Below are 111,726 nucleotides of genomic sequence, written 5' to 3'. Positions count from 1 at the left end.
AGACAAGTCTCTAGACAGTGGTATACAAAGCTATCAGCCACAATCATGCAACTTGGTTTTGTTCAGTCTCAGGTAGATTACTCATTGTTTGTTTATAGCAAATGACCCTTGTTTACTGTATTACTAGTCTATGTTGATGATATGATAATCACAGACAATGACCTTGCTTGTGTTACTTCTCTAAAGTCCGTTTTAGATCAGAAGTTTGGGATCAAAGACCTTGGATCACTCAAGTATTTCTTAGGTTTAGAAATTGCAAAGAATAAGACTGGAATTAGCTTGAACCAGAGAAAGTATGCTCTTGAAGTTCTTAAGGAGACAGGCATGACAGGTTACAAGCCAGTCAAAACACCAATAGAACAACGATTAAAGTTGTTTAAAAGTAGTGGAGAACTGCTTCCAAATCCTGGTAAGTATAGGAGACTTATTGGGAAGTTAATGTATCTGACTTTGAGCAGGCCAGATATCACTTTTGTAGTACATAGGCTTAGCCAATTTTCGAGACAACCTAGAGTACCACATATGAAGGCAGTAACCAGGATACTTCAATACATTAAGGGTACACCTAGACAAGGTGTTTTCTTTCCCGTGGAGTCTGATCTGCACTTAAAAACATATTGTGATGCAGATTGGGCAAGGTGCCCTGATACAAGGAAGTCTTTTACAGGTTACTGTGTGTTTTTAGGTGATGCTTTGATATCTTGGAGATCCAAAAAGCAAAGCATAGTGTCTAGGTCTAGTGCAGAAGCAAAATATAGGGCTATGGCTACAACAACTTGTGAATTAGCTTGGCTTTTATACTTGCTGCAAGATTTGCATGTTAAACATGACAAGCTTGTGCTAATGTACTGTGATAACCAGGCATCACTTCATATAACTGCTAACCCAGTGTTCCATGAAAGATCAAAAAACATAGAATCTGATTGTCACATTGTGAGGAATAGGATCTTGGATGGTGTTAAGGACAAATTTTTCACAAGACATGGAATTTATTTCATTGGCAGCTCGCACCACATCAACAAATTATGGATTTTGGAAAAAACTCTTTTAAAGCCTAAAAAAGCCATATTAACAAAATGACGCCGAAGCCCATGGTCCAAAACTCATGGTGATATTATCTCACCACAATCCATAGTTCAAGCTCATGGCACAACATCTCATTTTCGATTCATGATCCAAGCTTATGAGTCTCATCGGGGGAATTTTGGGAGTCGTGGCTTGAAGGGCCAAGAAGCATGTTCAATAAAGCTCTAATGTTTCAAAGTTGATAAAGGAAAACATGTTGCTTGACATGTCTTCCTTAATTCCCTAAACTCTAACAGGTCAGTGTGCAATAGGTAACATCTAGTAAGCCTCTCATATCACATAAGTTTAAAAATGCAATCATATTATTTCATATTAATTACATTATTATTTTTATTTAAATCAATTCCAAACACATGGTTAAATCAATATTAATATCTCATATCTAGCATTAAGTGCTCTCCTTGCTCTCCAATATTTGGTCAAAACACAAAGAGACTTTAATTATATCTCTAAAACTTTATTAAATATAAACCAACTAGTCTATTACTTACCAAAATTATGTATGGACTAAACATATAATTTTCCAAAAAAAAATGAAACTTAGCCAAAAATACCAACAATAGTTCCAGCAAAAACTGCCTTAACTCCAGCAGAAGCTGCAATAGCTCCAGTAGAAACAGCAACAGCTCCAACAGAAGTTGCAGTAGCTCTAGTAGCAACTGTAGTAGCTCCTACAACAGCTTAGGCAACTGACACATTCCAAAAGTAACATCATCAACCCATTAATGCCCAATCTCAGCAGCTTGTTGCCATACTCAAAGAAGCAAGGGTCCTATAAAAGAAATCATACCATTTTAAGCTAAGATCCTTAGTCTTCAACTGCGGTACCAAAAATAGGTAGATCCCATAAAGGTTATCTTACCATTTTTAGCCAAACCCATGAATTTAATGCAATATATTTTCTCCAGTAGAAAACCTCACACAACTAACATTATCTACAGTTGCAGCAACTACTACTGTACTGCTGCAGTAGCAGCCTTAAAGTCTCAAACCTTCTTCTTTTGACTAAAAACCAAAAACCCACTAATGAAACCACTTACTTTGTCAAAGACTTTTCCTTATTTGCTAAATTTCCCTTCAACTAATTCTAATCTAGTTACATACTTGGCTCTATATAAAGAGGACCAAGCTGCACACTAACACACACACACTACCCATCTCTCTCTCACCCATTTATTCTGAAACTTCATTCATTTTTCTGCCATATACACATTTTCATACTTCTCCATCTCTCTTACAAAATCTTTCTTCTTAGATAATAGCACAACACACATATTACAACACACCATTATCCATTACCCATCTTTCCTACACTCTATTATTTTGAAATATCATCATTTTGCTGCTCATAAACACATCTTCGTCTCTTTCTCTATTTCTCTTACAATACATCTCTTCTTAGAAAGCAACATAACCAATGTCATAACACAAAAAACAACTCCAACAGCAACTATAAGCTCATGTATTTACTATATTTAACCTTCATATTATCTATCTCATACTTCCATATATTTTACAAACACATTCCTCACAACCTATCCATACACTTCTCACATATATTTTTCACCTATCTTACAAACACCATATCTCATAAAACATATATATTTCTTACCATCTCCAAACATTTTAAAAGATACCAAACACTCTTCCAAGAACATATTATAAAAGCCCTTTCTCATGAAAGGCATATGAACATTAAAGACTAAAAGTCCTTCTCTTAGAAGGCACAATGATCTCATATTAAAGTCATTCTAATGAAAGACATAAATTTTTAACACTAAAAGTCCTTCTTTTGGAAGGCAATAACACCCATATTTGACTAAAAACTAAAAGAGTATTACATGAGGAAAATTATTTAAGTGCATGATAAAGGAGATAAACTTAACCAACCTATGCACACGGTTGGACATATTCTCTTTCCCTCCAGTTGCACCTATTTTTTCCCCTTCAATTGTGAAGTCACCATGAAGGGACTTATAATATCACATTGTACCGCTGGACTCACATTATCATGCTGCTGGAATGTTATTAGTCCGCTAATGTTATACGGTTGGGGCTACAAACTATGAAGATAAGTCATTATGTTTTTATCTTCAAATTTATATTATTAAGTATATTTTATTCATTATCATTATTCCACTCGATTAATGTTATTATATCGCTGGAATGTTATCAGCTCATTATGGCTATACGGCTGGAGCCACAAATCATATAAAAAACAAAGTGATGCTATGCGGCTGGAGTCAGAAATATACAAGATAAGTCAATATTTCTCTATCTTCAAGATTACATTATTAAGTATATGTTAACTCATTATTATTGTACCGCTGGATGCAAGTTACTTTAACATCATCTCACTATTTAATAAAACATGATCTCACTAATACTTCATTAATGAACATATATATTAATAAATTGATCTACCATTGCTAAACATATTATTTGGACATAAACCACCGACGGACATATATTATTCGGACATATACCACCGATGGACATATATTACTTGGACATGAACCACTGCTGGATATGTAATGTTTGAACATAAACCACACCTGGATGTGTATTATTTTGGACATAAATCATTTCTGGACATACATTATTTGGATATAGACCATTGCTAGACATACCTTATTATATTGAACATGAATCATGAACCATAGTTGGATATGGACTATTTTGGACTCATCCCATTACTAAACATATGACACTTAATTAATTACATTTTAATGGACATCACTTAACACACATAATAATAACATTCAATTCACCATTTAATCAAATCTATTATGCTAAACATATTATTTATTTATTTCAACCATGTTAGGACATATGTGTTTAACTTGTTTAGAACATATGTCATTCATTTATGTAATTGGCTAATCCTTCGACAAAATGCACTTTACTTGTAATTGGGTAGAATTAGGATGAGTTTTATACTTCAAGAAAATGTGTTTCCAGATCAAGTGTTGAAGATATCAAGTCTGTCCAAGAAACAAGCTGAAAAGTGTAAGTTCATTAAAGCTCGACAGCTAGCATGTGTCGAGGTTTAAAGAGCTATTCCAACCCGTGGCTCGACAGCTTCTCGACAGCATCTCGATACCTCTATCTGTCAAGATTTAAGAAAAACAGATTCTGAGTTTTGTTTTGATTCTAATCCATGGATGTGTCATTGGGCCTTCTTTTCTTCTAACCCTAGACATATACAAGGATTATTTTAAGGGCCTTCAAAGGGACACAAGTTGCATAAGTATTGAGAAATCCTTGTTCATGCAAATCGTGACTTGAGAAGAAGTTCTTGCCCTAGCTCATCTCTCTTGTGAAGAAGTTGTTGTGTCTTTGCACCGTAGGGTTTTGTAACCAAGCATCTTCTTGATCTTCATCGTGTGGATGAATTGAAGAACTTTGCAGCCAACAATCTTCTCTAGTTGGTGATTGAAGTCGCGTACTAAGATTCGTGCAATTGGTTAGTCACGTACTTGGGAGCCGTGCATTGAAAGGAGAAATTGTCACTACAGAACAAGTCCAATTGGGTATTAGAGTAAGGGTTCAACTGTAGGTTGGTAAGGTACTTGGGATTCCTTTACTTGTAACCGATTGTTGTGATAATAGTGGAATTTCAAGAGTGGTGACCTTAAAATCACCCGGTGGGGTTTTTGCCGTGCAGGTTTTTCTCATTTGTAAACAAATCACCATGTCATTTATTTTCCGCTGCATACTTAGTTTAATTGGTGATTTGTTTGTGCTACCACGTAATTTGTATGTTAATTTGATTAATTAATAACTTAACTAATTAATCAACTTAATTTATCACAAGGGGTCAATACGTTTTTGGCCTATCAAACCATCATCATGATTCTAAGACTTTGAGTTTTATCTATTTTGTAAGCTTAAAAATGCACCGGAAGCCATTGGTCTATGTAGCCCAATGTCGAGTTCCGAATTGAACTCCCCAAAACAAATTCGGGTATAGCAGAGTCATACCTCTAGTGGAAGACACGTGGCTACGTGCAAAAATCGCCCCGACAGATGGTACACTCAAAACCTTCTATGTCTCAACCAAAAATCAGCTAGCAAATGTATTCACCAAGGCCCTAGGGGTAGAAGACTATCTGAGGCTGATTAAGAAATTGGGTATTATCAACATCTTTGCTCATGTTGTGGAATATCCCCAAACAACTACCCAAAGTCAGAAAGCAAGAGCTCTGCTCTTGAGGGGGAGTGTTAAAGTTATAGATGGCAATATAGAGCTGAGGTGCATGAGACAGGTAGCAGGCAATGCAGCACTTAGTGATGAGAGGTGCACTAGCCAAGCTACGAGGGTAGCATCAGAGCCTACTTGGGTTAGCACAGATATTCTAGAAGTAATTGAGGAGATACCTTATCATGAGCTATCATCCAGAGCTTTGAGGAGTTAGTTCCATGAATTTAGGGAGTAACAAAGTTTGTTATACCTGGATGACACGTGTACTGGTCTAGAAGATTCTAGTGACAGTTTTGGCGCCATATTAGGAAGTTAGTTATTATACTTGGTTAGGACTATGTATAAATAGAATAGGCTATGTTTTTTTCAATTCAATTGATTGTAATTCTCTTTTCTCAATCAATAAAATTCTCTCAGTTTTATTTAGATTCTTCTAAGAATTTTACAATAACATTCAAGGGAAACATGCCTAGGGTTCTGATAATTTGTTAGTAACATGGTTAGGCTTCTTGAATTAGAAACATGCTAGAATGTTTGCATTTTTATAGATACAAGATTAGGGTTTGATTGAAGAACATACCTCCTTTATTTCCAAATCTTGTTTGATCTTTGCGTGTGTGTGATTAGGATAGACCCTTTAGAGGGATCTTTATTGGAATGTGGTTGTGGGATACTTAAGTAAAGGTTGAATCACTCGAAGGGCAAGCTTGGGTGTATAACACATTTCCAAGTTCATACATTTAACTCCATGTTTAGTTCATTAGACTGCTGCATAAGGGTTAAATCCGTTCATTGACCAAAATTAAGTGGTGACTCCCAATTCTCTGTCCAGCCTACTCGGTGGTGTACTTTCTAGCCCATGCATAGGGTGGGCACACTCCAAATTGTCCAAAAACCGTTGGCAACCGAAGGAGATGTTACTCACAAGAACAATTATATGAAACACCTTGTAAGGTAATTTTCAATCTGTTACTTTTTTTCCCCTAACCCTATATACTTCAAACGATAGACACCCTAGAAGACTGGACTTTAAATCATAAATGAGCATTGTCCAAGCTCAAGGGAACACGTTTGTCAAATTGACCCTATGATCAATTGGGTTTTATCAGTTGGGGGATATCTGACTTGGACCTGTAATCGAAAGTCAAATTGATCCATAGAAATTGAATAAACAAGATCAGCATGTCAAGGTACTTTTCCAAAAACTTGTCAACCATTTCCATTGTACCAAGGATTTGGAAAACAGAAAATAATATAATAACAACATGTGGTCTGGGAGTCTGGTCGACTGAAGAATAATGGGCTTTAGTCAGCTTTCATCTATGTAAGGCAAGACATTAAATGCTCATTTCCGTGTATACAATTATGTAACGTGTTTGATATTCTTTAAAATTGTTCAAGGGAAATAAACTTAAAAATTGTATCTTCTAACTATTATATATCGTGAAGAAATGTAACAAAAAGTCTAAACACAAATAATATACCACATGTTTAGACTTTAGTTTTTAAAAAATCAACTATCATATATTATATATTGAAAGTTTGATTTTATATGATATACTTGCATCATGTAGCTCAACACTTTTTATTTTACTTTATTTTGAACAGACTAAGAAATAGTAGATATATTGTCCCACAGTTTGAACCCTCTCCCTCTCAACCCCAAGCTAGATACCTGTCTCAAATGCAGTTGGTAACACACGTTATACAATTTATGTGTTTTTATCATGTTCTAATAGGAGTTTTTTTTTTTTTTTTTGAAACTCAAATAAAAAAGTTTTGGTGATAACAAACTATGTTAATAATTTTAATGTATTTATAGTGCATATATAATAAGGATACTCTAACATAAAGACACACTACAAACTTCATTTAAAAGTTCTAATATGGCCTTCACACACACACACAGCCTTTAGAGATGATATGACAAAGAAAATCTTCTCTATATGTAATTGTGAGGTTATAATGGTCGTTCAATCTAACATTTGTACGTATAAAAACAATGTTACATTCGTTTATTAAAAAAAAATATTAATGAGTGACTAAATAAACTAAAATTTTCGTGGAAATTCGTACAAATTGGTTCATGGAATTGGAAGGACTATGGAGACCTCAAGATGCAAGATGCATAGCATATTTGCATGTATTTATGTGGTTACTTCAACTTTTTGTGTTGTCTTTTGGCCGGCCAAAGCAGAGGCCAAGTTTTTTAAGTGGTTAGGAGTACATAAGTTCAACTTGCTTGAAGTTTTTTATGCTTAATGAAATCACAAATGATGTGGCTGTCAGTGGCCAATATTGAAACTGGATTTACCTACTTCATGAGCTTGGACTTTTTTTCTTTTCTTTTTTTTGACGGCCATGTGCTTACAAAATTGCAGTCTATTATTTAAAGGAATACAAAAAACGAAACAAAAGATTTGTATTTGCTATAATGAATTGATGATAAAATTTCCTAATTAGATTTGGATCATTACAGAATCCTATCTAAAAAAAAAATACGAGGTATATCCTGTATGGTTATAAAACAATACAAAAAAATATGGGCCTAACAAAAAAAAAAAAATCCAAAATTAAGCAGCATCTAATCTAGGTCAAATCCCTTTGCAGTTAGCAATGATCTAGGTTCATATAGAAGCTAGGATATTCAGCAAAGTTGGAAGTAGTAGGTATTCCAAAACCTGGATCAGCAGCACCATAACCTAGTACCCCAGTACTAAAATCAAATGTCTGTTGGGCTGCGCTTGAGATTCCCATGCCCATGCCCATGCCCATGTTTTGATCATGAGCATCCACCATTACACTAGAGGTAGAAGTGTAAGAATTATATTGAGAAGTTGAAGCCGAAGAAGCAGCAGCAGCAGCAGCAACTCTACTTGGTGCAGCTTGATTGTTATTCCCAGTAAGTTGTTGAACTGTTCCCATAAATTCCTCAGGTCTTACGTGAATAACCTTAGGAGATTCGAGATATATTATAACCGGAGGCCGTCTTTGATTCGACTTCTTGATCTTTGAGGAGTCTTTGCTCACTGTAAGAGGTGCAGGCCTTGGACCCTGCAACTCGGAGGAATGTTTTCTTGTTTGGAAGTTCATCTTAATTGTGAATGAATGAATGAATGAATTTGCGGAAACCCAATTGTATATCAGAGCTTTTTTTCCTTGCTAGTTCTTCAGTTTAGCTCAAAAACCACCTGTATTTATAATATTGGAGGAGGGAGTGACTTTCGAGTGACGTCTTTGAAAAATTGCAATATCTATCTATTCGATTTTGCTTTGTTTGAATTAGTCGTTGCTGCTTTTATTTTTTAAAAATGATTGCTGATCTCGTAGAGTTTGCCGGCGGTTTCTCTGGAATGATTTTATTATTATTATTATTTTTGATGGGTGCAGTTGAAAGAGTAATCAAAAGTAGCTAGTGAGACAAAGTCAGTCCAAGTCTTCATGGGTCGAAATTTTCTTGTGTGTTAGGTTATTTCTTTCTGTTTCAGAACTCAGAAGAATTATTCTAGAGGTTCTCTAACTTCATCTTGTGGCCAAAAAAGGAAAAACTGAACTTTAATTAACTTTATATATTGTATGTGTGTATTTTAGTTAAAGCCATTTGGAAACTGTCACTAAATCTCCCTATAATTTGGAGCAAAAAAAAAAAAAAAATGGTAATATTTCTGTCCCGGTCAGTTGACAAATTCTTCCATTCGGTAAACTTTAAAAATAAAATGGTAATATTTATATCCCAGTTGACAAATTCTTCCATTTGATTTTGTTACATTCGTGTTATATATGAAGTAAAAATTTTAACTATAATTAAATTTGCCTTCGAAGTGGATGGAAGTACATAGCTATCAAACCCAAGAACAAGAGTTGTTTTGATTTGAGAACAATATCTTCGATCCATATAAAAACTACTGAAAAGGCTAAATTTTGTATTCTAAGTGATATTCCTATCGTGGAAGAATTCAACAATTAAATAGGAAGATGTAATAATTGAACCATTGTACCAAATCAAACCCTATCAACTTGGAACTTTCATACTATAAAACCCACACAGAAGGTTCTGAAAGTAGCTCAGTTTAGAATGTTCTACTCGTCGAGACTATTCTTCTTCATAACCTGTTTATCAACACAAATACCATAGTGAAAAGGGTAAACGATAGCATAGTTTTCATTTGTTACTATTGAAATTAATTATGGAAAAAGTTTTTTTTAAAAAATTTATTGACAAATTGACAATCCATGAAATTGGAATGGACATATTTCTTGACTTGGGAGTATTTCACAAGGACTGGTGTCCATCCCTTACTGGAACCAAAATACACGAGGGTGGGGATTTGCTCTTCAAATTAAAGTTTGTCTTTTAGACTTTTAGTCTCTTTCATTTTCATAAATTATAAATCCGAGTCAAACGGCACTCTAAGAACTTGTCTTTTAATCCTTTGATCTATGTCTATGTTAATTGCGAGTCAAATGGTGGCCCAACTTAAAAATGTTTGGTAGCTAGCACAGTGGCCATTTATTCTTCAGGTCCATTTAAAGATTTGTCTGAATGTCGGTCTCCTTCTTGCTTGTCATTTTTTTTTTAATGAGTAATATTAGGGACACATTAAAATATATAATTTTGTGTCACAACTCGACATATAATGAGTTATGAGTGGTGAAAATGTGTTTCCACATGGTCCACTATCACACATCCACCAATTACAATTATCTACATGGTAAGTTATGACATAAAATTATGCATTTTTATGTGTTCATAGCATTACTCCTTTTGTATATATGTAAAGAGGTTGAAGAATTTTTCCACGACGTTTACAAAAGTATCATTGTCTTCCATTCCTTTCTGTGTACTCCCAAATCCAAGCATAGCTGCATTGACATGGCCACCACCGATTTTGGGAGCAATTGCAATGTATTATGTATCCTGTTATACGTAAGCACTAGATCACACGATGTAATATCTCCATGTGGTCAGGAAATCATGTCAAACAAATGTATGTATTAATATAAACAACTAAGAATAAAATTTAGTTACAAAATTAGTTGTAGTCTAAAACTACAATTTTTCTCAATAAAATAAACATTACTGCATATTTTATATATCTAACCGTTGAATTGCATGTTTTTTATGTTTTTAATACACGTCAAATTTTGTGTCAATCATATATTATTTATTATATGATCTATAAGTTTATATTTTATGCATAATTTTAAACTATAAAAACTTGCAATTTAAACAATTTATTAATGACATAGCTATTAATCTTTAATTTTTTAGAAATTTTGCAAGTATGTAGGATATAAGAAGAAGATGTCATCCAGTGGTAGGTGTATCAAAAATCACATCCAATAAAAAGATTTGAGTAAAATTGTAGTTTTAGATTACAACCAATTTGTAGCTAAACTTTGTCTTATAATAAATCATCATTGTTAGAGATTGGGCTGGGTTTGACCTAATTCATAACTCATGGCCCATGGATCATCCACGTAGGTTATCTGATAAGTGACTTTAAATTTAAACTAAGTAGTGGAGTAATTTAAATTTAGCAATTGAGTATTTTTAGGGACCACTTATCTGATAGTGGGTAAAACTTTACTAGTATTTAATTACTTATATAGTAGTCAGATAAAAACACATTGTTAATATTGTGAGAAACATACGTATAGTTTTCTAAAGGCTTTCTCTAAAATGTCATCTCTTTCTAGGGACACAATGCCTTGGAATTTGGAACGTGGAATAGTGAGCCTTTTCCAGTTACAAGAAGGTGCTCAAGAAGTACAGAGATCATGAGAAGAAATTTGTAAAGCAAGCAAAGAGCAAGATTTGGCAAGTAGGTGGTCCATTTTGCTAAGGTATGTGTCTATATGACCCCATAGGATTTATTCAACAATCATAAATTTCATCAATAATTTTCCCTTCCCCCTTCTTTTAATGCTAATATATAGATAAAGTATAAAGGCAACTTATGTTTAGGGGTGTCCATGGGTTGGTTTGGGTTGGGTTTGTGCCCAACCGGGACTCGACTTGAGCACTTTTGGTTGGAGAGATAAAAGCTCGCCGCCAACCATGAAGGAATGTCGGATAGGACAGATCAAGCCTTATCAAGTGTCAGGTGGGTATCACTCGGAGTCAGGTTTGTGGTAGGGGAGTAGATTTCGTCGGATCTGATTGAGATCTCCTTATATCGACGAAGATCGAGATTTAAATCTTTGTGACAGAGAGAACCAATCATCGAATGGGTTGGGTTCATCGGTTTCTAATTGATCTCTTGAGTTCTTGGCACTAGCAACCCGCCGTCAACCCAACTGTGGCTTGGATCAGACTCTTTTCCAATTGGATGGCATTAGATCAAGTATATTTGTCAAGTACAGGCAGGTGGTGGACAAACCTATTTATGTTATAAGGACAAAATGATAAATCCATACTTATTACATGTTTCACCCTCCTAATTTTCCTCTCAACCAAGAAAGGAAAATTGTATTTATTTTCTATTGTGGAAAACAATATATTCTCTACCCCCTACTATTCTATCCTTTCAACATTTTCATCTCCCAACCAAACAAAGTCTAAAGGTAAGCCATAATTCATGTTGATTAAATATAATTTATTATCTAGTCTGTAAACTTATAGTTTTTTTTTTTTTTTGTATAACTTACAAAAAATGAAGCTAAAAAAATTTATAGATGAGATATTTATCATCTTATGTACTAAGGACATAACTTTGATAAAAGTTATACTAGATATTGTTGGAAAAAACATGGTTTGTATCGCATACAAAATACATACAGCGGAAAATTAATGGATTTACTTCATTCACAATTGGTAACATGTACTATGTAAATTTCAAAATTTAAAAACAAGATAGCGTACCTTGGTGCGGTGAAATTCAAAATCAAATATTAGAAGTACTTGAGAACACTTTTAATCTTCACTCCAATTCTACTTTACACCCAAGAAGTGTGGTCTCTCAATCAATTTATACGTATGTGTTCAAGGGAGAATAAAAGAGTGGCTTACACTTACATACGCATCATTTCATCTGTATAAAATTATGTATGTTTTTCTCCTTATATATAACTGATTATTTAATTGGGATAACCTTTTGGGCCATTCCAATTGGGCTTTTGTATTCAGCTTGGAGTGGGACCAAAATGGACAAATAAAACACTACCTCCAATGGATTTTGGGTCTTTTTGTCAACTCTTGACAAATCCAAAATTACCATTAATTATATTTAATATCACTATATAAATATAATTGCACTCTAGACCTTATTAATAAATTATATCTCAAAACTTTATTATTTATTCAACTCCTTCATTAAAATATTCGTAGTAATATAAAGTCATGAATGTTAACTGCCACTTTGAAAATTACTACATCTTGATCCTTGAGTTATTAATCATATATTGTTGAAATCTAATTTCATAAATATATACTTTAGTAACTTTTTACTAAAGTGGTTAGGCCTAACACTTTGAATAACCAAATCATTAAACTTATCTCAAGGGAATATTTTATATCTCCGAGATTATGAATTTCATCTTGAGAATATATGTTCCTTCAACATTAAATGTGTCTGCTCAACATAATGAGGTTTTGATCGTGACTTTAGATCTCACTCCTGATATATCAAAGTAACCTACACTTCATAATCATGTTCATTATTCTTTTAGGATTGAGAGTTCAAGTAAATAGAAGTCGTGAGATTAATTATTCATTTGATAGTCGTTTGTAAAATAATAAATCTCATAACGGTTCAGTTCAATATGTCTTAACACTTAAAATATATCAAGTAAAAGTCTCCATTTCCATGATCAAGACAAATCATCTTAATTGATATGTTATAGTTTTCGCAGATGAAATACCCAATTTTATTACCAACTACGAACTAAAATTCTGAGTTTACAAAGAACTTGTAATTTATATTTTCAGTGACTAAATTACATACTATGCATCTCATGGACTATATGATAATGTCCAAATATTCATGTCACCATTATTTTAGATAATAATAAAATGATTTTATTAATCACAACATAATATCATATATGACATCATACAATAGGATTTAAAGGACACATATCTTAACAGATATAACTTGAACATTCATAAAAGATGGGTTTTTTTATTTATAAAAAATGAAACTTGTACATTTTATAGATATGAAATTTATTAACTTAAATAGTAAGTAGCATAACATTAATAAAAGTTACATTTTACATTTATTGTATTCTTGAGAGAGAGAGAGAGAGAGAGAGAGAGAGAGATCTTATTTTCTAATAGTTATGAAAAAATCACAAGTTTTTTTTTTTTTTTTTCCATACAGTTTCAATTAATCAAATGTAAAGTTGTGAACTTCTGAAATTAGAGATATAGTATTTATATTATATAGAAAAAGATATAGTAGAATTTTATTTGGAATTAATTTGTTAAGTAGTGTCGCTAAAAATTATGGATGACAATGGGGTAAGACGGGACTGGATCATGGGTACCTCATCTCTTCTTCAAGTAGGGTTGGAAATGTTTTACGAATGCTAATGAGATTGATAAGATCAAGATAAAATATAAAGGAAAGGTGTGACTATAAGAGTACTAAGGTAGAATGAGAGACAAGTTTTTTTTTTTTTTTAAATGATAAAGAAATGAAATATGTTATAAAGAAGAAAAGTAAAAGTCATTTAAGAGCAAATGACAAAGTAGTGTTTGACAGTAGAGCAAAGGCTATAAAAGATTGGTTTCTTCAAAAAACACAAAGCGAGAAATGCAAAAGAGGAATAAGAAGAAGAAGAAACAGTTGATTGTGAGTTTAGCGTCCGAGCATCTTGTTGACGGTGGCTGAAGGCTTCAACAGTGGTGGAGAGGTCTTGTAAGTACTAAAAATTTCAACAAAAAAATCTTTTTGAATTTTGGACATAGTAGTTTATAAGGTGAAAAGTTCAATTTTGGAAACGAGATTTAGGAAAATCGGCAATGGAACCAAAAAGGGTGTTCAACAAAAATTATGACAATAATATAATGTAAAAATCGCGACTTTGACTTACCACCACACACACTTATCACTACCTCATAGAAGACCCTTTTGAATACACCACTGTAAGTTTCTTAAGAAAACTTTCTCCCCTCTCTTCGTGTGTGTGTCTTAAAAATATTTAGTATTCTAAAAAAAACTCATAGCACTCACATCAATAAATGCAAAATAATATAAGATGTTATTTTTGCACATTTAATTCCAAAAATCACCCGTGGGTTCTAGTTAGCTCAGCTGGTAAAGTCTTTGATGGTTGTATAAGAGATCTGGGGTTCAATCCCTGTTTACACCAAAAACTAATTGGTGTCTTGGTCTGATAATAAAGAGCTATTATCAGGAGCGGAACCCATGGGTTGAAACTCTCTTAAAAAAAAAAAATCCAAAAATCACCCACATTAGTTTCGTCAAACTTGTGTAAAATAACATCAAAGCTACAATAACCGTGTTGTATTTACATGATTACTGATTGTGTAAACTAATAAAGAAATAATAAAAAATAAGAAAGGATTTTTTTATGAGAATAAGAGAGAGATATGATTTGAGAGAATAGTAAAAATATGATTAAAAAAATATTTTATTAAAACATAGTATAAAATAGGTAATTTAGAGTGATTTGAAAAGTAGTTATGTAAAATAAATAAATAAAAAGTAAATTTTTATATTACAGTTAAAAAAACGTTTTTATATTAAAATAGACCAAAAAAAAAAAAAATTTACTCTAGTTGGTGTGAATGCCCTCACTTTCTAAAATGACAACTACCATCTCCCCATTGACATTCTCTCCACCAAAACAATCAAAATCACTTCTGTTCACATTAGTCATTCAAAGGCTCCAAAAAATGCCATTCACCATGTTGAAGTCACGAGACTCACGACCCTACCACGTTCCAGGCTCGAGATCCATTACAACATAGTTGGCTAGGCCCAATTCACATAAAGCTATTGTTGCAACATTACTAAATTAGTAATTCCACCACAAAAACTTTGCAAATCCATCCCTGAACCAAAATCCATACCACATGGTTTAAGTTGTTCCGTTGAATCAAATCCCCACCCATCTTTATCTCAAAAAAAAAAAAAAAAAAAAAAAACTCACCCATTTATGACGTTTCAAAAAATGATCCTATATTTTTATAAAAGGTCATGCTAACAAATGCCCTTAGGACATTCGTTAACAATTCATTTTAAGAAAGTTTTGACATCACTTTTCTGGGAAATGAAAAAAGCTATTAAAAAATTAATTGTTTTTCTTTCTTTCCCCCATAAAAATTTTCTTTAAATAGATTATTAAATAATGCCCTAAGAGCATTTGTTAGCATTTCCCTTTTATAAATCCACAATAAGAGCCCAAGGCCAACTCAATAACTTTGGGGGCTTTAGGTAAAAATCTTAAGTGAGACATTTTTTTATATTTAAATATTAATTAAATAGTATTTATTGAATTTTTTTTATTTAAAATTTATGCAAAATTACTAATTATGTTTTTTATATTTAAGTTCCTCTAAAATTTCTTTTTTTAAAGTTTTTCATATCCAAATAAACTATTTCTAGTAGACATTTATAATGAGTAAATATTTATAAATAAATAAAACAAAATTTATAATTAAAAATTATAATTTAAGTAAAAATAAATTTGAAGTATAGAATAATAGAATTTGGTTCTTTCAACTTTTTTAATGTTGTGACCACTTAATACTTTAAAGTCTAAATCAACACAAATAAAAATTAATTTATTACATGGTTCAATAAATTAATATCACTAAAGATTTTTTGGGTTTTAAAATTTCAAGATTTTTTGGGTTGATATTTGTGTATTGTGTCAACAATGGGTGGGTTTAAGAATGTTTGTTAATAAAACTTAACAGCTCAAAAAATCTTGATACTTCAAAGTTTAAATGCTCAAACTCATTCGACCAGTGGGTGGGTATCATAGGTTAGAGTCTTTAGTGATAGTGCGCGGGGCGAGCCATGTGGTTGTGATGTGCTACAGTGATAATATGCTATGGGTAGCGTGTAATGCAATCAGTAGTGTGCTGTATTTTAGGATACAATTAGGTATTTTTAATACATTTTATTGACCAATAAAAGGACTTAATTTTTTTAATTATTATATATAGATAAATATTATATATATTTTATATACAAGTGGGGCTTTCTTTTATTTGGAGGCTTTAGGGGATTGCATTAGTTACTTTCATAGTTCAACCGTTCCTATAAGAGCATTTGTAAGGTTACTACAATTTAACCATGTAAATTTATACCGACACTCTTCATTTTGTATCTAATTTTCTATTTTTATATTCCAAAAAGGAATATAGTAGATGATGATTATTAACTTGTTGTATATAAATAAAGAGAAACAATTAAAAATATAAAAATTAATATTTTAACAAAATAAAGTTTAAGATGGATAATTTGATATGAGTATTTTTGAAAAATAATTATATAAAATAGAAAAAAATAAGTTCCTAAAATAAACATAGAAATTTTTGCACGCACAAATGCGAATGTTAAAACATTTCACATATAAAAAAAGTCAATTTAGAAAAAATTAGGCAATTTCAATACTTAAATTAAAAATTTTAAGCTATTTTACTATTTTATGACAATTCGATTGTTTTTTGAAGGTACGATTTTGAAAAATTAGGGGATAAAAAAAAAGAAAAAGAAAAAGAAAAAAGGGTTAAATCATAAATGTAATGGATAGTCCACAAACCAAGCATAGTCGAGTCTAATAAGTATTACTGTATTAAAAAAAAAAAGAAAAAAAAAAAAAAGGCGTAGCTTATAATCATTAGTTTAAATTTGAAATTAATGAATATTCCTTTAAAGCGCAAATCTCTCCCACTCTCACACCTAAACAACCTGGACATGTCGTCCCCTCCATTTTTTCATCATCATCATCGCCACCTTCTTCTTCTTCTTCTTCGCATCCACTTTGCTCCTTCCTCTATCGTTGCCACACAATAAGCATTATTTATTTCCGTCCATTTATCCTAAAACTTATCTGCTTTTTTGTCTTTTTTTTTTTTAAATTTTTTTTATTTATTTAAAGTTTTCATTCGTAGAATCTCTAATTACTTTTAGAAATTTGAGATCTACGGCATTTTTGATGGAAGCAAAATTAGGGTTTCTGAGTTTGATAAATTGAAATTAGTGGAAATTAGGGAGAGAGAGAATGTTAGATTAAGGGATAGAGAGATAGAGATATAGAGAGAGAGAGAGAGAGAGATTGATGGGGAACACATGTGTAGGTCCAAGTCTCGGTACTAATGGATTCTTACAATCTGTTACTGCAGCGGTTTGGCGAACCCGGCCACCAGAAGACCGCCTTCCTCCTCCTCCTCCTCCCAATTCCTCCGAACCCGTACCCGAACCCGAACCCGAACTCAAAACCACCACCGCCGCCGCCGTTGCCGATACTCCGAAAGCTGCCGAGCCTCCAATGCGGGTTCAGAGCACGCCGCCCGAGCCGGTCAAAATCGACAACGAACCCGAACCCGAACCCGAGAAGGAGAAGGAAAAAGAAAAAGAAAAAGAAAAACCGGTTGAAAAGCCAGCGGCTCCGGCGATGGTTCCGGTGGTGACCGCCCCCGCGTTGGCTCCGGTGGTGGCCCCTGCGGCTGAGGTGAGGGAGGAGGAGGTGCCGGCGAAGCCGAAGAAGCCGGCGCATATAAAGCGGGTGTCGAGTGTAGGACTGCAGATGGATTCTGTGTTGGGTAGGAAAACGGAGAATTTGAAGGAGAAATACACATTGGGGAGGAAGTTAGGACAGGGGCAGTTTGGCATTACTTTTTTGTGTTTAGAGAAAGGCAGTAACAATGAATTCGCTTGCAAATCCATTGCCAAGCGAAAATTGACTACAGAAGAAGATGTTGAGGATGTTAGGAGAGAGATTCAGATAATGCATCACTTAGCTGGTCACCCTAATGTGATTCAAATCCTGGGTGCATATGAAGATGCTGTTGCTGTTCATGTTGTTATGGAGCTTTGCGCGGGCGGGGAGCTTTTCGATAGGATTATACAGAAGGGACATTATACTGAGAGAAAGGCAGCTGAGCTTGCTAGGATAATTGTTGGGGTTGTTGAAGCTTGTCATTCTTTGGGTGTTATGCATAGAGACTTGAAGCCTGAGAATTTCCTGTTTGTCAATCAGGAAGAGGATTCGCCACTTAAAACAATAGACTTTGGCCTGTCAGTTTTCTTTCGACCAGGTATGTGTTTTTTATAGTATACAGTTGTGTTTTTTTAATCTTTCTTTCTTGTATTGTTTATTGATTGTTGCTTGGCCCTACTGTTATAAAATATAGGAAACATACCTGGTTTATGAATGTGGGAGTTAGGTAATGATGGACAAAATCAAAACGAATGCAACAACAAATGTGAATAGAAAAATAAGAAAAGGTAACCTCGGAATCAATACTTAAGGTTGGTTGGAGTCAGCATCAGACCATTAGGAAGATTCCAAGATAAATTTTATTAACCAATCAAGTTGTAACCTTCGGTTTTTAAACAGAGTTCTGAATTTATAATCTTAGTAGGAATAGAAAAATAACTCTACTAACCTTGTAAGAAAAAGGAATTTAATTCCTAAACCAAAGGAAAAGAAAATAACAAATAACAGAAATAGAAGTAAATCCTAAACATTAACTGATTAGGCTTTAGGCCCAATTAATAGCAGGCTACATCTAGAAGGCCACAAGTTGGGTCATCTTTTCTTTGCATCTATGTGCATAGGTCTGAGTAATTGGAGGTCTATATCTTGTGTTTGCACCAAGTAATTGACTTTGGTAAAATTCTCTATTTTAATTTTGTTTCTATCACGGTAATTGACTTTGATGATTGTATGCCGATTGCCATGACTGTTCAAATGATTTAAAAAAAAAAAAAAAAAAGTGTTTCTGTTCTTAACTGACTTTGAAATAACTTGTAAGATAAATATATCGGGGAATGCAGTAAGGAACCTAAGTCCTCATTTAGACATGCAAATAGTTAACAACAAAAGCAAGTACATGCTGCAAACTATCAAAATCTAGTTAATGAAAATCTTGCACACATGATTTTCCTCGTAAAGTGAAAGTTATTTTGTTGATGGCCAGACTGTGAAGAACTTAACAAGCTTAATTAGCTCCTCTTAGAAAGGGGTAGGAGAGAAAAAGGGGAGCATGAAAGATTTTTATTAATAGACAATATTTTGGGTAGTGATCATAAATTTATAACATGCAGACTTATCTTTTTGTTGAATTGCACTGTGTGCATACAAAGTGTAGTTTCTATATACTGTTTTTGCTTACGTTTTCGTCTTATCTCAGTTAGTAGGATGCGTGGATATTAATCTATATATCAAAAATTTATTCTATTTTTTATTAGTTGACTGTGCCAAATGAATTTTCATTTTCTATGTTAGTAATTCAATACCATGCCTATGGCTAGCATTTATTTTGTCTCACCATTGGCTGTTGCATGTCAATATGTCTTATATTGCTGATATTCCCTTATGAAGGCGATATATTTTCCTATAGCTAGCATATATATAGTCTCACTCTTGGCTCTGCTTGCTTGAACCCAGTCGACGTTCATTGCTTTTCACCACACTCTTTAGATTGAGTCCTTTCTATGTCTAATCTAGATAAAATAATTCATTGTCTCAGGTGAAACTTTCACTGATGTGGTTGGAAGCCCTTATTATGTGGCTCCAGAAGTGTTGCGGAAGCATTATGGTCCAGAATGTGATGTTTGGAGTGCTGGGGTGATCATTTACATCTTGCTAAGTGGTGTCCCTCCATTCTGGGATGGTGAGGATCTCATGGTTCATAGTTTTATTGTCTTTTATACGCATTTTATAGGCATGTATCAAATTACATCGAATTTATTGGTATGCCATGTCATGTTATGAATCAGAAACGGAGCAAGGAATATTTGAGCAAGTCCTAAAAGGAGAACTTGACTTTATATCAGAACCATGGCCTAGTATATCTGAAAGTGCAAAGGATCTAGTTCGAAGAATGCTTGTGAGAGATCCTAAGAAGCGGATGACAGCCCATGAAGTTCTATGTGAGTATGCTTGTTCCGGTGACTTGATCTTTTTGTTATTTTATAATTGGACATAATTTTCAAATTGTTTTTTATATTGTTAGAGATGCCTTGTTGGTAGTTCTTTATATATTTAACTGCAGCTATGCTGTATGGTTATGCTATTTGAAAGTACCTTGGATACATTATATTGTTTTTTTTTTCCATTGCAAAGTAGAAGCAAACACACACGTCTCCTAACTAAATTATGAAATTTATCTTCCGCTGAAAATGGAAAACTGTGAAGTAGTAGCGCATGGGTCATATAATCATCATGTCATCACCATGTAAAGTTCTGGGTCGCTGGCAGCATGGGAATGGAGCAAGTCTTTAACTTAAGTGATGCTTATTAAGGGAATGTTTATTTATATTATTTGGACCATATTATCACTGATAAGGAAAGAACCTATTTGTTTTGGTATTTGAAGTATTAGTTATGCTTAGTAGTTAGCATATATAACAGGTTGTGCTTTTTCTATTTGGAAGCTTAATTGAACTAACTTTTAATTGGTACCTGTATTGGGAGTTGTAGTAGTGGATTCAGTGATATACTAACATTGGAGAAGAATATGAAGAGGATTATTATTAGTATTGCAGGCTTTGGATTTACTCTTAAATATGATCTGTGGGAATGAGATTTACTGATAAGTTGCCTTGCACATTTCTTTATCTGTGCTCATGAGTGTGTCATTTAATTTTATCCCTTTTTACCCATGTTCTTTGATAGTTGAGCACCAGTGCTGGTACTTGTTTCTACTGTCTCTGTTCCATGGCAGTAACAAGGGGTTATGAGATCGGAGATGCAAAAATTGATAAAATTCAGGTGCTTCAAAAACAAGTTTCTCAACTTGCCTAAGGGCTTGGTTGTTGAGAACGTGATCTGAGTGGGGAGAAAATGACAGGTATTTTAGTACAAGATATTAAAATAATAAGAGTAATAAGGCATGGCGTTAAAGTGGTGGTGTGTGATGCATGAGTATTGGGGTGGACTGAAAAGGCATGGAGTGAAGTTAATCTAAATTCTCAACTGATACCTGTACAATTAGTTGCTTAAACAAGTGAAAATAAGAAGAGCACATATATTCTGTTTGGAGTTCAGAAATCATGCATCATTTTGATAACTGGTGGAGTGTGAGTGTCTTTTTTTTTTTTGATAAGCAATAAACTTCACCGAAATTGAAAAAGGCCGAAAAGAAAAAAAAAAGAAACAGGGCACACAGGCAGTGTGCTAAGAGGCAACAAGGAAAAAAACTAAACAGTAATGAAGGTACAACAATCAAGCATGTCAGGTAGAGACATGAAGGTAATGGAACCTGAAGCATTTGCTCATTCTAACAAAGTCTGAAGGAAGTAAAGCTTCAACTCATGAATCGACCTTTCATCCCCTTCAAAAGTATGTATATTCCTCTCCCTCTATATGACCTACATAAGATAATGAGGGATCATACTCCAAAGCAACTTTAATGAGGGATCATACTCCATGTGATTGTCTTTGATTCATCAATTGGTCAATACCATGGAGGATTGCACATTTGAGAAGTGGCTAATGGTATTTTGGCCTTCGGGGCACACGAACAACTCATCATTATTTTTTATTTTTTTATTTTGAGCCAAATTGTTAGGTGGAAATACCAGAATTGCCTTTTTTTTTTTTTTCCTGTAATGTTTGATAGTTGAATACTAATTCATGTGCCAATATGAGTTTAAACCTGTCACTTTATCCTCCACCCCTTGTTTAGGCGAGGAAAAAAGAATATTGTCAAATCTTTTAAATAAATTAATGCGTTTTGAAAGTTTAAAACTAGATTTGATTTTGCTTGTAAACTTGTGCTTATTGAGCCCTGTTTTTAATTGTTGGTATACTCTGTTTCTCAAGATGGAAGATTGATTTTAGTTCTCTCTTTTAATTTTACATTGCAAGACAGACATAACAGAAAAACAGCACACACATCAGCCATTTTTTTTTAAAGACCCTTCTCTGCCCAGTTCCTTCTACTATATATTTCACAAACTAGAAGTCTTTGTAGTGTTTTCATTATATGCTTATATTGATCTACTAAAACTCCTATGGCGCTTATATTCATGTCGTTGGGATTTTGGGTTTGTGAACTAAACATTAACACCTAGAGGAGTCTCGTTGTAAGGGCTTCATATAATATGTTAGGTAACCACTTAATCTAATGAGTTTGGACCCAACAATGTAATATTAACCCCTTGCTCTTGTCATTATTATCTAATGTTGTATTTGCCACTTAACTAACCACACCACTCATTGATGAGGAAGATACAAAGAGAAATTTATTTTAATTTAGCATTTTTTAATTTTGCAAGTCAATTGTATTTTTATTGGCTAATTGTTGTTTTTAAAAAGATATATATATATATATATATATATATATTTTAGGTCCTTGTAGTTTAATAGATTATTAGTATTTTAATTTATAGAAGTAAATGTTATTTTTGTAATGAGACAGTTAGGGGTTCCTATGTCAATTAGAATTAGAATAGAATGGAGGAATATGGTTGACTGTAATCAATTTGTTGAGGATCCATAGCTGATCCCAAAAATTTATGATTAAGGCTTGTTGTTGTGTAAATTTTATCGTTGCAAACTTCTGGGTTGTCCTGCATCACTCAATCGTGAATATACCAACATGTGCTTAAGAGGTAGTGGGACATGATGAAAGAAACTAAACGTTGGGCCAAACCTTTATTTTCCCTCCACTTAACTCTCCAATACATTCTATAATAAGGTTGAAGCAATGAATTGTGCTGGGTGTTAAAAAATTGTTTTCATCCTCTCTGATCAAGTGTATGCAAGAACTTAAATGAATAATTAGTCATCTCATATACTGTAATGGACTCATTTGTTCTCTTAAATCACATTTGTTTGTGGCTTGGATTGCTCATAACTGTTTTCTATTTCTGGAATTAGGAAAACCAAATAGGAAAAAGGCTGTTGCAACATATTCTAAAGATATCTCAGAAGTTTTAAACTAAAATTACTTAACAAGCAATAGATAATTTTACAAAAAATCTGTTATAAAGCTGCTGATCTCAACATCACTTAGTCATTTAAATTACTGCCACCCATTCTGCATTTCTTCTGTTTTGAGGCATAGCAATGCATTAAACTGTGCTCTTTTCCTCTGCAGGCCACCCCTGGGTTCAGGTTGATGGTGCTGCTCCTGATAAGCCTCTTGATTCTGCTGTTCTTACTCGCTTGAAGCAATTCTCTGCAATGAACAAGCTCAAGAAAATAGCCATCAGAGTGAGTGGCTTAATCCTTCAACTGTAAAATTTTATATTGGGTTTCAGACACATCAAGTTTAGAATGTTATTTCAATTAAAATGTCTGACAATGTGCTGTTTCATTCTGAATATGTTTCATCACAAAATATAAGCATATAATACTTTATTATTTAGTCATCAATTGGTTGTCGTGAAATTATTCATTAGGCAATAATGCAAAAGTATATCTTTACATCTACTCTATTTCTTATTACAATAAAAAAAATCTGGGTGTTATTGATCCTTGATAAACAAAAAAGACAAGTATGTTATTGGCTCTGGCTGTTCAAATATGTTTGCTTCTGAATATTTTTCTGGTCTTTCAACAATATCATCTATATTTTTGAGGTATGACTTACCAGTTCTGCTTATTTTTTTGGTAGGTCATTGCTGAAAGCCTGTCTGAAGAGGAAATCGCAGGCCTGAAAGAAATGTTCAAGATGATAGATGCAGATAGCAGTGGACAGATCACCCTCGAGGAACTGCAAAGCGGTTTGGAAAGAGTGGGGGCTAACATCAAGGATGTTGATATTTATGGATTGATGCAAGCGGTAAGTGCTAATTTTTTATAAGTGCATAGAGCATTTATGTAGAGGTTGGGCCTTGGTGTGATGGCAAGTGCCTTCCACAAAAAGTGAGAGGTCACGGGTTTGAGTCCAGGAATCAGCCTCTTTGGAAAAAAAAATAAAATTGGGGGGTAAGATTTCGTACTAATCATATCTCCAAGACCCTGAAAAAGTGGGGTTTTGTGTACTGGATCTGACATAGAGAGTTAATGTAGGCATGTATAATATGGTCCAGAAAGAAGGGTTCCCCTTCCCCCCTAAAAACTGAGTGTTTCAGTAGTTAAACCAGTTACCTGGTTGGAAAGCATTGCATTTCCCTACTCTGTTCAAGTTAAGTTCTTGTTGACAATAACCAAATTAGCTTAACATGTCCTAGGTGGCTTTGAATGGGTATATGGACTAAGAAGACCAAGTCTAATTATAAATAACTACATGTGTCCATGCAACTATATAAATATAGAGTGCTCTTTTGTTTTCACCTTGGATCACTGAAGTTCTTAGTAGTTTAGTTTCATCTATTCTATTTTGTTTTGACCAAGCTTCCCTCTTCTTATAAAACATTTCAGGCAGATTTTGACAACAGTGGTACCATAGACTATGGTGAGTTTGTAGCAGCTATGCTCCATCTAAACAAGGTCCAGAGGGAGGATCATTTGTTTGCAGCCTTCTCATACTTTGACAAAGATGGGAGTGGATACATCACTGCAGATGAACTCCAACAGGCCTGTGAGCAGTTTGGCTTAGAAGATGTTCAGCTAGAAGATATAATGCGTGAAGTTGACCAGGATAATGTAAGTGACTTCCCTACCAATTTCCTGTTCTATTTTCTTTACCCCTCCCAGCCTTTCTCTAAATTCTTGTGGGTACAAATCATATTTCTGAGTGACATGCATTCTTTACAGGATGGGCGTATTGATTATAGTGAGTTTGTCGCTATGATGCAAGACCCTGGTTTTGGCAAGAAGGGATTACAGAATAGTACGAGTATTGGATTCAGGGAAGCCTTTAAACATTAATACCAGATCCTGGAATGACAAATCAACAACACAATTGGTAGTTAATATTTACTTGTTAGCTAATATTTGCTCTTATATAGCTTTACAGAATTTGAAATGCATACTGTTGTAAAGAGTAGCCAAGCCTCAGAGTTGGAGAAAGTGAGTTTTCTGTTCAATTTTTTAGTATTTTCTTGTTGTATTTACCTCTTTACTTTTCTGTTGATTATATTATATTGGTATAGTTGAATTTTTTATTTATATATCTTGTTTAAATAGCAAAACCTTGTTTATCGATATCTATTTTTTGGTTGTAACTTTTCTTTTATGTTACAAGGGATCCAACATGTAAATTTGTTCTTTATTGTTTTATTCCACAAAGAAAGCTCCTACTATAGACTTAAAATCTCATGCTCTGTAGATGGAATTGGATTATCAAGTGTTTCTGGACTCTCTACACGTCCGTTCCTGATACTTCATGGTGCACATAGAATGGCATAAGCATTACATTGGCTACTTTGACCTTTTCTTTTTGATAAGCATTACTTGCTTTTGACCGTGGCTTTCAGATTGATTACAACTGTGAGGGATGATTTGATTGTGATGAAAGTTAAGGTTGTTAGACCTGCTCTGTGATTTAGTGTTCGCGGTAGCAACCACATGATTTATGTGGCCTATCTTGTTTCTGGAAATGTACATTGTCTTCATGATAATGTGTTTTTAGTGAAGTTTTCTTTCAAAACTGTGTTTGGCAAAGATATCATTTTGGTTCCTATATTTTGGTCTTATTCTAAATTTGGTCATCAAGTTTTTGACAGCTTTCATTTTGTTTCTTATACTTTTAAATTTGCTATAATTTTGGTCCCTAGTGTCATCTAACTTATGGAGAATGTCTAATATTAAAACTTTAACTATCATTAGCGACGTATGTGTTGTTTTCCATTATAGAGATGACAACAAGGATCAAAATGATAGCAAGTTAAAAATAGCAAGTTTAAAAATGTAAGAACCAAAATGAAAGCTAACCTAGGGTCCAACTTGAAAATAGAGCCAAAATATAGGGACCAATTTTTTTGCCATATGTGTTTGTATGAAAGTCTTTCCATCATGCATAGAAAGGCTTGCGTCTAACCATGCCACCTCTTAATAGTGAAACAATTATCTTATGAGACCAGTGGTGGCTCAAGGCCCAAGCCTAAGGTCCCCATTAAGAAAAGGTATCTTTAATAAAAAGTCACTCAAATAAAAAAGGGTGAGTATTATTTTTCTCATCTCTAAAATATTAAAACAATATAAACTCATTCTAATTGAAAATCCTAAACCATCATGGAAAAAAATGATGTAAATATGCTGAATTATCAATAATGATTAATTTTTTTTTTGTAAGCATTTTCATCAAGAATTTTTAAAAATTTAGCATTTAGCATATAAAAACATATTTTATCTATTTTAACAATTCACTTTATAATACACTCACTATCAAAGATTCCATATTTTTTACCACTTCATTAAAATAATATTTTTTAATTATTTTTTATTCTCAATCTCATCTCTTCCACTACCAACAAACCCACTGCCACTGCCAACACCTACTGCCACCATCGCCCATAGTCACAGCCACCACCACCAACACCCACCACCCACCACCCTAACCCCCAACCACCAAAATCACACAAAAAAAACCAAAACACAATCCCAAAGCCAAATCAAGATCCAAAATCAAATCATACTCAAACCCACACCCACTGCCACCAGCCGCCATTGCCACAACCACAACAATCACTGCCATTGTAATCACAAGCCCAAAACCATAGGTCCACAACAGCATCCACCACCAAGCCACTACCCACTATAAAATCGAAACCCAAGCCACCACACAAAACCCAATTTGAACCCACCAAAATTGCAGCCAAAACCCACCCTAACCTCTTCGATGACCAATGCCCCAGCGGCCCAACCTCTCCGATCTCAACCTTAGCCAAGAACACCAACCACACTAACTCAAGAATGATGCCTCAAGAATGCCAACTCAACCCGATTTGAATGTTGACTCAAGTTTGGGTTTTTGAGTTTGACCATAGGGAGAAGAGAAGAGCTTGGGTTAAAGAGAGAACCAACAGGAAAAAAAGAAAGAAAAAAAAAGGAAAAAGGAAAAGAAAGGAGGTAGCGTGATGACTGATGAGGCATGGGTTGAGGAAGGACCAGAAGAGAGAAAGATGGATAGAGGAATGCGTGTGAGAAAGAGAGAATGAGAGAGAGGGCATGTGTAGGGATTAAAAATATAATATTTAGTTTTGACACTCAGCTACAATGCCCTGCTAGAGATAGCAATGCACTATAGTTGGGTGTCAAAAAATTTAGCATTTGCCTTCTTTGATGGAACACGTTTTTTGTGCTTAGAGCTATAAAAATAGCATATCAGAGCATTTACAACCTTTGATGAGAATGCTCTAAGGGCTTAAGACTTTAATTTTATAAACCAACATCCTATATAATAGATTGTTAATATTAGCCACCTTATCTTCCATATGGCTTGATGATGGTCAGGTATCAAACAATTCTTATCTCCTTCTTAACACCAAAATCAAAATTGAAAATTAGATTATAATTTTACTTAATGATGCATCACATTATCTAAAGATAAATTAAACCTCCTTTAAAAAAAACTATATTTTCATTGATTTTGTTAAATTTTATGCTTGAATCATAATATTTGATTTTCTATATGAAATTTACTTAGTTTGGTTAGTATTAATTCATCGAATTAACATCAGTTTGATTTGTATCAAATAAATTTATTTAATTGATGTTTAACTATAAAAAGCCCTAAATAAATTTTGGCTTTAAGACTCAAATTAGTACGAGATAGTTATATATATAGAGTGCTCTTCTAACACGTGGTGGGCCCCATATGTCATGTTGGAGTGAGTACTACTCGCGAGTTGCGATACAAGTTGATCAACACCACAATCTCTCATGGGACTAGCATGGTGAAGGAAGGTAGTGTAATGGAGGAAGTGTGACGGTGTTTGTGGGCGAAGAAGATGTGAAAGTCAAGGGTGGAGAAAGATGAGTCGTCCTTAAAATATTTTTTAAATAGCATATTTGGTCCTAAATTTTAACCTTTGTTTTAAAATAGTCTCTATAATTTAAAATGTTTACTTTAGTCTTTATGCTTTCAAAATTCTTTCTAAAGGGACCTTATTGTCATTTAAAGGATATAAAATGGTGATGTAGCAAATGGATAGACTCCCCACATCTTAAAGTGACGTTGGTTTATGAGTTTTATTTACTACGAAAGTATTTTTCATCAATTGGCCAATAATAAGGACCTATTTGAAACATTATAGATTATATGATTGATTTGAAACAAAAGGTAAATGTTGATGATTAAATATGCAATTTAACCTCTTTCTTTATTAAGGATTAGGGGTGAGGTTCCAAGAGGTTGAGTATTTTTTTTTTTGGAAAGTAATTCGCAATTTTAGAGTGGGGATAAAAAAGAAAAAAGAAAGAAAGATCACATAGCAAATTGTTTATTTAATTGTTGATATAGTTATTACAAAGTGTCATTTTAGTTTGTAAATGACTTAGGTATAATATTCCTAGCACTTGCAGCAGTGGAGCTAAATAACTATATAACTATTTTAGCTCCACTCAAACAAAAAAAATCCTCCTGCAACAGTGGAGGTAAAGCAAAAAATTTTAGCTAAAGTGCTACAGTGCTCATGTATCAATACATGAGCACTGTAGCTGAGAGCTATAAAAAAAAAAAATTTATTCACCTTTTCGATTAAAATAATACACGCTGATTATTTCTCTTCATTCTTTTATTCACGCTCCTCTCTCTCTCTCTCTCTCTCTCTCTCTCTCACACAGTCACTCTAATTTCTTCTCAATCTGAAGCTTTCAACTCTCTCAAGCTCACCGCCGTCGGCCCTTGCCTCTCTCTCTCTCAGTCCCTCCCACCTCTCTGTCTCAAAGTCTCCGATCCACGCCTTCGTCGGCCTCAACGTCACCGGCCAAAGCCAACCCAAGCCTCAAGCCGCCGGCCAAAGCCGACCCAAGTCCCAAGTTGCCGGCCTCAACGTCACTGACCCAAGCCGACCCAAGCCCCAAGCTGCTGATCCATTGCTTTGGTTTTCCGCCGATCAGTCCCATGCCTCTGCCCAGTCCTCCATCTCAATGCTCACCCGACTCTGATCAGACTGTTGCTTCGATTTTCTGTCGATCAGACCCATCCGCCTCAGACCCACATCTCTTCCGCCGATCAGACCCACGCCAACACTGTTCTCACCGAAGCCCAGCTCTGTGATTGGTGATTTTTTATTTTGTTTGTGATTGGTGATTTTGTTTGGTCTGGGTTGAGGAAAAAGATGAGAGATTTCGGTTTTTTTTTTTTTCTGCTGTGTACTGGTGGTGGTGGTAGTGGTGGGTGTGGTTGTGGCTGTGGCTGTGGCTGATGGTAGAGGTGGTTGTGGTTGGTGCTGTGAATATTTTTTTTGGTAGTGGGATATATTATTTTATTGTGTTGAAAACTAAAATAGATCCACTGCTGCAGCATGTTTTATAAAATGAGTAGGTAAAATAGATAAAGTAACTTTTTGTAGAGCTAAATTGCTAAAATTTTAGCTCTACTGCTGTGGATGCTCTTATAACCTAAATAACTAATGAAGTTGAAGATACATACTTTGTATGGTTGATGCTCCTTAATTTGAGGTCAAATCATGTTTGAGGACTAGTGTTAGGGGTAGGGGCATAGGGCTTATAAATTATCGCGTGTATGAGTTATTTGTGAATGTGAGAAGAGTGACATGCACATGCACATGTATGGCAACTATTATATATATATATATATATATATATATATATATATATATATATAGAAAATGTGTTGGGTATTTTATAGATCCAATGGATCTTCAATTAATTTAACAAAAGAAAGGGGAAAAAAACAACCAGCAGGCATTTTCTTTTATTAGTTATTACTACTATTTTGTCTTTCGTTCCTATATCTTTTGGCCATAAATCCCATCTCTTCTAAGTAATATTATGGAATGACAACACAACAAATTGTGGAAAAAAAAAATCGTAGAAAAAAATTTCTCTCTATTATTGCTCGAGCCTTGCTAAAAGGCACTGAATAAAGCATATTGAAAAATTCAGTCCCTCTATCATTCACTTCACTTGCATTCCACCACAATACATTCAACAAAAGTGAGTCGGTACTTTTCTCAGCAAAATCTTGAACTTCTCAATATTTGCTCAATAGTGTAAAAAGTTGCTTAAACTTACTAGGACACCTTTTCCCCATCATAGTACCCGAGCACATGACGCTGAAAGTACCATATTTCACAATCTTTTTCACTAAATTTTAATTCGCTCAGACTCTTTTTTTCAGCTATTGGAGAACCCATCACACTAACTTTTACTTTCATGCCTCATTTTCAAGCCTCTTTTTTCGAGAGAAGTATGATCGGAGAAGAAAAACGTTGTTCATATTCCCCACCATTATAGCAACATCTCCGACTCGTCAATATCATCTCTGAATTATATGATCATTTTGTTTGTTCACTTTCGGAAATTGAAATGCAAACAAAGGTGAGCGCGTTGTTACACCTTTTCCTTGATTGCTCCCTCACATCTGGTGGCTGTGGACACCATGCAGATAGAGATAATGGCAATAAATGAATTTTGTTTTCATATTACAAGTCAAGTAAGTCATTCAACGGATTAAGATAATTTTATACATCTATTTGTTACGTATGTTTGCGTCACTAGCCGATGAAATTAATTTTTTTAATATAATAATAATAAAATAAATGAATTTTGTTTTCATATTACAAGCCAAGTAAGTCATTCAACGGATTAAGATAATTTTATATATCTATTTGTTACGTATGTTTGCGTCACTAGCCGATGAAATTAATTTTTTTTATATAATAATAAACTCTTAAGGGGCAAGATTTTTATTTTTTATTCGGCAAACTACTTTGGAAGAATTCCCTTCAATCCATTACAATTTATTTACTTTTTAGTTATATGATTCATTAATTAATATAAACTAGTTGTTAACATGTGCACCACTTTGGAAGAATTCCCTTCAATTCATTACAAATATTTATTTACTTTTTAGTTATATGATTCATTAATTAATGTAAACTAGTTGTTAATATGTGCGGTGCACGAAAAATGTATTGAGTATAATATAATTAATCTTAGTTTATCTTACTACAAAGCATAAGTCAAATTCATAAATAACACCATATAGCTAAAACACATATTAATAGCTATATATTGCAAACATTTATTAATATAAATAATAGTTCATGAAAATTTCATTAAAAATGACATTTGTTATTATTTACAATGCATGAAAAAACTTATGGAACATTAATTGAATTTATTCCCTAATATACTTGTGGGGACCCAAGGACTGAAGTTGGAAGCACCATTGTATCCTTCAGTTGTTCCTCACAAAGTAGCATCCATAGCCTGAGAAGTGAGGTAGCCTGAGGAGTGAGGTTGTCCAATGAGGAAATGGGAAGTGACAGGGTGTCCTTGGGGAGTATAAGAGATGAAGGTGGGAGCCTCAGGGGATAAACAAGATATTTGTGGGAGGTTTCTTGTAAAGTCTCACCTATTCCTCCGCATTAAATGGCTAGCAACAGTTTTATCAGCTACATTAATGAGGAAGTGATCTGAACAGGATCCACAGCTCAGCTGCTCATTCTACCACCTTCACTAGAATTATAATGGGACAAGTGTCCTAAGGAGATTGAGAAGGATTGAAGATGGAGGGTTAGGATGCAAGTGGCCATGGAGTATATAAAGGAAAGGGATTCTCAAATAAAGGGGAATCTAGAGAGAATCAAGAAAAAGAGATCATAGCTAGAACAGTAACTGAGAGAAAGATGATGAACAATACTTGTAAAACAATCAAGAGCATTGTCCTCGGGCAAGCTTGTAAAGACCATTTATACATTTAAATCTTAGACTTCCGATTCCTCCTACTTTATTTGTGTCCTTGGGTAAAACCCAAACTTGTTCATCCTACTCTCTTTACAAATATTTATTGGTTTGGCCTGGGTATGAGAATATCAATCTCGCTATTCTAAGTGAGCTTGGGTGACCAAGATTTCGTACTCTTACAATACTAATTGCAATTCTTGATCTAACTTCGAAATAAAATCTGCAAAATATGAAGTTGATACTTTAAAAAAAAATTATATTGCTAAACTTATTGTTTAACGGGATAAAACCACAAACTCCTTAATCCAAAACTATCATTTATTTGAGAAATTTTGTTAAAATCCATATTTCATAACCCATAGATTCCCATGTCCATTAGCAAGTACTACATAATATCTAACTGTCTCTATTGATTCCTAAGATTCATTTTTTTCCATTCAAACCAAATATTAGCAAAGCTAAAATCCCTAAAAACTCTAATATATGCATAAACATCATTTCCAAACATGCATATTTAGAATCAAAACATACAATGGTAAAACAATATTTCTATCAAATTATCACACACACACACACACACACACACACACATATATATATATATGCGTCCAACATATAAAGACAATTCTAAAACAAATTGTAATTTATTCTAATCTAGACCTACTATATCTGAAAATATAGAATACCAAAAATTGAAATTGTTATAAAAATAATAATCCATGACAATATATTGTTGTTGAAGTCTTCTAGACAGTTTAAGATAATGTAAAAAATTAACCTAAAAATTTATATGTTAAAACTTTCAAAAGGCCAATAAAATAAAATAAAATAAAGATTAGGACGATTCAAAATTAAATCAGGTTGTTCAAAATTGCAAATTCATATTTAAATTAAACAATTAAAAGATTATGAGCCTAGAATTTATTGAAACAAAACAAATAATATGTGACTACACAATAAATAAATAAATATAAGAAAAAAATCCATGGCTATAGGTGTTGAAACCTGTCTGACGGTTTCAAATTTTGGATATTGGACACTGACTGTGAAGGAGTTTGCATTGTATGATTTCACAAAAATTGCAGTGAAGAACAGAGTGAGACACTGGGTTAAGAAAAAAAAAAAAAGAAGAAGAAAAAAACACCCCAAATTACATTAGCTATTTATGAACTGTATAGGAATAAACTTTGAAACCAAAATTTCACTGTGCAATGTCCAACGCTGGAAACCAATTTCGAGAACAAAATCAACTAAACAGCTTGATGAATATATATATATATATATATATATATATATAAATCTATAATGTAAGCTAAGGAATAGTAAGGGAAATATAAGAGAAAGATGGGTTACCCTAAAAAAATAAATCCTTGGCTATATATTGTTGTTGAAATCTTCTAGATAGTTTTAGATGATGCAAAAAAGTAACCTAAAAACTTAAATGTTAAAACTTTCAAAAGGCCAAAAAAAAATTAAAGATCGGAAAGATTCAAAGTTGAAATTTATGCACTGTTGAGATCTGTCAGATTGTTCAAGTATTGCAAATTCATATGTAAATTAAACAATTAGAAGATTATAAACCTGAGTATGTGAATACACAAGAAATATATATATAATAATTTAAAATTTTTTTTTTTTATGTGTAGACATTAATCGTGGATTTGGATGTGCAGACCATTTTATTTTCATGAGGATCATCAAACTACATGTATGAAACCATTAGATACACCACTGTCACCATCAAACCAAAAAGTTATGTGAAACCCGATATTGCTCATAACAATATAAAAATAAGTATCCTTACACTTACCTCTTCAATATTTTTCTTTGTCTCCAAAGGTTAAACTTTGGTTCTTTCTAGTCGAGCACAAAAGTAAATTCTACTTATCCAGGTGGTGAGAATCAGATTTGTATGAGTTGAATTGTAGAGTTTGGCTTAGATGAATGGAGAAAAGGAAGAGAGAGGAGAAAAAAAAAAAGTTGGAGAGAGGCAAACCCGCTAATACCATCCCTCTCTCCAACTTTTTTTTTTTTTTTTACAATAGGGGCTTAACTTGTAACTTGTAACTTTGGGATGGGTTTGGAACTTATAACTTTGTTTACTTTATATTTGCGCATCAGTAGTTGTAAAACTCCTAATATGCTATATTTTAGCATCAAACCACAAAAGAGAAGCATTACCTAGGAGGCCAATTGTAAAAAAATTTATAACTAAGCTACAATAGTGTCCTAAATTTAGAACCTACTATAACAATGTTGCGAAAATAAAATGTTTTTTATTCCTTCTCTTCCTAAAATCTCTCTCTCTCTCTCTCTCTCTCTCTCTCCCTCTTCTTTTCTCCTTTCTCTGTCTTGGGCTCTTTCTCTCTCCCCTCCCTCTCTGTCTAATCCCTCTCTCTAACCTGTGTTGTGGGTGCAAGTTGGATGTGAGAATCGGTTGACTCAGTGATTGGTGGATGGGTTGTTGTTTTAGGTTTTGGCATGGTGGTTGTGATTTTTTCAAATGGGTTTGTGGTAAGTGGTGGATGTAAAATGGTAAAGGTACCGGTGAGAGTGAGAGTGAGTATTAATAAATAATAAATAATATTATTTAATTAGAATAGAGGTGTAAAATAAATAGTTTGATGTGAGTATTTTAGAAATGTGGTAGTGTAAAATAGAAAAAGTAGGTTTGTAATGTAAAATAGACGAAATTTTTAAACGGACTGATGTGGTTGCTCTAAATGAGATGGTATAATAGATTAAAAAAAATCTTTTTAAATGGTAAAATAATTTTTTTTTTTCATTCTCAGATGCTAATGCTCTTACGATGTTATTTGGCTTCTGCTCTATACTTGACTTTGGCTTCTCATTGTATACGAAAAGAAAGCTAACTTCACTTCTATTCTTTCTTTTAATGTGCTTAGATCAAGTCCATGGTGCTTTTAGTGTTGCTCAAAGCCTAATGACTCTTTTCTAATAGCCTATTTGGAAGAGGGAAATAAATGAAATAATGAAAAAAATAATTTTAGAATATTTTTTTAGTATTTTGTTTGAGAGTTTAATTGACAGAGAATTGAATGAGTAGAAGAGAATACTTATTCTTTATTATTCCTTCAAAATCTCAAATTTTCATTACTCCAAAAAATTAGGAGTTGGAGTAAATAAAATTGGATTTAATAAATGTTTTTAACTGAAACTCTCAAATTACCCCTATAATTAGCCATTTATTTTAAAATAAATGTCTAATAATAATATTAGTATAAAATAATTCCACTTATTTTCCTTTATGTTACTCCCAAATATGGATATATTCTATTCCTTTAATTTAAAACATTAAAACAAATTTAATTCTATTACATTTAATTCTTTTCCATTAATTTTCTTTACTTAAATACATTTTATTTATTTCTATTTGCCCACATGAGAACCTTATAATTTCCCCTCAAACAAAGCCTTAAAAAGAGAAAGAGAGAACTGATGCGTCCTTACTGGCCATAGAGACCCGGAAAAACACAAAATTTTTAGTAGTTTATAATTTATTTAAATTTAATTATTTGCTTACAATAACTGGGGATAGCAAATTTGAACTCAAGTTCTTTCATACGAAAAGATATGGACGAGGGATTTACCTATCTTATTTCATCCATCTTATTTTATTGTCTAAATAATTAAACACAACAATATCTGTCGACAACTATCGACTTTTATCAAAAAGAGTAAAAAAAAGAACTGTCAACAGATAATTTATCGGTAAGAGTTAGGTACTTAAGAGAACAAATTGCCGAATATACCAAAACGTGAAAAGTGTTAGGTTCGCAAAAAGATCTGAACGACAAGAAGCAGCTTCAACTACAAACTCTATAAAGCAATTGCTAACCTTAGGAGGACATTACACTTGAGAGTATGAGACCCAATTAACTTGCAAGAAATAATATTCTAAAGCTAAAATTTGCATGTGTCTTAACACTAAGAATTTATGATCTGCTTATCCAAAATGTTTTAACTTTTTTTTTTTTTTTTTTTTTGACTTCTGTATAAACTTTTGCTTGCACGCATGACAGGCTAAAAGTCTCAGAGGAGAGAAAAAGATATGGTTAGTGTCCTATCAGATACGTGATCAGAGCAAAAAAATAGTATTGAAGAAGAAGAGTGGCCATGCACGTGTTAGAGTACATGTGCTATGGTGGTGACTCTGACTCACAGCCACCAACTCTGTGCTGAGTTGTCTACGGAGTAATAGCTAAGTTTGGGTGGAGTGTAAACGTGGCAACGGAATGACGGCTTAGCTTCACACCGAGTCACTTTCGATGGCTATATGTGAAAATCTAATCCTAATCGGTTGGGACTGTGACTCTGAGTCTGACTCGGTCACTGGACGGACCTAACCACTGGCAGGTCCTTGTCACGTGGCTTTCCTTCACTAGGGCGGCACCGCCCTCTTTCTGAATTTCTAGCGAGTTTGAGAGAGAGAAGGATTTCTATTTTTTCCTATATTTATATAAGCTTTATTTGCATTTAATTATTAGGCTACAATTAACTTTTTCATTCTAATGTTTTTCTAAATTTTGTGGGCTCCTATTGTGTTTGTCCACAATTATAAATTAATTTGAAGTAAAAATCCATTAAATAAGTAAAATATGAAAGCTCCAGTATGGTTTAAATTCCACCACTATCAGTTTCTTTAAGATCTTCTTCCCTCTTTCATTGTGTGTTAAATACTTAATATTCTTAAAAGAAAAAATAGTGGGTTAATTCTATAGTTAAAAAGGTTTAAAGTATGTGCTGTATATTTAAGAGTTAAACCATTTTAAACATACGCCACTATCAGTTTCTTTAAGACATTTTCTCCTTTCTCCGTGTGTGTTAAATACTTAATATTCTAAAATAATAATAATAATAATACCAGGTACTATCAAAACTTTTAAAAATATTTTATTTGTTTTCTAAGCAAAAATAATATCTAACATGGTTTGAAAGTTCTTTACTTCTTTTGCTTCTATGTTTTATTCCAATTAGAAGTGCACATCGGTTGGTGCGATCGGTCTTGGACTCTTGGGAGGAGTTTTAGGGCTGCACTATTGGGGGCGGTTTCTATAAAAGTTGAACTGCCGCTGTACCACTCACCATCAATCCTGACTTCATGATCAGCGATAGTTTTATATGGTTTGGTAGTATACTTCCAATATGGGTTGAGACAAAATCTGCTTCAATCCACATGATCATTGCATGTGGTGGACCTTGACATCTAAAGTGAGAAGGAACACATCTGCTTACTTTGCGTGGAAATTAGAGATTTCAAAAAAATCTGATTGTAAGAGATCCATTTAATATTAGGACTCGATTGGTATAATGAATGAGGATTACGATTGGAATAGTAATCTTTATTACTAGGAATAAAATGTGTTGTAATAAAATAAATAAACATATTAATAAGTTTGTTTATGAGTTGTAACATTAGAATAAAACTTAAGATATAATTTTGGAAATATCTTACTCAAATAATTATATTTTAAAAAAAAAATTTAATTTGAGAGAGATGATTTATTTTTTGTTGATTTTTTATTTCCATAATTGTTACGTGCATATGGAAAGTTTGTTTAATTTTAGACATATTAATTTTAGAAGTTATTACACCTAGGGTCCGTTTGGATAAAACTTATTGCTGAAAACTGAAAACATTGTACCAAAATAATTTTTAAATGTGTAAATAGTATTGTGGGACCCATTTTTAAATTTTTTTTTTCTGAATAAAGTGTTTGTGGGTTCCATGAACAGTACTGAAAAGTAATCTATAGTGGACTTTGTCGGGTAAAAGCTGAAATTCCTTAAAAAAAAAAAAAAAAAAAAGGTGAAAAGGGGCTGAAAAGTCCAACATATACTGCTACTGTTCATACACAGTAGCATGAACAGTAGCATGACCAGTAAACCTGTCCCTAACGCCTGCAGCAGCAAAAAAGAAGAAAAAAAAAAAAGGTAGAAAACGTGGAAACGCTAAACGCAGAAAAATTAATCCGTATCCAAACGGATACCTACTAAGGAATATCTATTACAAGTTACAACAATTTTAGAGATGAATTATTATTTCTTATTTTTCTGAATAGTTAAACTATATGAAGAACTATTACATTATATATATTAAAAGAGATCGATTGGTGTGGTTCTTTGTCGGAATTGAAAAACTAAGACCACTATTTGAATAGGCCGCCTTTGGTCCTCCAAAATTGTTGTCAAAAATCATACCGGATGCCTACAACAACTTCCTATGGTGGTCGATCAGATCCGCTGGTCACGGATAGTTGATGAACAACCCTATTTCTAATAACTTGTGTTGACTGCACAAGTGATTGTATTTAGAAATTATATGTGCAAGGGAGTGACTCGATAGCCAATGGTAGATAGATAACAATCAGAGATAGAGAAAAAAAAAAAAAAAAACAAGAGAGTAAGAGAATTTCCAAACAATTAATATTAAGTGACATTTGTTCTTATGGACCAAATTGGATATTTTTGAAAAGTTTTGATAATACCTAACATTAGACCAAAACTCGAATTTAGTTTTTCTAATTTGCCCTAATTTTTTTAATTCATTAATTTTAAAATTTTAAATCCAAAGTACAATCTTTTTGAACTTGCAAAAAAGAAAGAAAAAAAAAACTTATGCCTTTTAATTTGAATGTACAATTATACCCTAATGATGCTCGGAAATCAGTAGGCCAAAGTGCTTCGGGCTTAGTGATGGCTTATGGACCTGAAAAGAAAAAAATGACTATCAAAGGTGATCAATGTGAACCGGCCAATAACCCTCTGATGATTAAGTCAATTTTTCTCTTTAAAACACAAAGGTGGTGAATTGTGAATAGTAGAACTTACCTTGTTGAATGAGGCTCAATCCTTTTATAGAGAGATAGAAGTAGGTCTACTTGTTTGGATTCACTATCATCATGGGAGATGTGTAGAGTTAACGGAGAAAATGGAGTGAATTTTGGGAAATCCTCCCTCATGTTTTGGAATGACTAATTGTAGTTTGATTCTGTAAAGCTTTTTAGAGAATTCCTCTGAAATTTACTAAGTGCTGTTTGGTCGTCCATACTCTTGTAAGCTATGGAGGATCATCTTTGGTTGTCCACCCTATGTGGGTCATGGACGACCATCCTAATTTGGATGATTGTAATATTTATGGAGGGATCTTATTCATTTTTAAGGTGTTTCTATTGGGCTTCTTTTATTATAAAACCTTCTAGACGTGATCTGGTCATGGACGACCATCATGGACGAACTCAGTTTGATTTGGACCTCATCATACCCTATTACTTCTAATGCAAAATTAACAAAACGATTATCATTCCATTTATTTATTTATCTGTATTTAGTGGGCTCTAATTACTCTTTCGTGTGTGTGTTTGTTGAGTGATATTAATATAAACGCAAACATGATGATATTTTCTAAAAGCAATGGTTATTACACACACTGTATGCACAAGTACATTTTTTACTGAAATTGTGACTTCAAATCACAGTTTCAGTCTAAATCATTTTAAACATCAAGCCACAATTTTAGTTTAAATATTTGGGCAAATTACAACTTACCCACCTGTAGTTTGGCTGAAATTTAAGTTGCTTACTTGTGGTTTAAAATTTGACACTTTACCTACTTGAGGTTTGACCAAAATTTAAGTTGCCTACCTGTGGTTTGAAATTCCATGATGAAAGTGTTCCGATGGATAGTTTTTGATCTTATTTAATCTTGTATTTTTATGTTTATTGTGTTTTTGGATAAGAGAGACATAAAAGTGGAGCAAAATTACATATTTAACTCTGTTTTTAACAGAGGTAGGTTATAGAAATCTAACTAAGCTAACCTCAGGTGGGTAAAGTATCAAATTTCAAACCACAGGTAGGCAACTTAAATTTCGACCAAACCACATGTGGATAAATTGTAATTTGCCCTAAATATTTTAAACACCAAATCACGATTTCAGTTAAAAACAAACTTGTATGTATTGTGTGTTAGTGTGAGGAATAGTTATTTCCCATTTTCTAAAGGTGATGCAGATTGTAGAGAACAAAACTGTGCCATGAACTCATGATTACCGGATGACAGCCTAGGAAAAGGACCATGCATGTATTGTATAGAAAGAAATCATGACTGCTTGATATATCACCATTAAAAGGATATATGGATGGATATATAATATATAGGATATATTCGATCTGGTATTTGAACAAATACTAGGAGTTAGATATATCACCATTAAAAAGGATGGGGGTGATTAAGATTAAACCAGCAGGGTATGGAAATTGAAATTGGAATAGGGTAATGGGAGATGCCACGTGGCCACTAGTTGCGTTGTGTGGCCCTAGGGTGACCAGCTGTGCCTTCAACAGAAAACAGCAGAGAGACAGATGGCTCCTTATCGTCAAGAACCACCAAAAGTGTCCTTTTGGGGCTACTTTGTCCAATTCTCTCATCTATTCACATCTATCAACTATGAACCACTCATCCAACAACAACGACCCCCCAAACCTAAATTGCATTTCTACCCTCTTCTCTATATACAAATTGCCATACATTCACATTGGTATACTTGTATTTTTCTTTTTATCTTAAAGCACCATGCAAGTCCAACATCCAGCTTTCGGCCAATAAAAAAAATATACGAACAGTCTAAAACCCAGTCGGTTCTCACTCCATTATTGGAGTTGGCAAGAGGATAACAGACCATGCCTTTACCCCAAATGGGCATAATAATTAAAATTGTCCTCGTCCTCCACCGAGTCTCTGTGAGAGAGAGAGAGAGAGAGATTTTGTTTCCTACCCTAATTCAATAAAGAAAATTCAATATCTTTGGAATAGTAAACAAATGGGGTTGATCGAAATTTTTTTGACCAATATGCTACCGCCTCTATTAGGTTTTGAAGTTATTAGTATAAAAATTATGTAAATCTTCTATACTACTATTTAAGGATTTCTTCTGTTCAGATTCCTCATTTTTTAGTTCAAAAATGTCTTTATAGTATTTAAAGACTTGCATGGTGCTTTAAGATAAAAAAGTATTTAATCTTCTATACTACTATTTAAGGATTTCTTCTGTTCGGATTCCTCATTTTTTAGTTCAAAAATTTATAATAATAAAGTTTTAATCTAAATACTTTTTTTTTCTACAGAATAAGACCACTAAAAAAAAAATGTAAATGTTATATATATTGTATGGTGTGCTTTCGTTATATGGCAAACTAAGTACGGTATAATTTTTAACATAATTTGTTTCAACTCAAATTAATTCTATTATGAAAGTTTCAAAATAAAAGTATTTAGATTAAAACTTTATTATTATAAATTTTTGGAAAAAATGTAATAGAAGTTTCATTATTTGTTTTAAATTCCTTTAATAATTTTTTGTTGTGATTAAAAACTTGTCTTAACATGATGTTCTTCCCCACGTAATAATATATATTGTTTTATATTACTACCTATTTTATTTTACAAATTCAATTATATCAAGTGTCGATTTTACAAAATAAATTTTAATTATATTATTGAAATTTTTTATAAATTTATAGTTTAGTGAAAAAAATCCATATTTTTCTTTAATTTTAGACAGAAAATTATCTAAACAGCTATAGATTTTTTATAGAGAAATAGATGTAGATATTTTCAAATTAAGAATAGTAAAAAATGTTCATATTTTATCAAAGGATCACCATAGTTAATACTGTAAATGCTTAGCTTCTAATTTTAAAAGAACATATGATTTTTTAGGTAAACTTCTTTATGGATTGATGTTCCGATCGATTACACAAATTTTACTACATGTATTTTTCAATATGGTACATGTAGCCATTAAAACAAAAAAAGTAATTCAAAATTTTATTTATTCAGTTGTTGATATGACACTAGTCAAATTTATTATCATGTCAATTTGAAAGATTTTTTTTTTTTTTTTTGGTGGTAAAATTGATTATAACTTATAAATTTAACATTTTATTCTCTATTTCAAAATACCATATATTACCTCTGAACTAAGAAAAGCAAGCAAATGATATTATTATTCAATTTTTTACAAAATGCTACAGTATCCTTCATTTTTAAATGACCACTATAGCTTTTGTATATCTTTTTCTTTTTTCTTTTTTTGTTCATTCCTCTCTCTCAAGTCTGAACAAATCTATTGGCATTGTTAGGCATTGCCGTGTTTCAGAATCCATTGTTGTCATGGGCCTTTTGGGATCATCGTCGGTATTGGGTGGTCGGCTTGGTCGTTAGGCCGCTGATCTGGCCGTGGGGAGACTGCTTAGCGTTGCAAATTAAATATATGAGTTGATTGAATGGCGTTGTACACTGATTGAAAGGGAAGTGGAAAAAAAAAAAAAAGTGCGTGAGAAAAAAGTTTAAAAAACATATTAAAATATTTTTTAATAGAATGTATAGGAAAATGAAGAATGGGGAGTAGATTATATTGCAAAGATGGATTTCTAAAGTAGAAAATAAAATGACTTTATAAAGAGGCAAATTTAGCATCAATCCTGTAAAGTGCCTTTTTTGTTGTTTCTTCTCCCCATTCCCTGGCCAGTTACAAAGACATCTCTTATGGCAAACATACATGCAATTTTAAAAAACATACATGCATTTGATTTGTCTCGGAAATTAAACTGCAAGTTTTAAGCAAGAAATATGACATTGGAGTAAAAGAAATATTATGAATTTCTTAGTTCACATTGTAGCTTAAGGGCTGTACGAAATCTAATTCTAATGTAAATATTACTGATCAGAAAGGTATATATATTTCAAAGACAAATGAAGGAATGACAATTAAGGAAAATATCACATGAGATTCAGAGGGAGAAGGAAAAGAAGACAAAGATCCTGCATTAAATTAAGTTTTTTACTCCCCATCTATCCCCTGCAAAATCATTAAAAACTTACAAATCCAATCTATCAGTTTCTTTTAGTAGCAACATTCTTAGAGACATTATAATTCCTAAACCTTCACTATAATCGAAAGGAAATACCTTCATATATATTGAGCTTAAGTATCGACCTTGCAATATATGATTTCTTCACGAACCATATATTAATGAAGGAAAATGGTAATAAATTAATAATTAATGACGACAACATACGGATCAGGAGGGTGACGATAAGAATGAAATTACATGCATCATTGAATTCATTTGTCATTCTCAAAAAACAAAATGGCAAAAATGGCTAATTGACCCTGGCTAGTATTTGAAACGTACAAAATTTCCAAAAGGAAAAGGAAAAACACGCTTACACATGATTTGAACAACACTCCAAAATTTCTTGGTTCCCTGTGGACTAGGTAATCTAAGATGAAACCAAGGCCTCATGTTACAGACATGCATGGCTTTCCAATCTAGAAAACAAATTCCTTGGCTTGTGTCGCATTGGTATAGTTGATAAGGAATCACATCAGCCACTCAAATAAGGTTAAACACTATTAATATTAAAAGCATTCTAGTTGACTCCAAAGACCTACCTTATCTAGTTGATGCCATTTGTACTCGAATCCAAAACTATGAAATTCCAAGCAAAAAATATATATATATAGAGGACCAAACGAAACAGCCAAACACGTGTACGGCAAGGATGCCTGGACTCATCGAATGCGATTGATGCAAGATTCATCATATCTCACATCTCTTTTTTTGTTGTTATTGATGTTGTTGTAACATTTATGGGATATTATTACCATATTACATGCAAACTGTTTGAAAACTTTTGAGAGGTATGAGGGTGTTCTTGTAACTTTGCACACCTCTTAATTTATTGCTCTTTATAAGAGAAGGAGAAGTGGATGTAGTGCACCATGAGAGTGTTGTGGTTGAAGCCATTTAAATTATAATCAGTCATACTTCCAAATAGAGCTCTCTTAATTTCTTCTACTCTCTGAGTCTCTGGCCCCTTCCCTTTTAGTCATACAAGGTATGGATAATGCAACTTTCTTCTTCTACTGTTTAGTTTATATCTTGATAGGTTTCAATGTTGCCCTCTTTAATCGAACTTCAGTACTATATATATAAGAAAGTTTTCGAAAGATTATTCTGGTTTCTCTCCCTCTTTTCCCATAGTTATTATGACTTATAATCTAGCAGGGACATGCATAGTTGTAGAAGAGATTTTATGTTTCGATCTGTACCAACCAAGAAGTCAAGAACCCTTCCACTCTCTCTTTAACTATCTCCATTTTTTCCTAACCTCATCTAATGTGATTTTATTGATATATATGACTCCATTTTTGGTATTGTTGCTTTTCACCTTCATGCTATTTAGGCTAGTTATTTATCAACTTATTAAAAAAGTTAATTTGGCTATAATATTAGTGAAGTATAACTAAGTACAGTTATTAAAAAAAAGTACAACTAAGTGCGCAAGCTAATTCCATGACATTCTAATATGATAAATACTTTTTTTTTCTCCCCCGCATAATCAAAAGGGGAGACCACACTGAAAAACTTTAGACCACTTATATATATATATAGGTTTTGCTAATTGGTATGGCAGCATTGTGTCTCTTGTACAATTATGAGAAGCACTTCCTTTTTCTTTTTCTTTTTTTGCTAAATAATGAGGAGCACTTAAATTCTTTTGGTTACTATATATAGTAATATATACATAATTTATATTTCACTGAATAATGGGTGCATGTGGTGTACGTTTTTTATGATAGTGTGGTGAAGATGGAGAAGAGCCATTCATCATCAAGTTTGGTTAGGACAAAATCGGATCAATTTCTGGAGACGGTGGCGGCGGCGGCGGCATTTAAGTCGCCATCGAGCGAGGCGGCCGGGGCAGCTGCGGAGAGTGGCGGGACACTGTCGAGAAAGCCTAGTAGGCGGATGATGGCGGCATCACCAGGGCGTACAAGTAGTAGCAGCAGAAACACACACATTAGGAAGTCAAGGAGTGCCCAAATGAAGATAGAACTGGATGATGTCAGCAGCGGCGCCGCCCTAAGCCGAGCCTCTAGTGCCAGCTTTGGCTTATCATTCTCCTTCACCGGCTTCACCATGCCTCCTGAGGACATAGATGACTCAAAGCCGTTTAGCGACGATGATATACGTAAGATTTATGTGCGTTAATTTCTTAATTAATTACTACACTATATAGTTATAGTCCAAATATATATGGTGGTCTTTGTGGAGGTCACTCAACATTTGTCTTATTATAAGATGATTAAGATAAGGCTAAATTGTTTTTCCACTAGCTAGGTAGAGCAGCCTTTATGGTGCTTGCAAGGACACCTGGATTCCACAAATTATTTATTGGGGCATGCTATTCATACCATTACCTTTGTGCTTGAATGCCTGTATTTATTCTTGCATAGTACATATATAATCTAAAGTATTTCTTGCTCACTAATAAATAAATAAATAATCTAAAGTACTTCTTGTGCAATAAATAACTTCAAAAGAAAATTTTTCACTTGCTTATTTATGTGATTCACATGGTTTGTAAAGATTTTAATGGGGTCGATCATGCCTTTGCTAAATGTGGTTTTGATGCTCATTATTCTTTAGTTTGTAATAATTCTTCCCTTCCCCATTGTACTCTGGATGCATGGAAAATAGGCTGTTTCTATTTCTTCTATATTAATTAAACTTTGGTTTTAGGAAAATAAAAACCTTGTTTCAATTACAACTATATATTATTCAAAGAAAAGGATAAAAAGAGTAGGAAATGAAGATGTGTATTTTATATGTCTAATTTAGAATACTTCTTCTAAAGTTGGAGGGCAAAAATTTTAAATTTTGAATTTTTTTATATTAAAAATATTAGAAGGTACAAATTGAACTACAAAATTTTAGATAAATAATATACTGTTTAAATAATAACTTTTATTCACTAATTCTTTTAGTGATTTAAAAAATATATATATATATTATTATTGAAATAAAAATTAATTTATATATCGAATAATCCACCCTCCTCTATATATCTAATGCTTTATATCTAGTGTATGATGAGGTACCTTGGTGGGAGACAAACTTGTTAATGCATGAGAGAGACTGGGGCAACTTAGTCAGTCTCTGAAAACCAAATTTGGGAAAGGGATAGAAAGGTAAAGCAAAGGTCGATAATCACCAGTGTTGAGCAAATGATTGATGTTGGATGAGAAAAAGTGAGAGCAAAGGTACTTTGCCTTTGCCCCTACTTTTATTTCACTCCACCCAATGAACAGAAACTGCCAGTTTATTACTTTTAAAAAGTAAACAGTGCCCTTTTGTAACTACTTGGGAAAATGTGATTCCCGTGAGACAGCCCCACCTCTCTTAAAAAGGCAATAGCTTGGAGCTTTGGATGACACCTAAGTCTCCAATTTTAACCAGAGTTATTATAGGACTACCATTTATTTCGTACTTATTTTTTTATAGTTATTTTACGTAAAAGAATATGAGTAATTGTTTGCTATTTTATTACGTGTATTCTTAGTGTAATTGTCACGTACAAAGTTTTTGTAAGCTGAGGGAGACCAGGGTTAGAGTTGAAGTTTTAAAATTTTTTTTTTACATATATATATATATATATATACTTAAATTAAATTAGAGTAAAATTTTTATCTTATGTAAAAAAATGTTTGTTATTTTTACATGAATTTACTTTTTTTTATTAGTATATTATTTATTGTCAATCATAGTAAATAGTTGTGAAAATAGATGTGAAATTAGTTGCGGGACTAAATTTTTTTAATTTAACAATATGTGTTCATCACCTTACCCTTTGGGCTGTGAGAGACATCACATGCGTTTTAAAGTCTAAAGTGGGTCCAAATATAAGTGAACTATTATTGGCTTTATTTTTTATACAAATTGAAAAACATTATTGGGCCCAGGACTGAGAAATAGAATTGGACAAGTCAGGATCTTGGTTCACCAAGGCATTTGAATTTGGATGAGTTTAGTTTAGCTACCAAACTGTGACTTTGAACAGGATATTAGATCATAGCTAAAATCACGGAAATATGAGAGTATGTGGATGATACATGAATACATGATGTAAGACTGAGTTTTTAGGAAAATAAAAATTACAATATGTTATAAAAATAATTTTAAATTAAAAAAATCCTTAAATTTTTGGTATTAGAGTTTACCAAAATAAAAAGAACTTTCCACTTTTTTTCCTCATAAAAATTTATTCACCAAGAATTATTAAATGATCAAGGTTATTAGATACTTTGATGATTTACATGAATTTCTTTAAATTTTCTTTCTTGTCATTTCTTCTAATTAACTTTTAATAAATAACTACTAACTTTTGTCCTCACCTCCTTTCTTGTTGATATATTTTTTTATAACAATATCATGTGGATTCATTTCTATTTATTTCAAACTCCTCATAATTTTAAAAAAATCATTTATTTTATTTTAAGTTATTTATTTATTTATTTTGGCATGTCACTTCCATATGTGACTCTCATTTTTTATAGTGCCTTTGAAAGTATCGCGGTTTGCACTCCACGTTTTGATATGACATGCTTATCACTTTTTTTCAAACTAATAGATTCCTTATTTATCTTTCTAAAAGGAAAGCTTGATCTAATACAACAATGTTAGAAATACGATAAATTTCATAATTTGCTAAGACGAATTATGATTAATACAATATTACTTTTATATGTAATTATTTTTTATATCACTTTTATTATACACTAATCACAACTTACCATTTTAACTATTACAAAAATTTGAAAAAAATTTCACGTACAAAGACTTATTAGGTCTCTTATGTTGTTTTCATCTATATGAACATTTTGAAAAGAAATATGCAGTAAATTTTTTGTTCACATTTTCTAATACTCCGTATTATTTTCTTCTTCTGATGGACCATTGCTATAAACAAATATATATATATATATATTAATAGTTAGGATTTCCATTTTTAGTATATATATATATATATTAATAGTTAGGATTTCCATTTTTAGTATGTATGCTAAATGTTTTGAAGAATTACAAACAAAGATGGCCTCAACAAAGAGGAGATATACTTAATTTTCTATTAAAAATAAATAAAAATGAAGAATTGTAAAAATTTTATAAAAAAATCTTTAGAAATTTACCATTTTCGAAATGGAGGCACTTCCATCTTCGAAAAGGTAGCCCTTAGGTGCCAATGGCTCTTCGGTTTATTCACATTTCCACTCTTGCGGTGGGCATACCTCTTGGTCTTCACTTAGGGGAAAAGAAGCAGCTAAAATACTATTTACACTAAGTTTAAGTTGGCATCTAAATTGATGACTACAAAAACTTACAATTTACACTCTTTAAGTAACTTATTATATAATTTATTATCGCATAACTATTTGCAATGATTGCTTAATTAGCATGAACTGTAATTAAGCACTACAGTTTTTGGACAGTAACCTTTTTCATTCTGTTCTTATATTTACAACTAACTAGCTATATGTGGTTGCAGCTGAGGATCTTGAAGCTGGCACACGTAGGCCGAAGTTTCAAACAGAACCAACATTGCCACTTTATCTCAAGGTACGTAACAGTGCTAGCCGTGCACGCAGCTTCTCCTTTATCCATCTTTTCTCTGCTACTGCACGTACCGGTGTTGAACCCTGGGTTTGTTGATATGCATGGATTGATGTTATACTATGTATTTGGACAGGCCAGGATGGAGATTGATTTAGCAACAACGCAACCCATAGAAACATGGCTAGCAATAGCATGGTCAGGTTCAGTCTTGTACAGAGTTTCATCCTATATGATATTTATGTACAAGACTTTCCCTTCTTTCCAACAATAAAAAAAAAAGTACCGAGTGTGTATGCCTTTAATTGCATAGACCTGTTAATGGGTCTTTTAGTTCCAGCCGAACTGTTGCACACATTAATCCTAATATATAACTAGTTCAAACTCATGCATTGTGGCTAAACGTGTGAATCTTGGCCTAACTTGAGTCAGCCTCAAACTTCAAATAAGAGAAACATCAAATCAAAGCACAGCTTTGCTAAGGAAAGAAGGGTATGGACAATTGGATAAGTTTTGGTGAACACTAGTATCTTGCTAGATTACAATCATATTTTAAGTATTACAGAAGATTTGTAACCGATTTGTGTAGTGAAAGTGAATTCTTCTTTGTGTAAATCGCAGTTCACAGATGTGTCATACAAGGTAATTCTCAAAGGAATGAGGACCAGTGAGGAGAAAGATATTCTAAATGGGATTACTGGTTCAGTGAATCCTGGGGAGGTTTTGGCATTGATGGGACCTTCAGGAAGTGGAAAGACAACACTTCTAAATCTACTCGGTGGCAGATTGATTCAGCCTACTGTTCGTGGTTCAATTACTTACAATGATCATCCTTATTCCAAGTTCCTAAAAAGCAGGTCAGTTTCTCAACATAATTCATAGTCAAGTTGACTTTCTACTTGCTGTATGTGCAGCTTCTTTCCGTGAGTTTATGTAGATTTTGTCAAAAAACTAGGTAGAAGAATTCCTGAACTACATTTTTCACAATAGAGTAATACCACGTACACAGCCATTTTCATAAGATGTTTCACAACTTATTGAGTTGACAAGTTATTATTGATTTTTAAAAAATTAAGTGGGCAATGTGCATGCATACACATACTTCAAATATATTTTGCAGAGCACCATGGGCTAAAACTGATCCATGATCAGCTTAGTGTAGTTGCTAGAATTCCTTTCATTACTACTGTAAGATGACTCATGGAAGGGTTTGGGCCTCTAGGGGCAGAGAAAAAGAAAGATTCTATTAATGACCTCCGTTTCATGAGGCATAATTTCCAACTAATGGTGTTTGCCCTTGGGGTCAAAACAATTATAGGAAATGAAAGAGCAAAAACTGAGGACTTTTTTGGATAATAAATCTTAAGCAGACTTACTATGTTCCTAAAGATTTGTAGGTGTTATCTAAAGGAGCACTAGAATAGATGTAAGACTAGTGCAGAACAGAATAATAACGTGAAACATATTGCAGGATAGGATTTGTGACTCAAGACGATGTCCTATTTCCTCACCTTACAGTGAAGGAAACATTGACTTATGCAGCCCTGCTACGACTCCCAAAGACACTGACAAAAGAGCAAAAGGAAAAACGAGCAATAGATGTCATTCATGAGCTAGGCTTGGAGAGGTAAGCTTACTTTATACCCACTATAATGGAATCCTGGAACTCTTCTCAAAAGCATTATGCATTAACGCATTCACTCTCTTGGTAAAAAACATAAAGACTTTAACTAAATAAGTTGATCTTGTTCTAGAAAGCTAATGTAGTAAAGAGAAATAATATGTTAACAGGTGCCAAGACACTATGATTGGTGGCTCCTTTGTTCGTGGTGTGTCAGGCGGAGAGAGGAAAAGAGTTTCTATTGGCAATGAGATTATAATCAACCCGTCCCTTCTGTTTCTTGATGAACCAACATCTGGCTTAGATTCTACTACTGCAATGAGAACTGTCCAGTTGTTACAAGACATTGCAGAGGTAGCTTATACTGACACCCTTAAAACAATTTGATCAACATGAACATTATTTCAATCTTTAACTAAAAATTTATTGAGCCATATGATCCCCAAAAAACATAAAGGTGTGTTGTATTTAACAACCTGTTTCAAATTTTTGGCAGGCTGGAAAAACAGTGGTAACAACAATTCATCAGCCATCAAGTAGACTCTTCCACAAATTTGACAAGTTGATCCTTCTAGGGAAAGGTAGCTTGCTCTACTTCGGAAAAGCATCAGAAGCAACGGTGTATTTCTCATCTATAGGATGTTCCCCTCTAATTGCCATGAATCCAGCAGAGTTCTTGCTAGACCTTGCAAATGGAAACCTAAATGATGTCTCAGTACCATCAGAGTTGGAGGACAAAGTGCAAATGGGAAATTCAGATACTGAAACAAGGAACGGGAAACCGTCTCCTGCCATAGTGCATGAGGTAAATAAGTGTTTATTGGTTTGAAAAGAAGTACCAACAAGAAGAGACACTCAAAGGAAGAAAATTCTCTTCCTTTTGAAATTTTTTTTTAAATCATCAGCAGACATCACATTTAGAGGACAGGCATGTTATAGCAAGTAGCAAATTAATTCTGTTAGCCAAAAAGAGTCCCATGTTTCATTGTAGATCTAACCAACTGTGAACTGTCCATCCTCCCTACGCTGAGGTGACATTGTGTTGTATATCTTGATCATATTGCCCAAACCCCTTCATTGTCACTCCTTGACACCCACAAAACACGAGTGGTCCATAGACCAAGTGATCCAAATCACCTGAAATGAAAGGGGGGAAAATGCTAGTAAACCCTTAAGGCAGCAGCTTTGAGAATGCTTCCTTCAACTGGCACACTGTTTCATTTATAAGATCCACCCTCAGCATAACTAAGTCTTCAGACCATATATTTGCTCATAAAAAATTTAAGCAGACAAAATCTATTGTGTTCCTCATCTAATGATCAAATTCCACATAACTGGAATGTTATGTCCTAAAAGCAAGCACCACCTACAATTTTATGTGGCACATCACAAGCTATTTCTCTACCTAATGAATCTTCTGTGTAAAAACAGTATCTTGTGGAAGCCTATGAGACAAAAGTTGCCGACAAGGAAAAGAAGAAACTTATGGATCCTATACCCCTCGACGAAGAAGTGAAATCAAAGGTGTCTTCTCCGAAGAGACAATGGGGTGCAAGCTGGTGGGAACAGTATTCCATACTGTTCTGCAGAGGAATCAAAGAACGGCGGCATGATTATTTTAGCTGGTTAAGAATTACCCAAGTTCTCTCAACAGCATTTATCTTGGGATTACTGTGGTGGCAGTCTGATAATAAGAGCCCCAAAGGCCTGCAAGATCAGGTAAGCCATTATCTTGTCAAAGCATATTTGTTGAGTGACCTGTATAGTACTCAAAATCACTACTTGCTATAAAAAAGACCACCTACTAGAGAGTCACTACAACAAACAGATAGAATACTATAATTGCATCATCCAGACATATAAATCATCACAAAAAATTGGCCAATTCGATTTTATTACACTAATCCCACCCTACATTTCATGTTACTATCCATAGCTTTGCCAAGACCTATGACTCAAATGGAACTTCCTCCTCTCAAATAGTGTGGGTAAGGGTGAGATAATCATATCAAAGCCATAGGGTGCGTATATAACTTACAGATTAAAAGAATTACTTCATAGATTCTGTTAAGATTTCAGTCAATGTTCAACATTTGTTCTCATCAAGTCAATGAACAACCATTTTGCCTTGCACTATCACATCAGGCATTTGTTCTGGCACTCCATAATAGACCATTGGTTAACTAAGCTGTTTTCCTTTGTTTTAAAGATTTCTTAATTTCTGACTGTCTTTATCTAATTATGTAACCATATATCGTCCCATGAAGAATGGTTGAAAAAGATGGCAGTTAGACATATCAGAGGATAATAGCAAGGGCGAAGGAAGGAATGTAAAATAACATTGCTTTCTATTTCTAAATTTTTCTAAAGAAACTATTGAGCAAGCTGAAGTCCAGTACAATTCATAAATGTCATTTCATGGGAACAATGAGGTCTAAAGTAATAAGATTAACTTTCATAGTTTTGCAGTATGCCTATCGTCACACAAGCATTAACTTTACAGACTATTCTTGTGCTTATATGGAAATATAGAATCAAACATAGAACTTAACCTACCTTTTATTGCAGGCAGGACTGCTTTTCTTCATTGCAGTCTTCTGGGGATTCTTTCCTGTCTTCACATCAATCTTCACATTCCCTCAAGAAAGAGCCATGCTAAGTAAAGAACGAGCAGCTGACATGTACAGACTAAGTGCATATTTTGTGGCTAGGACTACAAGTGACCTTCCACTTGACCTTATACTACCAGTACTGTTCCTTCTTGTTGTCTATTTCATGGCGGGATTGAGACTAAGTGCTGGTCCCTTCTTCCTAACCATGCTTACAGTCTTCCTCTGCATTGTGGCGGCTCAGGTATGTCTCCTACAGCTACTGATTAAGATAACACCATAATAAAAAATACCACATATAGTCAAATATAACTAGCTGCAAAACAGGGACTTGGACTAGCTATTGGGGCTACATTAATGGACTTAAAGAGGGCAACCACTCTGGCTTCAGTAACTGTGATGACCTTCATGCTGGCTGGTGGGTTCTTTGTGCAGGTAAGCATGCAAACTTTTTCCCCCTTTTTTCAAGTGGTCTGAAGGTAAACATGCAAACATGGAAGCCAAATATGCATTCAATTCCAATGGTCAAATAAAGAAACTGCTTCATTGGGTCATAAGCTAGAACAACTATATTATCCTACAAGTGAAGTCTATGAAGACAATAATTTGAAGTATAGTGTTGTATCTGAACAAAAGGAAGAACTCTCACCATAAAAATTACAGTTCAAGATACTTAACAAATATTTACTTTCAAGAGCTACTATATAAATCTAAGCTGATATAATAATACATTGCCTAAAATTTTGCAGCGAGTTCCAATATTCATCTCTTGGATTCGCTATATGTCTTTCAACTACCACACATACAAGCTTCTTCTCAAGGTGCAGTATGAAGACATCACACCCACCATAAATGGGATGAGAATAGACAATGGCTTAACAGAAGTCAGTGCCTTGGTAGCTATGGTTTTTGGTTACCGTCTTTTGGCATACCTCTCTTTGCGGAGGATGAAGCCCCAATCTGGATAAGTTGCAATTTGCAAAGGAGGTTAGATCTGGCCAGCTGCTCCAAGAGCAATCTTGTAAAGACCTGAGTGTTGAGGTTAAAAGAAATGCTTGCATGGTTTTTGGATGCGCAGTCATCTCATTAGCTGGTGATAGCATCAAAGAGAGTGCTACATGTTTTCATAGGCGTATAAGTTAATTTTACTGTATGGAGAATCCTCAGAGATGTTTCCAGAAAATATCAAAATCAAGTAACAGGTGGTTCTAGTACTAAAAAGCAGTGGAATTTTGTTATCATAATTGATTACAACTATTATGTAAACAGTAGATTTTTGCTCATTCCAATTGAGCACAACAAATATTTATCTACTGGATTTAGGAATAATTTTACAGCCCCCCCACTAGATTACACAAGGGACAAAATGCATCAGTAGATTACTAGAGTAATTATTTACACCTATAACCAAAAAAAAAAAAAAAGATGAAGAAGAACCAGCAATCAACTGCAAATTAATCAGCGGAAGACGATACATCAAGAACCACAGACAACTCTACAATTTTTGTTTGCATATTTTCAGCTTAGCAAATGAGAATTACAGGGGAAATCCCATTAGCCAACATTGATTAAACACCCATTGCACAAAATACCTCAATTGGCTTTGGTGATTAGTGACACCTCCAAAGGAAAAAAAAAAAAAGGATAGCAATTATGTTTGACTCAACGTACTGTAGATCTTTGACACTAAGCAAGCCGGCTATGCCATTTTAGCCAAAATGATCGTGCTGAATCTTATATTTTTTCAGATGTATATCATGCCAATGTCCTTAACCAACCAAGAAGTCGAAGGAGGGCAGCATCTAATACTGGGGACTTCTTCTCAAGCCCTGTCAAAGAACAGAATTAGATAATAATAATAATAACATACTAAAAAAAATTTTTTAAAAAAAAATCTACGCAAATGAGAAGATATACTTTTTAAATAAGATTTTATTTTATTTATTTACTTTTTAAATAAATGAATTGGACAAATTTTCAACACGTTACCAATCTTTATTGAAGCTTTTATTTTTTTATTATTATTATTTTTTATAATATAATAATGGGAGCTCATACTTGGTTAAGTTGAAAATTTGGAGGGATTTAGAATCTAAAGGCAATGGGTTTAGAGTCTCAAATAGAGCACATGAAGTGTAAGTTTCGTAATAGAAGAAATAAAAATGAAGGAGTTGTAAAACTTGATGGTCAAGATACCAAAGGGTGAGCACTTTTAATATCTTGGATCAATAATTCACAAGGATAGTGAGATCGAAGAGGATGTGAATCATAAGATAAGAGTATGATAGATAAAGTGGAGAAGCACATCAAAACTATTGTGTGATTTTAGAATACTTATTAAGTTAAAGAGAAAGTTCTAAAAGACTGCAATAAGACCATCCATGCTATGTGGTACTGAATGGTGGGCTATTAAGAAACATGTTCATAAAATGAGCATAGTTAAAAAGAGAATGATAAGATAGATAAGTGAAAAAACGACAAAAAATTGGATACGAAATGAAAAAATTCAATTAAAGATAGGGGTGCCCATTAGTGAAAAGACGACAGAGAGGCAGATGAGATGGTTTGATCATGTACAAGGAGAAAGATTAATGCCCCAATGCGGAAGAGCGATTCAATTCAAATTGGGGGAACGAAAAAAAAGGTAGAGGAAGACCTAAAATAACACAAGTAGAAATACTGAAAAAGAACATGATAAGGAATTAAAAAAGAGAATGACCTTGGATAGGATAGAGTGGCGGAAAATAATACATGTGAACGACCCCAATTAGTCTGCTGTTGACCCATAGCCAACCCGATGCTTTTGGGACTAATGTTTTGTTGTTGTTGTTATGGTGAGCTTATATTAGGTCAAAATTATAAGCTTAAGTATAAGTAGCTAAGCTGTGAAAGAGGATCAACCGAATAATTTTCAGCCAATAACAACCGATATGCATTGAATGAGGTCTAAAGATTACCAATATCAGCAGCTACTCGGTGGGCACACATTACTCCTGAAAAGGCCACAGCTATAACACCTTGTCCCGGAAAGCAGCTATCGCCAACACAGTAAAGACCATCTATAGCCTGTAGTTTCCATTATTGCATGACCAAGTGAATTCAGTATGCTTATAAAACTAGCTACTGATTGACCCACCATAGCTTATAGTTAAACTTACAGTTGTATTGAATGGCATTCCTAGTAATCCCTTAGGAGTTCCGCGTGGCATTGGTCCATAGGTACCCTTATCACGAGCCAGGAATCGTCTGTGTGTCTTTGGTGTTCCCACCTGCCATGATCAGAGAAATTTAAATCTTTTTATGAAGAGTTGAGTTGCAGAAATCCTAGGCAACCAAAAATGCATTAAATTAGTGGGTGGGAGATAAGAAGGGATCAGTTTCAATTTGTTCTCATTACAGCAAAGAGTATGTAGCCTGACCAAAACCTGATGTGAGGAGGAAGGGTGGAAGGAAATAAATAACCTTATATATGCTTCTCTCACTCTCTTTCTCTCTCTGTGATGTAGACAACATTTGTGATGTAATAGATGTGCTTGCAACTAAAGTTTGATGTTTACGTTTATGTACGTATAGCATTGTGCAAAGAATAATATTGCACGTTGTCAAAATAATTTTTACAATATTTTTCAGCAGTACAACAGTAAGGCCTATACCTCCATAAAAACAATTGATGATCTCAGCCCTGGAAATAGTTTTTTCTCCAATCTTCTAATGATTTCATCTGCAACAAGCTCCTTCTTTGCCTCATAGTCTTTTGGAGGAAGACCCTAAAAAGTAGACCAGCTCTTTTGTTATTTGAAACATCATACATACTTTTCTACCCCAACTAAAATGTGGGAGGGGCTGAGGAAAGAGCATGGGGAGGGGAATCAAAGATCCACCTAAGATGTAACCTTTCAATGTAATTTTGACAGTACTATTCTTACCTCCCAGTCCTCTATGGAAGAAGTGGTAAAGATGTGAAGAATATGACGTCCTTCTGGAGCCAAAGATGAATCAAGGACAGTTGGAATGCTCAAAAATATACTTCCATATGGCTCTTCTAACCTTGTCCAATCATTCTTGTTTTTTTTTTATTAAAAAGGGGAAGAAAATAAGGCAAGCGTATTAATTTAATAACACCCATTTATAGGCCCTCAAGATTGCCAAGAATATGAAGCCACTGAAATAACCCAAATACCTCAAGTACAAAATGGTGGCAATCAGTATCTGGTGGCAGCACTTCAGCTTTAACCCCCATGTGTATGGAAAGAAAAGATGGCGCCTTAACGTAAACTTTCTGAAAATTTTCTTCTTCTTTTGGAAGGTGTTCTCCTTTTAAGAGATTTCCTAAAAATCAACATTTAATGTAATTAAATTATCAGTAATAGAACTAAACAAACTAGTGCATAAGATAGCAAGAAAGGACCATCATCCAAATAAAATTTTCAAATTCCTTGCCACAACTAACCGAAAGTATCCCATCTAGTAGCATTTGATATTATGGTTTTGGCAAAATACTCCCTTCCATCTGACAACCTAACTCCTACCTACAAAATGGAGAATAAAATAACATAAGCAGCTAAAACATGTCTTTGACATAGAATGAAATATGGATATTATGGCATCATCACTCGAGACTAATGTCAAACTCACAGCTTTGTCCTGATCAATTATAATGCTAGTCACATTTGCCTTGTAAAGTATTTCACTGCCCTGATCAACCAGGCCTTTTGCTAAGGACTTTGAAATTCCACCGACACCACCAACAGGGTAGTTAATCCCTCCAAAATGTCTGTCACATAGAACCTGGGACAAACAATATATGAGGAAACAAGTTAAAGTGAACACAGAAGAGCCAGAAAGCTAAGTGACAGCTTACCATGCTTGCATTGATCATTGGTGTCTGCAAAGCATTGACTGTGCTCACTATGAAACACTGCAGAAACAAAATAGGTAAAAAAAATTGTTTAACAAGGCCAATGCGATGAGCGACGTGTCTATTGCATTAATAAATTGATTAATCCTTTTAATAAACTTCTAATTGGATCATGCAAGTAATTTCAACTCACCTCTGCATCTATGAAAGACAATAACTGGGGATCCTTAATGAATTTTCGAGCTATATCTCCAGCATTTTGAGGCAAATAATAGGCTGCAGAGGACAACATTATTTAAGTCCATAACCAAGAGATTGGAAAATTTTAAATGTCCACTTAAAAGCATATAGAAACTTAGAAAGCATTCCTAGTCAATAGTGTATTTTATTTGGAAACCAGTCAATAGTCGAAATTGAACCAATATTGGGCATATGGCAACGACAAAGATGGTCTGCCCACAGGATGTTACAAGCAAGGATCATACATAAATGGTAGAGACCAAAGAGCAATGAAACCATCAAGATTTCTCAAGTTCAGAACCAACCAAGAAAATCAACAAGATCATTTGCTAACAGGTCCTCTATTTGGCATTTGGCATCTTGACATTTCAAAGGAGGTAACAGTAGATCAATTGCATGATGATAGTAAAGCAATCACCTTTATTTCCGGATCTCATCCCATCTCCAAGTAGTGGGGATAAACTATTTTTAGATTGAACTAAGAAAGTCTTTCACATATTAATAAATTCCAGCAGATAAGTGTAAGGATGAAGTAGTCTAGAGATGCATCTGTTCCTTGTTTCAACTACTTCCCCACTACAGTCACACAGGAGTCTTATTACAAAAGTACATGAATTAGCAATTGATCAAAACTACTGCCCTAAAGATATCCCAACTGGAGCTAATAAAATGATCAAAAGCCAGAATTATTTCTACAATTATGACACTAATTTACAATTCACAGCTAAGCTATATAATAAAATCCACAAAACCATTATTACCAAGTGTCAAGCATTCGAGAGGCTTCTGAAAAAATTGTCCAAAAAGGTAGATTGGCTCCTCAAGTGACTTCAATTCCAATGAGTTCAAGGCATTGAAAATCTACCCAATATGTGCACAAGTGCCTTAATGTAAGTAATAAATTGTAAGTAGAGGCAAAAACAGCTGGAGGAAGTTGTAGTCACACATCCAAAAATAAATAAATAAAGCAGACCTTCCAGCATTCACCATAGAACTTGAGGATCCCTTCCTTCTCATGGGGAAACTTATTGGTGAGTTCTGCAACAAATTCACCATAATCTCTGTGCACCTGGACAGACAAGCTATTGGGTAAATGGAAATGGACAGTAGTTGGATCAGGTATCACCTCCATCTCACATCCAACTGCTGCCAATGCTTGGGTTATCAAATTTAGATTCCCCTGCCCAGATTTGAGGTAAACATCAAGATTCAGAGTGCTATACAGACCACCAACTCAAAAATGTTAGATCATAATTAGTAAAAATATAAATAAACTACAATAAAAAGACAAAACATCATTTTAAGTATAAGACAAACAATGGTTTCTGTAGTTAAGAAGATCAAGTATATTTTAATATGTAAATTAATTGATAAAGTACACAATAAAGAGGATTAGAATTTGATGCTCAAATTCATTTGGAAATTGGATTCATAAAATAAACCAGTTTATGCAATATACATAAGACTTGGATATTTTATTTTATTTTTTTAATTTTGTTCATTATATTGACAATATACAATTAACCAATTTGCCGATAAAAATATCCAACCAAAAGAAATTTTATTATTAAACCACATTTGAGAAAAATAATACATAAGTTATATTATTCATAAAAGCATTTAATATTCATAATTTGTTGACGGTAATAGAAAAGATCTCTCAAAAATAGTGCTTTTATTTATATTGGCCATCAGGAGTACTCAAATTTATAAAGACTTAATCTTTGCTTAGGTTTATTGTTACTTGTGGATTCTGTGGGGTTTCGAACTCCTAAAATTTTAGAGCCTTCAAACACCCCCCCCCCCCTCCCAAAAAAAAGAAAGAAAGAAAGAAAAGAATAAGAGACATAGGAACAGTTTAGGTGCAAAAAGTCATATACTGAAGCACGTGAGAAAATGAGGTCCATCACTAACAAGTCGTTAAAAACTAAACTGCTAATGCCATTTATAAGTTTTTGCTATATTTTGCCCAACTATAGGGCATAGAGCAGTATAGAACAACTCTTGACAGTTGCAAGCTGTGACAATCTCATGAATAAAACTTTCTGCAGCAATAATATGTACTCCGTGGTTGTAAAAATTTGACTAAATCTCCATTAATTGACTCCAGTTTAGGCACTTTCAGAAAATTTGTTCATACAACAACACCAGCCAAGCCTTAGTCCTAAGAAGTCCCAAGAACTTGTTCATGGATTTGAAAAGTTTTAAACTTCCATGAAGTTCGAACTATTAAACAAGAAAACCACAGCAACTCTTCATAAAGTTGAGGAAGAAGCCATTTCAAAGACCAAACATTGAGTTCAGTGGTAGCATGTATGACTTATTGAATGTTAAGCATTCCGGCCTGAGTTCTTCTTGATTGTTCTATGTAATGCTTTCTAATTTCCTCAAGAGAAAAATAATACATATCTTCCCATATGGATTATTTTCCCATCAAAATACAATGGCATTTTCCAATATGAAACTATTTTTTCCCACTTTTCCAAAAATCACTCTAAATTCTACAACCTAGGAACCACGGATACAGGTACGGGTATGGCACAGCCATACGAGCAATTTCTAAAAACAATTTAACATGACAAGGACGTTATGACACCTGTAGGACCCGGATACAACACCGGTATGGAAACTCAAATGAAATTTCCTTGCTTCCTAGTCTACAACATTATAATTCTTCAAATCACAAGTTATGATATGAACCAAACTCAATTCAACCATCCTAAATTCATATAGCTCCGACTACCATTAACCGACAAGTAAAGCGCAATGTAGGAAATACTAAAACAAGGAATCCCAGCTTAAAAAAACACTGACCTTGTCACTGAAACCAAACATTACAGAAGACCCAACATCAAAAGTATAGCCATCTCTTTCGTAATAGCCAGAGCTCCCACCAGGGATCACATACTTCTCCAAAACCAAAACCTTAGCTCCCTTCACTGCCAACTGTGTTGCCGCAACCAACCCTCCAATCCCAGAACCAATAACAATCGCATCATAAGAAGCCTCTCTACCTATTCCTTCTCTCTCTGCCGCTTTTTCTACACTCAACACTGACTTTGACCTCACTATGAATTTCCCATTTCTCATATTCGCCTCTGAACACCCAATTTCTCTACTACCAAGCTTGTAACTTTTGGAGTTTGAAATTCTCAGAGGACCACCAGATAGAAACTTGCTCTCTAAATTTCTGGGTCTGGAAGTGCCCAACCGTGTGATCCTGTGAAAACACAATTCCATGCTATTTGGCTGGTAATCATTGACAACTAAGGTTTTAGCATGTCTCAGAGATAAAAGCTTGTGTTTTTTACTTCTGGGTCGGATTCTATTTGACTTTTTAGCATAACACTCATCAAAAAACTGAGAATTCAAGTCACAGAGCTTGTGACCGCTTAAACCTACGTAGTTTTGAGTAAAGAAAAACTGAAATTTGTGATTTTGATTTGTGGGTCTTATAGTACCCAATCGTGTGGTATTTTGGTGATTGAAAAACTGGGACTTGTGCCCAAACACAGGCATGGAAAGTGTGTGGGAGACGAACATTTTGGCGAGTGTGAGTTTGGATGAGAGAAGTGGAGGTTTGGCCTAGGGGCTATAGTTGGGTTAGTGTAAGGAATTGAGAAGTGAGTGGGCGGGTGGTGATTCCACTCCATGATACCTCAATGAGATGAGACAAGCGGCTTTCATTAGTCAAAATGCAAAAAAAATTGTTATTCAAATATTGTGGATACGTTCTTTTTGGGTTTATTTTAGGTGGCCGTTGGTTTTTGGTGGGTTTGTGAGACACAACAATGTATTTTTTTTTTTTTTAGAAACGTTAGGATACAAATTATTTTACAAATTTTTAATAAATTGACAATGTAGCAATGTCCAGATCAGCTATTAAAAAACTAGATGGACATGTCCTCCGGTTTTATGAAAAACTTTATTGCTATAATTTTAAAAACGGTTGTGTTTGGTTTCGAGATAACTCATAACTCATAACTCAAAACTCAATTTTCATAATTTACTAGTGTTATATCCGTGAGATGCACGGCTTAATAGAAAAGTATATGTAAAATTGTAAATCAAATAATTTATTTTAATAATATAATTAAATTACTTATCTAAAAAAATTAGATTAAAAACTTTGAACTTATAAAGGAGATTTGAACAAAAATAAAACTGTAATAAGCACATATAAACATTACACAATATATAATGGATTTCATGGATTTAAAATTGTCTTTATGACTCATAAGTAAAACCTTAAATATATATATATATATATACACACAAAACACAAAAACGAAAAAGAGAAATACATACTTGTAATAGTGTGGATGGTAGGTTTCACAAAGCATTCCAATATGGATTTCACAAATTATGAGAGAAGAAGACTTATTGGTAATGGGAGAGAGAGTTTATCAGAATAATAAGTAGTGTTTCTACTTTATATGAAGAAAAAAAAAAGCCGTAAAATAGAAGAAGAATGCACTGAATAAAAACTCTCTCTCTCTCTCTCTCTCTCTCTTTTTATATATATATATAGAAATCCTAACTCAATTAGGATTCAAAAGTCTTCATCTAATGGATAATCTCAAAAAATAATAATAATAATAATAATTTTTCAATTCATGTAAATGGCACCCATAATTCTAACTTGATAATTTTAGAGGATCCTAGCTGTGAATGTTTCTCTCTATTTGGTCTGTCTCTATAGGAAAAAGACTTGAGTTATCAGAAATACAAAAAACCGGATAATGAATTTATTTATTTTTTTATCAATAAACAAACAACATTATGAGGTTACTAAGTAGAATTGGATGTGTATGTATATTCTAATGCATATGCAACTCTTTCTATGCACGTAAAAAGGAAAAGAAAAAAAAAAAGTAACTGTGTGTGAAGAGGAAAAAATCACAATAAAGATTGGTTTATCTCAATAATCAAATAGATATAAGTTATAACTCTCCAACTCATGCACATGTCTAACTCTTCCTAACTACGTACATCGGTTTTTTTTTTTTTTTTTTTCTTAATCCAAAGAAAAAAAAAAGTAACCGTATATGATTGTGAAGAGGAAAAAAAAATAGTAAAAAACCAATTAATAATAAAATGATTAAAATTTGGATTGTAATCAAATTAAGATTTTTATCAACTTAGAAATTATAGAAGAAGACGATAAGATCAAAAAAAAAATTATATCTATTTTCTTAACAATCTAAAAAAAAATCTGCAATTTGGTGAAGCCACTTGGCGGAATCATGGCTTAATCAAGAATCATGTATAAACTAAATAAAATAGGAAAACATTTTTGAATTTAAGTAAAATTAAATAATAAAATAGATAGAACAATTTATCATCAAATTTATTAATAATTGATTCTCAAATCATAACCATATGATTAGATAAAACTTAATAAATTTAGGTTAAACAAAAGACAAAAAATACACAAAACCTATTCAATTTGATGAAAGAAATTAGAGTAAACAAATATATAAAAAAATTAGTGTAAACAAATACATACCTAAAAATTAATGTCGATATGAACTACTAGTGTGAAACCAAAATTCTAATCCCCTAGAATGCTAGAACTCACAAATCATAAATGAAGTAGATCTCCTATTGCTAATTAAATAAATCACTTAGAAATTATAGATAAATTAATAATAAAAGGATTAGATGACGAATTTGGATTGTATTCAAATTGAAATTTTGATCAACTTAGAAATTATAGGAGAAGAAGATAAGAACAAAAAAAAAATTATATATATTTTTAAAAATCTAACAAAATTTCTGCAATTTGATGAAGTCACATGGCGCAACCACAGCTTTCTCTTTTATTATATAGTATTTCTTATCAATTAAACATCTAACCCATTATTTCTCTATCTCTACTTTTCTCTTAACTCCATCAAACTTGTATTTGGTTCTTGTTCTTGAGTGAAGTTCTCACCTTTAAAACTTAAATTTCTGAAAAAAGTGGTGGAGCCCACATATTGTCCTCACTCAAAACAGTCTTGATGAAAGAACCCACACATTGAGAGCTTCAGATGGAGGCTGTTGGGTTTTGGCTAGAGAGCTTCAAATGGGCAGGTGGTCTTCTTCGGATACAAAGGAAGAAATTTTCAGAGAATTAGAGGACTGGCTTGAAAGGAAGGTGAAAAAGAAATGGAAAGTAATTTGGTGGGTGTGGTTTGGGTACGTGGAGTAAAGACTTAGAGTAATAAGAAGGAAGAAAGGGTGTGAGAGCTATTGGGAGAGTGTGTTGTGGTATGTCTTGATGGAGATAAGTCATGATAAGTCCTACACAATTGCATAGATTTACAAGAATGTCACAATATCTCAGTTTTCATAACTTGAATACTCCTAAAACTTGTTCTCAATTTCAGCAACTCTAACACAATCTTTTGAGTTTTGAGTTATGTAAACAAAAAAAAAAAGCCTAAACCAAACAATGTTTCTTGAAGTAGGGCCTTCAGATTCTGAGAATTGGGTGATAAAGATAGAGTTTTGGCTAAACCAAACACCCTAAAACACCCAAGTTGAGGAAAAACAACCAACTTTATAACTTTCCATCTTCTCTCTACCTCTACTCTCTCTCTCTCAGAACAACATATCCAACTAGATCCATGCTAACTTCATCTCATTTCCAACACCACCATAGCATCATTGAGCTTATGTTCTCCTGGAACTCCATTAATTCTAGGATTTAATCCATGGATCTCCTTTTAGGTGTTTGTGTTTTTCTTATTAATGTCTTGGATCTTAATGAGCCTTGGTTTATGAAATGATGGTGATTGATGTTGTATCTCTATCCAAGCTTTCTTCTTTTAGAATTTTGTTAAGTGTAATCCTAGGACATTGAAGAGACATAGAAAGAGAGAAAGAGGGGGTCAAAAGGGTTTAGTTGAGGAAAAAAGCAAGGTTAAGGTGAAAATTTAAGACAGTTTTAATGAAAATTCAAAAGTAATCAAGATCCAGTACACCATTATACCATTCCATATCTAGAAAATCACCAAAGAGAGAGAGTGATGGAGTGGAAGATGGGTTGTTTGTATGATAATTTTTTAGATATGATTTAAAAAAAAAAATTGTAAGTCCTTGACTCTTTGTGATGAAAAAATTTCATTTTAGTTTATTTGACATGTATTTTAGTATTTTAATAGCTGCTGTGGACATTGCCACATCCCCTATTTGTAATTTTTTTGTAAAATAATTTGTGCCTTTAGCATTACTCTAATTTTTTTACAAAACAATTAAGAGGCTTTAAAGAACGGGTTAAGCTTATGTCCAATGAATCAGTGCACTTGACACGACGTTCATAATTTAGTTGATTAATCAATTTATTGTTTTAAAACTTATTTTGTATGTTGTACATAATTATTGAGTGTTTGTGGGGAAATCGGCCATTTATCACTTTTCACGGAAATTATTAGCGACATACCACTGTTTGCAAAATAAGTAGGGAAATACCACGTTTTTGAAACTTGACTTTGCTGTATAAATCGAGTTTTAAACACTTGAGTTTCATTTAAAAAAAAACTTCTGCTAATGTGGATTTTTTTTATTGAAAAAATGTCATATGGAACTCAAGCTTGGTAAACTCGAGTTCCATGCAACACCATACTCGAGTTTACCAAGCTCAAGTTCTTTGTAAATGCATGCTCTTTTTTTTTCTTCTATGGTACTCGAGCTTACCAAGCTCGAGTTCCTTGTAATATGTAACTCGAGTTTTGTAAGCTCGAGTTCCTTTTATATATATTGATAATCAACAAACAAACATAAAGATAAAAAATAAGTAGTTTTTTTTCATTTGAATGCACAAACATATGTTTTTATTTATTTAAATAGAAGCATTTTAAAATATAGAGATTTCAATTTCAAAATATGAATTTTTAGGCCACTCATACCCCTTGTTCATTCATTTTTAACACACTCATCAATTTCTAACTTATCGGAAGCGTTATGGTCAAATTGGTAAAAATATTGGGGGTTATAATGAGAAAATTTTCTTTTATATGTTGTTCTAATTTCTCATTGTAACCCCCAAATATTAGTCCAAATATATGCTAAGTTTTTTTTTACCATTCGTTTGAGTGCTTGGATTCTAAACCATTTTTTGTATTTGAAGATCATATTTTTCTTATCTGTGTCGTATCTAGTGTTACCTTATTTCATTTGTTTTGAGATGCAAAAAAATTAACATCTTTTGATTGTTTTGAAGCTAGGAATTTGGGCTAAAAATTTTGTTTGATTGTTATTTTTGAGGGTTGGCTTTGATTGGAGTGTCTTATCCTAAAATGTGCATGAATCTTTGTTCACGTAGAATTTTTTTTTCTTTTGTGCACAATTTTGTGTGTTTCAAATTTTGTTCATGTTGAATTTTTGTATTTGCCATGGGTTTTGTGCTTGAAGATATAACAAATGGGCGAATGCCATGGGTTTTTCATGATGTTTTGTGACTTTAGATTGTGGTTGTCCAATCTTTTGAATGATTAGAAAATAAAATAATTTTATTTTGAGCCTATGGTTATTCCTAATCTAAGGTGATGTGCATGATTAGGACTGAACCTTTGGTAGGTTGCCTACGTATCTCTTATAGGAGAGGATCAAGTCCAAAAGTAGTTCAAATGAATAAGAAAACTTACGGTTAATGACGATGAAGACCACTAGTCAAGTTTACGTAGTAATTTCACAACGAATTTGTTCATGAGAAATTTTCTTTTACATATTGTTCTAATTGCTAATTGTAACCTCCAATATTTTAAACAATTTGACCATAATGCTTCCAAGAAGTTAGAAATTGATGAGTGTGTTAAAATAAATGAACAAGGGGTATGAGTGGCCTAAAAATTCATATTTTGAAATTAAAATCTCTATATTTTACAATGCTTCTATTTAAATAAATAAAAACATATGTTTGTGCGTTCAAATGAAAAAAACTACTTATTTTTATGTTTATGTTTATTTGTTGATTAATATATATATATATATAAGGAACTCGAGCTTACTAAACTCGAGTTCCATATTACAAGGAACTCGAGCTTGGTAAGCTCAAGTACCATAGAAGAAAAAAAAAAAAAAGCATTTAAGTTCGAGTATTGTATTTACAAATAACTTGATCTTGGTAAACTCGAGTATTGTGTTGCTTGGAACTTGAGTTTACCAAACTTGAGTTCCATGTGGCATTTTTTCAATAAAAAAATCCACATCAGCACAAGGTTTTTTTTTTTATTATTTTTTTAAAATTTATGAAACTCGAGTGTTTAAAACTCGAGTTTGCTGTGTAAATCGAGTTTCATGAACTCGAGTTTCAAAAAAGTGGTGTTTCCCTACTTATTTTGAAAACAGTGGTATGTTGCTAATAATTTCTGCGAAAAGTGGTAAATGGCCGATTTGGCTGAGTTTTTGTATTATAAGTTTTACATTTTAAACAATAAAGTTTTGAAAACACGAATTTTGCTTAAATCAAAATTTTCCTTTGAAATTGTGTTTGTAATAACTATTTCATTAAATTTCATCTTGCCTTGAAATGTTTTGATTTAATTAAAATTGTATTTTCAAAACACAACTTCTAATCCTTCTTGCCTTGAAATTGTGCTATTCATTTTGCCTTGAAATCGTGTTTTGAAAGCACAATTATTATTTTTTACTTTAGTTTTAAGACACCATTTCACTTAAATCAAAATTTACCTTTTAAATCGTGTTTCAAAACATAAATCTAACTTAAATCACTTTTAACTTGAGAACATGTTATCAAAGTGCAATCAATGTGTGCGCTATATACCTATTGTTTGGTCAATAGAAGTTTAATTAAAATCGTGGTTATCAAACCTCCAGCACTAGTTATTGGTGACCAAATCATCAAAACAATGGGCTCTAGCTACCGGCGCCAGAGTGGTGTCTCTGGTGATTGGACCGCCAACATTGGTGGAGGAATGGTGTGTCCAGTCATTGGACTGCCAACACCGGTGGTTGCTTGGCTAGAATGACGGCTTACTTATTAGACCTATAACACTGATCGCGAAGTGGTGTCTCCAGTGACTAGATGACTAGCAATGGTGGCTGGAATGAAGGCTTTGGTTATTGAACCTTCAACATCGATTACAAGAGTGGCAGCATTAGCTACCTAACCCATCGAATTAGTGACTTAACCATTAAATTGGGTGATTGAAGTCACTGTTTGTTTTTATAAAAATTTTTACCAAATTTTTAAAAGTAAAATATTTTACGACTTCTTATAAAAGGATTTTATGATCAACAAAAAAATTTACAAGTTTGACCATACTTTATATGCAGACAAACGCTTGAAAATGAAAAAAGAAAAATTCTAAAAAGTATTTTACTTCAAACCAAACAAAGCATTGATAAGAGTCAAAAGAGAGTAAAATGTAATGGTGGAGAGAGTTATGTAATGAAAGGAATGAAGTTACTGATTTGAATGACAAAATAAATAAGTCTAGAATCAATGATTTGAGTGTGTGGGATAGGAGCACTTTAATGATTTTTTCACAAAGTTCAACATTTCAATTTTTGCATTGAAATCGTGTTTCACTCACTTTTTAGAACATGGTTCCAAATTGAATCCAAATTAGATTCTAACTATAATATAATTTTATACAAAGTGTCTATTTTAATTTTCTTAATTTTGATGTTAAGTGACCCATTCATAATACTCAACGCGAAAGCCAAGATAACTGCCTCACTCGCCTAAGTAAGACTAACTCTTCATCAATATTGTTTAATGTTTCCTTACATGAGTATGGGTTACAACCTAGTTTGGTTAAAGTTAAATTTGTGTATTTCTCAAAAAACGAAGAAGAAAAAGTTGAATTTGTGTTTTTAAAACACAAATAGGGTTCATGGCTTCCACTAAAGTTTTGAAAACACGATTTTGCTTGATGGGGAACTAGCTCCAATATTGTCCATGGAGGTCGTCCAGGGCAAGACCAAAAAAGCAAAGGTTGTAAGAACCTCGTCCATAAAAAGCTCGTCCATGCTGGAAGGTGCTTGGACGAGCTTTGCGTGGTCAGGTTTTACAAAACCGCACCGTGCCGTCCAAAGGAACCATGAACCTCGTCCATGAGAAGGTCGTCCGTAAAGGAACGACCTCCCTTAGAAACGAGATATGCTCGTCCAAAGGACTTTCGGACGAGGACTTCTGGACGAGCCCTTGACACTTAGGAAAATTCATAAGTATGTACAACAACTCCGTCTTACATGCATAACTTCTAGTGACCATTATGTGAGAAAAATGATTCCTAAGTATGTACAACAACTTCGTATTACATGCATAACTTCTAGTAATCGTTATGTGAGAAAAATGTAACTCTTAAACAGTTGAGGAAGTTATCCCTGAACTCTAACACCTCCTTAAATCCAGGGGAGGTTACAAGTCTAATAACTGTTCTTAGGACACTATATAAATGCTTATTTAGACAAAATAAAGGTACGCTTTTTACACATCCTAAAAAGTTGAAACTCCAAAATTTGAGAGAGAAAAACTAACTTTGCCATCGGAGGGTTCTTGGCCGGCGACCTCGGTCACCTTTGATTGCTTTTCTTCCTTTTTCAGGCCATCAAGACAGCCAGTAGTCCTTTCAAGTCCGAAGAATCCAGCCTACTAATTTTCTTTACACCATCATTGCTTAAATCACATTTTGCCTTGAAATATTTTGATTTAAATTAAAATTTGTATTTTCAGAACACGACATTTAGTCCTATTTGCCTTGACATTGTGTTATTGACATTTTGCCTTGAAATCGTAATTTTTACTTAAAATAACTTTCCCTTGAAATCTTGTTTTAAAAACACCATTTTCACTTAAATCAAATTTTATCTTTAAATCATGTTTTCAAAACATAATTTTAACTTAAATCACTTTTGACCTGAGAATGTGTCATCAGAGTATATGACTCTAGCGTGTATGTTAAACCTTTTGTCACGTCAATAAATAGTTTTTTCTTAAAATCTTGGTTTTACTTAAAAAAGCAAAACCTGAATTTAAAACACAATCTTAACATTAAAATTTCCTATTTAAAAACACAATTAAAAAAGAGATTTCCAAATAATTTGAAAACTTTGCTAATTTTAATAATTATTACGCAGTATTATCCTGATTCATACGGTCTGAAAATCTCCTGACTCCTGACCCTACAAAATAAAGGAGTCGGACCTAATTAAAAATTTTGTTCTTTTGATAATAGATCCAAAATTTATATTTTGGCTGAATTTTGATAGATCCAATTAAAGAAAAGAAAAGAAAAAAAAAACAAAGCAGCATATTTAGTAAATAAAAAATCACATATGTATATATATATATATATCCCAAAGAATATGCTACTAGCACTCGCCTATCAATTACTCCTAATTTTGTCTTTCCCAATTTTATACAGATCTATATTTAAATCAGAAACGCCAGATCACCCACATTTTTTGCATCATAAACCTAAACAAATCATCACCACCGTCCAATCACAAAAGTGGGCCCCACATTCCCGTGACCCAACACCTTTACTAGCGTACAAGTGTCCCAAACCAATTTTTAATGAAACTTGTTTTTGTTTGGGTCCCACACTGCCTTTCTCTTCACAAAAGAAGCGCCAACGAATATTGGATCCAATTCCCCTTTATTTTTCCATTATCAACTCCCAAACCCACTCTCATTCATTCACTCATAGCCCACAAACACTCTTCGCTTACTCTCAGGTACTTCTTTATTCCCGGTAATTCATTTCCCAGATTGAATTCCAAATTTCTGTTAACTTTGGATCGTTTTATTTAATACTCGGTAATTGTTTACTGTACTACTTTTTGTTAAATGTTGCTGTATGTTCTGTTTGGTTGCTGAGAAAAATGTGAGTCCGGATGTTTTGAATTGTAGGAATTATTATTATTATTTATGGCAGGAGTTATTGATTTATAGTTTAGCCTAGTGTTATATGTACTGGAATTGAAAGCAATATTTTATATCCTTCTAGGTTTCTCAGTGATCAAATGGAAAATTTTGATGAATCATGTGATTTTTCTTATTTAATCAATTCACACTTATATACTTTTAGATGGGTTTTTATTTCTTTGCTGTATTTTGACTTTAATGGGGTATTATAGTTCTTTGCTGATTCGAGTTGATCATATTGTTTATATAATCTCCATTATAAGTTTGGGCTTAAACTTTGAACTAGTTGTTTCTCTTGCCTTTTCGTTTTTTTACATATCTGGGGTTTTTTTTTTTTCGCTGTACTAGTATGGAGGTATTGTTGAACTCTCTTTTGGAAAACCACATAGTATGTTTGTTTGCTCTTGCTTTTTTGGCTTTCTTTTTTTTAATAGTTTACTTTTACTAAACATGGCTGAAATTGATTGCATACTAAAAGCTCATGAGTTAAAACACCATCTTACCCTCTAAAGTCTATTCATTTGTATTTAATAAGAAAAAAAATGAGGAACGCTAATGCGTGTACTCCTTGTTACTCCCACTCCCTGTATTTACTTGTTGATTACTTTTAAGTTCATTAGTTCTTTTACTTTAATTTGTGCTTTTTTCATGATTATGTTATTATTATGATTATCTTTTTCTTTTTGAGAAATGAAATTAAAGGGTGGGGGGGTTTCTCAGGGTAAGGAGTGGAGGCGGGTTTAATTTTCTTGGGAATATTAATGATATCCAATAGAATTTGTAATATTGTTGGCCATTTTATTATCATAAGAATTTTCTACAAGTAGAAGCAGCCAATATGTGGTAGGTAATTTCCATTGTAATTATTTCTTTATCAGTGTTATTCAGCATTGGAAACTTTTGTATCTGTTAGTGCCATATATAGTTTTGAAAGGTATAACAGGCACTGTGGTCCTTTAAATTTGTTGTAGGATGAAGCAGAAATGTTGGATGCTCATAATTTCTTAGTAAAATATTAATAAAGATGAAGATTCTCCATGATAAAGAAGTTGATCTGTATTCTGTGTGCTCCAAGTGTTTGCATTTAATAATAAACTATTCAAATTTTATACTTGTTAATTTTTTTAACATTTCATATTCCACATCAACCTCAGCATCAAAATATTATTATCTTAATTGTAATTTTAATCAATTTAATTACAGGATCAAGTCAGGGGAAGAATCATGGATAGGCTAAAGACCTCGGCACGTCTCATGATTGTTTCGGATCTTGATCATACGATGGTAGGTTCTCTAATTCTTTTCTTGATGCTCATGTTACTCCATTCTCTTGCTGCAGTGATTTTATTGTGCGATGCTTTCATTGCAGGTTGATCATCATGATTCTGAGAACCTTTCTCTGCTCAGATTTAATGCCTTGTGGGAATCCAATTATCGTCATGATTCTCTGCTAGTTTTCTCTACTGGAAGATCACCTGTTCTTTACAAGAAGTTGAGGGAAGAGAAACCCATGTTAACTCCAGATATAACAATAATGTCTGTTGGTACTGAGATAACATATGGCAACTTAATGGTGCCAGATGATGGTTGGGTTGAAATCTTAAATCAGAAATGGAATAAGAGCATAGTCATAGAGGAATCAAAAAAATTTCCTGAGCTCACTCTTCAGGTATTGTTTATAGATAATGGCATCTGATGGGTTAATTCTTTCGCCAGTTCATGGTGTTGATATCAAATATGATGATCTGTATTATAAAGCATTCAAGGGAATTGACTTGATAGTAATCATTACTTAAAATTTCTGAAGTGTTGAACTTTATGGGGTGACACAGGCAGAGACAGAGCTACGACCACACAAGGTTAGCTTTTATGTTGAGAAAGACAAGGCTCAGGCTGTGTCGAAGGCTCTTATGGAGTGTTTTGAAAAGCATGGAGTAAGATTTAATTTTTAAGTAAGTTTATGACTTGATTTATGTCATATATTATATTTATTATTAATTTCTGAAACCTCTATTTGCTTTTGGGCAGCTGGATGTTAAAATAATTTATAGTGGAGGAATGGATTTGGATATATTACCACAAGCTGCTGGAAAAGGGCAAGCTCTTGCATATCTGCTGAAAAAATTTAAGGCTGAGGGAAAACTGCCTAACAACACTCTTGTTTGTGGTGACTCTGGAAATGATGCTGAGCTATTCAGCATACCAGAAGTGTACGGTGTCATGGTTGGTAGTTCATCTATTTGATCCTTTGCCAATCTTGTTATCTCAGCAAGCAGTTGAGTTGTTATCTCAGCAAGCAGTTGAGGTTGTCCTCACAACTGTTTATATTCTAACATTTACCCACTATGTAGGTTAGCAATGCCCAAGAAGAATTGCTGAAGTGGCATGCTGAAAATGCTAAGAATAACCCCAAGATTATTCATGCAACAGAGAGGTGTGCAGCTGGGATCATACAAGCTATTGGTCATTTTGGCCTCGGCCCAAACACTTCTCCTAGAGATGTCATGGACTTTTTGGACTGCAAGCTGGAAAATGTAAATCCTGGACATGAAGTAGTGAAATTTTACTTGTTCTATGAGAGATGGAGGCGTGCAGAAGTTGAGAATTTTGAGCCATATCTGGCAAGTCTGAAAGCAGCTTGTGTATGTCTGATATCCCTTTTACCTTTCAATTCAATTTTATAAGTTTAGAGTAACTTTTTTTTTTGATAGGTAATATAAGAATTATTATTGATGAAAATGGAAAAAGAAACATACAATGTGTTCATGAGAATGAACACAGCAAAACACAAAACAGAACACCACAGAAAAACAATCAAGAGACTAAACTAAGAGAAGAAAAAAACTGAACAATAGAAGAACATTCTGTAAAACCCTAACACCGAGACCAATCAAAAAGACTTCTCTAGCACAAGCCTATCAACTCAACCAAAGACTTCTCAGGATCTTCAAAGGACCGACGATTACGCTCCATCCATACAGTCCACATCAAACATCCTGGAATTAAATTCCAAATATCTGAATCATGTTTCCCAAGCCAATAATTCTAACAAAATAATAATTCCGCCACAGAGCTAGGCAAGATCCACTGAATACCGAAAGCTTGAAGCATAAAACCCATAAAGAATTCACCACATGACAGTGAATAAGGAGATGATCGACCGATTCCCCACTACACCGGCACATACAACACCGATTTGCCAAAGTGTGACATCTAAGCATGAGATTATCCAATTTAAGAATGCGATTATGAGTTGCCGTCCATAGAAAAAAAGTCACTCTTTTGGGAACCTTTGCTTTCCAAATGCCCTTCCAAGAGAAGATAGAGTTGGGAGTCGTCCTTAACTCATTGTAAAAGGAATGGGTATCAAACTTATCATTTCCATTAAGACCCCAACACAAAGAATCGCTGCCTACTCCACGTGGAAGATGAGCTTGAATAAAATCAAGAAGAGAAAAAGAAGCAGCAAGCTCCCAGTCTTCGAAATCCCTATAAAATCTCAGGTTCCAAAATCTAACATTATCCCCCTCTTGATGACTCACAACATCAAAAATACAAGCTTCCTTATCCGCTGAAATCACATATAACTCAGGGTAAAAGATTTTAAGGGGATCAACCCCAACCCATCTATCATGCCGGAAATGAATCCAGGTACCATCACCCACAACAAAGGAAAAATGCTTAGAGAAGCTTTCCTACCCCTCATTAATACTTCGCCACAAACCGCACCTATGAGTTCTCCTACAAATTTTAGTACTCCAACCCCCTTGACCCTCCCCATATTTAGAGTAACTTTATTTTTATCCAAAATATTAATAATTATAGTGTCTTGTTGGGTATAGGTTAGTGACATTTAGTCCTTCTGGGGGGCTAATATTTCCATCCTTGTACATGCCAAATTTTGTTATTTATTAGTATATGTTTTCTGAGTTATATTTTTCTGATAGAACCCTGGGTTGTAGATGAAAGATAAGTATTCCCATGTCTCCTTTTGCCTACAGATAGTAAATTATATTTCATAGTTGTAATGGTCATCTGCCTGGTGTTTTTTTATTTATTTATTTATGCTTCTGGTTAGTGACAATTCTCACAGCAGGCCATGAGTTGGATAATAGTTTTTTGTTTTTCAAACCCATCCCCCATTCTCTTGCTAGTCACGCTACTCTGTACCTATGGTTAGTTATGAGTCTATAGTTATTATTATTATTAATTTTTTCTTTGTCAGGATCCATCTGGGGTTCATGTCGAACCAACTGGCGTTGAACATTCTCTTTGTGATGGCATAGATGGAATGAGATCGATCTATGGAGACAAACAGGGAAAGCAATTTCGGGTCTGGATTGATCGGGTGTTGCCCACACAAATCGGTTCAAACACATGGCTTGTGAAGTTAAATAAGTGGGAGTTATCTGGTGCAAACTTTGTTATCCCCTTTACTTTAGTCTTCTTTTATTTATTTTGCAACTGCAATTTTTTATCACTAAACTTTATGTTAGAGTTCAATTTCATCTCTAAACTATCAATGGTGTCAATTTACTTATTGAGGTTCTGAAAATAGTTCAATTTTATGCTTGCCTCCAGATTCCTTTTTGAAATAGAGTGATTTTAATAAAATTGGTTTTCAAGTTAAGTGATTTAGCCTGTGTTTCGCTTTAATCTTTACTACCAAAAGAGTTTGAAGGAGGTGTGGTTAGTATGATTTCAGTAGTTAATTTGATGGCAAGTGGGAGTAAGTGTAACATTGAACCATTTTCAAAACTTCAGGGACTAAATTGATACAATTGAGAGCTTATGCATGAAATTAAACCATGATATGTAGTTCTGGGATTGAAATAATATTGAGCTTATTTACTTTATTTTTCTTGTTCTTATACCTTTTTTCTTTCTCAGTAAATCGAACTTGATAATATTACGGTATAAAATTAATACTGTGCAACCATCAATATCATTTGTCTTCACATTTGTGTCTGACTGTTGCATGTCTTATAGTCTATACTCTTTCTTCTGTAGTAACTATGCAGAGACCATGAAAGGAATGGTCATATTTTCTATAATTATTTGTATGAGAGGATACTCATAAACGCAGTAGAAAATTATATATACATATCTTTGAAAGCCACCCTGAAACGCTAGGTTATTGTACCTTCTGATCTCTGCTTCTCTAAATTGACTAGCTGACTCTTGTAGGTGAGGAACGCAATTGTTGCAAAACCACTGTTATAATAAGTTCAAAGGTGAGTTACATAAGCATCCTGACCACTGTTATAGTAAAGTTTAAAGGTGATTTACATAAACATCCTGTTAAACTTGTGCCGGACGTTTTCTGATTTTTTTTTTCTTCTTTTAATTTCTTTTCAGGAAGCCCCGGTTGCAGCAGATGGATTCACTTGGATGCATGTGCATCAGACATGGTCACAAGAAGAAACAAATCTTAAAGATAATTCAACCATCATACTCTAGATTGCTGCGGCTTCAGCTCAACTGCAAGTTCCAGAATGCCGTACAACATTTCCTATCAAATAAATGTATCTAGACGATACAGTGTATATTTGATATGTTTTCTTTATAACATGGATGTGATTGATTATGTAAAAATCGATGATTATACATAAACTTCGTGGTTGGCTGCATATTTAAAGTATATGATTCATTATTTGCATTATAATACTCGGAAGAAAAGATGATTGGATATTGGGTGGCTCTACCTTTAGGCCATTTAGGCAATGACCTAAAGTCCCCTAAAATATATTATATTATATCTATTTTGTTTTATAGCATTGTACAAATATACTACTGTAATAAAAAAATAAAAAAATTCTATTAGCTGATAGAATGCTTATAAATTTATTTATTAAGGACCAAAATTTAATAAATAAAAATTATTTTTAAAATATTATATTCTTATTGAATTGTTCAACATTTTACACTTTAACATTTTATTAATACATTTTACTATATTTGCGATAATTTAAGAGTATAAAAATTTTTAGAATCAAATTTTTTTAATACATTTTATAAATATATAAAAAATAGTCTAATTAATTTATTAAATTATATAAAAAAGGTTCGATTATTTTTTATAATTCAAGTATTGCTTTTAAATACTAAGTAATAATATATTTTACATTTGCGTTTGACTCCAAAATGTGTTGAGTGGGCCCTATACTAATCCTATTTTTGCCAACCAAGAATTTGAGCGAGGTTTGAAAAGAATTTGTTTGAAGCTAAATTAAGCTAAATTACAAGTTTTTTTTTTAAATTTTATTTTATATTTAAAATACTTGACGCATATAAAAAAAAAATGTGTGGAGTGGGCCCTATACTAACCCTATTTTTGCCTACCAAGAATTTGAGCAAGGTTTGAAAAGAATTTGTTTGAAGCTAAATTAAGCTAAATTACAAGTTTTTTTTAAAAAAAATATTATTTTATATTTAAAATACTTGACACATATAAAAAAAAATTGTCCTAGAAATGTAGCCATATTTTGCATGAAGTGTATTTAACATGTCTTTGGGGAGTAAAAGGACCCAAATGGGCATATGGGCCTTTGGACTGTAGCATGAAGGGCCGACCTGCTCCAGAATTAAACTCTACGAATCGGCCCATATGCCGAGGTTCCGAGGATACAACCGAGGGTGAATTCCTCCTCGGACCGACCCAAGAGAACTCAAGGTTTCATTATGAAGGTCAAGGCACAGCTCTGGAAAGACTAATGGTTAAAGAGGGACACCTTGAACCTTCTAGATACACCAGTGTTAAAGAAAATATCAAGGGCAAAGGCTGCCACCTCCGCATTAAAGGCTCTACACCTACCTCCCTGGCCGCATTAATGGGGAAGTGACCCCTGAACAGTAGGGCTGAAACTTCTAGTCACTATCTAGAAAGTGTGACAAAAGGAAGTATTTAAGGGGGATGGAGGGCGGGGAGAAAGATGATGGAGAAAAAAAGAAAGAAAGAAAGTTAAGAAATTGTAATCTTTAAAGGAAGAAAGAGAAATAATAAAGAAGTAGTCATCGGCCCGAGTCCGAGGAGATCCATTTGCAATTATCGTTCGTTATTTACCTGTACGTGTTCATAAAAGCCTGTTATCAAGCTCCCAGTATTTCTAACCTAGGTTTCAAGCCCACACTCTACAAATTTTATTGTTTAAGGCTCATTGGGCCTGAGCCCGTGATTGTCTTTGGGTCCAGGTGCAATTGTGCACTTACATTTGGCGCCGTCTGTGGGAATCTAGTCTAGAAGGAGTTGGGATACTATGGCAGGCCTAGGTTCTCACCATGCAGAGTCACAGGGATCACAACCGGAGGATCTTTTCGAGCGTCTTGAGCATTGAAGGGATCGTGAGGGAAGCGTCCATACAGAATACCCCGGGACTAGCCATACTCATGGTGGGGGCAGCACCACCCATGGGGATGGAGCTAAAGCCATGCAGAAGGAGATTAATTGTTTGAAGAGAAAGTTACGCCGCGCCAGACGCAGGTCTTCACCATCCTCATCTAATCCTTCCTCAGAGGAGGAACGGGGAGGTAGCTACAGCTCAAGATCATGCTCACCCCCCAGTGCAATGTCCTCTGGTGAGGAGGATGACCAGCCAGCTCGCAGACGCAAGAAGGCTCCTTCCAGGGGCTTAGGTAACGATGCTATGAGTCAGGCGTTGCACCAACTCTCCAAATCTCCGTTTTCACGGAGGATTGAGAAGGGGAGGCTCCCCAGGAGGTTTACTCAACCCACTTTTACCATCTATAATGGCCGGACTGATCCGGTGGAGCACATGAGTCACTTTAACCAGAGGATGGTGGTGCACTCTCACAACGAGACCCTGATGTGTAAAGTTTTCCCCTCTAGCTTGGGACCTGTTGCTATGAGGTGGTTCAACGGCCTTAAATCGGGGTCTATAGGTTCGTTTAGGGAGCTTACTAGAGCATTTGCTTCGCGGTTCATTACGTGTAGCAGAGTACCTCAGCCATTGGACTCGCTATTATCCATGACCATGAGGGAAGGGGAGACGTTGAAAGCATACTCCGACTGTTACTGGGAGATGTTTAATGAGATAGATGACGACTTTGATGAGGTGGCGCTTAATACCTTTAAGGTAGGCCTTCCTACTGATCACGACCTGAGAAAATCTTTGACTAAAAAGCCCGTCCGCAGCGTACGTCGCCTCATGGACCGTATTGACGAGTACAAGAGAGTGGAGGAAGACCAACAGCAAGGAAAGGGTAAGGAGAAGGTTATCCCGCAGGAGAGAAGGGATTTCAGGTCGGACAGGTACCACAATAACAGGCCGAGGAGAGAATACATTGGGCAGTCCGGCTCGGCAGCACCTCAGGCCGTGAACACTGTGTTCCGAGAACCAGTACATCAGCTACTGGAGAAAGTTCGTAAGGAACCCTTCTTCAAATGGCCTGGTAAGATGGCCGGGGACCCTGCGAAGAGGAATCAGAACCTTTTCTGCCAATACCATCAGGATGTGGGCCACACTACCGAGAAGTGTCGGACCCTTTGGAGCCACTTGAAGCAACTTGTCAGTGAAGGAAAAATAAAGCAACACTTGTGCCAACCTAGCGGGCCGGGCAGTCAATCTGGCTCAAACAATCAGAGGAATAATTCATCTCGGTCGGCTTTAGGAACAATTAATGTTATTTTTGCTGCACCGGGCAGGACCGGTTCGGCTCCCACCAAGGTGATGGCAGTTTCACACCCTCAGACCGAGGAGTCGGGCTGCAGACCGAAGAGGTTGAAGCTAAATTTGCCCGTTTTAGGGTTTTCCGAGGAGGATAAGGTAGGGACCATCCAACCCCATGACGATGCTCTTGTAGTTACGCTTAGGATAGGGAATTATGATGTGAGGAGGGTGATGATAGATCAGGGCAGCGGTGCAGATATCATGTACCCTAATCTATTTAAGGGGTTAAGATTGAAGCTGGAAGATCTTACTCCTTATGACTCGCCACTTATAAGCTTCGAAGGGAGAGTCGTTGTGCCGAAGGGACAGATCCGTTTGCCCGTTCAATCTGGCTCAGAAACGGTTGAGGTGGATTTCATTGTGGTTGACGCGTATTCTCCATATACAGCCATCCTCGCCAGGCCATGGCTGCATGCTCTTGGAGCTGTCTCCTCTACCTTACATGTTAAGGTTAAGTTCCCCTCGGGGGAATGTGTTGAAGATATCCTCGGTAGCCAATCGGTGGCCAGGCAATGCATGTCGGCTGCAGTGCTGCACCAGACAGAAGCCGAGTCTTCGGCTTCAATCACCAAAGACTTATAGCAATTAACAGCTCCTGATGCATCTGAAATGATGACAGGAGAGGAGGCTCATTGTGAGGAGTTGGAGAAGTTTTTAATAGCCGATGATCCAGAGAGGTTCTTCCAAGTCGGCATACGTTTGCCACACCAGGAGAAAATGGAGTTGTTGGAATTTCTGCAGGACAATATTGATGTTTTTGCGTGGGACTCGTATGAGGCTCCAGGTGTAGATCCGAGCTTCATTTGCCATCGTTTGAATGTCAACCCCGCCATTGTTTCGTGAAGGCAGCCACCTCGGCGCTCTTCCAAAGAACATTCCGAGGCTGTAAAGGAAGAGGTGCTCAAACTCAAGAGGGCTGGGGCTATTAAGGAAGTTTTCTACCCCGAATGGTTGGCGCATACGGTTGTTGTTAAAAAGAAGAATGGAACGTGGAGAGTATGTGTGGACTTCACAGATTTGAACAAAGCCTGCCCCAAGGACTCGTTCCCAATGCCGCGTATTGATCAACTGGTGGACGCCACTATCGGACATCCTCGAATGAGTTTTTTGGATGCTTTCCAGGGTTACCATCAGATTCCATTGGCGTTGGAGGATCAAGAGAAGACTGCTTTCATCACTCCAACAGGGAACTACCACTATAAGGTCATGCCATTCGGGTTGAAGAATGCCGGGGCTACCTACCAAAGAATGATGACCAGAATGTTTGAACAGCAACTAGGGAAGACTATTGAGGTGTACGTCGATGATATGGTGGTGAAGAGCAAAACAATACCTTCACATGTCAAAGATCTAGCCGACACCTTCCAGGTGTTAAGAAAGTACAAACTGCGCCTTAACGCCTCAAAGTGCTCTTTTGGGGTCCGGGAAGTTTTTGGGGTACATGATTACTCACAGAGGCATAGAGGTGAACCCAGCGCAGGTCAAGACTATTCAGGATTTGTAGCCGCCTCGGAACCCGAAAGAGATCCAGAAACTAACCGGAATGATTGCTGCATTGAATAGGTTTATCTCTCGGTCAGTTGACCGATGCCGTCCTTTCTTCTAATTGTTGAATAAATGGAAAGGATTTCAATGGACTGAGGATTGCGCATTAGCTTTCCAGCAGCTTAAGAAATATCTTTCTCGGCCACCCATCTTGTCTCGCCTAGAGGCGGACGAGATCTTGTTTGCTTTTCTGGCAGTGGTCATCCACGCGGTCAGCCTGGTCCTTATAAGGAATGAAAGCGGGGTGCAAAGACCGGTCTACTATGTTAGTAAGTCTTTGAATGAGGCCGAGGTGCGCTATTTGCTCTTAGAGAAAGCGCTTCTGGCCATACCACGCGCAAGCTTCCTCATTATTTCCAGTCTCACACTGTAGTGGTTCTGACCCAATTGCCTCTCAAGGCAGTGTTACGCAGCGCCGACTACTCTGGTAGGGTGGCAAAGTGGGGGACCATTTTAGGAGCTTTTGACATTAAATACAAGCCTCGCACCTCGGTGAAGGCCTAGGTCCTCGCTGACTTGGTGGCAGAGTTTACTGAACCATTGTTAGAAGAAACTCTAAAAGAAGCACACATGGATGGAAAATCAGTTGGAGTGATCACGGCCACAGTGCCTTCGATTTGGAAAGTGTATGTGGATGGGGTTGCTAATCAGAGAGGGTCTGGTGTGGGACTTGTTCTAATGTCCCCTGAGGGAATTGTCTTCGAAAAATCTTTGAGATTGGCATTCTCGGCTACTAACAATGAGGTCGAATATGAAGCCCTCTTGGTAGGCATGCAGATGGTACGTAGGATGGGTGGAAGGGAAGTCCATGCGTTCTCGGACTCTCAGTTAGTGGTCGGCCAGGTCATGGGGACTATGGAGGCCAGGGACCCAAGAATGCAGGAATATTTGGCCCAAGTCAAAAGTCAGCGAGCAGAATTTGACTCCTTCGTCTTAGCTCATATTTCTAGGAGTGCGAACACCCATGCGGATTCTTTGGCTACGTTGGCGACATCCTCGGCTCAGGACTTGCCCCGGGTTATCCTTGTGGAGGATTTGTTGGAGCCAACTCTTACCGTCGTCAGCACAGTTCATATTCATCTGATAAGGCCTGGACCTAGTTGGATCGACTCGGTTATAGGTTTTCTTAAGAATGATATCCTTCTTGAGGAAAAATCTGAAGCAGAAAAGATACGTCGAAAGGCACCCCGTTTCTGGTTGTCCGAGGACCAGAAGCTGTACAAACGATCCTTCTCAGGACCGTACTTGTTGTGTGTGCACCCTGAATCAACGGAAGCATTACTGGAGGAACTGCATGAGGGGATTTGTGGAAGCCACACTAGGGGAAGGTCTTTAGCTCATAGAGCTCTGACCCAGGGTTACTGGTGGCCCAATATGCAGAGAGAGGCTCAGGACTATGCCAGAAAATGTGATCAATGCCAGAGGTTCGCCCCTAATATTCATCAACCTGGTGGGGTTCTTAACCCTCTCTCCAGTCCTTGGCCTTTTGCCCAATGGAGATTGGACATAGTGGGGCCATTTTCGAGAGCTGCATGAAACAAAAGATGGCTTCTTGTTGGAACAGACTATTTCACTAAATGGGTTGAGGCCGAGCCCTTAGCGAATATCAGAGATGTTGATTCCAAGAAGTTTGTCTAGAAAAATATTGTCACTAGATTCGGTATACCACACACACTTATCTCAGACAATGGCGTTTAATTTGACAGCAAGGCCTTTAAGCAATATTGTGGCGACATGGGTATCATAAATAGATACTCCATCCCAGCTTATCCCTAGGGAAATGGCCAAGCCGAGGCCGTTAACAAGGTCATAGTCAGTGGGCTCAAGAAAAGGTTGGACGATACGAAAGGCAGATGGGTAGAAGAGCTCCCTCATGTTCTGTGGACGTATCGGACCACACCCCGCAGGTCCACGGGAGAAACGCCATTCTCTATGACTTATGGAGCCGAGGCAGTGATACCTCTGGAATCTGGTTTTCCCACCCTAAAGACGAGCTCTTTTAGCCCGGAGAATAACAACGGACTCCTGGAGAAAGATCTTGATTTACTTGAGAACGACGCGAGGCAGCTATGGTCCAAATGACCTATTATCAACAGAGGCTAAAACGGGGATATGATGCTCATGTGAAGCTAAGGCCGCTTGCAATTGGTGATCTTGTACTAAGAAAAGTTGTAGGCACTTCTAAGAACCCAGCTTGGGGTAAGTTAGGTCCCAACTGGGAAGGCCCCTATTGCATTGATTCAGTAGCAGGCATAGGGTCATATCGGCTAGCTGACTTGGATGAAAGAATTGTACCACGCCCATGGAATGTAAATAACCTTAGAAGGTATTATTATTAATAAAATGTGCTTTTGTTAAGTTAACATTTCAAAGTTATAAGTACCTCTTACATTTGAAGTTACTGTTCTTAAGAATCAAACAGAAACCTGGTTAAGTGTAGTCCTCGGACCACAAACCTTGTGGAAATTGATATCTTATCATGTGTTAAACAGAACCTTAGTTATGCCGGGTCCTTGGACCTCTTACTTTGGGAAAATTAACATTTGAAGTTACTGTTCTTAAGAATTAAACAGAAACTTGGTTAAGTGTAGTCCTTGGACCACAAACCTTGTGGAAATTGATATCTTATCATGTGTTAAACAGAACCTTAGTTATGCGGGGTCCTCGGACCTCCTACTTTGGGAAAATTAACGTTTGAAGTTACTGTTCTTAAGAATCAAATAGAAACTTGGTTAAGTGTAGTCCTCGGACCACAAACCTTGTGGAAATTGGTATCTTATCATGTGTTAAACAGAACCTTAGTTATGCCGGGTCCTCGGACCTCCTACTTTGAGAAAATTAACATTTGAAGTTACTGTTCTTAAGAATCAAATAGAAACTTGATTAAGTGTAGTCCTCGGACCACAAACCTTGTGGAAATTGATATCTTAGCATCTGTCAGCCAGAACTTTAGTTATACCGGGTCCTCGGACTTTCTACTTTGATAAATTTAATAGTTAAAGTTGCTATTCTTAATATCTTGTTACGGTTCTTGTTTCTATTACATGTTTTGTGGAAATCAGCATCTTACTATTCATTAATTCAGATTTTAAGTTCTGTGTCTTTAAATGTTAAGTAAATTTATCTAAGGAATGGTCCTCAGACCTTACATCCCATTAAAAACGATGCCACAGATTATAAGGAATTGTTTAACTAAGGCATTGCTTGGTATCCAAACTAAGTCACCCTCTATCAGGTTCTTAAGTATTTTTCTATGCCAGACAAACATGCGTATGGATGTATGGGGGTTATAATTGTGCAATCCCTGCCTTTAACTGTGTCTTCATGAGAATTCTTATGACAAATAAATAAATAAATATAAAAAAGGGGGTAGAACAAATATAAAATAGAAGAAAGTTGTACAAAGATTGTCTTTTATTAATAATTTTTGGCATACATTACATGCTAAATTCTGGTTATAAAGAAAGAGAAGTCCTAGGCTAGTCCCTAAACTTTTGGAGGGGGATTTTGCTGAGAAGTGCTGGACGCCTCGGTATTTCTTAGCTTCAACTCAAAGGAAGACAAAACTTGTTTCCCTTTGTCTATTGCATTTGTTGGAGGGGCATTGGGCTCCACAATTTGGCTTAAGCCTTTCTCGGCATCCCCACTCCCTTCCATCTCTTTGTTGGAACCTGAAGGCTCTGTAGGATCTGGAACGAGCTTTGGGGCAGTAGGAGGAAGAGCCAGAAGAGTTGCCTCAGGGGCAGGAGCAACAGTAGGAGTCTCTTCTATCTCCTGTATTTCCAGGGGAAGCCAAATGTTCTCAGACTTCCTCAGCTCCGAGGCTGAAGGAACACCTGCTACACTTAGGGCTTCCCCCCAGACTTGCTGACAGTACTCCCGGCACAAAGCCGCGAAAGCCTCTGTCAGCTGTTCCTCTGTTGCAGCTACCCCTTCTTCATAACTCGCCTGCTTGGCAGCCTTCATAGAGCGTTTGAATGCGCCGGCTTCTTCCTTCAGGCGTGCAAGCTCCCTCTCCAATTCCGAACACTCCCTCTCGGCTTGGGCTAATTCGTCGTCTTTGCCCCGGAGAAGCTTGCGCTGCCCTTCTATTTGAGTCTTCATCGTCTTCAAGCTGGCCTCGGAACCATCTCTTTCTCTTTTAAGACCAGCCACCTAAGAGACGAGTTTCTCATTTTCTGCAAGGGCTTGGCCTAGGGACTTCTCAGTCTCCATTCGAATGTCAAGCTCTAGTCTGGCCTTCTTCCGAGAGTCTTCTACAAACTTCTCGGCTACAAAGACTTCTTGAACGGCCTACATAAAGTGTTAAGAAATTAGATGTAGCAAAACACTTCTCATTGATCCAGTATTATGAAGAAGGAAATGTTCATGAAAAATTAAAACTTACCAGGGCTAACTCCCTTTTTAAGGACAGGAATAGTTGGGGTTGACTCATTCTCTCCAAGGTTTCCATATCCTTGGGCAGCAGAAGTGGGCGCTCCAACGCATCGGCCAAGTAGTGGGCATGGCCTTGTTGGATTGCCCTGATACTAGACTGGCAGGAAATTGGTGCACCGTCCAGTTTAAGGTCAGGAGACCATGTGGCCAGTGCTCGGCGCACTTCGGCCACATCATGGATCTCCCCACTCTCAACTGAGCGAGCCCTGCCTTTGCCTTTGTCTAGCTTCTGCTGCTGAGTTGGCTGCGGCTGTTGTTTCGGTCTTTTTTGTTTTTCGCCGGCAGTCTCCTCGGCCTCTCCTTTCCTTTTCTTTCTTGGCTCTTTAGCTGGAAGCTTGGGTTCGGCTAGAGGAGGGGGAGGTGGCAAGGATGGAAGAGCTTGGGACCCTCCTGTCTTCTTCTGGGCGACTTTTTCGCCTCTCTTGGTCAGAAGGCCGTGAAGTCTGTCCATGTCCTCCTCGGATTTGACTGGGGGGTGGGCAACAATGAACCCTTCAACTCCAGAGGCTTCGGTGGGCTCTTCGTCCTTGTCAGAAAGTACGACGAATAGATTTCCTCGAGGTCTTTGGATGTCCTCAAGGTGGAAGTTGTCTATTTCGTCGTCGAGTGTATGTGAAGAGGACACCTGCTCCTCCGGGATGGCAGTTGCTTGGGAGTGTGTTGAGAGGGGGGTTGCCGCGATAGGACGGTTGTACAAAATGGTGTTGGGGTCATCGGGAAGTTCTTGGTCAGCTAAGAAGTGCGGCCTGGCCACATGGATCCTTCTTTGCCTCCGGTCACCCGTGATTATTGCGTTTTCGATCTCCTGAAAGTCCGAGGGGACAGGCTTGTACCCAAGAATCAAATGAGCCGCCCTAAGTTGTAAGTCTTCATTGACGAACACTTCGGAGCGTAGTACTCAATTCAAATCGGCAATGTTGCAGTGGCTTAAGCGGGGGCGCACGTTTTGCTTATCTGCAAAGAGAAACATCAAAATAAGTGAACACGGTCAGATACGTAGAACGTATAATAAATTAAAGTCACACACTCAAGTAAATATCAATACATATTCCTAGATTATTTAGGAAGTTAGGGGAAGTTAAATCCTAAGGTGTCGCACCTGGATCTCCCCACTCAACAGGACAGTGGGGGCCGTCGTGCCAGTTGCCAGAGACGATTAGATAGTTATCCTTCATGCCTTTATTGGATTTTGGCAAACAGGAGATCAACCTAACTACACTGGAGCGGGATTTGATGTAATAACCTACTCCAGTGAGTTTGTGGCATTCGTACATAAAAACGACATCATGCCAGGTGAGGTTCAGACCCATCTGCTCGTTTAGAGTATCGACGCTTCCTAAAACTCTAAAAACATTTGGAGCGCACTGATCAGGACACAACCGGTGGTTGCGAAGATACTCCCTGGTTACGGGTTTCATTGGGAGGGTCATCCCACCTTCTACGAAGGCGACCATTGGAATGATGACCTCTCCGGTTTTCCTAGCACCGGCCACGGCTTCCATCGGGCAGTATTCTAGACCTACGTCGCTAGGAATATGATATTTGGCTCTAAAACCCTCCATCCCCGCGGCGGTATCAACTAGATACTTAAATTTACCCATCGGAAAGAAACGAAAGGCTAAGTACTAAGAAAGAGAATGGTTACAAGGTTAGCCGAGGACAGGGTCCGAGGAGAAAGGGTTAAGAGTAAAGAAACAAGAACTTACAAATTTCAAGTTGTGCAAATTTCCATGGATTTCTGCAGACAAAAGGTAATTGCTGATGTTTTGAGGGGATTAGCCTCTGGAGAAATAAATGAAGGCGCAGGTTCCCGAAGCGTCACAACGTGCGGGAAGCCGCCTCGAAATTGTATTTGTCCCGCCCAAATTTTCATGGAGTAACAAGGACCGTTGGATGCTCATCTCACCGTTGAACGTGGGGGACAAGTTATAACTTACGGTAATAAATGCGCGCGTTTTTGAAAATAAAACCGCCAAGTGGCACCCTTTGGAACTCGAAACGGTTTTCACACGTGTAGTTATTTATAGAAAGTGTGGGGAAAGTGTTCGTTGGATCAAAACCCTATTTTTCTCCTCGGATGATGAAAAATAGAGTTTTGAGGGGCTATTGTGGGGAGTAAAAGGACCCAAATGGGCATATGGGCCTTTGGATTGTAGCATGAAGGGCCGACCTGCTCCAGAATTAAACTCTACGAATCGGCCCATATGCCGAGGTTCCGAGGATACAACCGAGGGTGAATTCCTCCTCGGACCGACCCAAGAGAACTCAAGGTTTCATTATGGAGGTCAAGGCACAGCTCTGGAAAGACTAATGGTTAAAGAGGGACACCCTGAACCTTCTAGATGCACCAGTATTAAAGAAAATATCAAGGGCAAAGGTTGCCACCTCCGCATTAAAGGCTCTGCACCTACCTCCCTGGCCGCATTAATGGGGAAGTGACCCCTGAACAGTAGGGCTGAAACTTCTAGTCACTATCTAGAAAGTGTGACAAAAGGAAGTATTTAAGGGGGATGGAGGGCGGGGAGAAAGAGGATGGAGAAAAAAAGAAAGAAAGAAAGTTAAGAAATTGTAATCTTTAAAGGAAGAAAGAGAAATAATAAAGAAGTAGTTCTCGGCTCGAGTCCGAGGAGATCCATTTGCAATTATCGTTCGTTATTTACCTGTACGTGTTCATAAAAGCCTGTTATCAAGCTCCCAGTACTTCTAACCTAGGTTTCAAGCTCACACTCTACAAATTTTATTGTTTAAGGCTCATTGGGCTTGAGCCCGTGATTGTCTTTGGGTCTAGGTGCAATTGTGCACTTACAATGTCAATAACAGTTAATATTTTATGATTTTGGTATGATCATAGTGGTATTAGTAAAAAAAAAATCATTTCATTCAAGGCTAAAGTAGTTAAAAAAACAAATATCAAATTGATGATTTTGCAAAGAAGTGCTCAACGAGTACCACTTTTAATATATTGGAAGAAACTAATAACTTTTTTATAAAAAGCCTATCTTTAAATTGACGTCTTAGGCCTCAATTAATAATTATGAGCAAAATACACATTAAAAAAACTTGTCTGTCTGTAAGGTTGAGAAAAATGGGCGTTTCCCATTCCCATTTGGTTTCCAAAGTTACGAAAATAATCGTGTCTATTTAATTGTAAAAGTCCAATTTACGTAATGAATAATGATATTCATCTATTTAAATACGCATGATAAAATTTCTTAACAAAGAGTTTTGGATGTTGCCGTCAAGCATGGAAATAAATAATCCACAAGTAATCTAATTTCTAATGGATGGAATTCTTTTTCATTGAGTATATTATGTTTATTATACAACATATTTGGCCAAAATGGGTTTTTACTCATTTCTCACAAACTTTCCAGCAAAATACTTCATGTTTGAAACTAATTAGGGAAATGTCCCTGTTTTGAAACTCGATTTTCTAAAAATTGAGTTTTAAATATATAACTCGATTTTTGGAATGTTGAGTTATAGCGAATGTGGACTTAGAAATTTTTCTTTTTTGGAACTTGAGTTCTATGTAAAGTACTCGAGTTCCACTTGAATTTTTTCAAGAAACTCGAGTTCCATAAACTCAAGTACTTTACATGGAACTCGAGTTCCAGAATTTTTATTTTATTTTAATTTTCAGTTCGCTATAACTCAATTGTCCAAAAATCGAGTTTTAAATTGAAACTCGATTTTTTAGAAAATCGAGTTTCAAAACAGAGACATTTCCCTAAATAATTTGAAAAATGAGGCATTTTTCTTGAAAGTTTAAATAAAAAAAGACAAAAGCCCATTTTCTCCCAATATATTTGCCTATAATATTTGCTAATAACTATTGTACCGTTGAAAAGAATAGTGAAAGTAGACTATTTCAAGTTAAATTGTTGTAATTTGTTAGTGTTATCATTGATTTATTCATGATATATATTAAAATAAATTTCTTTATTAAGTAAATTATTTCAAAATAAATTGTTAAGAATTTTCTGACAAAACATGAAATGTGTCATCAATATATTCCTCATTAGTTGTGATGGACGAACTAGACTTCCTGTTAAGAACAAACAAAGTAATAATGAAGGACCCTCCGATACTTCGATTAGTTAATCTATCTTAGGAAATCACTAACGTGTATTGTAGCTTAGTTTGTAGTTGTTTACTTGCTCTTTATGGCTTTATATAGCCATCCCATGAGTTATTGCAAGGTTTGATGATCTCCCCCCTAGGCGTTGTGTTTGAGCTGGGTGATTAATGGCTTAGTCCTGGCCATTAAACAGGTCATAAGGGTATTTGTAACGGCCGTGAAACAGCTCATAAAAGATGCCTGTAATGGCTTTGTAGCCGTTACTCATAACTAGCTTAAATGAATGATTTATGTTTGACTTGAATATATCATTACTCGTCATTTTTAATATGGCCATAATATGTTGAATTATTGTACTTATCTCAAAAAAATATATGGCAAATATTTCTGTATTTTTGTTATAAAAATTTAAAGTATGAATGTAATATACCGTACAATACATGTACAGTTCTTTCTCCATTCCCGTATTTTTTTGCCAAATTTTTGAAATGTAATTTTTTGAAAAAAAAAATCCAAATTATACTTTTTTTTTTTATACAAAATTATACTTATTCATATTCTTGTAGTATGATACGCGTACGGCATACCATATTTAACTAACTATGCTTTATGACAAAAAATGTGTTGAGCTAGCACTGTTATGCATTGAATTAGAATACTAACGAAATATGCTTCAATATATCAAAATGCAATCATTCACAGAGAGCCTTCGACCTACCTAGAGATTTTATAATTTGAGTAGTCTTTCAACCTACAAGAGATTTAAGAACAATAATTTGTCTTGCCAAGGCGAGTTGCTGAAGCTACCTCGATTGCCAAATGACATACGTGCAAAATAGCCAAACTACGGTCTAACCAAGATGAGATTAGGGTGGAGATATCTTATTTGAACCTTGGCGGCGACAATTCGAGTGTTCTGCTTGTACAAGGCAATTCATTCCTAAGATTTTTTTTTAAAGATTGACTATGGTTTTTATTTGTAGCTTTCCATTATAACAAGCAACACAAGCAAAGATCCTTGTGGACCTGTGATATGTAATATGGAATATTAATAGCACAAAATGGATAGTAGCTTTCCATTGTAACACCATATTTTTAAACCCACCAAAATATTATTTTATACAGATCCATGAGATGGGATATCCTCCAAATTTGTATATCGCCCGTTTGAACGTACTGACTTTGTCAATTAACTCTTGAATGGTTACAAATCTAATTTGCCCAACATATATCTGAAGGTAAATTGCAATATCACATGTTAATAGGTAAAAATAAATAAATAGATAAAATGATGGGAGGATATTCTTGAAATAACCCACCCCTTTATATTAATTATTATTTCATGTAAATATTCGGTTTAGCTAGGAACATGTTGGTACAAACCCAAAACTCGGTTTTGGGTTGTGACATTTATACATATGAAAAATCAATTATTTAGGCTTACTTAATCTATCTTGGTCTTCTGACAAGCGATAGCAAATGTACATTCAGCCCTGACTTGGAGTCCCCCTCAAACTAGAGTATTGGAAATTACACCTAAATCAACATTAACAACCATCATAAGTTCAACAAAGGCAGCAATAAACAATTATGAGTATTCATTTGATCGACTAATACACTTAGGCTACCCTTAATCAATTAACAATCCATGTATTGCTTAATGTCAATATAAAAATCACTTACTTAAATACCACAAAAAATTACTAACTTTTTTCAATTGGAAACTTCATAGGATGCCTGCCTCCTTAAAGTGTATTTCAGTGTTCCAGTTATAAAAAATCTTACAATTCTTGGATGACATGAAGATATATAAAAATAAAATAAAATAATCAGAGGAGAGAAAACCACCTCTTGGGCGCAGGGACAGGGGTCAGAGGAATCCTTCTCTTTTTTGAATGGTAGTCCATTGTGATATGACTTTAAAAAAAAAAAAAAAACACGTAATTGTATCATGTATGGAACAAATAGGTTCGGTTCATCTCAACACCATATTATCAATGCTGTTATGCTTAACATGTAAATATAGAATAATCACCCTTCACCTCTTTTTATTTCATATGTAAAATTTTGTAGCCATAAAACCAATGTAGTCGATACCATACTGGTTGGTATGTACTGTATCGATAAGTATACCAGTATCGAAATGCCAATTTTGTATTGGTTTAAATACCGGCCGTACCGGCCATGTACCAGCCATACCGGCCAGTACTGAGCGAACCGGCCGATACAGAAAAAAACATTTTTTTTTTTAGTTGTGTAATTTTTGAATTTTTGTAAGGGTAGAATAATAACTTATTTGCATTAACTTATTAGTATTATTTGTTTTTTTAGTATGCAACGAACAATTAAGCTTTCTATTTTTTATATTGTGTATTTTTTTTAATTGATGCTAAAGTCTAAAATCATAAATAATTTGTTCAAAATTGAGGTAATGTTTTAAGGTAAACTTTTATATTTATTATAATACACACACACATTTATAAATATAAAAAATAACGATAAACTCAAAAGGGTATACCGATATTAACCGGTATCAAAATATATTGTTCCATTGGTTAAACCGGTATAGCCTTTGGTATAAGATTGACTCATTTGCATAATATAAAACTCTATATATTTTATTGACAGCTTTGATAAATGCGAAGCATAATCACAATTCTTATAAACTGACAATTTTATGTTGCATTTTTTTTTCGTTCTCATTAAAAGAGTAGTGCTAAGAAAAGATACAAGGTATTTGGAATTCTAACTAGATCATCAAAAAAATAAAAAAAAGGAAAAGATACAAAGTATCTCTCACCACCAATATTTTCATAACTTCCGGATAATGTTAATTTAACTTTGCTCATTTGTGCATACTACTTGAAATCGAAGGTTTTTAAAGAGGCATTAGAACATTCATATTAAAGGTGCTAAAATAGCTAAAATAGAATCCAAAACCCTAAAAAACCCACTACATCAATGATGCCAAAAGTCAAATTTTTTAACACCTTGTTAAATTTGTTAATTTAACCATGCTCTTTGGCACTTTATTGTAGTTAGATGGTAAACAAAAAAAAAATTATTCAAATGAAACTTAGAGAGATGGAGACTTGAGTGGAAAAAGAAAGAATATAGCAATAATAAAGAAAGAATATTTAAATGAAACATTAAAAAAATAGAGTATCTAATGTTAAATGTATTGTAAAGTAGCTTGTCAAAAAGAATAAAGTAACTTTTGAGGTGTTAAAAGTTAAAATTTTAAAAAATTTTGTTTACTCATATGTATACACTTATGTAGTATATAGGCCCATTTGTGGGCAAAGGATAGGACCAAGAGCCCAATCCCTAAGGAGATAAACCGGTCCTCAAGTCTCCACTTTCCAATCCATACTCCAGTTTAATGTTTAAGTTAACTTTTTATTTTTGGAAATCCAAGTTTACACTAAAATTAGTGGAAAAAAAACACTTATGTAGTATATAGGCCCATTTGTGGGCAAAGGATAGGACCAATAGCCCAATCCCTAAGGAGATAAACCGGTCCTCAAGTCTCCACTCTCCAATCCAAACTCCAGTTTAATGTTTAAGTTCACTTTTTATTTTCTGGAAATCCAAGTTTACACTAAAATTAGTGGAAAAAAATTGGGAAAACAGAAGGGCCCAACCGGGTTCGAACCGGTGACCTCTTGATCTGCAGTCAAATGCTCTACCACTGAGCTATGGACCCCATTGACACAATATCATATAAGATATATATTTATAACATACGAGTTATTGTTAGTATCCCCTATTGTAGTTTTTGGTAATAATAGTATGAGAAATGATATGTCCACAACATTTTCACAACATTTTTACAACAAATCCTAAGTGGTAGGATGTTATTGGTTGTTATTGTTGGGGTAAAAAAATAATCTTAGTGTTAGGTTCAAATTTGAACCAATAACAACTAACCACCTATGATTTGTTGTAAAAATGTTGTGGACGTAGCACCTCTCAGTATAATACGACTTTACCTTTCTTCACCGAACCTTTTGAAGCTTCCCGAAATGCATGTTACAATAAATTCTCGTGCGAAACCAAATACAAATCCATTAATATCAAACGAAAATGTCTCTTCTTTTAGGAGGAGAATCTTTTGGGAATGACTTTAAAATGGAAGTTACATGTTATCAATTTCTTAGGATTTTATAAATCTATCAATTTCTTGAGATTATTTCTCTCGTATATTTTCTTCTTTGGGTTAGATTGTACTTAACAAAAAATTTCTACACATGTGATTATGAAAAAAAAAAATACAATTAACCTATTTTAAGATATAATTTAACTCTTATTTGAAAGCCCTTTGACTTGTCTTTTTCTTTTAACAAACAAAGCACTTTCACTTTTTTTTTATTTTTTTATACAAGATTGAATTTCTACTCTAACCTAATCTAAGTATATACTATATATGTGTGTGGAGCTCTCTCCTAAAGACTTGAACTCCAGCCTTTACCTCTCACACCCCACAAGCATTTATATTTGTGGAGTGACCACCGCATCAAGGGTGCGCAGTGGTAAAACACTTTCACTCTTAACCAAATAAACATGTTATCTAAGTAATAATAGCTTCCTATTTTCCCAAAAAAAAAAAAAAAAAAAAAAAAAAACTCTATGACAAGTTTGAGTCATTACATTAGTAATTTTGTTGATAATAGTTTTAAAATTTGTCAAAAGTGAACACTTATAATAAAAGCGTAAATTTTCAAAACCTGACCTTTAAAATCTGAAATTCAAGTTAAGGTCAAGCCAAGAAAAGTAATGAATTAATCATCATATATGAATGCATAATGAACAAAAAAATATCATAAAATATTGAAATTGAAGTCTATGCCTATCTGGTAAAGTCTCTGATGGTTGTATAAAAAATCTGGGGTTCAATCCCCATCTACACAAAAAACTGATTGGTGTCTTGGTCTGATAATAAAGAGCTATTATCAAAAGCGGACGCCATATGTTGAAACTCTCTCAAAAAAGTCTATGCCCATTACTCCACCGCCCATAAATATACAAACTAAATTTAATAGAGAAATAATATATACACAATATTTTCACAATATTTTTACAATGAATCCTAAGTGGCAGGTTGTTGTTAGTTGTTGTTGAGTTAAAAAAGTAACCTTAGTATTAAGTTCAAATTTGAATTAATAATAACTAACTATCTATAATTTGTTATTAAAATATTGTAAAATGTAGTGCTTCTCAATTTAATGTGCCAAGCCATATTTTTATCCCAAAAAAAGAAATTATATAATTTCTAAAGCAACACCCCTCCACGTGTGACATTCTCATACATCTCTCCCACGCGGCGAATCGATACTCTATACCCTTAATTGACACGTGTATCATTCCGCTCAAACTGTGTTAAAAAAGCCTCATCCAGGTCCTATTTTAAATCCAAACTTTGTCCCTCATTTTTTTAGTTTTCTCACACACAAACGCTATTCAAATGGCTATCCGGATCGTGTACGGTGTGGTGTTCCTGTCCTTCTCGTACGCCTGCATCAAGTTACTCCACCTAATTCTTCACCCAGTCTTCTTCCTCACCTCTTGAAGACAAGAAAAAAAAGAAAAGAGATCCCATATGTGTTGAAAGCTGAATTTTCCGGCAAAAACTTGAAATGGGTTAGTCAGAAAATACTTTTTTTTTATTACTTCTTTTTATAAACGTGTACATGTAATGAGTTTTTGTTGTATCTGTTTCATTGTCTGTACGAGTGTGATGTTTGTATGTCAGGTTTTTGGTTGTTATGATTCTATCAATGTTTGTTGCTTTGGTGTGATATGATTGTATAATGGAAATTGATTTATTTGGTTGCCAACACCTTTGGTTCAAGAAATTGTGTCTGTTTGATTTGTTATGGTAGAATTTATTTACCTTTGTTTCATTTGAGTGCTGAATTTTTGTTTAACTGGTGCTTTTGTTAATCTCTTGTTTAGAATTTATTATATATATATTTTTGTCATTTTATATTAAGTTATGGGGATAGTGGCATTTGCATTACAACACTAACCATGGGGGCAATTGGATGGAGATGGCTGAATGGGCTCAATTAATTCTTGTGTCTGAGTATGAATATTTGGAATTTAATAAGGAGTCACAGATATTAAGGTTCACTACATATTCATACCATTATAAATAAATATCATCATATACAAGTTAAAATTCCTACCGAAATTGAATACACTATTTATTGTGTAGTTTTTACTTTTTATACTTTTCTAACTATATAATTTGATAGAGTAGGTAAATTATTCATTCAAGAACAAAATTTATTACCACTATTTTAACTTAATTTTGGTTATTTTGATGCAATAAATTTATTTTATATTTACATTTTAAAAAAATTAAGAAAATTGAGTTATTACGAAAATATATTAAAAATGAATAGTCAAATTTCCAGAATAGGGATAACATTTTTCATTGAAATTTATACTTGAATTTCAATAATAAATTTTAATTATAAATGCGAGTGTAACAGAAAGTTTACCAAATTTGTTAATGAGAAAAATTTAGAGGAATTATTAGAGAAATTCAATTTGAGAAAATGATGGAATAAATTAATAAAAAATATGAAAGTCTGGTGAGACAATCTCAAACTTTTATTTTTAGAATCGAGATTATTAAACACACCCAGACAAAGGAAACAAATATGAGGAGCTACTGCAAAAATGGAATTCATAGTGTGTTGTATTCCTAAGGAATAATTCTAGAATCTATTTAAAATAAAGAAAATCTTAATTTTATTGGAAGCAAAGTGTTATTTTTGTTTTACAATACAAAGCCTATTTCAAAGCTCTAAAAAATTATTTTCTATGTAAATATAGTATGGTCATTACTAAGAAAGCCTTAAAAGCTCTTAAAATCAAGCAAAATAAAATTCTAAATCCTGAAATTATGCAAATTACAAATATAAAAATAACAATAAATAAAAAATGAAAAAAATTACATATTTAGTCCTTATCTTTTACATTATATTTCAATTTAGTCATTAACTTTTTAATTGTGTCAATTTGGTCTCTAACCTTTCAATACCGTGTCAATTTAGTTCCTACCGTTATCTCTTAGATGGAAAAGTCTTACGTGTCAAACAGCTTAAATAAAAAAATAAAAAATTGCCACATCAACTGCCACCTAGACTAACACATCAATTTTTTTTTTTTTTTGGTTTAAAAGAGAACACGTCAGTTTTTTTTTTAGAAAACCCAAATCAAATCTTCAAGATTTTGCTAAAATCCAAAATTCCTTCTCCTTCCTTCAGGCGGCGCCTCTCTCTTCCAACAGCATCAGGTTTGTCTCTCTCTCTCTCTCTCTCTCTCTCTCTCTCTCTCTCTCTCTCTCTCTCTCTCTCTCTCTCTCTCTCTCTCTCTCTCTCTCTCTCTCTCTGAGTAAACCAAACGACAATAGAAACATTCCCAAATCCATGACTCTTCCTCCATAGTTCCCTATACCCATTTCTCTGCTCCATCGTTTCATCACAAAATTTTCTTTCACGGTATAAAATTTCTATTTTGTCAAATCCTCATCAAGGAAAGTTGACTGTTAAGGCTGAACTTATTTTTAAAGAATACAGTATGGCCTTAGCCATTATATGTGTAACTTCAAAAAATAATCCAAGATATTTTTTAAGGTTTAGTAGTTTTAGTCCCTTTCACTTACCACTTCTACCCCTAAATCAATGCAGGTGAGCCTGATGTTGAAGATAAAGAAGATGATTGCAAAATCATCACTGAAAAAACAGTACTTGATCACATACGTGAAAAATCCAAAAACTTATAATTAAAAGCAGTATGGTGAACAAAATTGGGGCTCTCTATTTCCTTGTACCCAAAAATCTGTACAATTAAATTTGCATAGAACTGAACCTTCACGTTTTGGTCCATTCCAAAAAAAAACAAGATATAAAAACCTGAGAGAAAGATGATACCGTCGGCCCTCAGATAATCGACGACTCCATTGGCCCTCAGATCCAGTTGTTGCCATTAGGTGTCACCTTTCTCTCTAGAGGACCAAAATGTGATGAAATTGTGACTATGACTTAAGGGATTTTTGTTGTTTTTTTGAGGAAAGGGGTTTTTTTGTTGTCGATAGATGTGAGCTAGGATTCAATTATCTGTTTTTTTTTTTTTCTAATTTAAAATTTAAAATGTTGACATGTTAGTTCAGAGGCAAATGATGTGGCAATTTTTTTTTAAAAAAAGAACTGTTTGACATGTCAGACTTTTCCATCCAAAAGATAATGGTACGGACTAAATTAACACGGCATTAAAAATTTAGGGACCAACTTGACACAATTGAAAGGTTAGGGACTAAATTGAAATCTGGTGTAAAGGATAGGGATCAAATATGTAGTTTACCCATAAAAAATTTACCCGTATACTTTGTCTTGCATCGTACTCCACTTGAATAAAACTCGACTTTTCATTTGGAAATTGAAATATTTCATTCCTAATAAAAGGTTATTTAGAATATTAGATTATCTTTTAAAATTTTAAAATTATTTAAAATATATGAATTTATTTTTCTTATAATTTTAAGTTCATCAAAATTGTAGGAAAAAAAAATTTTTATCACCATCTTCTTTATTCTCAACCACGAAGAAATTGTGTGGGGGTGATTGTAGTAAGTTTCCTTCTAGGCTTATTCCTTCACATTTTGAAATTGTTGTGAAAATCAATTTATGCAATATTATAGAAGAAAGGAGAGAAATCAATGTAGAGAATTTCCATGATCCAACAATGTGCTTTCATCCACAAGAGTAAGCGACTATCATTTTACTATATGAAAAAAATTTAGGTTATATATAGCAAAAATCTACATGGTTTGGCATTATTGCAACTTAAAATTTTTAGGGATATTTTTTTTTATTTGATTTGATTTATTTTTAGAGATATTTGAGTAAGTAAATAATCTTCAAGATTTAAAATCTAATTTATAAAGTCTTCTCTATATATTATGCTATCATCAAAGCATAAAATATAATTAATATTAAGAATTTGTTAGTTAATAGGTCGATCACAAGCACAATCTCTCTCTCTCTCTCTCTCTCTCTCTCTCTCTCTCTCTCTCTCTCTCTCTCTCTCTCTCTCTCTCTCTCTCTCATGATCTTGTCTAGCATTAAATGTGAACCTTCTAGCGCCCATGGGTTAATTTTATTAGCATCGCCAAATAAAATTATTATTTTTGTCATTGTCTTTTATCATATAAAGATTCCTTAATACCAATTAACTTTTTTTTTTTTTTTGAGAAACCCCTCCAAGAGGGAAATTTATTCAATCAAAAACAAATCCTTGGTATAAGCATCATAGATATCTGAAGGGATAGCCTCCATCCAGACAAGAGGAGAATTAATCGATCTAGCTCTTCTCGCAAGACTATGAACAACATTGTTTCCAAGTCTCTTAACATGACAAAAATTAATCATATAAAAAAACGATGAAATAAACTTGATACCAATTAACTTATAATACTATAACAACTTCTTAAAATAATAATAATAATAATAATAACAACAACAACAACAATGTATAACAAAAGCATGGAGGTCTGCCCCTAATTGATCATAAAACATTCAAATCAACTAATAAATAGCCTACAGCCAGGATTTAAAAAAAAAAAAACAAAAAAAATCAATGAATAGCCAAAATCCAAGTTAATCAATAGGGTAAAAAAGAAAAAAGAAGAAAAAAAGAAAAGAAAAAAGAGAGCTTGACTCAACATATTCCTCCTTCCCTACACTTTCTCTTTTCCTTTAAAAAAGAGAAAGTTAAAAGCACCTCTTGGTAAATGGAAAAAATAAAAACAGATAAAGTACTTTTTCTTTAATATATGACATATATCCCTTTATCTTCACTACCTAATCATCTGAGTTTTCTTTGTTGTTCTCGTTTATTTCTTTGCTTTCCCATCCATAATTTGGAGATTTCTAATTTAAACTTCTCTTAAGCTAACGATTTTTAATTGAATCCAGTTGTGGCATTTCTTCTCATTTAAATGAGAGGCACATGAATTGCTAGAGATTTTCCTACTGTCTGTAAAAAGAAAAAGAAAAACGAGAGAAAGCAATTTCTTTTCATTCCTTCACACTATTGAAATATTGATTGTTAAAAGAGCATTTAGGTTCCGTCCGTTTGAAGTGAAAATAGGGAGGATGAAAAATTAACTTAAAAAAATAGGCATTTTTCACTATTTGTTTGGAGAGAAAACATAAGAAGGATGGAAAACCGGGAGGAAAATTTTCCTCCTAGGCCCACAAATATCTTCCTCCCAAATTTGGGAGGAAAATGGTGGGGAAAAAATGTTGGGATGGGGGCTTTTACTAAAATGCCCCCATCCCACCTGATGCTTCTCATCACTTTTTTTTTTCAACGTTATTTATTTATTTATTATTATTTTTTTCTTCTTCAACGTTACTGAACGTTTTTTTTTTCAACATTACGTTACGTTCTGTTCTTTTTTTTCTTTCTTTCTTTTTTTCTTCTTCTTCTTCAACGTTACTAAACGTTGTTTTTTTTTTTTCAACATTACTTGAACATTTTTTTTTCAACATGACCTAATTTAATTTTTATATTATAATTGATGGGGTACTGATTTTGCCTATCTCCAAGTCGTCCATAAAGGTCGTCTATGGCCAGTTTGGAATTGTAAACACCCTTCTTGACCTACCTTCAGCTACCTCGTCCAGGTAGGAAGAACTCTGGACAAGGTAAGCACCACCAGTGATGCACTCGTCCAGAGTGCCGACAGCCTCGTCTTGAAGGAATTTGCCCGATAGATGAAACAACCCTTGCGCGTGTACCAAAGCACACCCAACTGAGGAACTCCAGGACGAGGGTATCACACTTAGGAAAATCTCCGAATAAGGTGTGATAATCCCTTATCCCACGCATAACCGCCAGGTATCCGTTGTGAAACAAAAACATAACTTCCAAACGGTTATGAAAGTTACGTTTGATTTCTACCTCTCCTTGAATCCAGGAGAAGTTCCAATTTTGATAACCGCCTATAAGAACACTATATAAAGGCTGTTTCAGACAAGGCCAAGGTATGTTCAGTTTTTACTCCAAAAAAGTTAGAACTCAGATAACATAGAGGGAAAAACTAACTTTGCCATCGGAGGGTTTTTGTCCTGCAGCCCCGATCGCCTTTGATTCGCTTTTCTTTCTTTTTCAGGCCGCAGAGAGAACCAGTAGTCCTTTGAAGTCCGGAGCATCCAGCGTACTGATCTTCTTTGCATCATCAATAATAATAAAAAAATAATATAAATTTATATATATGAAGTGATAAATTTTATATTATGTAATGAGTACAAATAAATCTATTTCTTACATATTATGTAATAAGGGTTATAATAGTCAATTTATATAAATTACATTTTCTCTTCTCCCAATTTTCCACCCCTCCAAGCGGACACACAAGAGGGAAAACTAAATATTTTCCATCCTCCCATAATTTTTCATCCTCTCACTTTTCCATTCCTCCAACTGAACATACCCTTAAACTCAACTTTTTTTTTTTTTAATTGCTAAATTAATATTGATGTGCTTTCCAATGAAGTGAAATATTTTTATGTTTTAATCAAGTTTAATAAAAAGACAAAGGAGAAATATTATCACCGTTCCCCAACCACATTCTTGAGAAATATTGTCCTTCAAGAGGCTATTACTCCTTAGGACTTTTGAAGAATGCCAAAGGTTAATTAGGCCAAATGAGGACACGTTTCATCGTTTCATAAGCTTTTTTTTTTTTTTTTTTGTCACGTCATGACGCAAGAGGTGTTAATTAGAACTTAGAAGGCTCACCTTTTGGGAAAGAATTTTGTTCAATATTCTGGGATATTGGGCCCGTGCCCGAACTACACGCAGTCAATTGTATATGTCTCCATCCAGTGTTTTAAAACAATGGACACAATCCAAAGTTTCAAACTATTTCCTTTTTTGACTTCCTTTCTTTTGGAAACAATAATACAACTAATTATAAATTGTGGTTGGGATATTCTTTTAAATATTTTCCATTTAAGTATTTTTTATGACCAAATTGCCCTCACTTAGTTCAGGTTGGATGACTGGATGAGTCCATTCTTTTTTCTTTTTTTTTTTGAGAAGATGAGTCCATTCTAGATGTAGGAAACAAAGAATTTCGTTTTTTACTAGAAAAATTTTAAGAACACAGAAGAAGAGAAGATTAATTTGGAAGTAAAATGCAAGACTCTTAGCATAATTTGGATATTTATAAGTTTGATTGTTATTCTCTAGAGTTTTTAAAGATAACTCTTAACTATTTATTAGAAATGAGTTAGTTAGATTTTTGTTTGTTTGTTAGATGGTTAGAAATGTTTATTATTATTATTATTATTATTATTATTATTATTATTATATAATTCGATAGTCAGAACAGAGGAGAGAAGATTTAAATCTTAACATGTCCTCGGAGAACTGAACTACACTCAAGGGCTAGTCCTTCATCGCTTTTATTAATGGGTCACTACCCAATGTTGATGACATTTGGGCCAGGGTGATCAGAAGAACTGAACCACAATCAGTGTTTCGGGCTGAGCAAATATGTGAACTATGACTTTCTGTTGCCCCTGTGAGGTTGGGACCCCTAACATGTCCTTGGATAAGGGTACCATTTGGCCTTCTATCGTTTTTGTTTTTGTTTTTGTTTTTTTTTTTTAATTTTTATTATTATTATTTTTTTAACCTCCGTTTGGTTGGAGGAATGGAAAAGTAGGAGAATAGAAAATAGTAAGAGGATATAAAAAATTTTATTTTCTCACATTTTTGTTTGGTTAGGAGTGAAACAGTGGAGGGATAGAAAAAATGAGTTTGAATAAATTTACTCTTATACCCTTGTAAAAAAAGGATGCCTAATCAAAATAAAAAAAAAGTAACAAATAACTACAAAAAAGAGTGATCGCCCAAATTTATTAGAAAAAAAAAAATCATGTCAAAAAAAAAAAATCATGCCTAGTTTCAAAAAAAAAAAACTATCATGCCCGGACCCTAAAAAATCAAAAGAATAGAAAAAAAAAAAAGAAAGGCATCGTTACTGTCTAGAAGAGGAAAAAAAGAGAGAGGCAACGATGCCCAAATAAAAAAAGAAAAAGAAAAAGGTAACCAGGCAATGTGTTACCAGGGGAGAAGAAAAAAAATAAAAATAAAATAAAGACAACTTGAAGAAGCTCATGTGCACATGCACATGGTCATTTTTGTTAATAAAATATCTTCACTCAGTTTTCTCTCTATTTTGAGAAGAAAATATTTAGTGGGCCTGGGGAGAAAATACCTAGGCCTCACCATTTATTTTCCATCATTTCTACCCGACTAAACACACTCTAAAAACTCACCTTTGCTCTCTCAATTTCTCCCATTGCCATAGTTCCTTTCTAGCAATATTTAGTTGCCTTTGTCACTTTTATTTTGTGAATGTTGTCCCCAACTGCCAAAAAATAATGTTTGAGGAAGAGTGCCAACTTGGCACTTAGTCATTAATTTATCCAAGGTCGTGACCTAGGGTGACACGATCATAACAATTAACAAGTATATCAATTCAGGGTTTAGCATATGTGCTCCCTTTTGTATGTCTTTTGTTATGTTAATGAGCCTTTCTAATTTCTCTTGCCCTGCTATGTCTTGACTAGGTTTATCTAGAAAAATTAGAGTTATGATGAGTCTGGCTAGGTCGGTCAACTAAAGTGACACAAAAATTTCTAAGTATGCTTTACATTAATTAAGATTATTTTAGGTCAACTCTTCAACTAAGCAACACAACTTTAATTTAACATTAATGATTATTTTTAATTCAACTACCATGCTTTAACTTAACAAGGCCGTTGGCCCATTGATAAGTTTGTTTATCTAGAATTATATTACTTAAATCGATGTGATGTGAGATCCCTTACCTTCCTTGGCAAAGTTGGCAATTTCAGAATGAGAGCCCTTAGCTTCATGGCTTGCCACTTGCTAGCCCTCATTTCAATAGACTTGCTGCTACCTCTCTTTTCTTAGGGAATTTGTTAGTTTCATAACTTGGTTAGGTAATTAGGTTAGTCTTATTACTCGTTCGCCCTGGTTATTTCCAAGGGATGTGTTAGTGTCATTTCCTAGTAAGGTCGGTAATTTATATCAGATTCCCCCAACTCCACCAACTATTGGATAAATATTTAATTAGAGATGCCATCATGTTCGTGTGGACTTGAATATATATATATATATATTTATCACAGTGTCCCGATAAATGATAGCTACCTTGACAATATTGATATCTCTCTTGTTGACTACTTGCATGATGGCAAAAACTCTAGTGAAAAGCATATCTTCACCAAAGAATGTCTTACGGATACTAAAACTCAAAAAAGCATTCTTTGCATTAGGCTTTTGACCAAGTCTTTGCTTTGGTCCAAATTTGTCCGTAGCATGTTCTCCTTTTACTCCAATATTCTCCAAAATAATTATTGTCATCCTAACACTCATTGTCCGGCACAACTAATATATATTACTATTGACCTTTGGCTTTTGAAACATACTTTTCAAAAGAATTTTATTGATACTATTTACTCTCACTTTTCCAAAAATTATTCTATCATACTATTAACTATGGCCAACTGGCTTAACATCCTCTCCCTTACTTGGCAGGACAAAGTAAGATTTAATACTTCCACTACTAAGTGGAATATTATGACTTCTTCGGCAGAGAAGAGGGACAAGGGAAAAGGACCTGCACAGGACTTTCCTCAAGACGAAAGGTTCCCAACGAGACACTCTTTTGTAATGCATGAAGGCGCATCTTCTGGAATAAAATCCAGTAATGCAACATCCCTTCAGGAATTTGTCCCGGTAGAGCAGACATATTCCAGTGGTGATATCATATTAACCTTATAGGAAGTATTGAACAAAGACTTGCAATTCCATAATGGAGTCTATAGTGAATTACCATATTCCATTAAATTCATTCTAGACAACCTTCAAGCTGCCCATTCTTCAAACCACCACAAACTATTCAACAAAACCATGAGAGCACTTGAAATTCACCTTGTTAACCTTACTACCCAAATTGTTGACCCTACTACTGAAAATGCAGCCATTGCCGACCAACTTTTTAATTGCCTTGTCTACGCTCAAAACCATCATGATGAATCAAACCTAATTAGTCAACTCTTTGACAAAGAGGAAATCCATTCAATGGATAGAAAGACTATAATGGGTACTAATTTTGCTCAATTGAGTCTAAAAAACCAATCTTTGCTTAAAAGTGCTGTTGCCAACTTGCCTCAAGAAGTACAAACTTGTATTTTTGAAAGCAAGACTATGACTAAAGATCTTGATCTTTGGTTAAAACATTTCAAAACCCTTGTCTCAATTGCCCCTACCATTGTTGAACCTGATGGCCCCAGCAAAAGCTACTTGAAAAAGAAATGGGAAAAATACTTTGGGAGCAGTCTCAGAGTACATGAAAAAACCCATCCTTTCCCTGGCCTTTTGATTAATTATGAAGATGGTTCTAATAATGATCCTTTTTGGCTTTCTCAAATGTTTGAATTTGGTTTTGTCAAACTCATTAAATTAACGAGTCATGATCAAATTAACCAGTTTCCTGATATTATCCAAAAGGCTGTTGCAAATGTTGCAGCAACCCCTTATGTTTCAATCCGATGTTGGAGTACTTTGCCCAAATGGGAAAAGAAAAATTGGATGAATGTTCAACCTTCCAAGTATCTTATTCTCATTAATGGATATACTCACCAAGGTCAATAATATGAAGGAAATGCTTATGTTTCTCATAAACATCCCTATGCTCTTGCTGAATGTTGGAAAAGTTACTTTAATAATCGAATTCTTGATGTCTCTGAAGAATTATGGAAAGACTACCATTTCTTTGGTTGTACAAGCAGAATTTCTGTTTTTGTTAACAAACCTTATGTTTCTGCGGCCCGGCACTTACAATGGGTAGAACATGATGACCCAAGAATATTTCTCACAAGAGATCCTGTTTACGAACCATTAATGTATTGTGGTTTCTGTAACCAATATTCAATTTATCATGAACATGAATGCAATGATGATCCCCCATGGGATTCCTCTCTAGGGGACCCTTATGCTGGTTACCCGTCTGATGCAGCTTCTACCTAGAAGCATAGTGATCCCAGTTAAAGACTTTCTTATTGGTCTAGCCAGATGATGTTACAATATTCACTCAAGAGTAAAAGTATTTACTGAAGCTACCATGATTATATTGTTGACCACTTTGGCACTACCAGCCAACCTACTTTCGGTCTCAAAAGCTGATTTGATTCATATATATATATATATATATGGCCTAAGTCCTCTTTCTAGTTGGCCTGAGCATTCGGGGGATAGGGCTACTCCTTTCAAAGTTTGACTAGTGTAATAGACTGGTCTTATGTGTGCCTTTGCTTCTCTACTCTAGGCTGAAATCTATATGTATATATTAATGGATAAATAAATTGAAAGAAAATCTAATTAAATTTCAATTAGAATTCAATTTTAGTCTAATTTTATATTACGTGTCTCATATAGTGTAAGCTTTTAAATTTTTGAGTCAAATGAGTTAATTTATATATATAATAATAGGTGAAGCTGAGAGAAATTCAAATTAGAGTTTCAATTTTGCACCATGTGTCTTAAATTATTTATTCTTAAAGAGTTTTATTTCTTAATTTTAGGATCAAATGTGGGACCACATCATAAATATTCATCTAAGTGAGTTATTAAGTACAAAAATCAAAGAGTCTAGAATAAATGAATTGTAAAAAAAAATGCTTCACAATAATTAAAAAAAATGGACAATTTGCATTTTATACCCAATAATATCCTTACAAAATTTTTCAAAGAGTTAACAAAATATAAAAAAAAAAAACTATCAACAGTATTTAAATTATATATGTGAATTATATTATACATCTTATTATATATCTTTAAGTGTATCCATGCATATGTATGTGGTTACAAGCTAGTTCAGTATAAAATTGGATTTCAATTAGAGTTTAATTTTGCGCTACGTGTCCCATCTAATTTAAGTTTTTTTAATTTTTGTGTCAAGTGAGTTAATTTAGTGTAAAAAATGAAGAATCCAATATAAATAAACCATAAAAGATCCAATCATATATCTAACTCTATATATAAAATAAGAGAAAAAGAGAGTTTGAATAATTTTATATTTATGAGCCATTTTTATTTTGTGTAACTAAAATAATTTAAATTTATAAGTTATTTATGTAATATACTATAACTATGTACCGTCCATTACTAACTAAGTAATGGATATATATATATATATATAACCAAAGTTTAAAGAAAATTCAATTAGAATCAAAATTAGATTTTGCTTTTGTTAGTTCTCCATAAAAATTAAATAGTTTAGATTTTTACTATTATTTTTTCTCTAAACTAATGAGCATATTTTTATTATTATTTCTATTTAAATATTTTGTATGTGATGATCTTGAATCTAAAAAATTATAATTGAGTCGAATGATCCCATGCACCTATTCTTATTCAATTTAGGAGATATTATTGGATCAATCTATTCTTATTATTTTGTATTGTATTTAGTAGAATTTCACGTACAATAATTGTGAATTGATATTGTATATGTGGTATCTAATAGTGATTTTTCAAATTATATACATAATAGCAATGTAATGAAAAACTTAGCGTAACTAATATCAATCTAGGAGATACTATTGGATCAATCTATTCTTTTTATTTTGTTTTGTATTTAGTAGAATTTTGCATACAATAATTGTGAATTGATATTGTATATGTACATCCAATAGTGATTTTCAAAATTATATACATAATAGCAATGTAATGAGAAACTTCGCGCAACTAATATTATACAAATTGCATAGAAAAACCATTTCAATCCCAAAACAGCTTTCTCGCATTTTTGCATGCATTCAAAAACCTTTCTTGAGCATCCTAGCCTGGAGAATATCAAGCATTTATTGGTTGCCCCGTAGATGAACCTAGTTTAGAGCCGCTATTCTCCCTATCGGGCACTACACCTCTTTAGTTGTTTTAAGAATTTTTTGGATCTTCTCTAAGTTGTAAGACCATAAACCCCATGAATATTTTCACGAGGACTTAAGTATACTTAGTAGGGTTAATTAAGCTTCATCTGTAACATCCTCCTTCAAGTTAACCAAGTGTTGCTTAGCTTTTAGGCTCGTAAGATGAATGTCATCCAAATATGCATTTAGCCTAAACGGAATTACATTGTAAAATACAATCCTGCGCCAATAATAATTAAATGCCATTTTCTTGGTTGGCCTTGTGCGTTTTGATTTAGTTGTAGCCCGAGAAAGTGTCTCATGAAGCTGAGTAATTCATGCCTAACTGTTGAATCCACTAGTAATCCAATCCTTGACAAGTCATTCACTTTCCTAACCACTTCTTCTTGTTAGCAAGTCATGGTATTGTAATTTCCTAACAAAGTGAGCATGCATGAGCTTATACACACTTCCTCAAAAATGGCCTAATTGCTCTTTTGTTACACGAGTTTAACTGCATAAGATCGGCATTCAACTTGTTGACCAAGATGTTTTTGGATCAATCTCAGGCATATACATATAATTGTGTCCAAGCGAATACGTTTATATTTTTCTTTAAGAAGGTCTGCATCTAGTTTTTAAGCTCTAGGTGTAATAGAGACATACTCGATCGGATAGTGCTTTTAGGTTGGTCATCTTCATCATTCCAATAAACTAGGCTCTCCATCGGCTCCCCAACGTTAATTCGTCTTCTTCATCTTTTACCTTCAATCCATCAATATTAGGGGCACGTAACCTTAGTTCTGCAGATTTCCATGTAGTTATTTTCTTAGTCTCAGCTTTACCACTCCATGTTCGATAGGCACCACATCATCAGATGATTATTGGATGTAATAGATCTTATCTGGTTGGGGCCTATCTAGCCCAAAATGCATTGTATGTTGATGACCAATTTACTAGGTACTGTTTGTTTGAGAATTGCTTATTTTCGATAATTTATTTGTATAATATAAAATAAAAGGCTAAAAGCTAGCTTTTAAAAAAAAAAAATTTTAAAGTTAGATTATTTGAAATATAAAATTGGAACAAAAAATAGTGTAATACGCATAAATGGTAGATAAAATAAACAAAAGATTATTTAATACTTTCTCCCCAAACACACAAATAGTTCATCATCTTTATTACTTATTTGGGGGTAGCCCATTGGGGTGTGCACAGTTCGATTGGCTAAATTTTTTCCAAAATTTATCACCGAACCGATAGAGATCGGTTTTCTCGTAATTAGAACCGATGTATATCGCTTAGGGTTGGTCTTCCAACATATAGCGGTACGGTTTTTTGTGGTAAGTTTAATTGGTTTGGTCGGGTTTGAAACATTTTTTTTTAGACAACAACTTCATAAATAATTTTTTACTACCACCTGCCATACATAAAACATATTCCAACTCATACTTATACAAATTATACTTAATTACTCATTACTCAATTAGGAAATTGATCCAACAATGAGAAAACCAATACAATGACCCCAGATTTAATTTAATAACTAAATAAAATAAATAAATAAATGAAAGCAAGAGTAAAAGGTATAGTTCATGCCAAAAATCAAATTGCTGAAAAATGCCAAAAAAAAAAAAACGTTAGACTGGTCATAGTTCACAAATGACTTGGACAGTTGGACTCAAAGTGAAAGAGAGAATCTTAAAAACGGCAAGGTGAGAGATGGAGAGTGGAGACATGGAGTTATTGGCAGAGTGGATGACGACAGCGAGGCGGTGAGCCGGTGACTGGTAAGGTAGTGAGAGAGAGACATGTCAGACAACGACTCAAGGAGAGCCAGCACCCAGCAAAGCCGAGAGGTGGAAGAGAGACTGAGAGAGTTAAGGAGGAAGGTCTGAGAAAATAACGAATTTATACCTAGGAAGTTAGGGTTAGGGTTGTGCACAAAACGACGCCGTTTTCATTTTTTTTTAAACTAAGTGAAACGACGCCGTTTTGTTTAAAAAATAAAAAAGAAAAACTATGATAAACGATGCCGTTACAAGAGATTTGTATATAAATCATATTTATCGGTAAGTTTAGTGCAAGAATCGGTTTCAGATTTGCGTTTCGACTTTTGTACTGCATCGACATCGGAAATAGGGTTCCCCTCCGTTCATCGGCCTTGGCTCCATCATTCGGCTTTAGAGGCGGTGCGGTATTGTCGGCGCTAGTCGGTTGGGTCGGCCACGGTTCGGTTGTGCACACCCTTCCCTAGTTCATCAAATGAAAAGTGGTTATGTGACAATGTTATTTTCTGTATTATTTGGACTAACTTCATTTTAAGAGGACCAATTTTTAATAATAAGGTGAGCAAATAATATCTACTTACCACTCTATGGTTGGTCTTAACATTACTAGTTGCCTACTCAGATTTGTTTGATTTGAATTTTGCGTTGCCAATTTAGGCTCCATTTATTTTGTTTCAAAATAATTCCCACGGTAAAATGTTTTTAACTCAGGTGTTTGATTGCAATCTTAAAAACATTGGCTGCAAACCCCATTGTACTAGCAATCTCAAGTTTTGTGGTCTTGTGCCACTGTGCCAATGACTAGCACTCATCACCATCAACATCTAGCCATTCCTCTGTGTGCAAGAAAGAGAGAAGGCGGTGTGTGTGTGGGGGGGGGGGGGGTCAGGTGCATTTAGTTTTAGAAAATATTTTACAAATTTTTTTGCATTAAAATGTTTCATAGAATTTTACGCTCTGTTTGGACTGAGGGGGGAATGTGAGAGAAATGAAAAGAAAATGAAAGAAGAGAAGACATTTCCCTTATTTTGGTTTCAATGAAAGAAAGGAAATATTGGGGAATCAGAGAGAAAATATTTTTGCCTGAGCCCACAAAGACTTGTATGCCCAAATTGAGCAGAATTGGAAGGTTAGCAGAAAAAGACAAAATAATGACTGACCAATTACAAAATAGTGTGGGGCAAATTTCCAAATATGCCATTAAGAAAAATCATTTTCTTTTCCCTGGTCTTCTCTTTCCCTTTTCCTTTCTTCTCTCCCCCTCACTACAACCAAACAAAGTGTTATACTATATTTTTCATGGCCAACTCAAAATATTTTTCGGTTTGCCCAAGATTTTTCAATGAAACAACTCCTAAAAAAAGTTTTTTTTTTCCCCAATTACCTTATTTATTTATTTTTGGCTAAATACATTGTTTGTAGTTTGTGCCACTATGTAAAGCCTTTTTTTTTCCCCATGTTTTTCCGGGCTGTGTTGCTGGAGCCGGTATATGGTGTACCCGGCATATATGCCGGGTACAACATATCATTTTCGGTGTTGCTGCCTTTCACTTCTTTCAGGCTTTTAGGTTATAGCCGATAATGTTTTTTTTTTAAATTTAATTTTATATGTCTTTGATGTGTGCACATCCTACTGGGTAAGTACATAATTTTTTTTGTTTAAAATTTTTTAAAGGGTTGGATTGTTTATTTTAAGTAAAATTAGTTGATTGGATTTAATTTTTTTAAAAGATTTTACGGCCTTTAAAAGGAGGAAATTGCTAGCTACAATTTTTTTTTAATTTTAATTTTTTTTTTTACAAATTGTTGATTTGGTGAGTGGTTGGCCCAGATGAAAACTAGTAAAAATTTGTTACCTCAACAGTTTATAAAAATGTTGTAAAAAAGTTTGTGATAGTAATATTACTCTTAAAATGATCAATAATATTGTTAAAAGTGGTAAAGTTTAATTTTATTAAATGAAATTGCTAAAATTAGTACCCCTCTCTCTCTCTCTCTCTCTCTCTCTCTCTCTCTCTCTCTCTCTCTCTCTCTCTCTCTCTCTCTCTCTCTCTCTCTCTCTCTGTATGTATATATATATATATACACACACACATATACATACACTACTATATTTTTATAAAAAAAAGGGAGGCAATCCAAGAATACCTCCGTTTATAAGAGAAACAACAAAATTCTCAATTATTTGAAGTGAAAAGTTGTTAATGATGGGTGATATAAGAATTAGTAATAACCTGCCAAATTATTTGGTT

General features: G+C 34.3%; 4 protein-coding genes and 1 non-coding gene across 8 annotated transcripts; 3 read left to right on the top strand and 2 right to left on the bottom strand.

Annotated features, from left to right (window-relative positions):
• Nucleotides 1-17,135: 17,135 nt before the first annotated feature.
• On the top strand, nt 17,136-25,982 carry LOC142610593 (calcium-dependent protein kinase 20). Of its 2 annotated transcripts, XR_012839841.1 has the most exons (8): nt 17,136-18,530; nt 19,968-20,111; nt 20,218-20,370; nt 23,544-23,659; nt 24,063-24,230; nt 24,812-25,036; nt 25,148-25,402; nt 25,662-25,982. XR_012839841.1 is itself a non-coding variant. In XM_075782441.1 (7 exons), the coding sequence occupies exons 1-7, from the start codon at nt 17,552-17,554 to the stop codon at nt 25,259-25,261; spliced, it is 1,899 nt and encodes a 632-aa protein (XP_075638556.1). In that variant the 5' UTR covers nt 17,136-17,551; the 3' UTR covers nt 25,262-25,560. The 2 variants fall into 2 exon arrangements, 1 of the variants encoding a protein (XP_075638556.1); XM_075782441.1 differs by lacking the exon at nt 25,662-25,982 and having other exon boundaries at nt 25,148-25,560.
• An 18,040-nt stretch (nt 25,983-44,022) lies between these two features.
• LOC142610328 (ABC transporter G family member 22) lies at nt 44,023-54,291 on the top strand. Of its 2 annotated transcripts, XM_075782130.1 has the most exons (11): nt 44,023-44,138; nt 44,884-45,275; nt 48,630-48,700; nt 49,316-49,551; nt 50,166-50,321; nt 50,486-50,669; nt 50,812-51,120; nt 51,747-52,034; nt 52,884-53,168; nt 53,252-53,359; nt 53,674-54,291. In XM_075782130.1, exons 2-11 carry the CDS (start codon nt 44,894-44,896, stop codon nt 53,890-53,892), a joined length of 2,238 nt encoding a protein of 745 aa, XP_075638245.1. In that variant the 5' UTR covers nt 44,023-44,138; nt 44,884-44,893; the 3' UTR covers nt 53,893-54,291. The 2 variants fall into 2 exon arrangements, with proteins under 2 accessions (XP_075638245.1, XP_075638246.1); XM_075782131.1 differs by lacking the exons at nt 44,023-44,138; nt 44,884-45,275; nt 48,630-48,700 and adding an exon at nt 48,844-48,892.
• A 59-nt stretch (nt 54,292-54,350) lies between these two features.
• LOC142610329 (prolycopene isomerase, chloroplastic) lies at nt 54,351-61,738 on the bottom strand. Its single transcript, XM_075782132.1, has 13 exons — nt 60,837-61,738; nt 58,996-59,202; nt 58,784-58,883; nt 57,976-58,058; nt 57,786-57,842; nt 57,560-57,712; nt 57,375-57,453; nt 57,105-57,253; nt 56,851-56,985; nt 56,578-56,691; nt 56,083-56,193; nt 55,882-55,990; nt 54,351-54,753 (listed from the first exon to the last, which is right to left on the bottom strand). The coding sequence occupies exons 1-13, from the start codon at nt 61,563-61,565 to the stop codon at nt 54,680-54,682; spliced, it is 2,100 nt and encodes a 699-aa protein (XP_075638247.1). The 5' UTR covers nt 61,566-61,738; the 3' UTR covers nt 54,351-54,679.
• Nucleotides 61,739-70,559: 8,821 nt separating this feature from the next.
• On the top strand, nt 70,560-76,570 carry LOC142610785 (sucrose-phosphatase 2-like). Of its 2 annotated transcripts, none has more exons than XM_075782723.1 (9): nt 70,560-70,715; nt 72,109-72,189; nt 72,275-72,574; nt 72,738-72,839; nt 72,934-73,128; nt 73,257-73,547; nt 75,131-75,317; nt 76,093-76,139; nt 76,264-76,570. In XM_075782723.1, exons 2-9 carry the CDS (start codon nt 72,130-72,132, stop codon nt 76,363-76,365), a joined length of 1,284 nt encoding a protein of 427 aa, XP_075638838.1. In that variant the 5' UTR covers nt 70,560-70,715; nt 72,109-72,129; the 3' UTR covers nt 76,366-76,570. The 2 variants fall into 2 exon arrangements, with proteins under 2 accessions (XP_075638838.1, XP_075638839.1); XM_075782724.1 differs by having other exon boundaries at nt 70,628-70,732.
• A 16,719-nt stretch (nt 76,571-93,289) lies between these two features.
• Nucleotides 93,290-93,361, bottom strand: TRNAC-GCA (transfer RNA cysteine (anticodon GCA)). Its single transcript has one exon. It is a non-coding gene; the product is annotated as a tRNA-Cys (tRNA).
• Between the last annotated feature and the right edge of the window lie 18,365 nt (nt 93,362-111,726).

This window comes from Castanea sativa, chromosome 9 (genome assembly GCF_040712315.1).
Source record: "Castanea sativa cultivar Marrone di Chiusa Pesio chromosome 9, ASM4071231v1".
In the NCBI taxonomy this organism is placed as follows: Eukaryota; Viridiplantae; Streptophyta; class Magnoliopsida; order Fagales; family Fagaceae; genus Castanea; species Castanea sativa.
The sequence above is the reverse complement of the archived record's forward strand: the minus strand, read 5'-3'. Positions and strand labels throughout refer to the sequence as shown.

Coding starts and splice junctions, on each gene's coding strand:
- LOC142610593 (XM_075782441.1), top strand. CDS start 17,552: ATGGGGAACACATGTGTAGGTCCAAGTCTCGGTACTAATGGATTCTTA. Junction 20,112..20,217: donor TGTCCCTCCATTCTGGGATG/GTGAGGATCTCA, acceptor GTTATGAATCAG/AAACGGAGCAAGGAATATTT. Junction 24,231..24,811: donor TTTATGGATTGATGCAAGCG/GTAAGTGCTAAT, acceptor AAAACATTTCAG/GCAGATTTTGACAACAGTGG.
- LOC142610328 (XM_075782130.1), top strand. CDS start 44,894: ATGGAGAAGAGCCATTCATCATCAAGTTTGGTTAGGACAAAATCGGAT. Junction 48,701..49,315: donor CATTGCCACTTTATCTCAAG/GTACGTAACAGT, acceptor TGTAAATCGCAG/TTCACAGATGTGTCATACAA. Junction 49,552..50,165: donor TCCAAGTTCCTAAAAAGCAG/GTCAGTTTCTCA, acceptor AACATATTGCAG/GATAGGATTTGTGACTCAAG.
- LOC142610329 (XM_075782132.1), bottom strand. CDS start 61,565: ATGTTCGTCTCCCACACACTTTCCATGCCTGTGTTTGGGCACAAGTCC. Junction 57,843..57,975: donor TGTCTTTCATAGATGCAGAG/GTGAGTTGAAAT, acceptor TTGTTTCTGCAG/TGTTTCATAGTGAGCACAGT. Junction 57,254..57,374: donor TACTAGATGGGATACTTTCG/GTTAGTTGTGGC, acceptor GTTGATTTTTAG/GAAATCTCTTAAAAGGAGAA.
- LOC142610785 (XM_075782723.1), top strand. CDS start 72,130: ATGGATAGGCTAAAGACCTCGGCACGTCTCATGATTGTTTCGGATCTT. Junction 73,548..75,130: donor CAAGTCTGAAAGCAGCTTGT/GTATGTCTGATA, acceptor TTTCTTTGTCAG/GATCCATCTGGGGTTCATGT. Junction 75,318..76,092: donor AAATAAGTGGGAGTTATCTG/GTGCAAACTTTG, acceptor TGACTCTTGTAG/GTGAGGAACGCAATTGTTGC.